Raw genomic sequence first — 142,797 nt, 5'->3', positions numbered from 1 at the left:
GGGGAGGTTAATGAATGAAGGTGTGGAATTGTGAAATGGGAAGGATAGGTGATAAAGTTAGTGGAAAGTGATGTGGACGAATGAGATGAAGAGAGAAAAATTATAGGGATGTTAATGAATGTTGATGCTCTTAAGGGTGTGTTTATCCCTCAGACTCAAACCCAAACTTCAGACTATGCCACATCAGCTTTCCACTACTTTTTATTCTTCAGATTCACTCCAAACTCATTCCATTTTTTACACTTTATCCCTCAGACTCTCTCCAGATTCTTTATCAAAAGTTTAACATATTATTTTATATTTAATCATTTTCATGTTTTCTTTTTCTATAACATTTTCATGTTTTCAGACTTGTGCATTACCCTTACTGGTGGGATTCGGGTTAGAAAATTTTAAATTTTGGGAATTTTGATATTGATTTTGTTGAGCTAAAGATGTGTGAAATTGAGGATTATTTTGAAACAAACTCATAAGGGAGTTTAAATCAAAATTCTGATTTGGATCCATTAAAAATATAATAGATGTATTTTTTTAGAGGATAGAGAGAAAATGGAAATTGAAATGGGAGAAAATAGGAAAATGTAAAAAAATAATTGTACACAAGTAGTTATTTATAGGCATTATCATAAATTATTACATAATAAATTAAACAAATTATACAAATTGTGCCATTTGGACTTTGAAATTGTGCTGTTTTTATACACATTGCTGCACATATTTCTGTTGCATCTCACTAGTGGGGCATGCATCAATGACAAAGTGGAGTCTTTGTCAGAGTTTTGGAAACCAAAACTCCTTCCAAGACTCACTCCCACTTTTTTCTACATTATTGCATGAGACTCTTCAAGACTTTGGCAAGTCTCTATCTCAGACCCAACTTCAAGACTAGCGTTAAACACACCCTAAGGTTATCAACCCTTTTAGACACATCTATACTAATATATTAAAAGGCGTTCCTAAAAACGTATATGTGCCACGTGTCACCCTCCCTCATTCAATAATATTATATCCACGTCTTTCTCATATAGTAAAAAAAAGAAGGATTGTTTAGGTAAAGATTCGAACCCACAACCTCAAGTATAAAAGTAAGAAATCCAACCATTACTCCACCATACCATTATTGATTTTGTAATCAAAATTAATTGTGACATATGAATGGAAAACGTTTGAAATACATATAATGAATAAGATGTTTTAAAATGAAGATGAGAATACTTATTTAACTACTAATAAATTGTAGCAAAGAGAAAATTTGGGCATCGCCCGGGCCTAAATACTAGTTAGAGTATATATAGGGCATCTCCATTTATGAGGCACCCATTTCTCTCTCTCCTCACCTTATTTGTCCACCTCATTTTCCACTACCTCCCCATTTTACTTTACTCAAATTTGAAACACATACCTCCACTCATCTACCTCTCCATTTATTTTCTCTCTCTTATCTCCTATACCCCACCACCTTTTCTCTCTCCTACTTTCCCTTACCCCACCGATATTTTATCTATTGATTATATACTCCATATTTAACATGATTTCTTTGTAACTAAACAAAAAAATCGTAATTATGCTAATTAATTTCATAATTAATCACTAAATAGTGACACTAATTAAATCGTTAATTTACACTCGCCTTTTAATTAAGCTACATAATTTGATAAGTTTTACTAAAACAAATAATACATTTATTATTAAATACACTAATTAATTCGGTAGTTGCTAATTACGCTATGTAAATTGCTAATCACGCTATTAAAATGATAAATCGTTAATTTATGCTCGCCTTTTAATTAAGCTACTTAATTGAGATTTCTTACAACAATAACTAAACTTAATATTACAAACAATAATTCACTCATCATTGGTTGATTGGCGACAATTTTGCTAAATGTGTTGAGCCAAGTCCTTTTGTAAGGAGTTGTGAACATCTCTATCCCACGCATCAGCTCTTCTTTGCAAATATTGTTGCATCCCTATATCATTGTAGCGACCAGGTTGAACAAAATATGTTTCAAGCCTATGGCTAAACGAAGCACTAGCAATCGAGGCATTTTCTTGCTCGTAGTCTGATGCATCTTGATAATTTAGATATGTATCCCGTTCATCCTCGACAATCATATTGTGAAGAATGATACACGCCAGCATTATTTCCCACATTAAGTGTCCATCCCAAATGAGGGATGGCCTTTGTATTATTGCAAAGCGTGCTTGTAAAACCCCAAACGCACGTTCGACATCTTTTCGAACTGATTCTTGACGTTTGGTGAACAACTCATCGACGGGAGACAGTGGGAGTCGAATTGCTGGCATGAACACTGCCCATTTAGGGTAGATCCCATCTGTTAGGTAATATCCCCTATTATAGGTATTACCATTCACATTAAATATGACCTCAGGAGCTCTTCCTTGATAAAGATCATCAAACACCGGAGAGCGTGCCAATACATTGATATCATTGCAAGTTCCCGGTGTTCCGAAAAATGCATGCCATATCCACAAGTCTCTAGAGGCCACGGATTCTAGAATTACCGTTGCAGATTTGGACCTACCTTGATACAACCCTTTCCATGCTCGTGGGCAGTTTTTCCATTGCCAATGCATGCAATCTATGTTGCCCATCATTTCAGGAAAACCCCGCCTTTTCCCGTCACGTAAGAGGCGTTGCAAGTCGGTTATTGTAGGCCTCCTTAAATACTCGATCGTAAAAGCTTTTCGAATTCCTCGCACAAAGTGCACAAGGCACTCCTTTGTTGTTGATTCAGCAATTTTGATGTACTCGTCGACTGCGTCAGATGCTGATCCATATGCTAGACACCTCAATGCTGCTGTGCATTTCTGAAGAGTGGAGGCACCTAGCTTCCCAGTTGCGTCTGGTCGTTGTTGAAAGTATGGCTTTTGCGCAGCGACTGCGTCCACAATTCAAAAGAAAAGAGGACGATGCATACGTAATCTACGTCGGAACATGTCTTCGGTATATAGAGGACGATCAACAAAGTAATCGTTCATTAACCTTTGATTTGCATCAGCACGGTCTCTTGGAATAATTTTTTTTTTGGGAGATCTTCTTTGAGTGGCTTCTATGATTGGAGCAACAATTGTTTGAACAGCTTGTTGAATTACGTAGTCTTCTTGTTATTCAAGATACGCGTTGTATAAAATCATGTTATTGACCATATCATCAAACTGGTCATCACTTGAACTTGAAGAATTGTAATCCAAGTTCATGTTTCCTTTTGTTGCAAGAAGAAAAGAAGAATGAAGTGGTTTGAAGGAAGAAGAATGATATTTTTTGTAGAAAGAAGGATGGTGTTATGGTGTGATGTTATCATTCAACCAATTCATCTTTTATAGACATTTGATGATAAAAGTGCAAGCTCAGAAGATAAGAAAGGACTACACAATCCCAAAATATAAGATTTTCAGAAGATAAGATTCTCAGAAGATAAGATTGTAATCCACTTTTCAGAAGATAAGATTCTCAATAGATAACAAATATTAAACAATACAAACTAGGATAGTAAATACTAGAATTACGAAAGAATTAAGAGCACTAAATAAAACAACCTTATAACTAAACTACTTCATAAACTCTTCTTTTAGCTTCTCATAGTATTCGAACTCACCCGCATCAAGAGATGGTTTGGTCATCAACAATTGATACATCTTGAACCTCATTTTCTTTTCATCTCGCTGCTTTTGGTAATCCATCATTTCTTCTATATTTTTCCTTATTGTAATTCATTCACCTTGCATTTCACTTAAAGTGCTGTTGAAATCATCTAAACTTGTAGCTACTCCTTTCATTTTTCTTTGTGCCTTAGCCTTATTCACACCATCCGGGCGAACTAATACAACTTCATCACTTGACGTTTTTGAACTTGATTGACTCACAACAGTTGAATCGTTACCGGGTTGCCATCTTGAAAGGTGTCTCATTCCCATCTAACAATGGTACAATTTGAAAGCTTTACCTTTTTGTTTTTGTTGGTATAGTTCATGAGCTTTAGCCTCTACATCCGTAATAGCCATTCCACTTGGCTTCACCGAGTTGCGATACCCACAAAGTCACGAGTCGGTTGATGGTTCTCCAATGCGCTTTGATTGACTTCATGGTCCTTGGGTGGATGAGTGATGGTTTTTTTACCACTTCAACATCATAGATGCGCTTGATTTCTTTCCAAAGCTTTGCCTTTGACTGATCCGTTCCCACCGAGCTGCGATACCCACAAAGTCACGAGTCGGTTGATGGTTCTTCAATGCGCTTTAATTGATTTCATGGTCCTTGGGTGGATGAGTGATGGTTTTTTTTACCACTTCAACATCGTAGATGTGCTTGATTTCTTTCTAAAGCTTTGCCTTTGACTGATCTGTTCCCACTAATGGATCACCACCACAATTAAGGTATCCGGAGACCAATACTATTTCCTCATCATGTCCCCACCTTTCTTTAAGTATCTTATCTTTACCTTTTCCACCTTGGTCCGCTTCATCTTCATCATCATCATCATCATCATAAGCATCATCATCGTCTCCGAGTTGTTGAGTTTGGTAATAATCTTCAACCGGTATTCGGTTATTGCTCCCGTCTCCCCCTTGAGTTGTAGGATTTTGATCCATATATTGAGACATTGGAGATGAGAGATTCACCGGAGTATGGGGCGATGTTTCGAAATTAGAACTTTGTTGACTTTGGAGTACAAATGCTTGGAATAAGGCTTGGATCTGAGGGTTATTGAGCATATTTGGATCAAAAGCAATATTAGTATTTTGACGATTTGGGTTTTGTTCGAAATTTTGATTTTGTTGGGAATTTGGATTTTGTGGGGAATTTGAATTTTGTTGGAAATTTGGATTACGTTGGAAATTAGAATTTTGTGGGGAATTAGAATTTTATAGAGAAATTTGAATGTATCTAAAATATGGCATAATTGATCTCTATTTATAGACAATTGAAAAATATGAACGTTGGTATTTTTTTTTAATTAGCAGAATTATTTTAAATGGCCAAAATTATGCAACGGCTATTTAAGAAATTACCGTTGCTTTTAAAGAGGAAAAGGAGAGACTTGGCGGCATTTGGTTGGGTGACTGGGCGCGTCAGTCTATGCATGTCGGCCTGTTGTACAATTTTTTTTGACTCCCAAGTGGTCCCATAGCCACGTGTTTGCTGCTGGTTTCTTCTTCATTTGGGCACCTCCCCTAGAATTAGAGCATGCTCATTAAATGGGGAACCAACCCCACTCATGTGGAGACCCATTTGAGGAGAGAGATTACATATAGGGAGGGTATTTTTACCTATTGGAGGTGCTCTTAGAGCATGGCCAATGGATGATCTTAAATTTGGGATCATCAATTACTTTATTAATTTCTCACTCTTCCACATCATTCATGATCTACAATTGATTTTTATGAGCTCTTCACCCCAAATAGTTGATCTATAATTTTAGATCTTCACATTATCTTTCCTACTTTTTACCATACCCCACCCTATATTCTCTCTCCTCAATCTCCTTCCCATCCCATCTTTTTTATTTATTATGAATTATTTAAGAATTAATTAATGATTATTGAATGTAAATAATGTTTATGTTAATGATTAAAAATAACTAATCTTTATTAGGAGAGAATTTATTTTTGTGGGGTGGATAAATGATGAAAGGAAACAAATATGACTTTCAACAACAAAATGAATTCAAAAATAAGTTGTGTAGAAATAACTCAATATTGGTCTCTATTTGTAGACAAAAAAAATACAGTTCTTGGTGTTTTTTTTTACAAAAAAAATATTTTTTAAACTGCCAATATGTCTAATGTAAAAATTTGCAACCTTAATAATTATGTGCAATCCTAGCCATTAGATTGGAGAAATAAGGAAGTTTGGATATTTGCCATGCAGCAGAGGTGGGGGTCACTTCATTTTCATCTTCCTCTCACCTTGTGCCATGTGGTGATGAACTCACCTTTGCCAAGGGAGCTTCAGATTGTTCTAACGATCTGAGCATCCACCTTCTCTCCTTTTTTTTTCTCTCTCCTATTTCTTTAATGACTTTTATTGCCTCTCTCCTCATGATCCATAAATTGGATCAACCATTGGCCACACTCTTAGGGTTGCATATAAGATGTAAATACACTACTTAAAATGAAAATAAGTTGTGAATTTATGAATTTTTTTTGCATCAACCGATGTAATAAATGATCAACTAGAATTTTTTGCACGCGATGCATGCTTGAATTTTTTGTCGAAACAGAAACTCGATTTTCTTCGGCATAAGAGTCGAAATTCGAACATTAGACATACGAAGTATAATTGTTTTTAGTTGCAAAATTCGATTGATTTAGTTTCTGTCACTTAAGTCTCTCACCATTCTTTTTTTTTTTTTTTTTTACTTTTGAAAGTTAAATTCTATGAACAAAATAGAAATTTTATTGAATTTGTTTATGATTTCTAATATTATAAGTACAGTACTTCATAAATTGTAAAGAAAGTGGACACTTTGATTTCAAGTCAATTTTTTCATAGGTTGTAGTTTGTGAGTGATTGTTATAATTATATTTTTGGTATTTTTGTTTGATGCCCCCTTTGATTTGTAAGTAAATTTGTAATTTAGAATGGGAAGGGGGTAACATAGTCTCTTCATTCGAGGACACCATAACTCCCCCCTTCCCTTATATAATAGAGATATGTTGTACTTTAATTAAATCTTGAATGATATTTTACATAAACATTTTTACCTTGATAATTAATTGCTAGTATAGAAAAGGTAGGTCCAAATAAATGTAAAAGTTATATTATATATAGGAAACACTATAAAAAAAAGTAAATAATTTTTTTCCTTGTCTAACTTCTAACTGATTTTACTACAAATATACCTCTATTTTTTATCATGGCCCATCATTAATTGTGAATGATTCTTGAGAATAGTGATTTATAAGTAAATTTTTGTAAATGTTTTTGTATGTATTGACGTTCTAGGTTAGTAGTTTTAGTTTGTATGTTAATTTTAATTAGTTTTAATAAAGTTTTCTGATTATTTGACTCATTTGCGTGAATTTTATAACGTGATTTTCTCAATTGTATGAGTGATTTGTAAAGTTTCTTCTTTTAAGTGATTTGTGAGTGAGTGTTATTGTAAATTAATTTTCGGTAGTTTTCTTTGAGTGTCGATCTTGATTTTGACATTCCTTTTTTGATTTAGAAAGGGAAGGGGAAAAAATAGGCATTTCAAAAGAGGACACCGTTGCTCCCCCCTTCCCTTATATAATAGAGATTAATACAACTTATTTCCATTTTTAGCTTCTTATATACAGCCCTTAGGGCTGCATATAGCTTTTTCCTAGAATAAAATACATAAGTGCTATATACAACAAAAAAAAAGGCTAAATACAGCATCTAAAATTATGCTTAACTTAATCATGGTTCATTTTAATTTTTTTAATAAAAAAAAAAAAGAAATGTCGTACGTAAGGGTGCAGCAAAACACATTACCATAAGTACTTGTGCACACAAGCCAAAAAAATTAAAATCTTCTGCATTATTTGTTATGGGTTGGGACTTGAAAGTGACGAATCAAGATGAGAAATACTCAATTGTTCAAATTTCAAATTTATTGTCATATTACGGTTATATGTACTACAATGGGGGATGAGTCATTTATCATAGATGACGCCCATATAAGGGGGTCATTTGTCATAGATGACCCCCCCAAAGCAGGATCATTTGTCATAGATGACTTCCCTAAAGCGGGGTCATTTGTCATAGATGACCCCCCAAAGGGTAGGTTAGTCTTTTAATATGCTTTGCTGTATTTAGCCTTTTATTTTGTTGTATATAGCACACCCCATAAAATATTAATACGTATGTAATAAATGAGGAGAGAAAAGATATAAAAATAATGTTTAAATGTATCCTAATCAATGAAAATTCAATAATGAGAGGGTTGGCAACCCTTAGGGTCACTGAATCAATGTCTTTACTTTATTCATTTCTCACTCTTCCACTTCATTCATGATCTACAATTAATTTTTATGCTTCTTGACCCCAATAGATGATCTATAATTTTAGATCTTCACATTCTCTTTCCTACTTTTACCATATCCCACCATATATTCTCTCTTCAATCTCCTTCCCATCCCGTCTTTTTTATTTATTATGAGTTATTTAAGAATTAATTAATGATTATTGAATGTAAATAATTTTTATGTTAGTGATTAAAAACTATTAGTAAAAAATAATTCCATTAATGTTGTACAAAATTGGATACGGTAATTAACTTAATATTATCAATTCAAATATATAATCAGAAAAATGTAATAATAATAAAATATTACATTAAACAATATAAATCACACATGCGTATAGAATTACATTACATATAACAATAAAAACGTAGCAGCTGAATTAACCCCCATGTTGCCCGAATTTAAGCCAAATATTTTCTAGGAAGTCTGCTTTGAGACGTCTATATATGCACAACTTGGTCACGAACTTGACCTCTATTGTTCATATATATTTCTAGAGTTGGTATGCGATTTTCACTAATGTCGTATGCGAAGGGCTCATCAGAGGTCCCTAAAGTCTTTTGCGTTGAAGTAGTAGGGCGTGGAGGTTGGTCATCACATGGTTTCAATGTCTTTATATTGCATTAATAATGTACTAATATATGAAGTGAATTGTCAAATCATCAAATGGTTTCAATGTCTTTATTATTCCAATAATAATGGACTGATATATGAAGTGAAATGTCAAATCATCACATGGTTTTAATGTCTTTATTATTCCAGTAATAATGGACTGATATATGAAGTGAATTGTCAAATCAATGCATTCATTATTGCAATAGGAAATACATTGAAAAATAGGAAACATATTAAATAACATTAAACTTACTAAATGAAAATCAGAAAAATTACATTGAAAATAAAACCTTAACTCGATCTCTCTTAAGTTGTTGTTCTTCCTCATTTAAATCATTCCTTGCTGAAAGCACCTTGAATAACTCCAAGTTAATCTTCCTGTTTTGCTTTCCTTTTCATGATTAATCCTTTGGATCTCGACTTGAAGTTCATTGTTTTTCTCCAAATTTAAGTTTTGGACTTGATCCATCAAATCTTGAAAGGCTTCTGCAGGCATGTTCAAAACCTTTTCCTTGCCTTTATTTTTGGTGAATCTGTCGTTTGAAGTAGTTGGGTCTCCACTGCTTGGCGTATTTGGCTCACTTGAAGTGGAGTAATTGCCAGCTTCATTGATCCTCCACCTCTTTGAGCCACTTTCTTGATTAGCTGTCTTCTTTTTGCAAGCTTTGACAGTATCTCCCATAGGCTTCCAGACATCACTATGCTTCAAAATTTCCCAACAGTGAAGCTTATTAAAGCATGTTTTATTATCCTCTTTGTGGATTGCAAATGCAGTTTTCATTACGTCATCATCAGACTCACCACTTTTCCGATGAGCCTCCGCATGAGCATATGCACTAACAAATTTGGATACTTTTGCATGTATTCTTTTCAATCGCCTTTGTAATTGACTCAACTCTCTATCAAATGGTGATATATCAGACTCCTTGAAACCTTCAATTTTTTCTTCCCAGCATCGATCTCTATAACACTTAACTTCCTTAAACATTTCAGTAATTTTTGTCCAGAAGATAAGTGCCGTTTGTTTAGTATTACTACCTTTATCTTGGCTTACCGTTAGCCAAGCCTTCACGAGAACCTCTTCTTCAGATGGCATCCAGAATTTCCTCGACCCTTTATCTTCTTCGTTGTTGTCATCATCACGCTCAACTAATGCAGCTCGAGAACAATATGAACTACTAAAGTTCTGAAATGACCCTTCACCTTGTGACTGCTGGAAATGTTGAGACATAGGAAATGATGTTTCATCTTAAGAATAACGATAATTCTCATTCAAATTGTACATATTTTCTTGTGAATGTGGAGCAAATTGGGAGTGACAAGGTGTATTTGAGAAACTCATATTCTGTTGTGGAAATTGTTGGTTAAGTTGAGTAAGATAAATCATGTTTTCCGAGTTGTATCCCATATGAAAATTTGGATTAGTTTGAGAATTGAGATCAATTTGGGAACTAGGCGATTGAAAACTTGGATTAATGTGAGGTTGTTGAGGTCTTTTGGATTTTTGAGGGTTTTTTTGTACCGATTTTGGGGTCCATAACTAATTTTTATTAGGAGAGAATTTATTTTTGTGGAGTAGATAAATGAAGAAAGGAAACAAATATGACTTTAATAACAAAATGAGCTCAAAAATAAGATGTGTAAAAATAGCTCAATATTAGTCTCTATTTATAGACAAAAAAAAATATAGCTGTTGGTGTTTCTTTTAAAAAAAAAAACAGACAATATGTCCGTTGCAAAAATTTGCAACGTTAACAATTACAAATAATCCTAGCCGTTAGATTGGAGAAATGAGGGGCGTTGGATGGTTGCCATGCACCAACAGTGGACCCCACTTCATTTTGAGCCTCCTCTCCCCTTGTGACATGTGGCAATGATCTCCCCTTTTCTTTGACATTTTGAGATCGTTGGAATGATTTGAGCAACACTCTCTTTCCTCCTTTCTTTTTCTCTCTCCTATTTGTTTAATGAGTTTTATTGTCTCTTAGCTTTCTTGATGATCCAATTTATGGATCAACCAATGGCAACCAATGGTTATACTCTTAGGATGTGTTCGGCACAAGCATTTTAAGTACCTTTTAGTGCCTTGACTCGGTCAAAACACTAACTAGAAAAAATAATAGTGTTTGACAAGATAGTGGTGTAAGTAGCTTTTAGTAGTACAAGTAGTGTTTGTCAAAAGCTACAATTTATAGCTTTTAGGGTAGCTTTTAGAGCACCTACATTCATGGGTTTTTAGGTTCCCCATTGCAAAAAAATAATAATGTAAAAACGGACATTCCCATGAATGTAGATTGGTGACCCAATAATGTGGAACACCAATAAAGAGTAAAGCATCCCTTAATGGTGGCAAATGGCGTGTCGCCACGTGGACAACAAAAGGGATTATAATCCCGCGTCAATTGGAACTCCCACCAAAATGTGGGATTTTTATTTGCAAAAAAAAAAAAATCAACGTGCCAATTAAAACGTGACATTTGTCACATGCTGGGAACGCCAGCGTAGGAACCAACCACAACACGCCATGTGTTGCTGCTTAAACCTTTACAACGTTAATATTACCGTTTATTAAAAATGTCATAACTTTATATATATAATCATAAATAAAAAATTATACTAACGGTCATATTTTTTTTATCCTATATAAATAGAGACCAATCTTGATATATTTTCAACACTCCAAAAAATCTATAATTATATAATTATAATTACTATATTTTGATTTTATTAATATTAAATTTGTAACACCCTGAAATTTCTCTGAAATTTTCGCGTGTTAATTATTATTATCTGATGTGATAAATTATATTTCTATTAAATTATTTTCGGAAAGTATATATATTTATGTATATATATTTTTACACCTACGTTATTTTAATTAACTTTGTGCAGAGGTTATAATGTACGTCGTATTTATGTGGCATTGTGTTAGTCGTATTATATAGTTGTTTGCATTTTTTTTTATGAAACGGACAATGTAGTACTTTTGCGTGTGCCGAGTGTATAATGTGGTAGTATAATACGTGTATATTTATATTACGTGGTAATAATAATTTTTAGTTTGGAAAACATATACTTATACATATTATTTTTGAACGTTTTACTTGGTGCCTGGGACGTACATTGTACTAGTATTATCTTTCGTACATTATATTATTTGTTTAGGGAGGTCCGAAAATTCTGATATTGTGCCATGTTATACGAAGAGTTTGAACGACTTATTTGACCCTTCGTAACGTTGCGATAACCAAAGGTCAATCTCTTCACTTACCTTGCTTAATGCCCCTTTTAATCACCATCCTTTCATCTTCTTTTTCTGAAAATAAAAATCAGAAAAACTCTTCCTTGTTACTCCATTTCACACGCCATTTTCAAGGAAATAGGGAGAGGAAGAGCTTTTGTTTTTCATCCACATTTCTCACACAAAAATCAGTTATTTGTCACTTGATTTCAAGCCATATTTGCACCGGTTTCAAGCACGTGTTGAGTTCGTTGCGATTGTGTTCATAGGAGGCGGAAGTGGTGATATTTCTCAAGACTTCTAGAGTACTTGGAACCTTTCTACTATGAATCTTCCCAAGAAAAAGGTAACTAGCGTTATTCTAGTTCGGTAGAGTATAGATATTGAACTTAGGTTGTTAGAAATGCGTTAGAGAAAGTAGTATCATGTTAGGTGGAACTTAGAAGATTGTATGGTTAAAGTTTCTTGTAGTTTCATAGTTGATGATGTTGATTCGTGATTGGAAATACTACTACAAACTTGTTGTTAGCACTTGTCAAATTGTTGTTTCTCTTAGAATGTTGTGGTTGTGCTTTTGGGTTGAATTGCTTGCTTGTGTCTTGGACTCTTGGGTGTTATTGTGGTGATTGATGGAGTTTGTTGTGGTTATTGTCGTTGTTGTTGGTGTTGGAGTAGGTTGTTGTTGTTATTATCGTTGTTGGTGGTGTTGGAGTTGTGTGTTGTTGTTATTGTCGTTGTTGTTGGTGTTGGAGTAGGTTGTTGTTGTTTTTGTTATTGTTGTTGTTGTTGGTGAGTCATGGATGATACGAGGGTGTTTGGTGTGAGTGTGGGGGTAAAGGGAGGTTGGAGTAGGCGTGGATGGCTGGAGCAAGCCTCGGAGGAGCTTTCGTGGGCGAGCGAACGAAGCTCGCAAGCCACGGCAGAAGGCTGCTCGCGACTCGCGAGCCTCGTCGCGACTCGCGAGCCTCGTCGCGACTCGCGACAGCTGCCAGTCGCGACCCGCGATGCTCGTCGCACCTCGCGACGGGTGGTCTGTCCCCTGGGTCGTGCTGCTGTGTTTTTATTTCCTTTTTGGCTTACAGCTTGTGTGTCTTTGCTTGGTTGGTCTTAGGTAAGTATGCTAAGGATGTTTGAGTAATCTTTGGGTGGTTTAAGTATTACGTTAAGGGTATGTGTCCTTATGTGATGGGTAACTATTGGTTTTGAGTCTTGAAACGTGCGGGTTGTTAGTGTTGGCTATGCAAACTCATGTTGGAACCTTGATAGGTAAGATTGGTTGAGTTACGCTCATAACTTGTTCATATTGACGGTTGGATTTGATTGATGTGTGCTTGTCTTGTATGATTGCACGTTGTTGGAAATAGTAACTCTAGGAACGGTATGGTTCTAGAGGTCTTCATTAGGAAATCCTTAGAACGGTATGGTTCTAGGAACTTGAGTTGTTATCTTAAGGGCGGCATGGTCCTAGGATTTGGTTACTTAACCTTGGGGGTATGGTCCATTGGTTCCCTACGGGTGGTATGATCCGTAGTAATATAGCTATTCGAAAAGGGCGGTATGGTTCCTCGAATATGCAGGCTATTCGAAAAGGGCGGTATAGTTCCTTGAATATGCAACGTAGGCATTGGGCGGCATGGTCCAATGAGTCTACTCATAGACGGTATGGTCTGTTGTGTTTGAGCTCGTTGACCGCATTTGTTGCATGGTTGACGGGGATTGGTTGCGTTAGTAGAGTGTCTAGGTTGACGTTATGATCGTTGTACCTCTTGGTAAGTATGGTGGTTGATAATGCATTTTCTGATGTTGTTTCTAATTATTTAAGTTATCTGTTTCTATTTGAGTTGGGAGAGCTGCTAGTTACTCCTCACTGATTGTGGAAATTGTTGTATCTTTGTGCAGATGGTTATAAGTAGCTACTTCTAGTTTGACTTATGTTTTGGAACTCCATATTTCAGTTGTTTAGTTATTTTACTCGGTTTTGAGATTTCTTGACGATTTTATGACTCTTTTGAGACTTTTTGAAGAATGAGGGTATGGGACCTCATTTTTCCTTTATATATATATACCTTGGAGTTGACTTTTACTTATGTTGGCTCGTTCTATTTATAGTTCATATTTCTACTCTTCGGAGTAGCATCTCCGTCTCTTTGAATTTCCGCTGCCATCATTATAACTATTTCCTTATCTTAAGGCTAAGTTCTTCTTGGTTTTGGACGGGATGTTACAAACTCAAATTAATATGATGAATCAAAATATTTTATTAATATTAGTAGAGTGTGGAAAGTAGGAGAGAGAAAAGGAGGTGGGGTATGGAAAAGTAGGAGAGATAAGGTAAATGGGGAGGTTAATGAATGTAGGTATGAAATTGTGAAATGGGGAGGGTGGTCCCGGGTGGGTGATAAAGTTAGTGGAAAGTGATGTGGATGAATGAGGTGAGGAGATAGAAATTAAGGGGATGTTGATGAATGTGGATGCTCTTAGTGGTGTATAAATTATATGTTAAAGTTTTGTTTGAGTTTTTAAGTAGTTATTCTTAAACAGCTACTTTGACAGCTTCTTTTACCAAACATCAATATTTTATACCGCTACTTGGACATCTAACAGCTACACACCAACCACTAACAACTACTAGCACAGCTAACAACTACTCTCACAGCTAAAAGCTACCACCACAACTACGATTGCCGAACACGCTCTTAAAATGTTATAATATTATGGCCTTGTGGGGATAATTTATACAACTAGCCTAATAAGCATGCAATGCTGCAAAAATATATGTAAAACTAAATTAGTTGCGTAATTATATATATAACTTGAAATAATTTTCCCCAAAAAAAAAAAAAGAAAATTGCTCACACTAAGAAAATGAATGATGTATTTATCAAATTAAATTATAAAAATAGTGATTGATTATGTAATTACCTTATCATGCTGAGTATTTTTCAATTTTCCAATTTTGGTTTACTTTTATGTAATTTCTCCAATCTAAGTACAACTTAATTTCCACTTCTTAATGAAGATATTAGTTATGAAATTCCTTTTTATATTTTATAAAAAAAATTCTTAAAGAAAAATTACAAGTGTATATAACTAACAAATACCTGATTACAAATTTACTATTGCACATAACCTCATGTAACCTTGGTTTTATTCTCCGACCCATTTCGAAAGTACAAAATCGTAAATAAGATGAGTGTGCAATAAATTATTATAAGACGATAGTCACTTTGTATCTTAAATGGACCACTTCTATTTAAGTGACTATTTTAAGATACAAAGTTATCTGTTAAGATGAGACATTTTGTAACACCCAAACTCTTTCGGAGTCGAGTATCATCACCAATGCGTATCAAGGGCCAACATTTGTCCTCAATAACTAACACAAGTTCTTCTGGCGCATTTTATCGTCACTCATGCGCACCTTGAGAAACTTCCCAAGAGGTCACCCATCTCTGGACTATTCCCAGCCAAGCACGCTTAACTATGCAGTAAGAAAATGAGCTCTCTAAGAGAAAGATGCATCTTGTGGGAATGAGTAGCCTGCTAAATCACTTTAAAGTAATCATGAGGGGTATTACATATACCCCCACTTGAGGACAACAACGCCCTCATTGCGTCTGAGGACTCCACATATTCGGCATACGACCTGTGGGTTGCCCTAGCCTGGAAACTAATCACATATTCAACATGCTATCGGTGATATAGCGCCAAAATCCTCCTCCGCTAGATGACTAACCTTGAATTAATTATCCACACGATCAGTACGCAGTGGTACGGTTGCTCTATACCATTTTTAACACCCCGACTCTTCCGAAGTGAAGTCTATCATCACTAATGCGCATCTAGGGCCAACAACTGTTCTCAATAACCAACACAAGTTATTCTGGCGCATTTTCCCCTTACTCATACGCACCATGAGAAACTTCTCAGGAGGTCACCCATCCTTAGACTACTCCAAGCCAAGCACGCTTAACTATGGAGTAACTAAGGAAATGAGCTCTCTAAAATAAAGATGCATCTTATTGAAATGAGTAGCCTGCTAAATCACTTTAAAGCAATCATGAAAGGTATTACACATTTTTTACCATAAATGAGTCACTTTTATAGAAATGATTCATTTAGGGTAAAAAAATTTCCTTTATTTAACAATGACTCCCTTTGACTTGAAAAATGACCCATTTTAACTTTGAAAGCAAGTCATCTATACAAATATATTAAAAGGCGTACGTAGCAACGTCGATGCGCCACATGGCACCCTCCTCCTGCCACCAGAATTTTGCCATGTGTCTGTTAACCTACAAAGTCAAGTGGTCATTACTTAAAAAATAAATATGTTGAAGCCTAGGCTCGAACCCTTGACCTTATGTAAGAGTTTTCAAAGAATCACCATCTCATCTAACATCTCTTAGTGATCCATGTTTACACAAAATTACAAATATGTGTTGTAATTAGTTAATGTTATTAAACATATCCCTTGCATCCTTAAAAATAAATAAATTTGCATGTTCATTAAATTAATTATGTATGCATGATACCATTTGAAGAACAGTGTTGACCACTATAGTACTACCCCTAGGGAGTTTTAGTTCATGTAAACTATGTACAATAAAAAAAATTTAGAAATTACGTAGTATAGGGTTTGATCTCGAGACCTCAAGTACATATACTAAAATCTTAACCACCAGGCTAAGTTGAATTTATTGTTATTATCATAAAGTATTATATTAATAAATGAAATTTTTTTCTTACCCGGAGCATAGCCCAGGTCTAATAACTAGTTTTATCTAAAAAAGAGCTGCTTTCACAATAAATTTATTGCACACTTGGTCACATAATACTAATTGATTCTAAAATGTTACCAACATGTTTAATCATCCTGATCGGGGTTATTACTTTCCTCCCTACTCCCAACTCCCAACTCCCAACTCCCAAGTGTTTGGTCCATAAAATAGTGGACCAAGCCAAGAATCTATCAGAGTTAAAGTCTAGTTAGGGCTCATCTCTTTACCAATTATAAAAAGTTATACTTTAGAAATTTTTTCTAAGATAACTCTATTTCATAACAAACATCTCTCTAAGGTTGTTATTGGTATTACAAATAATTTTTGGAGGGTTTTCACAATTTAGGGTATTTTAGAGACTGACCAATAAATAAAGGTTATTTTAATTAGACTAAACATGATTAACCTATCTCCTTTATTTATATACAAAATTACACTCATATCATTTTTTCAGAAGAATCAGATCTCACCATAGTTACCAATGGTTCGTTTTTACTTGACTGTCTAACAAAATTTTAGTATTAGTGAATTACATCTTTAGGTCATGTCAAAAAAATTTACATCTTTAGGTACAAGCATTAATGACATATTTACAGGACTACATCATTATTTGTTAAAAAGAATAATACCATTTGTTCCCCTTCAAAAAAAAAGGTACCATATTGCCAGATGTTGGATTTTTTTTTTTCATTTTTTAATTTGATGTGTACAAGGACCACAACCATTATATGGAGTGCTTACTAGGTGAAGAAAATACGTAAATAGAAATCACAATTTCTCCTCTTGTATTCCCAATAAAAGGATGAAAAATTACATTACTTGACCCTGACTTTTATCCCATTTCCCTAAATAACTTTGACTTTTACACCTCTGTAACAACCCGCACGTCCGAGCTGCTAGCTAATTACACTTAACATTCATTAATCTCATTTAACACTTATAGTAACTTCGAATTATATTCACTCGCAGCGGAAACATAACCTATAAAACGATCTTGGACCTGTGGGTAATGGGCTACAATGAAGGTTGATGGAAGCTCGCCAAAGGTTCATTGGTCGTGGCTCGAGGAAAGAAAGAAAATGGTTGTTTTGTGATGCAAGCCAAGTCATCATCTTTAAAACCAAATAACATATTACATAATACCTTATTCGGTTCCCAAAATAATATAATATTTTATTCTCACATAAGGATATATACTCCTAAATACAACCTCTGAATAGCAAATCTAATTATAATTTCATAACCAAACTCTTCATTTTTGATCCATTCCGAGCTTCCCACACACGAACCTGTAATTACAAAAGAGAAATACGAAACAAAAGAAAACTAAAATGAGCGAAAAGCTCCGTAACTTTACTTCAGCCCGTCAAAACGATTTTTGGTTCGCAAACATTTATCTTATAAGAAACAAACTTGGTAATTGTTCGGAAAAGAATTCATCTTTTAAATATATGGCTGGCATAGCTCAATCACGTAACAGAAATCGCTGGCAAGTACAGGCAGAAACTTAACATAATATAACATAACACAATATTCGACCTTATCTAGTCCTAACTCATATCTGAATCATTTCCCTCCACCTGTACCTTGCCCACTATTCATCTTAGTTCATAAACTACGTCAACTAAAACAATTTCGAAATCATTTTCTCATTATCATACTCAAATCATATTCCAAGAACACAAATATTTCCGAACAATTTCAATAACAAAACAGAAAGCATATTCCACAAATCCATTCATGAATATACATCTATAACCATGGCCATGACTATGACATTATATGATATCAAAATTCAATATAAGACACTCACGAACATTTAAATAGATTTTGTAGAACATAAAGGTTACCTCAACCGCTATATAATCCTCTGCTAATAAACCTCCAAGATCACCAACTCTAGCTTGAACTCCATAAATTATCTCGATATCAATTTTCCAAACCACCACCTCAAAATAATAATAACGATTAGTAACAATTCTCACTAAGTCCAGATACAAAAATAATCGACTCCTAAACTTTCTTAACAGTCATTATTATCAAATATAACTAATTCTACATAACAACTCACTCTTCACCACCAATGATCTTATAAACTTAACATAACCTGTAGAATTTATATCTTAATACCCAATCTCACAATTTAATCCAAAATAACCAACACCATCAATCAAATCTATGAGTTGCAAAATGGAACTAATAATATCATTAAGAAAAGTGAAAGTATTGGGTCAGACCGTCTGACCATAAGTTATGGTCAGACGAGCCCAACCCAATACTAAAATAACGCAATTCTGAATTCTCCACAAAATCACACGAAAACTCAGATCAATCCAATGAAACAAAATGAAAATACCTTAAGACTTTCGACGACGCCAGGAACAACCTCATGTTCAAGTCCAAAGTATTCTCCTTCAGTATTCTCTCTAATGACACCAATATCAACATTTTGATGGCATGTAGGCAATCCTTTCAAATTAAAACAATTGACCAAAGAAGCGTACAAATCAAGCTCCTTCCTCAACTGCATATTCAACAAACTCACACCACCACCAACTGGAGTGGCCAATCCACCTTTCAAGCATATTTTATTCTTTCGAATCGATTCCAAATGTTCATTCTGTTTGAATGAATTCAATGAAGATGGGAATTTAAGATTTGAAAGATGACGGTGGAAGCAATTATTAAACGTATGAAATTGGTGTGTTTTTTTGCAATTTTTGGAAGGAGGAGAGAGAATGAGTAATCAGAAGAAGGAGAAAGTGAGAGAAAGCAGATGTTAGTGTTTTGTTTTCTTTTCAGTTGGACTTTGTTTTCTTTCAGTTGGACTTTGTTTTCTTTCAGTTGGACTTTTTTTCTTTCAGTTGGACTTTTTTTTCTTTCAGTTGGACTTTGTTTTCTTTCAGTTGGATTTTGTTTTCTTTCAGTTGAAGTTTGTTTTCTTTCAGTTGGACTTTGTGTTTCTCTCACTTGGACTTTGTTTTGTTTCAGTTGGACTTTGTTTTTTTTCAGTTGGACTACCTGAAAAAAAATGAAGACTACCTGAAAAAGAATGAAGACTACCTGAAAAAAAATGAAGACTACCAGAAAAAGAATAAAGACCAACTGAAACCCAAATTAAGTCTAACTGAAGTACAAAAACCAACCGAAAAAAAAAAGAAGACTAACTGAAAACAAAATGAAGACTACCTGAAAAAAAATGAAGACTACCTAAAAAAAAATTAAGACTACCTGAAAAAAAATGAAGACTAACTGAAATAAAATGAAGACTACCTGAAAAAGAATAAAGACCAACTGAAACCCAAAGTAAGTCTAACTGAAGTACAAAAACCAACTGAAAAAAAAAAAGAAGACTAACTGAAAACAAAATGAATACTACCTGAAAAAAAATGAAGACTACCTAAAAAAAATTAAGACTACCTGAAAAAAAATTAAGACTAACTGAAAAAAAATTGGAACCACCTGAAAGTCGTCCGACCAAAGATTATGGTCGGACGAGTCCGACACAATACGTTCTCTTAAGAAAAACACAAAGTGAACTGCAAGGATAATTTTTGGATTCCAGATATAACAAAACTAGTTAATACATAAGCTGCTAGTATGTCAAATTTCAAGATGAGTTATTAGTGAAGAATCATCAAGCTACTTTATTTATAAATTTCTAAAGTTGAATCCGCGGATTAAAGGAGGATATACCTTTACAAACAAACTTAGTTTGGGTGATCTCTATCAATAAGAGTTGAGAACTGAAGAACAGAGCTAGAACATGCAGCAACAATAGCAAGTAGCAGCTCGCTTAAACAGCAACAACATATGACAGGAACTTGCAAGAGGTAACTTATAGTTTAACATACAATTAAGGTAATAAAATATAATTATATTTTAATAAAACCTGCTTAAAATATGGGCTATTACAACCTCTGTCTTTGACAAGTCTAAACCTGTATTTTCTCATTAAGACTGACTTAAAAATGGGTACCATTATACGTTTGACTTTGACATGTCTAGTTTTTAGTTAAAACATATTTACATATCCCCAACCCCTTTTCTCTTTTTCCGACATTTTGTGTTGGAGGGGAGAAAATGTCGCAGCAAGAGAAAAGAGGTTGGGGAAATGTTTTAACTAATCTCCAAACATGCCAAAGTCAAGTGCACATAACATCATCCGTTCTCCCATCAATATTAATGAGAAAATACAAGATTAGAGTTATCAGAAACAAAAGTGTCAAAGTCAGGGTTATTTGGAGAAACGGCCTAAAGGTAAAAGGTCATATGAGATAATTTTTCAAGATAGGTTTGGGGTGAATGTACTACTAGCTAACTAGTTATTTTATAACTACAATACTATAATTAGCCCATAGATGGTCATTGCTTTGTTTTCCTATAAAAGTGCTTTAGTTGCAACAAATAAACCTCATAAAAAGTTATCCCATAATTATACAACCGAAAGTTAGATTCTACTTAGATGAACAAGATTTTTCAACATTTGAAGAAACTACTAATCGAATTTTGATAGATCAACTAATAAAAAACAAAGGAAATACTAGTAGTACATAACAATCTAACATATGACTTGATTTCACTATTGTACTACATCTTTTTTTTTTTTTTTTTTTTTTTTTTTGATTTGGTAATTAACTAGTCTAAGCAAGGTCGCAAATATTTACAAAAACTCCCTAAATTGGAACTAATGAGAGTCGAACGTCCGACCAAAAAATTGGGAGAGCTCCAACCAATGTTATTAGGATCGGGATCCTACTTTGGATCGTAGGGGTTGGTAGAATCGAATCGGTGGGATTGGATCATAGGATAGTAAGATCCTACAATTAGGTGAAATAGAGATAATTATACTAGAATATGGTGAGAACCTCACATTTAAAGTTTACACATATTAATAATGACTTTTTTTATTAGCAAATAGTGATAGTTTTTCAATACTTTAAGATTGAAGTAACATGCGATCATAATAGGAGAAATATAATATGTGAATTTATTTTATGATTTTTGTACGATAGGATCGAATCGTAGAGTCGTAAGATCGTGTTAAGATCCTACCATGTGATTTTTTGTGATTGGGAATCCTACAAAATTAAAATCCTACGTAAGATCGAGATCGGTGAGATTCTCCAAAATCGTAAAATCGTAAGATCCAAATCGGGATTTTAACAACGATGGCTCCAACCCTTGAGCTGCGTACATGATTCTCACTATTGTACTACATATACTACTTTTTGGATAATCTAAATAAAAAGGTATACAACAGTTCTAAGGCCATGTTTAGTTCACCTGAAATTTTCTGATCTGAACTTATTTTTTATGATCTGATCTGATCTGAACTTATATTTTCTGATTACAAGATCTTATCTTTTAGATTTTTCTCAATATATAAGAAAAAATATAGTCATGTTGGGGTCTTGTTTGATTCGTCTCAATGAGTACTTTATTAATATTCAATTATTATAATTTTTACTAATATGTAATGAAAGATATAATAATTTTTAAATATAAGCATGATCTGAACTGATCTGATCTGAACTTATTTTTTCTGATCTAATCTGATCTGATCTGATTAGATCTGAAATAAGCAAAAATAAGGTGAACTGAACATAGCCTATAACGGAACATAGATAACAAAAGTCAAAGTGAACCACAAGTGCACAATTAAACACATTTTTTAGTCGAGTCACCTTGAAGTTGGCTTAGTCGTGAACTCGTGAAGAAGAGAAAAAAGCAGAGTTTGAGCCACCGCACAAGAGGTTCTGTCATAGGAAGAGACCTGAGAATTGAGATGGTAGCTCGCAAGTTCAGCGTCCGCCATGAAAATTCTACCTTCGACGTTGAGTACGACACCGATGATGGCCTTGAAGTCTCTCACTCTTTTTCTCTCCACCACCTAATTTTTTTTCCATTGATGTTATTGTTTTATTTTTTTAAGATTTCGATTTCGGTTATTCAAATTTGCAGGTCTTTAAATTTCAATTATTTTCTCTCACTTCAATTCCACCTGACGAACAAAAGGTACTTTTTCTGTCTCTCTTCATGCTTAATTCAATTTGAATTGGAAAATTTGTTCTTATTTTGTGAAATTACAATGTTACAGATCGTTTGCGGTGATGATAGCAAGGTCATAAATGACGATTCTGATCTAATTTCTATCTCGGAAAAGCTTCGTTTGATTTCAATCAACGAAGATAGTGTAGCTGAATCATCTACTGGTGAGTCTCAAGTCAATGAAGATTTACTTAAGTCGGATGAAGAATTTGCTCGATTGCTTCAGGTACTTGATGTTTGATCACTATAATTTTGTTTTTGATTAGTGGCTAAGTTCCTAAATCATTCTATGTCTACACACTATCCAATGCACTACTACTTTGTTTCAAGTTATGTGTTAGTAAAAAATATAAAAAGTTGATATCATGAAAGTATTCATTAAGAAAAATCAAATAAGACCACACTTGATTACATAGTCTATATTTTTTCTTATACATTTGTGAGAGAATATGTGATAACTGATTACTATGCAAATGTTATATGTATTTAAAAATGGAGGAAGTATATATATAAAGGTAAGGAGAATAGTAGGAGACCCTCCACACTAGGGAATGTTAATAGAAGTATATGGTTACTGGGTGAGGAGTAACATATTCTTAATTGTTGTAACTTATAATAGGGGTTTTTGGGAAGAAAAACGCGAGGGGTAGTGGTGGAAAGAGGATAATAAATATGAAGTGTCTTAGTGTGTTATACTTCATCCGCTCCCACTTGATTGCAACACTCCAAGTTTTTACACTATTCACGATCACTCAGATAATTAGCTTTTGTGTTTCATATGTATGGGAAAATAGAGTCACGTGGGATTTTGTTTGATTTATCTCAATGTATACTTTATTAATACTGTTTTTAACCAAGTACCTCCGAGTTTTCCGAAAATTCAGGAGTTACCCCCCAACTTTTCAAAAATACATGGGCACCCGTAAGTTTCATAATAATACACCCAAATGTGCTTAATGGCTAACGGAGGTTAACTCTGTTAGTCTTAACCCTAATTAAACCTTAATTAATCTAACTCCTAATTAACCTTATTCTCTAAACCTAATCCCAACCCCCCTCCGCCACCCTCCAACCAACCCTCCTCCCCCCACCCCGCAGCCACTCTTTGGTGATGGGTGGTGGGAGGGTGGGGGAGAGGGGGGTTAGAGTTAGGTTTATTGTTTAGGATTAGGGTTAGGGTTAGTAGTTAATGAGGGTTTAAAAAAGAAAATTAGGGTTAATGACTAACACGCGGTTAACACCATTAGTCCTAAAGGGTATTTGGGTGTATTAGTATGAAACTTAGGTGTACCCTCGTGTATTTTGAAAAGGTGGGGTACCTTGTGAATTTTCTGAAAACTCGGGGTACTTGGTGAAAAAAACCGTTAATATCTAAATTTTATAATTTTTAGCAAAACATAACTAAAGATATTAATCGTATAAATTGTGCATTGGTAAGCGTGAAACTGGAGGTGTTGCAATTTAATGGGAGTGGAGGGAGTAAGTTATATCAGTGAGCAATATTGAGTTTCACATTTCACTTGTTGGGCTAATTATTACTAAGAGCAAAAATTGGAGGAAAATTACCTATGTTACTCAGACACGGATTGAGTGTCTACTCGGATACGGGTGTCCAAGTGTCCGACTCAGCTATTTTGTAGAAAAAAGTCAAGTTTTTAGTTTAAAATGAAGTATCCAAGTAAAATGTCGTGTCGGATACGACACGACACGACACCCCGTTTTTGAGGTAAATGAAGGTGTCGGAGTAACATTGAAAATTACTGTTCTGATTGTATTACAACATTCGAGATTGATACATTTACCCGAAAGGTAGATTGTCCACTAGAGGTAGACAACTAAAAAGTAATTTTTTTGATGAGTTGCATTCCACCTACTTATAATGTTATCTCTAGTGAGTAATTTATCCACTAGGTAGACAAAACTTTTCCATAAAACATCTATTGCTGACTTTGAATATTAAGTGATATAAGTGGGTTATCACTATCTATGTTTCCTTTTAATGTACACAATTTGACCTTTTATGTTTGCCAACGCATAATATTAATAATTAATATCTTCAATAATCATTTTCGTAAATATTGAGAGTTGATATTTTGGACATATATGCTGAGACTAATATACAAAAGATCACACGTGATTATGTTTTTCCTTGAGTATAAATTACAACGATGGTCTAAGTAGAATATTTTGAGTAGTGTGAAAGTACGAAGTTTGGAGGTAGTAAGGATGAATATATGCTGTAGTCTTGAACAAGTATCCTTAGTTGTGTTTCCTTCTCGTTTTGTATATTTTTTTCCCCAATCATTGATATTTTGGGGGTTTCTTGGCAAAGTATTCATCTAGCTGATAAAGTTGCAAACTAATTAGGCTGAGGAGGAAGCATTGCTTCTTCAACAATTTGTTGCTGCTGAGGATAATGGAGAAACGGAGCAACGACTACGTGGTTATGTTGATCAAGTTTTGATGGTAATTAATAGCTATCCTTTTGTTGTTCTACTCCTGTTTTTGTGATTGTTTAATAATGTTGCAAGTTTTCCTTGCTTGTGTTATATTGTAGTACGAGGACCCAACTCGCCAAGAGGCTGCTCGCAAGACAGTACCTATTGATGAGCTAGAGGAGAAAGCATTGGTGGCTATAGCAAAAAAGGTTGGGAGACTTATCACTTTCATAGGATTTGCTGTTGATTGATTTTGGACAACGAGCTTAATGGTTCCATAGCGTGTAGTCGTCACTTCGTATGGGGAAACTTTGGTTGTAAAAATATGGGTTTGATTTCCTATATAGGGCCTGTGTATCGATTAGGATTAATACATTAAGGGGGTAATAGGAGGCAAATTAAGGAAAATAAAGGAGGATGGAGGTGGTATGAGAAGGAGGGTGGGATCAGGGATGGGGAAATTATTGCCCACATGTTGGAGGTAATAGTTACGTAACTACTACTCTAAAAAAGGGATAATAATTTCCCCATGCCTCCCTCCTCCCCAGACCACAACTAACTTATCCCTATAGGCCTTTACCACCACCTCCATTCACCTTCATTTTCCTTGGTTTGTTTCTTTTACCCATGTAGTACATTACCCCCTATTTGAGCATGACCATAGTTGTGATTGTTTCTTGGGCAAGAGGGTGTAGTGCTCTTAAGGTTGGATTGGTTCAAGGAATTTTCCACATTACAGAGGAGAACAAGTTACTAGTACTATTTTCATGAGGAGGTTTTTTGCCTGAAAAATTTCAACTTGTAAGCAAGAGTTAGAATTCATAAGTGTATGCTTTGTGTTTGGCTGCATCATTAATAATACAGCAGCATTTGGGTCATATTTAACACAAGAGTTGTAACTTGTGGTGCATGTCTGGTTTTTGCTTATCATGCTTTTAAGTTGTATCATAGTTTGCAACGTCTCATGGTCATCTGACATTTTGTGAAATTTAACTGTTTACATAGTGTCTATAATTCAATCGAATTTCACGAGCAATTATACTCAAAGTTGCTTCTGGAACCTTTTGGATTTACATGTACATCCACGGTAGGTATAAAAATTGCTATTTTCTTTTTCTTGAGAGGACTGGCTTCAAGATACAAGAAATACAATCATGGCTAGCTTTAATTCTTGAGTGTGCCATTTTTTGTTGTATCTCTATATTTTTTTGGTTCAACCCTTTGGTTCTCCTTGCTTTACATTGCATTTCAGCAAAGATGATTGCTTCATGTGGGATGGAAGTGGTATGGCTTATTATTCATCAGAATCCATAGGAATTTTAGAACAAAACCTTAAATCATTATGCCATTATTGTTTGTGATTTATGCCATGGCTTTTAATATATCACTTAGCTAAGGATGTGGGCTGAAGTAATTTGAATGCTTCAACAGATACATCAGAGTTATATACTTTCTATGAACATATTAAAAGATAATATAGTTAACCATTATGTTTTCTAGGAGGGGAACTTTGAACCAACCAAAGTTGAACAAGATCATGCTTTCTTGCTGGAGTTGCTGATTTGGTTCAAACAATCATTCAGGTTTTGTAGTTAACTTTTTGTTATGTCACCTCACTTCATTAAACCTTTTAACATGAGACAAAACATTAGTCATTTAGCCTTGCCTTGGAGACTCAAGTGTTATATTGATTATGTTGATGCTTATTTAAGATGCCAAATGAGCAAAGTTCTTGCAGGCTTCTCCTTTTGTCAAGTTTCCCCTGCTTGAAAGACAAAGCTAGTATTAAATTCTTAGGGAGGCCAATCCAAACATGGGTAATACATGTTTAGCATTAATATAATTTTTTTTAGTGGTGATTCTTGAGACCTAGACATCTAGAATTTTTCTGAAATTAGCCTTCATGTTTTGAAATACTTCATGGTAATTGAAAGACAAAGCTAGAATTTATTTCTTAGGGAGGCCAATTCAAACATGGGTACTACATGGTAGTATTAATATAATTTTTTTTAATGGTTATCTTTGAGGTCTGGAGTCTAGACATCTAGAAAATTTCTCAAAGTAACCTTTAATCCTTCATGTTTTGAAATAATTCATGATAATGTCCCAGTTGGCCAGTTGTGTATTAAATATGAAATTATTAGATAATCTTGAATGTCACGACATTGGAATCCTGTAAGCTCTCTCCGTAGGGTAAGACTTAAGAGAGATTTAAATTCATGCTTTCTCTCCTTTTTTAATAGTTTCTGTAAAAATAAAATTGCAATCTTAAAATTGATTGATTAATATTCAATAGAAATGTAGTAGGCAATATGAAGTGAGTGTCCCTGTTTCCAGATTCTAATTTAGACCCTTGGTGATTGTGACCTTGTTGTGTATCCTCATTTTTGACATAAATAGTTTTCAGGTTTGACTCTTGGATGCATATCCGAGTCCTGCACCTATAGTGGAGTCCTAGCAACATAGATGTCAAAAGGTATGCATGTGAATATGAATATCTGATGCTAGGGAAGCAAGACTGTTGATAGGAAAAAAGAATAAAATAAATAATGAGACAGCTGGCATGGCAATGCAACAAAATAAGAAAGGGATCCAAAAATGGAACATGAGAGTGGGTGCATGAAAGATTATTAAACACAAAGAATAAGGATGTGAAATTGTCACACTAAAAACTGAACAACGCCTTGAAACTCTGCTTTGTAGAGTCTTAATATGTTGAACCAACATTAGACATCATGTGTATGGCATTGCATTAAAATCATATATAGATGGTTGATTTTGCAACTACATGGTTTGTGGCTACAAATTGGAGCACTTATGCTTCACAAATAACATCTCCCTTTCGTGTTGCTAGGATTTTTTAGGTCTGTTTTTGTTTATTTCAAAACACTTTTTGTACTTAGTTAATCTAATGTAAGACATAGTTGGACATCTATAATCCCCTTGTTTTATATTTTCAAACCTGGTTTTTTTGTTTTCGATAAAATTTCATGCATAGCAAGGGAAATAGAAAAGAATTAATATAAAATTGAACGATAAGGATAATGAAATTGATATTTACAAAATGGAATGGAGGATACACTCTTTGAGAAAGAGAGAATACTTGATTGTAAACTATAGCTTGTGAGTACAAGGGTGTTTGGGCATTACTTTCCTTTTTTGACATGGGCAATGAACCAGTGAGTTAGAAATGTACTAGATGTGTTTCTTGAAAACATGGGTTTTTCTTTTTTCTTCTCCGAAGCATGACAATCAACATGAAAGTACTGAGGCACTTCATGTGGTGTTTCCCATCCAAATATACTGTAGAATTGGAATTTCTCAGCTTTAGACTGTAGTTCATAATGCAATTGTTTGTACACTTCACTGATTTTCTACTTAAATTTATATGTTCAATTTGAGGACTTGATGGGTTGAACATGTGAGGAAGTGGTCGCACTTGATTTCTTAAGAATCTAAGATGCCATAGGAGGGACATATCATTTAAACCTGTACTATCTTATATATGCTCACTCTGTCAAATGGCATATTCAATATGCAATGTCCAATTCGTGTTCTGATTTATGCCCGTCATAACAAGAAAATGGATTATTGCAATCTACAGTTGGGTTCATGCACCTCCCTGTGATAGCTGTGGAAATCAGACTGTAAGTCAGGGCATGGGTGTACCATTGCCGGCAGAACTGCAATATGGTGGTTCACGAGTTGAGCTATATTGGTATGATATGGGACATGCGTATTTGTTTTATCAAATTTTTTGGTTTTGTTTATTTTAGGTGCTTTTACTGATTTTATAGAGTTCTTGTGTTTCACTTCTTTTTTGCTTTACATTCTCTTATATGTGATGCACCGCACCATTACTTGATGGCGTAACGTGCTACTTATCAGAAGAAACAGGTTTACTAATAATGCATATTTGTATGATAGTGTTACTGATAACTATGAAGCACAAAAATCTTAGGGACCTGTGTTTCCTGTCCGTTCCCAATCTATAGTGATGCCTTCCTCTTGCTTGTGCTCTCATGTTGAAGTCTCTGACACTTTCTATATAAAGCCACCTATCGGGTAATTTGATGCATGTGAAGTTGTGAACTCAAGAACATGTTGCTTGGCTTCCCGAACATCTTTTCATGACAAATTGAAACTTTCCTAAGATTCACGTAACCAAAGGGGTAAAAAAGGATTTACTTGTGTTATGTACAAATTTTTGATATGTTACAGCCTTGTAGGTGTAAAGTGGATTTGCCGCTGTTAGTCACTAGATGGAAATTCACATCTAGGTTAAGTTTTAGTTATTAGTACACCCCTTATTTGGTGATTAGTCATCATAAATTTCAAAAGTCAGTATCTTAAATGATTTTGTTGCTAACTCCGTAGTACCTTAAAATGAAATTTACACTTAATCTGCATGGAGATTAGATAGCTGTATATGAAGGATAGTATATTTACAGTGGGCTGAGAGGGAATATAAAGAGCAAGGAAAGAAAGGTTGATGGAATAGAGGGAGAAAAAGGAAAAGAAGTACGAAGTTCTTTCTAGGACACGCAAATGAATATATATATATATATATATATATATATATATATATATATATATATATATATATATATATATATATATATATATATATATATATATATATATATATATATATATATATATATATATATATATATATATATATATAGGGGTGGGATCCGCTGAAAACAGATCTTAATCTGAAAACTGAAAACAAGGGTAACTTTGAACCCCTTTAGGGTAACTTTTAACACTTATAGGGTAACTTTTGCCAGTTTTGGGGTAATTTATTATATTAAGGGTAGTTCTATATATTTCAAGGATAACTTTATTTATTATAAGAGTAACTATTACCAGTTTTAGGGTAACTTTTACCATTTTTAGGGTAACTTTTAGCAATTTAGGGTAATTATATATATTTTAAGTGTAACTTTTAGCACTTTTAGGGTAACTTTATATGCTATAAGAGTAACTTCTTCCACTTCTAAGGTAACTATAAAAAAATATCAAAACAACAATAACTCGATTTATCAACACTTGCAATAACATTCAACAAATTTCGCATCAACAAATGCTTGATAAAGAAAAAGCAAATTAACTATCAATAAAAATACAAGCAACTAATTTGGCATCACCTGAACTGTTCCATAAATTCTTCGGAAGGAAATTAAGCACTGTATATTTCCTGTTCGATATGCAATTGTCATAAAAAAGTTCACGCATGGATTCATCATCATTGATATAAACATATCTCTTCATTTCTGTCCAGTGTAGTGTCCAACGGGGGTTCACTAAATTCAACTGAACCCCAAAATCTGCTACAAATAATTCAAATAAATACATTAATTATAATATTCTTACTCAACCATTGTAGAATCTTAAAAATTATAGTGAAATTAGTACTAAACAAACCTCCAAATTTATGGAAGATCCAAGTTGGTGTCAGTCGAAAAAATCTTCAATTTCTTTTCTATAACTCTGGAATTCGGAAAAAGTAATTTGATGCTGGAGATTAGAAATTGTTTGGTGTGATTTGTCAAAGAGAAGTGAAATGGATGAATTTAGAGAGAGATGTAGAATTGTAGATTGTAATCGAGGAAAATTAGGTGCGAGCAATTGATTGAATGATGGTGAGAAAGGCGTGTTTAACAGGGAGGAGAAAGAGAGAGAGAGAGAGAAAGTTGTGTTTAACAGGGGAAGAATCATCGCGCTTGAGAAAAGAAAGTTCTGGAGTAATCCTCGTGGTTAAATCATACCCCTTCAGTATTTTCTTTAAACGCATGCAAGTTTTTAACGATGTAGATCCTCCGTTTTTCAGTTTTCAGTTTAAAGATGGTTTTCACGAGATCCCATTCCTATATATATATATATATATATATATATATATATATATATAGTTGTCTTACTGCGGCTGTTGGCACAGAGTTAGCTGGGGCTTCTTCCTTAGAGTCCTGTCATGATCGCTTTCAAGACAAGAGGTGGACGCGTCAGACCTCCTTTAGGTGCTTCAACTGCGGTATATGCAGAAGGAGAAAAGCTTTTTTGTTGTCGGAAAATCCCTCCCTGCTTTATTAAACTCTTCTCTTAGGCGAGAGCGGTTAATCTTGACTTTTGTTGTGCGAGCGACGATGAAGGCTGAGAGGGACCAGGGAGACCAGGCTGTTAAACCTGCTATCCCGTGTTGACCCACTCGACTAGGGTGTGGACACGCCGACACGGGGTATATGTTGGACTCGCCATGGGGAAATCGGAATTGGGATGCTCTAGTTGCAGAGAGAAGGAAAGAGTGAGAGGCAGATTCTGATGAAGGGGAATGGTTGAAGAAAGGTCTACGTTTTTTATTACTTATTTTACAGCTGGCAGCATCCTTTTGACAGCTTCTTTTCTCTTTCTTATTAAGTACTATACTCCACTTATCACATCTGAAACCACAAACTTCATAAATTATAATTAAATCGGAAAATACAGAGTATAACAGGCTACCCTTCTTAAAAAAACTTTCGTCCATGAAACTAGGATGAAGTTTTGAAAAAACCCTACTCCTGTAGAACTGTTTGTCTAAGAAGAATACGGAGTGTTACCAAAAAGTTGGGCAGAGGATACTTTGGGGGAAGATTTATCATAGCAGCCAAATCAATAAACCTCTGATTTAGAAGACTACTTTGTTATTCTTCATCTTTTTTTTTTCTTTATTTAAAAAGAGCACCTAATACATGCTCCATTTTCTTCTATTTTACTCAGAACTATTGCTGTCAACTGCAGCTGCAGCTTTTGCTCAAGGATTACACGATTCCCCCGCTACAATGACCCAATCAAGGTACTTCTTTGCCTTTTTTTTTTCCTTTCATTGTGCCAAGAGCTTTTGTTTAATCAAAATGTATCCTTTGTCCATGCAGCTCATCGAAACTAGAAAAGGGCGTTGTGGGGAGTGGGCGAACTGCTTTACTCTGTATTGTAGAGCATTTGGCTACGAATCACGTCTTGTAAGAGCCTTTATCACTTGTCTCTCCTTTGTCATCTAACCTGTTGATTATCAAGTTACTGAGTATGATCATTATTCCAAAGAACTTTTGTTTGCTATGTGTTTAAATATGGCTGCAAGCCTTCAAGGAGATTCCACTGTGATGGACTGCTGCTTAAATGGAAAAGACTGCCCGAGTTTGAAACCACTTAGGAAGACTATGTTCATTACTTTCACATTTTGACCTTGAGGACAAGGTGATAGTTTGGTGGGGGTATCGCAAGGAAATTACCTTAATCACCTGTTCTATTCACTTAACCAGAAGGCAGCCAATGGCAAACAAAGAACTCAGCTCTAGGTTAATCACAGGATGATAGGTAGAAGTGTCCTTCTAAAATAAGTTAGTTAGGAGTAGTAGTAAGCAAGAAAACTGTGAGGATGATGTAATAAAAAGGTGGGGAAGCATGAAAGAGAAGGCATTCAGAAAAAGTAGGAGATTCTCACCTCTCAAAGTGTGAGTATGTTGTACTTTGGTTGAGAGTTGAGACCACCTGGATGTTTCAACACAATCTGATATTCTCATTTATCTCATCTACAATTGTAATACATTCATCGCTTTAATTTTTGGCTGGGTTGCTAGCGTTCTTCACTAGCACTTTTACCACAATATATGATTCACATTTTGACAGTTACCTTACTGTTTTCGTTTAATTCCAGCCACTTGTTTTGCAATATATACCAGCTATGTCTAAGAATTGCAGCTGTATGGAAAATGTTGTCTTGAAGATGACATTCTGTCTTGTAGTTTGATTGTTAGAGAGAGCTTTTAGCTTACATCTGTTGCTCTTCCAGATTTTGGATTTTACGGATCATGTCTGGACAGAGTGCTTTTCACATCATTTAGGGAGGTAAGCTAATTATTCATCCCACTTCCTTCTCATGTATGCTTGGTTTATGCTTTTGGTCTTTTTTCTTGTGGAATACTTGCAATCAGTGTGATGAGATTTGGGAAATATACTTCTGTGTTGCTGCCTTAGGCTTTTATTTATCATGTCTGTTGCCCTCAGCTTTCTATAATTTCAAATAATACCTTCAATGCTAATAATGATGTCCCTTTTAAGTTTACCCTACTGTCATATTTGAAATCAGGTTGTGCTTTTATGCATGTTGTAGAGGAACTAGATTGCTGAAACAACATCACTTGTCACTTCAAAACTGTTTCTTGGTTTGATTACGAGTGCAAATTTTTTTTCCTCACAATAATTAATGTACAAGTCTATCTGCTTACTCCACCTTCAGCAAATACTGATGCCCTAGGGGAATTTTCACAAAGAGAAAGTGAGGAAGGGGTTCTTAGTCTATAATCTTTATCATCCATGCATGACTCATCTAAATTTTGGGAAGATAGTATCGTGCATGATAATCCGTAGCATACTGTTGAAATTAACTTGAATTATTGTCTGATATTCTCTTTTCAAATTTTATTATCTTTCCTTTTACCTGTGGGCTTGTCATGATTTTAAGTTCCTCAAGTGACCTTGTATGTATCAATAATACTTAGGTGGATGCATCTTGATCCCTGTGAAGGAATTTATGACAACCCCTTGTTGTACGAGAAAGGGTACTTCCAGTTTTATCTTCATATACATTTATTCTTTCCAAGTTTTATTTATGTCTGAAATTCTAATGCTTAATGCTTTTTTGTTATGTGAATTCGTTACTTCCCTTTTTGCTTAGGTGGAATAAAAAATTAAATTATGTAATTGCTATTGCAAAAGATGGGGTATATGATGTCACGAAGCGTTACACAAGAAAGTGGCATGAGGTAATTTGAAGTAGAAGCTATATCTATTGGGCTGCCAACTAATTACCATGGTCCTTAAATCTTACATCTTACGTTTTTTCTGCCGTCCCCCTTTTTATTGTCTTGCAGGTTCTAACCCGCCGAAATATTACTACAGAGCACAATTTATGCTCAATTCTGGAAAAGCTAACAAAACAACGCCAAGAAGGTTTTAGATCAGAAGTGATTTCCTCGCTTCAAGAACGTAATAAACTTGAGATAGAAGCACTTGAAAGAGATCTTCACTCCAAGGGTGACACTGATGTTTCACTACCTGGCAGACTAAGTGGGGACGAGCAATGGCGCATCTCAAGATCAGAATATGGTTCTGGCGAGGGTGGATTGAGTTGCTCTTCTTGTCCTGTTCGTTTGTGTGTGGATGAGCATGTGTCTGACATTTATAATAAATTAGGCCTAGTTTTTTCCCGATTCGTAGACAGATCTGTTTCAGTCACCTCTGGGGTTGATGCCCTAAAGATCCTAAGACGGCTCTTGACAGATTTTCAGCAGTGTCCTTTCAGGTCTAGAAGGACAATAAAATCTGATGGTCTTCAACCTTCTTTGCGTCATCTGCTGCCTGTTTTTGGTGAGCTATTGAACACCCTCCATTTGAAATTTGAGGTGGGTGCTGAAAATGAGAATGAGGTGCTTTTGCACTTAGTTGGCCATCCTGTAAAGGCCTCATTGGCTTTATCTGTTGCATTAGACGCTTTGGATGATTTAATCCAGAACCTTGCTAAATGTCCCAGCATTGCAAAAGATTGTCTTTCTTTACCGCTTTTGAGGTTGAATAGGATACATTCAGGTTCAGTTCTAGCAAGTGGAGAAGAGCTTCCTTTTGGCATTGTGAGTTAATTGATAGATTCCTTGGGTTTTCTGGACTAGATCTGTGTGGCATGAGCATGTCTCTCCGAGATTCTTTCCACTGATAGAAATTTAAATTGTTTTTGAAGGCTACCTCAGCTTTTGATGGAATACACTCATCAAAATGGGAAGAGCCAAATGGAGCAAAAGGTATGCTTCTTGTTTATTTCACCGAGATAAACCATAAGCTGTGCTTGATTATTGCGAGTGGAGTTGGAGCATGGATTTTTGGTATTAATGCATGAAAAATGCTTTTGTGCTATTTCCTTATTTTACCTGGTTTAATTTGGCATTGCAGGTTGTTGGATTGCATATAAAGTGAAAGACAAACAGGTGTGCAAGCTCGTGACGTACGAACTGATGTCTGCCAACGATGCACCAGAAAGAGATCCTATGGACTGGTATGATCAGTGAAGAGCAAAATTAGAGCAGTATTTTCTTCCCTGCTACCATCCCCCTGCCTGTGAAGGGCTCAAGCCAAAAGACCTTATGTTGCTATGCACTACAGCAAGAATGTACACAAATTAATAGATTAAACACACCAGCCACCAAACGAGTAGTAACTATGGAATCGAGAACATATTGCTTGATCTTGAGTATAAAGAAGAACAGAACAGAGCTAAGCTAGCTCATTTGAACAAGTGCCTAACCTGTAATTAAAGGTCAACAGTATGGACCATGTAGCATGTGTTGTCCATTATATCCCGATCAGAACAGCTTTTTGAAAGCCCCCCTTTGTTTGCACATCTAGATGGCCAATGTAGGCGACTTCTCTCTCAGAAAGGATGCTGTGTTCTCTATCCTCACCTTTCTGGATATCACTAGCGTGACTTGCGTATTTCTTTTATTATGCTAGGGGGGCAGTCTGTCTAAGAATACTCATCAAATAACCAATACATGCATTCCATGATCTGTATGCTCCACTGACACTATGCCTATTGAGTATTTTTTTTTTTGACGGGCACTATGCCTATTGAGTATTGACTTGAAGTAAATACATTACATTAGTAAAGCGCTATGTGCAGTCTTCTACCTCCATATGCATATTTCTATTCTAGCACCATGACCAAACATCCAATTGTAGGGAGCGACTAATCTTGCAAGTGGATGAGTTTCTTTTACATTCAAGGGCAACTTTATTTTCTGCAGTCCCAGAATTGTCCTTGTTGATTTGCATGGCAATCATTTTTTTTTGGCTTCTGTTTTGTCCATTAATGAATTAAGTAAGTGCAAGGCATCTGACCAATGAAATAGAGGAGCTCTTATTTGCTTTATCACCCTCTCGCAACACCCCCCCCCCCCCCCCCGAAAAAGCTACTTAAAACAATAATATCTAAAGATCATATAATTCAGAGGCACGGATGGTTTTCGTATTACATGTATGAGCAATTGATGGCTATAAGGGTGTGTTTGTGTTGCCCTGCTATGATTAGAAATTACTTGGGCAACTTGTGGCACACTAGTAACACGTGTGTGATATGTTGTGTTACCATGGTAGACAAGCCTCCAATCTCCCAGAGGAGAAAGCTCATATAGTTTGGGCTTCTAGCTTTCATCCATTGGGGCTTGTAATTATGAGTACCTCTGAATTCTATGGTCTAATATTTCACTGATCCTTTTGCAGGATTGTTGAAGGTAGTAGTGATGGAGGGTCCAGCTGGTATGCTTTAGATAGACAGACTTCTCAGAAATTTGATAGTCGTTTCCAACGCAAACTGTACAGGATTGAATCATGCAAAACCCAGTCAAATGCGTTCAGGTATCTGTGAATTCTTTGAATCCTTTGCCTTCCTACCCTTCCACCCACCTGTCAGAAAAGTACCTTCAAACGGCTATTGAATTGCGAGTTTTACAGGTTCACCTTTTTGTCAGTCCGAGATGTTAAATCGACCTCAAGGCTACAAATTGGTAGTATTGACTTGTATGCTGAAAACAGGCAGCTTCCGATGCAGGAAGAAAAGGCATGAGTGAAAGGGGGAGTGGATAAAGGACAGAGAGAGGAAAGACCTCGTGAAATGTTGAACTGTGTCATTACTGATTTGGTCTATGACAATATATACTCTTCGTTGGTTTTGGCAGACGTGTTTGGTCAAATATGACGGTATATATGTTTCGAATTTCAATAGGCTGCAGGAGCACTCTGCTATCAACTCCCAAAAATCTAACTGTACCATGGAAATTTGGCAATAACTTTGTGTTTCGTCATCCTACAAATATTGTGAAATCGTATATTAGAATTGGGATCATTTTTGTTGATTCGACAAAATGGACATTCGAGTTGCATATTTTGTGTTATGTACCTTAATATTGATTATATCTTATGATTTGTTCTCTTCATTTCAACATTGTGATATTATCCAGATTTGATGGAATAGTTGCCAAACTTCTACAACTTTGTTCTTATTTTTATTTTCAAGTAGGTAAGTTGAAGTCTTGCAAGTAGTAGGGAAATTTGAGTATTCTTGTTGCAAGAGGTGAGATTCGGTTCTAAAACCTCTGGGATTAAGCGCTGCCAATTCCATCAAGTGATCCTTTGTTAATTTCAAACTTCTACAATTGCTTCTATAAAACAATAAAGATCCCTACTCGCAAACTCCAATCCAGTTGGTATAATTGTATGGTAATTGGTACATGAATTCTTTATTGTTGATAGATTATAGCGATAATCAAATATAGTAAAATATACTTGTCCTAATCACTTATATGATTGACTAGGAAATTACTCATCAATTTATAACTAAACCATATAACCGACTTGAATTTGAATGAAGTTAAGACAGGCAGTGTATTCATGAATCAATCCAATAAATTCAATACCAGAGTACTCAGAGACTTTTTTAAGTTTGTATACAAATTATATTGCGCTATTACTAACTACTAGTTAGTTAGATATTACCTCCCGTTGAATTCAAGGCCTAGTCATTAACTACGCTAGTAGGAACGGCGAGGTCGCAATAGCCCTTACAAACTCTAACAAATTGGATTATTTTGAAGCAAAAGTTGAATTGCTAGGTCCTTGATCATGTTTTTGCCAATTTGAAATGCTAGGATAGATCACAGACATGTATTTTACCTAATTGGACCAAAAGACCTGATTATAGAAGTTCCATTCCTCCTTAGTGTTTTGCTCAAATCCCTTATGCAGAGAGAGACTTTAAGCACCTAATTTTTAATACGATTATAGGAGATATTTTTGGAATTTCTTAGGTATATGCTTCTCAAGACCTTGATGGTCTAAAAGTTGCGAATATTACCATGAACAAGACTATTATTTAAGTTTATTACTTGCCTTGCAAGTTGCTATTTAATGAATAAGATAGGATTTTTCTCTAATTTAATGGTGTGTTTGGCAACAACTTTTCAAACAACTTTTATAACTTTGATCAAGTTAAAATTCCTGTAAAAGTTTAAAAAAAAAAGGAAGTTGAGATAATGTTTCTGAAAAAGTGAAAGATTTAGCTTCTTGGTAGATGGTAGAGGTACATTACCTCAAATACACAAAATTTAAAAAATTTAATAAAGAGCGTTGTTATGTAATTTGAGGTAACCAAACCAATCATATATAATAACCCAATTATGCGCTCTTTATTTGTTTGATTTACCGACTTATTTCTTTTATTCTAAACAAAAGCCAAGATGTATGATTTAGAAAATGCATCTTTTTTTTTTAGTGTTAACTCAATCATCTAGATGATTTACCATCTAAAATTTATGACAATTTATTTAATAAGCTAATCGTACACCTGACCCAAATCATCGAGTATGTAAATCTTCCTACCTTTCATGGTCAGATACTCAGATAAGATCAATTTAGATCACAGACCAACTTTTTGTTGATCCGGCGACTCGACTAAATTTGTAGAGACGGCCTCCCATTATAAGACCAAGATAACTTATCTACTTGAAGGTATGATTAGTATTTACTTGTATATTTTTGGTAAGCTTTTGACTTCTCGCAACAAGTTGGTGGGAGACTATCTCACCTCAATAATAGTTTGTGAACAAAGGAAGGCAGTCAAATATCTGATTGTGAGTTGCCAAAAGTTCTTGACTTGCCAAAATTCAAGAAAAGCCACAAAAAAGAAAGATTCATTATTGAAGAGTAAAAAACAAGTACAGTTCATTATAAACTGAAAAGGATGGACGAGATTTTGATATCTAAACAATCTTAGGTCAGAAGTCAGAACAATCGATTCACTACTGGCTGTATGCAGTTCTGTCTATCTCAAGTTGGGCGGCCCAAAAATCAAGCTGACTTGACACACATTCTGAGCCTGTTGAACCGTATGAGCAAAACTTCTTCACAGAATTCTCTACACCAAGATAATCATACACATCCTCACTAAAAGAAGGACTAATACCCTTCAGCTCGTCAATGGTTAGATCTTCTAGTCGGCAACCCTTAGAAACACACAATGCAACACATCTTCCCACAATATCATGACCAGTTCTGAAGGGTACTCCCTATTACAATTTCAAAATGAGGATATTAGAAAAAATTCAATTAACATATTGACTGTAAAATGCGAAAGTATTTAGACAATGACCTACTGAAGAGGACTGTAATTTTTTTTGCTCAAGATAGTACATGACTTTCAATGTCTTTCACTCTTAAAAACTATGTTATCTGGTGAAACTAAAAAAAAAAGGGAAATTTCCTCAGGTACCCCTGAGGTTTGACGTAATTCCCAAATTACCCCCCATATTTGGGGAATTCCTCAGATACCCCTGAGGTTTGGGTTTGGGCTCAAGATACCCTTACTATGGACGGAACCCTAACGCCGTTAGGTTTTCTCCCTCTCTCTCCCTAATTTTCTCTCTCCTCCCATTCCCCCAACCACTGCCAACACCCCTCCCCCAACCGGCGACCAACAGCAGGCGACCACCACCCACTCCGGCGCCGGCGACCTTACCCCCTCCCTTCGCCGGCCAGAACAGCAGCACCCCCGGCGACCCTACCCCTTCCCTTCGCCAGCCAGAACAGCAACACCCCTGGCGACCCTTCCCTCCTAAGTAGCACCAACACGGATACGGGGACGGATACGGGGACGGATACGGGGACGGGGACGGAAAACGGCAAAATTAAAATTTCTAAAAACGGGTACGGCTTGGATTCGGCAAAAAATAAATGTAATATATTTTAATGAACATATTACGTTAAATTTTTCCTACATAAATCTCATTTTAATTTTTGTAAAAAAAATATTAAAAGATATACATATTAAAATATAAAAGATAAGTTTTTCTTCCTAGAATATAAACTTATATATATAGGGATATAAAAGATAAGTAAATAATTCCATTTAGTAAAAATAAAAATAAAACTATAAGTTAGAAAAAGACAAACAGTAAAAGAAACAACTTTAAAATAAATTGGACAGCTGTATTATACCTGTACTACATCACTCTTCTGACTTACAATTACTTTTGTTTCTTAATGTAATTGCATGAGCCAAGGAGAATACAACTGTCTCACGTGCTTCTTTAATAGGCTTTTAAGTCTTTAACCCTTCTCCTTCCCCTTCCCCTTCCCCCACAGTAAAAAAAAAAAAAAAAAAAGTAAACGCTGAACCAGAAAAGGTCGAGCAAGGCTGCCGGAGAAGATGAGATGCGTGACTGCCGAGCATTTGTGGTGCTTGCCGGTGAAGAAGATGGAGAGAAAAGGGTTGCGCAGCTTAGAAGAGAATGAAAAAGGCAGATAATCGAATTGGGGGAAATTATAGAAAACCCTAGATCTGAGTTTTACAAGGCTGGGTACGTCTTTCACAAGCCCCAACCGTACCCAAGACGTACCCAACGTTCGCCTCGCCGTACCCAAGAGCATCCAACGTACCCAGATTTTTGAGTTCGTTTTGGGGACGAATCCTAGCCGTACCCGTACCGTACCCGTACTGTCCCCGTACCGGGTACGGGATTCGGCCCTCAAGAGGCGTACCCATGCTTCATAGCTTCCCTCTCCATTTCCCCCACCCTCGACACCTCACCCTAGCCCTCCCTTCGCCGACCAGAACAACAGCACCAGCACCCTGACACGACACCACGCCCTCCCTCCTTTCCCCCTATCGAAAATGTCCCCCTTTCCCTGTCTCCCACCGTGAGTCGACCCCCTTCCCTTCGCCACCCAGATATGCCGCCCACAAACCCTTAAACCCGCCCTTTAAACCACCCTAGGCTATCGTTCTGATGTTCTGGCCGGCGCCAACGCCGAGGGTGAGGGAATCTGGAATGGGGAAAGGAGGGGTAGGTTCGCCGGAGTAGGGGAGGGTGGTTCGGCAGTGGGTGGGAGAATGGGAGGAGAGAGAAAATGGGGGAGAGAGAGGGGGGAAAACCTAACGGTGTTAGGGTTCCATCCATAGTAAGGGTATCTTGAGCCCAAACACAAACATCAGGGGTATTTGAGGAATTCCCCAAATGTGGGGGGTAATTTGGGAATTACATCAAACCTCAGGGGTACCTAAGGAAATTTCCCAAAAAAAAAAAGAAAAAAAAATGTTAGGATTATATAGAATATATTGGAAGTCTCACCTTCTTTACAAGATAATCTGCAACTGTTGTGGCATCAAGATGGCCAGCAGGCAGAGAGTTCTTGATCTTGTCTTTGTTGAAGGTAACATTTTGCGCAAACTCAGAACACACTTCCAGCATGCCTATAATAGTCTTCACACTGTCAAATGCAGGCTCCTTATCCTCCTGTATTGATGACAATTGAGAAACGTCAAGTCAGAAGAAATAAGAAAAGGAGAGGAAGAACGAGAGTCGGAAAAGTAGTCTTCTGAGTCAAGACACAGAAAAATTAAGGATTATAGCTCATACCTGCAGATCACGGTTATAAGCTTGGGGAAGTCCCTTGCATAGTACAAGAAGAGTTATTAGGTCACCTACAACTCGTGCAGATTTTCCACGGACAAGTTCCATGGGATCTGGGTTTTTCTTCTGAGGCATTATACTACTTCCAGTAGAAACTGAATCATTAGGAGTCAAAAATCCAAATTCCTCAGAAGCCCATAACACCCACTCTTCACCAAGCCGAGAGAGATGAATGGCTGTGATGGAATTAGCTGAAAGGAACTCTAACACAAAGTCTCTATCTGAAACTGCATCAATGCTGTTTCACATAAAGAATGATAGCAGTCAATAATACAATAGGCCTAACATAATAAGTAATCATTTTAAAACTATACATAATGAAGTGCTAATTCTTAGTCGTGAAAAGAATCTTCAAAACCACATTAATGCATCTCTTCCTCAATCTGTTCACAGTACACAAGCAGCTAGACAGTTGCTACAAATGTTATACATCCATACCAGCCAGGTCTAGATTTCTATTAAATAATTTAAACCTCGATACTCAAATAACACAGCATACAAGGACAAAGAAGGGAAGCACACAATATACTCCCTCCGTCCTCTATTAGTTTACCCCTTTCTTTTGCATAGAGTTTTAGGAGAAATAATGTTGTGGGTCATAGAAAGAAAGAAAAACTATTATTTCATATTAAAGTTGAATGTATGTGATGAAAAGTTTGTGGTCCCATTCCAAAAATAGCAAAAAGAAGAAAGGGGTAAACTAATAAGGGACACCCTTAAAAGGAATACGGGTAAACTAATAGAAGACGGAGGGAGTAATTGCTTGCAACACAAATCTTGAAAATTTATGCTTTAATCACTGCAAACAAGCACATTATGTTTATAAAAAAATTATTTGACTCTTACAGCATGAGAGCTTATATGGAAAATCTATGAAGTACCTTTGTGCTATCGTGTTTTCTATTTGGCACACACACACAAACTTTTTTTTTCGTTTTTTTTTAACTTTATCTCCTTCCCCTTTATCTCTCTCCTCAAGTCCCTCCCAAGTCCCACCCCACCAAGTTGCCGATCCCTCTTGGACAACCATCTGACCACATAAGCCAGCCACCTTCCTCACCACTCCTCTGACTACCCCGCGAACCTTCATCCTCCACAGCCAGCCACCTTCTTTCCCCTTCTCCACAAATGCCCCACTCTCTCACCCTTTTACCACCAATTTTTTGAACTGTCAGGCTGTCACTTCTCCTGTACGGCCCTCTTTCCCTTTCCCAAAAACCCTCTTCCACCACCTCAACCATCAGTTCCCCTTTCTTAAACCATTCTAATTTCCCAATTTCACGAATTTCTTACCTTTCCCTTCCCCTGATCTCACATGAAGGAGACGACAGGGATCTTATGGCGAGCTAGACAAGGGCTTCTCCAACAGGGATGGGCCATAAACAAGGAGAAGTTTGGAGGGACCGTGGGGTTCTCCAACGAAGAATTCTCCATTGAGATGGTGTCTCATGGCTGGAATAAATGAAGGGAGGCTATTTGTTAGAGGAGAGGTAGAACAGTGCAGAAGTGGGAAGGATGGCAACGGAAGTTAGGTGGAACTTGGAAGGGAGATGGGAAGATGATCGGGTTCACTCTTGAAGACACAAAAAAAGAGACTGGGCATTGGACAAAATTGTTGTGTCTTTACATGAGAGAAAAGTGTAAGGGAAAAAAATGATAGTGAGGCTTTGGTTTTCTGCAAGTAGGCTTTAAAAGTTTATCCCCCCATCGGGCCCATAATAGGAGGTACCATGTGAGCACTATCTTTTACGCATACCAACTAGGAAAGACAGTAGTACAAGGATATTATATAGCAATCTCCGCACTTTTAACAGTCAAAAGTTTTGTGCACATATTAATTAAGATTTAAGATAGCACTAACCTTAGGTCATCAGCTGTTTTACAAAAAAGATTAGTTGCAAGGCTAAGGCCTTGTTCACATCACCTGATTATTACTATACATAAATTATTTTTAATAAATTAACTAATTTTTACTGATGAAACTTATTTTTACTGATTGAAACTGATTTTAGCTTACTAAAACAAAAAAAAACTGATATTGGCTCATTGATATTTATTTTTAGTGATTAAATCTGATTATTGTTGATTCCCTACTAATTTTTCTTATGGAGTAACTGACGGACTAGAATAATATTAATCATATGAAGTTGATTTTTCTAATTGAAACTACAATTTGATTAAAGTTGAATATTGATTTTTAAGTTCAAGTGAGCTAAAGCCTAAGTGGAAGAAAGGAATTACAACTCTGCCGACTCTCAGAATGCAGATTTCATCTGAGAGCGGTAAGAATTAACGGGGTAATAAGAGAAAATAAAGAGCAAGATGATGGATGGAGGTGCTGGTTGTTAGAGGAGGAAAAGAGGGGGCCTTACACCCTTCAAATGAGGGTAATAATTCCCTTCCATCATGCGGTATATAATATCCCAAAGAAGGGTACTAATTCCCTTATTTCTTCTCCTTTAACCACTGAGTAGTGAGAGGCATTAAGAGAAATCGCATAATTATTTCTATTACAGTTATCAAAATTACCTGTTTCTCAAAGGAGCAGAGAATCCCAAGGCATCAGAGGTCATAAACCTATCAATTGGTAAGCCAGTCCCAGCCAATGCACACGCACCCAGTGGACAGTAATTCAACCTAACGCTACAATCTGCTAGTCGACCAGCATCACGGTCAAGCTACAGAAAAAGACCAATGGAGAATTTAATTTTTCAGCAAAAAGTATAGAACTTAGACAAGAGAGGACATGAATAATAACTCTATCTGAGGGTTTAGTCATTATATAAAAGAAGAAAGCATTAAAGGAGCATAGGTATACTAAAGAAATAAACAATGGGAAGGAAATGAATATATGAGCTATTAATTAGTTTCTGGTTGACAGTCTGTCTAGAAATATCTTAGAAAATAACATTAAAAAAATTCTCTATAAATGCATACATATAAAGACGATAGAAACCTGTTCAACATATGCTAAAAGAAGATGTTCCAATAACACTGGCTGAGCCCTTTGCAGATGTGTGTAGCCAGGAACAATCAAGCCTTCATTCTTCAAGGCCAAGGTAACCAATGCAACCTGCAAGTAATTCTATGTAAGGCACTATATCCATCACAATTACAAGAAGACTTTGTACATCCATAAAAGAGCTCACATCAATGACCAGGTAGGTCGTGATGGAGAAAGAAATTACTAAAAATAATGCAAGGGGTAAGAAATAGAAACCCATATTGAGGTCTTAAGGCTTTGCCATGAATATCTCATATTTGATAGGAAATACACCAACAACTAAGTTTGATGCTCAAGTAATGGAAACCCGTTTTGAGGTTCTCAAAATGATTGTTATCCCTTCTTATGGTGGCTGTAGTAGTTTATGAACTTAGACTCCAAAAACTTGTTTTTGTTCATTTATCTTAATAAATATAGCAAGTTTGAAGAATTTGAAAAGTTTGTTTGATAAATGAGTCCGGACGCAAGCATATGGATACTAATAAAGATTTTTCTATGGATAATTCCTTCAATAATGTTCGTAAAATATCTCGTTTACTAACGTGCTTGAACAAAGAAAGCTATATTATTTTCATTTCAAATATCGTTAACAGGTTGTTTACTTATTCATATGATATGTCTTGAGTTTTTATTCTATCATAACAAAAATTTGGAGTTAGTACAATGTACATATATGATTTTCGAGCTTCGCGTAACATAACGGGGAATAAAAGAGTAACAAAGCGCGTTTATGATATGAGTTTATTTAGTCAAAGGAGTCGCTAATAAAGATAGCCCTTTATGAGCTCATTTAGTTAAAGGAATTATTTAAAAAAGAAAGCTTGTTTATGAGTTTAGCTTGTTAACAAAGAAAAGAAGCCAAGCACAAACATGTTAATTTTCAAACAAAATCGGGCTTGAAAAGGTTTTTGAGCTCAAGTAAAAGCTCGAGCTTGAATTCAACCAAGTTAAAAGATGTTGAATATGAATAGGTGTGGCACTCGGCTCATATTATAACACCGCTGGTCATAGGTTGGTCATGTAAAGTGAGCATTGCTAAGGTGGAAGGGAGGAAAAATTGGTGAAGAAAGAACATTATTGAAGAAGATGGAATAGTCAATAGAAAGAACGTGTTCACTAAAAAGCAGGAGTATGTGTGATGTGTCAATGCAAGGAAAATGTAGATGCGATATAACAATGCGAGCTGAACTCTACTAACAGGTGCAACTGTGCAAATAACAGAATCAGTCCAACTGAAATAAACGTACAAGTGCAGCTGGTTCCACGACAAAATGTTTTTCCTTGAGAAATCAGGTAAAGGGCAAGGTCATTACCTGAAGCTTTTTAATCTTTTTGAGGATTTCATCAATAGCATCTCGACACCACAAGCGAAAATCTGTTGAAACTTGATCATTTCGGCTTCGCGCAGTGTGAAGCTTCTTCGCAGGCTCGCCAATAAGATCTGTAAGTGCCGCTTCAATGTTCATGTGAACATCTTCCCTATCACTCCTCCATACAAATTCACCAGCCTCTATACGCCTCTTTATCTCGTCAAGTCCTTGGAGTATACTATCTCTATCTTGGAAACTGATTAGTCCCTATAAAGCATCATTAGCTCCAGCAATCAGTGCCCCATCACTGTAATTTTCATAAAAAGCTAGTCTAACAAAAAAACGTAGTATAATACTTCCTCTGTTTCTTAATATTTGCAATGTTTCCCATTTTATGAAATTCTCTATTACTTGCAATGTTGACATCTTTGACAATATCTCTCTTTCTCTCTCCTAACACATAAGGGTTTTTTTATCTCTCTTGATCTCCCTCCTTTCCTTGGTCCTTGTGCAAATTTCAACATTTACAGTCTTAAAAAAAGAGGAAGTAGCTCTTAACCTAAAATAAAAGCAGATAACCAGCATAGTGATGATCAAATGCTGAATCTGTAAAAATCAGTGTTCACAGATTACTCTAGTAAATCACGAAGATACAGATAACAGGTTGGTTGATTTAGCAGCTCTCACACCCTCTCCAAACATGAAATGAAACTTTCACAACAAAATGGGCTCAATCTTCAATTGATAAGCTACACATGCCAAAATTTGATTTGATTTTTACAAGAACACATGCCAAATTTCATATAAAGAGCTACAATTTAGATAAAACAACCACAATAAAGCCTTGATCCCAAAAACATTTGCAACTCGTTTGGTAGTTGTTAATAAATTGTGGTAATGGGAATGAATTTTAAGTGTAATTTTATAAGCGAAGCACCCTTAAAATCTTCATGGGGAGGCATTTTTTTTTCCATGGGCAAGCAATCTCACCCCTAACCTTGTGTTTTTGTTTCCAAAGGGAAGCAATTTTCATTACCACTCATTACCACCTACAAGGTGGTATTGGATGGGAATGAAAATTCAAGAAGGAAAGTGGACACTTTAAGATAAATTAGCATTACCATGGGAATGGACAATGATATTTTTCAAAAATTAGCACACAAATTCATTCCTATTACCAGCCTTTATGACCAACTACCAAACGGGCCGTTGGGGTCGGCTAACATGAACCGTCATAAGAAATCGTTTCCAAGACAAATACACAGGTACAGCATATCCAAACAAAAAAAAGATCTACCCAGTAGAGAAGCAAAAAAAACCCTAAATGAGAAATGGAAGTATGGACCTGGTGAGCAAGCATGGAAGCATGAGCACGGCTACCCATGATATCATGCTTGTAAAGCGCTTTGTCGAATGAAATTGACTCAGTGAACTTCTCAACAACCTCAGTAACACTCTCTTCAAACCTGCCACCCCACAATTTGGTTTCTTTTTCTGCCTTGGAACTCATTGTAGTCCCAGATGAGGAAGAAGCACACTGAAGAGAAAACAACCTTTTTTGGTAATGGAGTTTTCTGGGTATATGAAATAATAATGAATTTGGAAGGTGGGGTTCATGAGATTTTGTGGGTATTGAAGAAAAGATTGAAGTTTGATGAACAAGTGAAGAAGCAGCCATAATTGAGAAATTTAAAAACAAATGATTGCGGTTATTCACTGGATTATTTGCTCTACATGCAACAAAAAACAACAATGAAGATAAATCATAGTGTTACATAAAACACAAAAATTAAAAATATTGGAAATGACTAATTCGTAAACTAACAAATTCTAATGAACCAGAAATAACCAAGAAAAATGGTACCTTTACAGTGCTACTGTCGTTGATGGGGTCCCACTCGCGCAGAATATAAGAGTTCGGGGAGACAGAGAGTTTGTTGGTAATGAGGGACAGTGGGAGAGGGGAGGCTGGAGAGTAGGATGAGCCAGTGGAGGAAGGGCAAACTCTTTTTTCTTAGCTCAATTTTTTAATTTTCGGTATCTTACCAGAAATTGAAGAAGATGGTTGTTTTGAAATACAAATATTCACCCCAATCATATAAATTACGAATGAATAATCTCAACTTTAAGCTGTCTTCTCAAAATAATTTTAACTTTGAAATATTTCAAAATAATCATAACTTTGAGAGAATCTTCTCAAAATAAACTAAAATATCACTTTTCTTACCTACACTAATCCATTTTAGGTCTATACTCAAAAAAAAAAATAGTTCGGATTATTTTGAGAAGGTACTCTCTAAAGTTGGGATTATTCTAAAATAATACAAATTTGGGATTATTTTTAGAAGACTGGTGAAAATTGAGATTATTCATGTCAAATTTTCCTATAAACTATCGAGTCTTCTAAAATTAATCGCAACTATGAATTATTTTGATAAGAAATAGTTGCACCATTTTATGTTTTCACACTTGTCGATGCATGGTTTCAAATGTTAATATCTTCAATTAATAACGAGTAAAAATTATAAAAAGTTAATATTAAAAAAATGTACATTGAGACGAATCGAACAAGATCACATATGACTATATTTCTCGTAAAATATAAATCATCAAAGCTAATCAAAGGGTAGGATGTGAATAGTAAACACTATACAAGTAGTGCAACTATTTCTAAACGGAGGAAGTATAATCTATATCTTAGAGGGTCTTTCCATTATACTCCCTGTTTACTGATTACCTGCTAATATAATTAGGTTACTTAGGAGGTAGCTGGAAACTAATTTTTATGTCAAATTGTTTTATCATTGTTTAGTTTGTGAGAAATTTTTCATAACTTCTATTTTGATTGCATATTACTATGCAATGTATTAAAAATATCAGGCGATAGGATGAAATGGCATTAAATTGACATAATTGACCTTGTCATTTATTAGTAATGAATAACTAGGGAGATTATATTATTGTACTTTTAAGTTGATACCACATACATCTATTTTGGCTTATATAATACAAATGAGCTAATTTATAATCATTACAAATTTTCCTAAAAGGTAAAATGATAAGATTATCTTAACTGACACAAATTGAACTATAATTCCCAAAAAAAAAAAAAAAAAGGACAAATTATACTAACTGACACACACGACAATTATTGACCGCGAAAATTAAAAAGCTAAGATTATCCTTTTTGTTTTCTCGGTATTTTTATGGCTTGTTAATGGATGTTGGTATTGTTGTTGCATTTAAAAGTTAAGGTAGAATTGAAATTTTATGTATTTGATTTTGTAATTGATGGAAAATTGATTTAGTTCTGTTAATTTATTCTTCAATTATAAACTTTTTCTTTCACTACACAAATTTTTATGACAGTTTTATTTTAGTGACTTTGAACTTCCCATGATTTGCATATTTTAAAGGAAACTTAAATTTTAATAATCTAACCTTTAAGAGGTCTTCTTAGAACAATCCCACTTATCAGTTATTTTTGAATAATCCAACCTTTTGGTGGTATCTTATCAAAATGGTCTCATGTGACTTGTGACCTAAACTTCTGATAACTTTGTTCCCTCTTCCTACTCATTTCTCTCTTCTCCCCCCTTCACCTCTCCATCTCTAGTTTGACCCCCCATTGTTAACAATAGTGGTGCCGAGAAAGCTCGAGGAGAGGAGAAGGGCCGGGGGAGGGGTGATGGTAAGGAAAGAGACGAAGGGATATGAGAAGGGGAAGGGGTTGGGATGGGGTGGGGTTTAGGGTTTCCAACGAGCTGGGGTAGGAGTGGGGCTGGGGCTGGGGCTGGGATAGTGTTGCAGCAAACTGGGGGTGGGGTGGGTGGGGCTGTAGGCTGTAGCAAATGGGGTTGGATGGGGCTGCAGCGGGCTGGGTGGGGACGTGGGGTGGGTGGAGCTGCAGCAAATAGGGTTGGATGGGGCTGTAGCGGGCTGGGTGGGGATGGGGTGGGGCTGCAGGGGGTGGGGATAAGGGGTTGTCATGGGGTGGTGGTAGTGGTGGCTAGGTGGCGGTCATTGTGGAGAAAAGGAGGTAGAGTAAGGAGAAAATGGTTTGACCAATGATAGTGTGACATATGTCACACTTAACCTGTTATGACGGACTGCCGGTCACAACAGGTCAAATACTACTATGAGAGTATACGATCAAAAGGTTTGATTATTCAAGAATAACTTATAAGTGAGACTGTTTTAAGAAGACCGATTATATGTTGGATTATCAAAATTTTAATCACTAGTGGAAAAATGAAGAAGGGCTGCGCTAAAAAAGGCATGTAGGGCTGCGCTTTTTGACAGCAGCCCTTTCAGTAGTAGCCCTTCACTTTTTAAGTAGGGTTGCGCTAGAAAAGCGCAGCCCTTAAGCTAGAAGGGCTGTGCTAGTTAGGAAAAAGCGCAGCCCTTCTGGGCTGCCCTTCTAGCCCAGAAGGGCTGCGCTAGTTAGGAAAAAGCGCAGCCCTTCTGAGCTAGAAGGGCTGCGCTTTTTCCAAACTAGCGCAGCCCTTCCTACCAAAAAAAAAAAAAAAAAAAATTTTTTTTTGACATTTTTTTACTCATAATCTCACATTTTCTGAAATTAAACAGAAGAGAGAGATTCGAAACGAAAATACTAAACCCAAAACAATAAAAAGAATGAAACGAAAATGAAAAAAAGGAACAAAAACTAATATACAAAGAGAAGTATACAAGAAGTATACAAGAAGTATACAAGAACATTAATCAAAACAAAGATGAAAATACAAGAAATTATATACAAAGAGAAGTATACAAGAACATTAATCAAAATAAACAAAGAGAAGTATACAAGAACATTAATCAAGACAAAGAGAAGTATACAAGAACATTAATCAAAACATATAAACAAAGAGAAGTATACAAGAACTTTAATCAAAACATATAAACAAAGAGAAGTATACAAGAACATTATAGATCTGAAAATACAAGAACTACCTCCAAACATTAACCTAATAATGTTTAAATACATAAAACAAAATCCTAATACATAATTTAAGGGAAAAAAAAAATTCGGAAAAACTTAAAATGGCTATTTGGAGGCTTAAACGAACTCGGATGGCTTAAAAAGCCTAAACATCACGGCATAGCAGTGAGTTTGACTCGTTGGCCCGTTCCGCTTCCGAAAAGGTATCACAATAGGCAATCGGACTCCGTCGCCATGTTTAGTACAAATCATTTCAAGGTTTTTGTCGCAAATGTTTATGGGAGTTTTTGAGAGAGAAGAGAGGATGAGAGAGAGAGAGGATGAGAGAGAAGGAGGAAAGGAATAATGAGGGACGTGAGAGAGGAGAGAGAATGAGGGATAATATATTTGACGAATCCCCGCTCAATATTTCAAAGCCCGCGATTCCGAAATTTCAAATTTTTTCAGGAAGGGCTGCGCTTTTTCAAAAAAGCGCATCCCTACTAAGCAGAAGGGCTGCGCTTTTTAAAAATGCGCAGCCCTTCACTTAGTAGGGCTGCGCTTTTTTAAAAAGCGCAGCCCTACTAGTGAAGGGCTGCGCTTTTTTTAAAAAGCGCAGCCCTTCTTCTTAGTAGGGCTGCGCTTTTTTAAAAAAGCGCAGCCCTTCACTAGTAGGGCTGCGCTTTTTAAAAAAGCGCAGCCCTTTCTGTTTTTTCCCCTAGTGAATTTTCCTATTTTAAATTAGAAAGGGTTATGATTGAGGAAAATCTTAATAGGAATTTTTTTTTTGTTGAGTTAAGGGCTAAAAAGTCTTTTTATAAGGAAAACACCATAGTTCCCCTCTTGTCTTATAAATAGAGATGAGCCATGTCATGTGTATGATCGTAAAAGGTAACTCATAGTTGAAGGGGTCCACATTGCACATATTTGATATCAAAATTCCAAAGAAACAAGGCAAAACTTTATTAAATTGTCATAACATGAAGAGTGGAAAACCGAATACACTTTCTTAGAGATATTACATGAAAATCTGGAAAGTCTCTCAAGTTTGAATTCAATTAATCACAGCTATATGTAGGAATCTCTGTTGCTCCACGTTTTGCTCCATTAGTACATTGTGGGTGCTAAAATGTAGCTACCCACCAACCACCTTTGTAGCCGTTATTCCTTTGCTCGCGCGTGCTAAGGGAGGAAGTTTGTTGTGCTCCCTAGCTAGAATCTAGGAACTACTCAGCATCTGCGTTCCTTATTTGTAGCGCTGGGAGTTAGAGAACGCTGCAGTTCAGTTTGCGTACATGTTTTCCTGCACATAAGCCACTAACTCCACTACCATTATGGAATCTAAATTTGTTCAAGTTAAAGTTCCATAATCTTGAAATCATACAATCATGTAATGAGCCGTTAATATAAACAATTAGTCTAAATAACTTAACTTTGATTAAACTCATAATCAATTCTCCATAAGTTATTTGAATAAGCTAATTGTGAGATATGATAACAAACCTAATATAGATTATTTGAATAAAAGCGAATTAAAGACATAAATCAAAACAAATAAAAACAACTAAACTAGATTAACTAAAATAAACCAAAGTAAATATTTGTCATCATCAAAATAGTGAATACAACAAAAACGAAAAAAATAAACCCAGATCTGGAAATTGATGATGTCGAATTTTTGATGAGTTGTTGATGATGAAAACAACGGTGTTGACGAGCGACAGCGGTGATGAATTTTTGACGAGCGAAGTACAGACGAGGGACGAGCGATGGAGACGAGCGACGGAGATTGAATTGACGAATTTTGATGGGATTTGATGATGAAAACGACAGTCGATTTTGATTTTGATATCTAAAAAAGAATTGATTTCATTCAACGTTTGATCCAAAGAAGTTGACGAATTTTTCTGAGGGAGTTGATGAGAGGGGGAAAGGAGAGGGGGGTAGGCGCCGTGATGAGAAAGAGAGAGAGAGGCGTTTTAGGGTGAGAGAGTGGAGAGGCGTTGAGCACGGGAGAGAGAGAAAGGGGTTTAGGGTTAGAGAGTGGTGTTAGGGTTAAAGAGAGGCGCTGAGCATGGGAGAGAGAGAGAGGGGTGTTAGGGTTTGTGAGTGGAGAGGCGTTTTTAGGGTTTGGGGTTATAAGGGAAATGGACTGGGCGTGGGTGGTAAGGAAAATGAGCGCTGGGTCATGTGAATTGGGCTGGAGTTTCATTTTTTATTTTAGAAAAAATAAAACAATCTTCTGTGATCTTAGGAATCGCATCAGATTTTCAAAAACCGCATCAGATTTAAAATCTGATGCGGTTTTTCAAGTACTGTATCGGATTTTGTTTGCCAAATTTCCCTCTTATTTTTTTTGTTGATTTTCGGATGCGGTTTTACAAAAACCGCACCAGATACTAAGTGGCATATAAGGTTTTTTTCCACTAGTGCACACAAGTTATTTAACAACATGTTCGACTTGCAGTTTTGTGTAAAGGCATGCCTACACCATGCCTAGTAGGGATTCCAACAGGGTACTCATATGCATCCTCATTGAGAGACTTGATGGACTCCATAGCAACTTCATAATCAAACTGAGGACACAAACACAAATCAATAAGTAAACACACAAGTGTTGTGAAGTTTAAACACAAAAAAAAGTATTTAATAACTGCATAGGCTAATGTCATTATGTGAGTTATGTCCCTCGTTGCATTCAAAAATAATTATTTAAACACGGTTCCCGTAAATTGAAGCTTGCTGTTAGCCCATATGTACGTTACGCAATATCTTATTTCAGCTTTGGGTACTACAGCATTAAAAGCCTCCAATCCCTACATAAGACTACCACTAATAAAAATTAAATAAGAACAAATACACAACAACAACTTCAACAACAATGAACCAAAATGAAAATGAGAAATACCTTTTGCCTATCGAACATAAAGGTCCTTCATCACCACGTAATTCATTCATTAGCAACTCCAAGAACCAACACTAAGTCTCTGTATTTTCTACTTCAACTGTAGCCTAAGAAAATGAAAATATGAAATGAATCAAATCACTCAATTGCTTTATCAACCACTTCCTTGAACTTGGACTTCGCTTTATTCACACCATCAATTTGTTTTTTCGCTTCACCTCCTTTATCATTGGTTAATATGTTGGGGATTGAGTCACTTATGTCTTTTACCGCTACTCCCGTTTTCATGTGAAATAATATTTTATTATACATTAAATTCTTGGACAATCACATGGATTACTGAAAAATTTTCTAACAATGGATTTCAATTTAGGAACCTTTTCCAGATGCTTCAAAGTTCCAATAATGAATGAGAAAGTATCTTTTTTCACGTGGATTATTTTGTTTTTTTTTTCTTAAAAAAAAGCTACACAATTAACTAACAACTATCTACTAATTGTTAAATAGGGCCAATATATATATATAAAATTGTACAAGTTTATCATATATCCGGGTGTACACTGAGCATGGTACATACACATACAATGTTATTTTTTATGCTCATTACTCATTTTAAATCATCCAAATGAGCAAAATATACTAAAGAGAATTTCAAATGAGTATAAATTAGTCTTAGTTTACCATCCACATGATAAACCCGATTGTATGATGAATGAACGAAATATAAAAAAGTAATATATAAAAACCCAACATATAACCTAACTATATATATATTATTATATTGAAATTTTTAGCTTCCATATAATATTTTATTGGTTAAATGATTTTTTTTTACTAGATATACCACTTTTCTTTATACTCCCTCTAGACTTTATTAGTTTACCCCTCTCTTTGGAGTACACTAGAATTTTTTGCAAGCGATGCGTGCTTGAATTTTTTTTCGAAAGAGAATTCGATTTTCTTCAGCATAAGAGTCAAAATTTGAACATTAGATATTCGAAGTATAATTGTTTTTAGTTGCAAAAATTGATTGGTTTAGTTTTTGTCACTTAAGTCTCTCACCATTTTTTTTTTTTTTACTTTTTAAAGTTAATTCTATGAACAAAATAGAAATTTCATATTATTTTATGATTTCGAAATTATAATTTTTTAGTTGATTTTTGAATTAAGTACAGTACTTAAATTGTAAAGAAAGTGGACACTTTGATTTTCAGTCAATTTTTTCATAAGTTGTAGTTTGTAAGTGAATTTTTAAGTTTTTGTAAAGTTTCCTCATTTTAGTGATTTGCATAACGTAAATTATGCGATTTTATGATTTTAGTTGACTTGTGAGTGATTGTTATAATTATATTTTTGGTATTTTTGTTTGAAACCCCCTTTGATTTGTAAGTGAATTTGTAATTTAGAATGAGAAGGGGGCAAAATAGACATTTCAAAAGAGGACACCATTGCTCCTCCCTTCTCTTATATAATAGAGATTTGTCGAGACACTAATTTAAAACTTAATATCTCTAATTTTCGATAAGCAAAAATTACAAAAAGTTGATATTTGTATAATACACGTTGAGACGAAGTTAACAAGATCTCACATGATCATATTTTTCCTTAAATACAAATCACAAGAGATATTCGAAATCATGTATGTAAATAGTGTCAAAAGTCAAAATAGGTAATCAAATAAATACGAGAGGGAGTATTTGACAGAATAAAAGAATTTCGGAAGGGCCTTCTTAAGAAGAAAAATTGGAACCGGAGGCAAGAAGCTGTAGTGGAACTCTCTCAGAATCTCTTTGATATTCTCCTGCTTGTTTTGTCCGCCATGGCTGCCGAATCTGCTTCTGCAATTCAAAGAAGCCAAGTCTCTCTCTTCTCTTTCAATTCTACTTATTGTTTTAATTCTCTTTCATTATAATTAAATTACTAATCTTTTCTAATTGTAATGAATGTTTAATTAATGTGAAGGTGGATTTACTGGAGCATATAGATTGGAGAGGGGTTGAATGTCTCAATCAAAGCGGCACTCACTCTGTTGCTAACGCCCTCAAGCAGGTTTTGTGTTTTCTCCTTCCATCTTATTTTGAAATATACTTAATTCAGAATTAGGGTAGAGAATAAAGAACATATTATATCAAATATGCTGAAGAATTGTGTTATCCTTTTTGGTTTATTGGAAATTAAGATGCCAGTATAATGGGTATGTCTATGACAAGGGGGGAGAATCGGATTTTGGACTTGTTACCTAATTGCTAGAGAGGTGGATTTTGGTGACACAGGGAACTGGGGAAATTGTTTTTTTTTTTTAATAGGAAAGGTGCAATAAAGAGGGAAATTAGGAGAAAATTAGGAGTGAAACAGTTGTTAAGGCATACAATTGTTTTTGAAGAAAGAGAAATTCTGGTAATTGAAGGTCATACAGCCTCTACACTAGGTGAAAACAAAGTACAATCTAATCAAATCATTGCAAATTCTTCTGCGATGTAATTCTGATGACGATGAACCAAATCTGACAATAGAGCATAGCTCTCTTTTGTGGGCTGAATCAAGCAACCTTCTATGGGAAAGTCTATGATTTTGACATAGTTTTGATATTTGTCAAGTGGTATTGGCTCCTTGAGCGAAATGTGAATAAGGGCAGTTTTCATATTATAAACAAAACTGATATATAAAAGGTGGTTTTTCACAAATTTCCAACTTTAAATAAAGGACAAGTGTTGACACAATGAATTATTAACCATGATACTAAACTATGTTTGAACTATTTAGGAGTTCATAGGCTGCCTATTGCGTTATCAATCTGCTTGATCTTTACTTGGGCTTCAACTGTTATTGTGGTGTGCTTTAATAAATCTTTTCTGTTGATGAACCAGGGTTACCGCGAAGATGATGGCTTGATTCTGGAGAGTGATGCTGATGAGCAACTTTTGATCTACATTCCATTTACCCAAGTCATAAAACTGCATTCTATTGTCGTTAAAGGAACAGAAGAGGAAGGTAACTGTAATTCACTGAAAATTCTTACCTTATGATGAAAAGCAATGAAAAAGAGGAATTGAGAAGAAAAAGTTGCACATCTTGGATTAAATAATTGCGCTGGTTTTGTTTTAGCGTATGCCAGTACTAGTAGTCAATTACTAATGTGATATTTGAACTTTATGTTTGATTACTCTTGTTGAAAATCACAGCGTTAAGTGTATTTTAAGTTCGGGATAGGTCCTCTACTCCTCTCGATCAAGTGATCACACAATTTTGGTCTATATGGTTGGTCATGCTTTTCTTAGTCGTGATGGTACGTTACAGAGGGGCTATTGGGGTTACGGCTTAAAAGGTTATTGGTTTTGAGGTTTTAGAGAAGTTTGATTTAGTTGATGAGAGGATTCTTGATCAAGTAGACTTCGGAAACACTTGGTTGGAACAAATAAAATTTTATGGGGACATTGCTTTAACACATTGGAAGTCGAGTTTGATTTGTAGGTAAAAAATCACTCAGTTTTTTCCTTTGACGAGATTTGGTGAAAGGTGAAATCTGTTGGTAACAAGAGTTGTAGGCAAAGGATGAGGTGAATGCTGATTACAACAAGAGCTTTTGGTAATTTAAGTGATATGTTTGCTAGATCCTCTTTTTATTTTTTGAATTATTATCTAATGTAATGATGTAGCTTACTTGGAGAATGCTGAATAGTGGTTCAAGGCTTTGAGGAGTTGCAGTTGATGATTAATGTTAAATGTTCAGGGGACTTTAACTTGTAGAGAACCGACAACAACTATATGACAATTTCATCCCAAGCTTGTAACCCTAAGGACAACATTGGCAGTAGATCTTTTATGATTGTCAACAAGTATTCTCTTCCTTCATATGCTTCTATCTAATGCTATATGTTCTTGCAATCTCATTTTGTTCATATCATTTTTAACGCCCTCTATTCAAATAATCTTTGGCCTCCTATGATTTGTTCTAAAATCTCTGCGATCCATAATATTCATTTCCTCTACTGGTAGCTGGTACATAATCTAGATGTCGCATATGTTGGATGTAGTGCTTCAAATTAGTAGTCAAATAGATGTTGTTAGTTACAACAGATAATACTTCTTTACATTTAGGTATTGGTTTTGGGAGTTAGTGTGATAGTGGAAGATATCTATCCCACGTTTTTAGTTGTAGTAGTTGCTTATTTGCTGGACTGTTAGTTTCATTCAGTTGACTTGCTTTCTCTATTTAAGGCTAGTTATAATCACTTTATGAATTGGATTGAAATAAACTCATGTTCTACTTCCCCCCTCTCATCTCTATTATAATTACAATAGCATCTGCCCAAAACCAGTGTGGTTGTTTCCCCCTTATCTTAATCTTAATACTCTTAATTTCAACCTTCCTTTGGATTTTTTCCTTTTTCATTTATTTATTAGGGTTTTCCAATACATCCATCTTAGCATTTGCATCTCTGCTACATCCATCTTCCAAATTTGATCCTTCTTTGTTTTCCCAACATTCTAACCCACATAATAGCGTGGTTTAATAACATCATTTCCCTTTAACCTTAGAGGTACGCTAGGGTCGCGTGATAATCTAGTTAAACTTCTCCATTTAAGTCACCCAAAATTCATCATGTGATTAGGTTCATGTCTTGTTTAGCCTTTCCCTCAGGTGTTCGCTTATTTTACTTGTTTTAAGAGAGGATGGCCAATGCGATAAAGCATCACCAGAAGATAGATCGATAAAAACTTCTACAAGACATACTATTGATATTCTACGACCTTTTTACTCTTACCCAAGGAAGAGAGGTAAGACATGGAAGAAATTGTTTCAATGGAAGTTGTTTCTTGTTATACTGAATAAATGAACACATTGGAATCTCGTGCGGAAGTCCTCCTCCCCCCTTATCCATTTATAATTTCGCATGCTAGTCAATCTCTCCATCCATTTGATGGTACTTAAAGCACTGACTTTGAGGTAACACCTTACCATCTGGTGTCATTACTTCCTCGTGTGGTTCCCTCTTAGTTCTAAATTGGCGTTCCGTGTACTCAGTTTTATTGTTACCTAGCTTAATTATTTAAAACATGAGTGCTTTATCCTATTATTTATATAAATAAAAACTAACTCTTATACATTGCCCAATTCGAAAGCTCCGTCACGTTCTTCTCCCTTCTTTGGTATGTGCAGTATCATTTTTCTAGTCGCAATGTATGTTTCCCCATTCATTTTTTTGGCCAATCTGACAAAGAATCGACGTAACGGAAAATTTGCTAACGTGGCGAGTTAGCAATACTTAATGGTTGTCGTGACTGATGTGGATCACAAACCCACTTTGATCCAACTCTAAAACGTGCCAAAATCTTGAGAAAAAGATCGGATCTTAAATGCTTTCTTGGATGTTAGATTTGATAATTAAATGAACAAATTGAATTCTTTTGTTGGTTTTTGTATATGACTCCTAGTATGCTTAAAGTAAGAAAAACCTATTTCAAGTAGATAAGTAAGAACTTACAAGCAAAAGACTGTATAGAATCCCAACAAGACTAGGAAACTATAAAAATCCTAACAGAACTAGGACTTTACTAAAGAGATGGGATCATGGTTGATTTCACATCAGCGACGCTACGAAATGACATTTTGCGTAATGACAAATTCGAAATACGTTATATAACGGGTGTTACTTAACGGAACGGAAGAGTTTTTATTCCACAGGACCAATTGCCATTATTGATTTCATTTTCTAAGCGAATTTCATGGGATATGCAACATTAAAAAAAATCAACCGGATTCTCTTTACATGTCTTCTTGAAAATTACAGGAAGAACTTAGTAATTTTATAAAATCTGTATATTGCTGAAAGTTTGCTTTGTATACAGGTGTAGGTGTATCTTGTAAATTTTCCTTGAATTTTAGAAGTTGGCGAGTTAAATACCAAATGTCTTGAAGTTTTGAGCTAGATGAGTGGATTCATTCTGTGTGTTGTGGTAGATATAATGTGTTGAAAATTTGTGGGAGACATACACATACACTAGTGATCAACGAAAGATGTTGATGTTTTATTGCTAGTTTCTGACAACTAATGGTAATTTTTCTAATGAAGCACATTTGAGGTCATTTGGGACTTGATATAGTGCTAAGTAGAGAGAATAAGCAATTAAGCATAAATAAATTGCTCGACATTTTGTGACAAAGCTAGACCGTATCCTACTTCAAAGTTGCTCGACATTTTGTGAACTCTTTCTCATTTTGATGATGACATGCATGAAGTTATGGCTGTCTGATACTATTGCTTTCACATGTTCTTGGCCTTGTGGGTGCTGCAAACAGCTAATGTCATTGCGCATGTGCACCTTCATTTTCAGGTCCTAAAACTGTCAAACTTTACTCAAACAAAGAGCATATGGGATTTAGGTATTTTCTCATGGTCACATATTTTTTTGGAAAAATTGACATGAATAATCTCAACTTTCACCAGTCTTCTCAAAATAATCCCAACTTTGGATTATTTTAGAATAATCGCAACTTTAGGGGACACCTTCTCAAAATAATTCGAACTATTAATTTTCTATATATCTTAGACCTAAAACAGATTAGTATATGCAAGAAAAGTGATAGTTTGATTTATTTTGAGAAGATCCCCTCAAAAGTTAGGATTATTCTGGAATAATTCAAAGTTGGGATTATTTTGAGAAGACTGGTGAAAGTTGGGATTATTCATGTAAATTTTTCCTATTTTCTCTTGTCTTAGTTTATTAAGAACTTTTTCTTTATCTGAGCTCTGCAAATATCTATTGCAGTAATGTAAACGACTACCCTCCAAGTGATACAGCTGTTCTATCAGCTGAGAATCTCAAGGTGACTGCTTCCTGTATATCTGAAATCTTTTTTGTTGCTGTTGAGATTTAACACTATTTCATTAGTAGTCATTACAATGGTTAATATGTTTTCTATTGCAGGGAAAGCCAGTAGTATTGAAGTATGTTAAATTTCAAAATGTTCGCAGGTATGATCTATTGCTGACATAACTTTTTATAATATATTCTATGCAACCACCTTGTGCTGATTTTCATTTTAATTTGATTGTTGGAATACGTGGATCAGCTTAACAATTTTTATTGAAGATAATCAATCTGATTCGGAGATGACTAAGGTCCAAAAGATAGCCCTGTATGGAACAACGTAAGTTTACCACTATTATCAATAAACTTCTTGACTTTCTTGGTGACTATTACTCTTGATAATCTGTTCTAGACTTGGGTCCGCCTATATTTTGGCTGCTCTGATATGTCCACTGTTTGTATAATATTGTTGTGCAAACCTCTGCTTTTATGCTCTTCTTTTATACATACTTGAGATTTTTGTTTCTTTTTATTATTCTTTCTGATTTTTTTGGTGGGGGTGTAGTATTAATAGAATATTGATGGAAGATGTTTGATCTTCGTTGAAAGCGTTCGTCTGATGACCATAATTTATTGTCAAAAGTTAACCAGAAGCATTCTCCTACGAGATTACGTGAGGTTAGAATCAATGATAAGCTTGTAATAATGAGAAATATAAAGGGTGTTGGTAATATGGTTTTCTTGGATGATTGATTTAAGATGGGGAGCCAAACGCTACTTGAAGCCTGAAACATCATAATGCAAAAAATTTTGATCTTGTGATAAGGATGGAGGTAGATGTATCCTGTCCAGAGTGACGGGATTGCTAAATTCAGGTCATTGCATAACTATTCGTGAGCTTGTTGTGTAGATCACTAGTTCTTGATATTGATCACGAACATCTTGTGCAGACGGTAGAGGCACACAACTTGAAATGATTGTGCTCCAAAGAGGCCTAATATTAGCCGCTATCATTATGGACAATGAGCGTCTACACATGGTATTGACGTATTTTTGCCAATTTCTAGTTTCCTTTGCTAGTACTAGTAGTGACTAGAATACCCTTTGGTCCATGGTGCTCTAAAAGTGAGAGGCCTTAAGATGTATAAATGCTCATTCATAGTAGCTCTCTGTGAAGCATGGATACCCTTCCCAAGTGTTTCATCCCATACCCGGGACGGGTAGGGAAAAAGAATCCCCACAACGTTTCTGGAATGGTGGGTACGACAAGTTTAGTCTGGGACGTTTATGGCAAAGGGTGGGGACATCGAGTGCCGTACTCCGTGCGGGGATGGTTAAGGGGAAAAAAATATCCCCACGAAGTTTCTGAAATGGTGGGTTATGGGTACGACAAGTTCAGTCAGGGATGTCCAGGGAAACGGTGGAAACGTCTGGGGATGGATGCAGATGTTTCACCCTTTGCTTCTCTCTCTTAGCAACCAGCCAATCTGTACACACTGGGCGACAACCATTAGTGATCAGCATGCTGCATCCTCACTCTTCATCCTCTCCGTAGTCGAAGTTTGTGGCTGGTGGTTCCTGCACTGTTCTTTCTTTTTATTTTACCAGGTCTTCTATCTGTCTCTTTCTCTTTGTTTTTTTTTTGTTATTTATGACCTTTTCTCTGACTCGATTCGTGCATTACCACCTTTTATATTTTTCTTTTAATTTTACCACATTAAGTAGCTCGTCCTTAGGTGAATTTTTAGGCCAAGTGGATTCCAATAGCCAGTTCTTTTTTTTTGTTTTCTCTCCCTTTTCCACCTGAATCGAACTCTATCTGAAAATTGATAACGTTGAAGGTGACAAGTATGTAGCTAAGATGAAGAGGGGACGCGAGAGTAAGCATAGCATGTTACCATTACCATCCTCGTGGACTGTCTTATATTGTTACTTGTATCTTCATTAGCTGCCAGTAAGCCACATTCATTATGTATATCATTCGCCTCTGCCCTTAGATTTTACTATCCTTGTTTCTCTGAATGCTGTTGTCTGAGCACAAAGCATTGCCTTCTGCCAGTTGATATGATATTGTTTCATGACATGACATCTTTGTGAATAAGGTAGCTGTAGGTTCTGCAACATGATGTGACATTTCAAGTGCTATGAAGTTGAGGCCAGGGCCTATCAAAGCCATGGGGGTAGAAGTAGCTCTCCACATTAAGTGTGGGTGAGATTTGACAATCTATTGTGCAATTGGACACTTGAGGCCTCTAATTGAGCTCTGGAACTTAAAGAGTATTCGTTTGTCCATTGGCATATTAAGCTTCAAAAAGCAGTGCGGCGTTAATTTAGCTTGAGGAAGTGGTCTTACGATGTTAGATTAATTATATCTTGTTCATTTATTGGTATTGCATATTTCCTTCCAAGCTTCATTTTTTGGCATCTTCAAAGTAGTGTGGATGTGTCAGGGTAGAGGTGTGAATGGCAAGACCTATATAACTATCTATGAGTGCACATGGTACTATTTACTCCTAAGCTGAAATCTTCGACTCTTTAGAACATTGTAGGTGTTGCTTCAGGCAAAACAATAATCTGATCAAGAAAACTTTCTGATCATGGTACATCCCTTGATTAGTTTTATTTCTGATAGGAGGAGTTTTTTAGTTAATATTTAGTAAAATCTTGATGTGTTTCCAGCTAAGCTTAGGTGCAAGAGGTTTGTATTTACAGTCATGATTCTGCAGCTTACAGTTTGTGAAAATTACTAAGAGCATATTAAGACACCGGAGCACATGTGCATTTTGTTTTATTCTCCAAAAAACCATGATTTTCTCGCTTCCCTTCATTTTATTCTTTTGTTTTATGTTAATACATCTGTGATGATAGATAATATAACCTACATCTCCATTCGCTCTCGCATTGCAGCATGCTTATAAGAGTTTGTCTCTTTCAAGGTGCCAAGTATTATTTGGACACCGGAGCACATTTGCATTTTGTTCACGAAGAAACTCCAAATCTGCAAGAATGATGTGCAAAATTTGCAAGAATGATTTGCAAAATTTGCATACCACTTTAACAAATTATCCCAAACTCACCTAAAAATAGCATTCCACCAGAGTTCCCAAATGCCCCCTCTTTTCCAGAATTTTTTGAAAAAACATGCATACAACATTTATACTTCTGGCAGCCTATTTGTTTTATGAATGTAAATGGCATATATAGATTCTTTTATGTAGCATTATTGATGTCAGTGTGTGCCATGCTTGTTGTCGTGTTCTTAAAAGCATTTCCAGCATATTTGCTTCATTTGAGAGGCAAACTTCCCATATGAAAAAAAGAGATGAAAACTGATTGTTGTGTTCAATGTAGGGTTGAGACAACTGATATGAAGAGTTTGAAGAAGATTGAGGACCAGCATTAGAATGCTGTTGAAAGAAAATGATTGAACCTGAAAGTATTTTGACCTTTCAGCCTTAATTATGTTTTTAGATATTGGATTATACTAGCCATGTGGCTGCTCATGAAGACTTGTATCCAAAAGCTGTGACATCTTGTTTGCGAGAGTGGCAAGGATATGTTGAGCTTCATAGTTCTTTGACGTGCCATTTTTGGTCTTACTGTCTGAACTATGAACTGGACAGGCACTGGCTGTTTTGATGCAAACCAACCTTGACCAAATACGTATTGTGTCTGGTCAATGGTAAAATGGAGTATAGGTCCATGATCCGGTCCGAGATTGGTCTAAGTACCATGGGCCGGATCTTTGAATTCAAATTAATGTAGTTCTCATTTCCTTTTTTCCTTATTTCCTTAATTCTTACCCACCAAGGTGTTAACTTTATAATCTATTAGGCATAAGAGCGAGTGGATCGAAATACTAGTCGATACAAAAGGAGGGCATGAAAACAGAAACAATATTTAGTGAGTGAACTAAAATTGATTTTGTTCATCTATGGTAGATTTTTAGTGAGTGATTTATGTAGCACCGTGATTGTGGAAATCATAGTATTGATAGTTAAGTTCTTAGTGGAACTTGTGACTTGTGAGAGTGAGTAAATAATAGGTTGTGGTAAAAGGTTTTCCCCTATTAGAGTGAAGATGTAGGTAGAGGTTTTTCTTCTTATATTGGGATAAGCAATTTCCTCACTAAAATCTCTCGTACCATTCAAGTTCCTATCTTATTAGATTTTCTTTGCGAAGTACTGATAACTTTCAATATAAGCTCAATTCACCTCCGAAGTTAAACAGTTGAAGTAAGATTCTTATAACATGCAAAGTTTTTACCAACTGAATATTGATCGGGTGACAAAGTACAACTTCAAGGTTTCATGCGTAATGGATAAACTAAAGGTGTGTAACTTTTTTAATAGGTAAGAAGAAATTCTATGAGTTACTTTTGCATAGGGTTCTCATCTAAAGACTCATTATAAGCAAGATGTCCCTCAATCCCCCCTTCCCTACGAGTCACAAGCAAATTGATTGAAGGTAGAAATTGAACTATAGATTTTGCTAGAGGAAATGAGAAAGTTTATTGTTTGAGTCAATTCCAATCCTAATAAAGATGTTTAACTTAGAAAACTAGATAATGTACAAGATTGTTGCGACCTTGCGATTCCAATTTACCATCTCCAAACTTTGCCTCTACGTTATTCTTTGGTTTGAGGAAAATTGCTACCAAATAATAGTATAAGTTTCGGAACCGACACCAAACGAATCATGCATGTTGGAAACAAGAAAATAATCTAATATGTTAGGTCTGTATTCTTTTCTCCCAATTCTTTTTATTATTATTTTGATTTTTTAAGAGAGATCTACAAGAATAATGATGTAGACGAGATTTGATTTCACGTCTTGGGTATCAAATTCTAAGAATTTAACCAACTAACCTAGTTGATATCGACACTCGCAATTCTTTTGTGATAATTACGGTAGGTGTATACCAAGCAAGAGTTGATTTAGGGATAAAGGTGTGATCTTATAACTTCAAGGTTATGGAACCAAATCCCACTAAGAGTTCTTTGGAGGTGAGATTTTCTTTTATCAGCCCCTCTAACCCAGTCTCCGACCAACAAACTGGTTATATTCGCAAGAGGTAGCAATTTAATAAAATATTTCATCTTACCTACCCAAAAAATAATAGGAGTAATCGTTTTAATTATCCCTATATATGAAATATAAAACTGTATGAAGTATGAACAACCAAGGGTGGCAAACTTTACCAGAATATAATCAAACTCAGAAGATAATTGCATGTCGTAATCGCACCTAATGAATTAAACAATGTTCTAATAATAATAAAAAAAAAATATTTACGAATAAGAAAAATTGAATATAAAAGGTTGTCTATCAAGAGTCAAGCCCCTACCAAATCGTGCGGAGCAGTATATGATCACCAAACAAATAATGCATACCAACCTCCTCTTAAAATATATATACATGCATTAACAAAATGTGACTTCTTCATTTGTTTTATCAAAATTTTAAGCCATTTGATTTTCCATAATTAAGGAGATTCAATCGCATGCATTACCTTTCTAACACAGAAAAGCTAGACTTTTCACATTGATTTTTTTTTATTTGTTATCAACTTTAATTTGTTGAAACGAATTAGTACTACAACGTAAACTAAAACACACAGAAGAATGTTAGAAAAATTGCTGGCAAGAAGTTTTATTAAGCTTGAGTGGAAGAAGTTTGGATTATGGGTACTTTTTAGCTTTTTGGTCGTCACAGTAAGCCTCTGTACAGTTCTCAAGCCTTACATGGATCCTTTGCCTCTCTGTAAGTTTTCCTTGTTCTTTGCCTTCTTTTTATATGATAAAATGTTTATGGTATATGTTACTATATTTTTATTCTATTATTTTATATAATATGACTTTTACCTTTGTTGATGCATAACTTTTTTCATTGATAATACATAGAATTATATAAAGTTGATAACTTATAATTAAAACACTAAGACCATATAACATGTAAATGTATCTTATAACAAGATTTCCGTAACAAGGTTATACTTTACGGGTAAATAGTACAAAAGTACAAAAGAGCATAGATCGATACGAAATTAATGGAGTACCATGGTGGTAATTTGAACATACAAATACTAATATGATCAAGGAATTTTCTTTTTGCGAGTCTTTGATGAGTGCGACTGTGCGAGATTGATGGATTGCGAGAAGGGAGCAGGTGGTAGGTTGACGCCACTGAAACGGGAAATGAGCAAGCCAACTATTAGCTCCTTTATTTTGTTTACTCTCTAAATTAATGCGTCTACGGTCTACGTCTAACCGACCTTGCTTGGTCTTAGCATTCACGAGCTTTGCTTACTTCAGAGCCTTGAGACTTGTTAAATTTGGTTTAATTTCAATCACCTTTCTCATTCGTCATTAGAATATATTTATACAACTTAAGTAGAGAGTCCTACTTCAACTCAGATGAGGAACAACAATCCTATTCATAATACATATCATATAATAGAGTCCTAACACCCTTCCTCAAGTTGGAGAGTGCAAATTTCGAACGTCCAACTTAGATAACGAAATTCAAATTGCAAATATATTCTTATTGAAGAAAATATTTCAAAAAAAAAAAGAAAAATAATGCACCTTCATCTCTAAATATTAAAAGTGCTAAATTTTTTTATTACTTTAGAGCTATTTTTTCTATCAATTATGTATTTCGTACATCAATACACGCATCAGGTATATGTAAAACTAGTGGAATTAGATAAAGGGGATTGGGGGAGTGATGATATATATACACCTATTGTAATATTTATTGGATGTTTAATTTGGTTTCTCTATGGAAAAGAAACATGTGGGAGCAAAGTTGGGATGTGAGAACGATAATACTCCATCCGTTTCATTTTAATGGTTACATTTTCATATTTTACACTATTCACAAATTTCACTTTGACCATCATTTGTGATTTATACACGGATGAAAATATAGTCATGTGAGATCTTTTCAGATTTATCATAACATGTATTTTATTAATATGTACTTTTTATAATTTCTACGAATACAAAACTAAAGATATATGTCCTCAAAATTTTGCATTGACATGCGTGAAAAGTGTAAGTGTGTAGATTAAAATGAAACGGAGGGAGTAATTAGGTAGAAATGGTTACCATCAAGAAGTGGAAATCATTATCCCACGAGTCATATAAACATGTAATCATGAAAATAGTATTTGGGCTCGGGCATTACCCCGGGTTAGTATTGTGTTTTCGAACTTGATATGCATTTTTTTCCATTCCCACTAAAACATATTAAGGAAAATTTAACATTTAAAAGGTATAAATATAATAATGTGGATACTTAAAGCATGATTAAAAGTTGGTTGAGATGGTAATTGTTTTATGTATAATAGCAAGAGGTCATGGGTTCAAATCACATTAGATAATTCTAGTGAATTAACAGGAGGTGTCACATATCATATATACATTGTCACGCACACCTTTTGATATACTTGAAATTGTTTTAAATAAGTCAACCTTTTCGTGGTCTTCCAATTTCAAGTCTAACTTTTGATTATTCCTAGTCAAGTCAACTTTGTAACACCATTAACTTTAATTAAGATAAATGATCGGTAACCTGATAATATAAATTGATAAATAAAAAAGTTTACCAATTAACCCACCCATTAACCCACCCAAAAACTGAAAACCCACCCATTAACCCATCCAAAACTGAAAATCCACCCATTAACCCATCCAAACCCACCCATTAACCCACAACAACACCATCCCCACCCCACCCACAACAACAACAACAACCCAACCACGCACCCCCTCCCCTTCCCCCTTCGAATCCCGCGCCACCCCCTCCCTTGCCGGAAATTCGCTCCCCTCCCCTTCCCCCTTCGAATCCCGCGCCTCCCCCTCCCCTGCCGGAAAATCGCTCCCCCTCCCCTGCCGGAAAATCGCTCCCCCTCCCCTCCCTTCTAATCCCGCGCCTCCCCCTCCTCGCTGGAAAATCGCTTCACACTCCCCCACCCTGCGACCGCGCCTTCCCCTCCTCACCCTTCGAATCGAATCCCGCGCCTCCCTCTCTCCCACCCTCGTTTCTGCCCAGAAAGAAACGGAGGAGGAGGTTGATCTGAAGGACTACGGTTGTGGGCTTCTGGCGAGAGTGAGGGAGGAGGACGGAGACGAGTGCGCCGGCGAGAGTGAGGGAGCGGGAGGCAAGGGGGCTGCGTGGGGAGTTGGAAGGGTGCTGGTGGGTGAGGTGGAGGAGGGGTGGAGGTGGGGGTGTGTGGGAGGAGGAAGGGTGCTGGTGGGCAAGGTGGGGAGGGTGGGGGTGCTGCTGGTGGAAAGGCAGCAGGGGGAGGGGAGGAGTTGGGGGGGATGCTGCTGGTGGGGGTGCAGGGGCAGGGGAGGGGTGGGGGGTGCAGGGGCAGGGGAGGGGTGGTCTAAGGAAGAGGGAAGAGAAAGATGACTAGAGAAGGGGATTATTAAGAAAAAAAAATAGCAAACCAATCATTTGGTGACACGTGGCATATGTAACCTGCTAAATAGGTCACAAACAGGTTAAAACTCAATAGAAGAAAATAGCCCTACAAGCCTACCTTGACTAGGAATAATCAAAAGTTAGACTTGAAATTGGAAGACCACGCAAAGGTTGACGTATTTAAAACAATTTTTCCTTTAATATATTTATATAGAGAGATGGAGTAACAAATCTCAATGTGGAGGATCCTCCTACTAATTATAAGTACGATGGAGCATACGGTGATAGCCAAGTGGTTGGCGTGATTATTATCCCTTAGTTGCGGAATGAGGAGTTGAAGCTCATCAGCAGAGGTTTGGGGAGGATAATGGGTGTTAGGGTAGTCGACTTTACCGTAGCTTCTTGAGCCACAGATAGACAAGAGCTAAGGATATACTTGTTCCCAGATTGTGGCAGATCTTGACCAACAATTTAACAGAGGTCGAGTTGATAAATTAAAAGTTTTAGTGTAAACTTTTAAATGATGAATAAAAACACTAATACACACAAAATATAAATATATTATTATTAATGGCTACAAAGAGCTTGTAGCTAATGTAATAAATCAAGATCTCAAAGGTGTAATTTTTAAGAAATTGTTTCCATTTATTTATTGATTTGACCATTATGAAATCTTCAAGAAATTGAAGGTATAGTTCATTAGCAACTAAAGAAACTACTCCAATAAAAAAAACTAAAGAAATTACCAAATTACTTTCTTAAGTAAAACAAAAGAGAAAAATTTATATTTTATGATTGTTAGGAAGGAGTTTGAGGAAATAAAAAGTACTATTATAGTTAAATAGAAAGGGAAGTTTTTTTTTTTTTTTGAGAAGAAGAATAGAAGATAGTACAATCAATGGAAAAGATTTTTCTAAATTAAGCAAATTGATAAAGCCAAAGATAAAGGGGAAGAAGAAAGAAGTAAAAAATAAAGAAGGAAAAGAAAAAAAGAAAAAAGAGAAGCACTTGAAGAAAAACAAAAAAGTCCAAATGTGTTGATGCAAGGTTCAAACTTGCAACCTTAAGCACTCAAACTTTCTTTTACACCTTATTTCACTGCCACTGTGCCACAATTTGTTTTGTGATATGGATTGCAGTTTGCTTAATTTATCAGTTATGGGGGCCAAGCCCCCACCCGCCCCTTCTATCATCGGCCACTGTGCCCAGAGAAAAGGTACAATGGTACATATATATGGCATAATTTGTCTACCTCCATTTCTTGATAATCTAAGCAATATAAAACGAGGGATGATAAATGTCTAATTGTTAGACACATGCTAATGTCTAACAGCCATGTGGCAGCACACAAATGACACGCATGTCATGATATTGTTTGTCTACAAAAATATTACTTTTGTAATTTTGCAATTTATATATTTCAAAAAATAAAAAATATACCAATATTCATATATTTTTATTCTCTACTGATAGACACCCATTTTGATATAATTTCATCATATTTTTATTTTACGCTTCACTAACTATTATTTAGATTTGTGAAAAAATCAACACAAACACTATTTGTTTAAAACAACATATGTTGTGTACACAAACAACATACGTTGTGTACACAAATACTATTTGTTATACGCACAAAAACTATATGTTTATCATGAAATTCACATATTTTTATTCTTTACAATAAACATTCATTTTGATATAATTTTATCATATTTTTATTATATATTTCTCTAACTATTATTTAGATATGTAGGAAAAAAAAAATACAAACACTATCTGATTATACACAAACACTATATGTTGTTTGTGACTTTATGTATAAACCAATAGTGTTTGTGTATATACAAATAGTGGTCATATTATTTTTTTTACATATCTAAATAATAGTTAGAGAAGGGTAAAATAAAAATATGATGAAATTATATTAAAGATGAGCGTCTATTTTATAGAGAATAAAAATATATGAATATTAATATATATTTTATTTTTTTTAAAACATATTTTTTGAGATATAGAAGTTTCAAAATTACATAAATAATATTTTTTAGCCAAATAATATCATAACACGTATGCCATTTGTGTGCTGCAACATAACTGTTAGACATTAGTATATGTCTAACAGTAAATATTTATCATCCCTCATATAAAACTCATAAAATTTAATTTATGCTGCTGGACTATGGACAAAATATGAAGGACAACGTAAGTGAATGGGAGACCAGCCAAAAAAATGTAATAAAACTCTTTTAGGCAAGTTACCAAATTTCCTGTATCTCATAATTAGGCTTTTATGGGCATGTACGAATGTTACTAGCTGGATTAACTTTCTATTCTTTGATTTTTCCAACAGGGGCAACCAATTTCACAAGGCTAACAAAGGAAACAGGTTGGTAATTACTTTATGGTAATGTTTACTTTGTAGAGTTTTCATAAAACTCTAGAGGATCCGGACCCGTAGTAATTAATGGTGGTAATGATAATGAAAGTAAACTTATGAAGAAAATTTGATGCTAATATTCATGGTGATGTTTGTCCATCCTCAAGTTCTTCTTCTTCTTCATAAATTTCCATCATTACTTAGAGGTTGTATTAAGAAACTTGACAAAAACACATATTTGTCGACAAAGTTTCATCATCGTGACTTGTGAGCATTGACATGCATGAGACGACCTTAACTAAGTTATATAATAATTTATTACGCTGACCACCATTTATTACCATCTATCAATTAAACGAGTCAATAGTGTATGTGGACGAGGACATTGTTGAAATTAAGAACTTACATAGAAATATAGAATAACAATGCAATATATTAAACTTGATTCATAAAACTGAAGTACATCTAACCTTTAAATAGGTGGATAACAACAACATACTAAGCACAATGAAAGCTAACTAACTCCTAACTTTAAGCATTATAAATCCCATAATAGTAAGTGACTCACTAACTATTAACTAAGTATACTTGACTAATTCAAACTCAATAACTTTTTTTTTTGACAGGAAATAGTAGCCATATTTATTAAGTTTGAACCATATCAGAAATTACAAGAGTGTTAAGTTCGTAAGGAACTTCTTCCATCAACACCCGCATTTCTCTATATTCACGGCTTAAGTGAGCCATTTTATGAGCTACCATATTCCCTAGCCTACTAACGTGATTGGAACCAATACAATAGCAATCAAACTCAATAACTTTTTGAAACTAAATAACAACAACTTCTTTAGATATTTTCGGACACAATATCCCAACACACCCCCTTGCTTCAATGTCATTAATTTAATTAGCTTGACCTTCTTGCTAGACACTCGACTCCCATATGGCGATGGATTTCGACTTGAACTCGACATACTTTGATCTCAACATGAACACTTAATCGCACACTCAACTTTAGAAGAGCTTGTTCTCTTCCTCTTCGACCTTTTAAGCATAGTTGTTTTGTTCACCACCTTGCTCGTCTCTTTGCTTATCCCAACACAGGTCTTCTTTGTGACCATACCTCTTGTTCTCTTCCTCTTCGACCTTTTAAGCATAGTTGTTTTGTTCACCACCTTGCTCGTCTCTTTGCTTATCCCAACACTGGTCTTCTTTGTGACCATACCTCTTGCAATAGTAGCATTAGATGCTAGTCATACTTCTTGCGGATTGACACGCCCACCACCTTCTTCAGAACCACGACTGCGACCACATTGACCATAACCACAACCACCTCCACGACCCCCAAAGCTACCTCTACCGTGACTACAACCTTCTTCATGTGCACCCCAATCTTGAAAAGGATGCCCCTTCACTTGTAACACTTTTTGTTCAACTTCCTCATTTTCATTGGACTTTGAAATTTTATCCTCGATTATAGGCGAAAAGAGAACCCATTAACTCATCAAAACTATAAGTGGACATGTCTTTAAACTCCTCAATAGCAGCAACAACATGGTTAAAACTTTTATTAAGGCTCCTCAAAACTTTACGCACAACAGTTGAGTCACTAATATTTTTGCACCAAACGATCTCATTCGATTAACAATACTAGATACCCTAGACAAATACTCTTGTACAAACTCTTTTTCTTTCATTTTAAGTGATTCAAAATTACCCCGAATATTTTGTAACTTAACAGAAATTACCTTGATATCACCCCTATATTCTGTTTTTAAGATTTCCCAAGCTTGTTTCGATGTCTTCGCGGAGGAAATTCGAGGAAAGATATCGTCAGCAACTGGCGATTGGATGAAAACAATGCTTTTGCATCCTTCTTATGATTTTCACGCAACTTTTGGTTAGATTCCACCGATGGCTCGGTCAATTCGACATACCCACCTTCGACTATATCTATTTGACCATCATTTGCATTTTGGTGCTCCAAAGGTGATATTTTTCACCCTTAAAAACTGGAATTTATGGTTGGAAATTTTGGTTAACGCCATTGACTGTCATACTTATGGTCACTGTGTTTCACGCTAAAAAACTCACAACTTTTTAAAAAAAATTTATGGCGTAGGATCGAACCTGAATTAGCTCAGATATATACGATGTTGAAATTAAGAACTTACATGGAAACATAGAATAAGAATGCAATATATTAAACTTGATTCATAGAACTGAAATACATCTAACATTTGAATAGACCGATAACAACAACATACGAAGCACAATGGAAGCTAACTAACTCCTAACTTTAAGCCTTGTAGACCCACTAACAATAATTGACTCACTAACTAATAACTAAGTATACTTTGACTAATTCAAACTCAATAACAAACTGAAACTAAATAACAGCAAATGTATTAGATATTTTCGGAAACAGACATTTGCAAGGGTAATCAGGAAATTATATTTCCTTTTCTGGTATATGAATTTGGGAACTAACGTCGATCAAATTGATATTACTCTAGCTAAGTAGCTAGCTAGCTAACATCGAACTTTCATACTTACTAGTAGAACTAATTAATCACATTCAATAACATTTTGTAGATGATGTCTTCCCACAAGAGAGATTCGAGCCATTCTTAGCACCAATGTGTAATTTTTCAGGCGAAAAATCAGACTTTTGCGAGTTAGAAGGAGATATAAGAATCCAAGGGAACTCTTCAAGCATCTACTTTAGTTCCTTATTCCAAGTAGCAACCACAGAAGAGTTACAAAATAATACATGGGGTATCAAACTTTATGCTCGAAAGACAGATAGATACGTGATGGGAAAGGTTAAAGAGTTATGGCTTAAACCAATATCATCATCATCATCCGCTCAAGAGATGCCTCAATGCACCGTAAATCATACACTTCCAACCATTGTTTTTTCCACTGGTGGGTATGCCGGAAACATTTTTCACGACACAAGTGATGTCTTAATCCCCCTTTATCTTACTTCATTGCATTTTCATGGAGAAGTTCAATTTGTCTTACAAGAGAAACATTCATGGTGGATAAAACGACATGAGGTCTTACTAAAGGCATTGTCTAAGTACGACATCATAGACCTTAATCGCGACAAAGAAACTCGATGCTTCAAGTATGCAATGGTAGGTGTCAAGTCTCACAAAGATTTTGGGATTGACCCTCAAAAGTTTCCATATGGATTGACATTAAGGAACTTCACACAATTTATCAGAAAAAGCTATTCTTTACAAAGAGAAAATGCAATCAAGATAACTAAGAAGGATAGGAAGCCAAGACTTCTTATCATTTCGAGGAAGAAGACTCGAAGTATTTTGAATGAGAATGAAGTTGTCACAGAAGCTCGAAACTTAGGGTACGACGTGGAGATTATTGATGCAAGAATAGACTTAAAGTACTTCTCCAAACTTGTGAATTCTATTGATGTCATGGTTGGTGTTCATGGAGCTGGTTTAACAAACATGGTTTATCTACCTGAAAATGCTGTATTAGTTCAAGTGGTTCCTTTAGGGTTAGAAGCGATATCCAAGATGTTTTATGAACGCCCTGCTAGAAATATGAATCTCAACTACTTAGAATATAAGATTAGTGTAAATGAAAGCAGCCTCATTCAACAATACCCTATTAATCATCAAGTGATTACCAACCCTAATATAGCTAAAAAGGAAGGATGGTTGAATTTTAAGAAAATTTACATGGACAACCAAGATGTAAGGTTGGATATAAGCAAGTTTAAATTAGTCTTGTCAAAATCACTAGAACTTTTGCATTAGTTGATAAGTTAAGATTTGTATACTTCTGTATTCTTTTGTAAATCAAATTTCACTTATATTATACATTTATCGCATATGAAACTATAGTATATTGCTTGTAAATGCTTAAAGTAGTGATATGTGATAAAATATTCTCAAATATTCTATTACTTTCAAATGAAAATCTTCCATTTAGGCTGAATGTTGAAATGTCATAACTTCTTATGAAAGGCATAATCTTTGTCATTACCCAAGTCCAAGTTTTGAGTAATAGAAGAGAGGAAAGCATAACCACTTTTAGTATATCAAGGGTGATTTAGGATTAATTTTTTTTTATGCCAGAAGCTGAATACTCTAAATTTCGTTTGAAATGAAAACATTACACTTCATGACCATGGAAATATCAACATTAGAAATTCTAGATTTTGTTTGTAATATTCCAATTCCAACATTAGTACAATAATTAGAAAGGAAAAAAGAAGAAGAGAATTATCAACAACTAAGCACGAAAACACTAAAAATTCGTCGGAAAACTCTTGAATTTTGCGTCGGATTTAATCACTGGTGTTAAGCTAGATATATGTGCAATTCTGGAAATCAAAATATTCTAGAAATAATGGACTTAATACTAGTGAGAATATAAGAACAAAGAATCGTATTGATTATAAAGAGTTTGGCCACTAGACCATATATAGTCTTGTTTATGTGTTTTTGGCACAAATCGTTTCTTTAATTTAGCTTTCAATTCGGTCCAAGTTTCAAGTGGTCGTTTACCTTTTGTTTCACGCCTAGATTGAAGTGATTCAAACCAAAGAGAAGCATACCTTGTAAGCTTAAGCGTGGCATAGGAAAAACGTGTGTGATCCTCAAGTTGTTTGTGTTTAAACAAACGTTCCATTCTCCTTTCCCAACCCAAGTATGTTTCCGCATCCTCATCACCATTAAAGAATGGTTGGTCTGAAAGTTCCAATTCCTCTTCTGTCCTTCGGTTATTCACACTAGAATTAGAAGTAGTAGGTCGAGTGCTTCTCAATTCATGCATGTCACGCTTCAATCTAAGCATGTTTGCATTTGTAACAGTTTGCATCTCCATGAGATCCGCGAGTTGTTTTGTTAGGGCTTTATTCACATCCATGTCTTCCGGCATGTTTAAGGATGTATAACCTTCCTTTTGTTTTATCCCAGCAGCCACACCAATTTGATATGATTTTGGAAGGCTATTCTAGACTCTTGATTGAAAGTTGGATTCTTTTAGTGTTTATGATGGTGTAGTTTGAATATGACAAGTTCAAATTACTCTAAACTTGATTAGTAACAATGAATATGGAGTTATTAATTCCTAAACAAGGATTAACAATAACTAGGGTTTGCATTCGCTGCTTAGACTTTGGATTCACTCCGAAAACTTTAATTCACAAGGAATAGGTTAAACTTAATCATCATCCAACCTTTACAAGGTAAGGTGCCTTTATTTATAGGAGAATAAGCAAGAAAACCTTGCTCCCCAAGTACATCAAAACCCACGACCCTCTAGTAATAAATAAGGAAAGTTTTCTCCCTTAAATTTAGCTTATAATAATCTAGCTAGAACTTAAGGAAACAAAAGTTTAAGGAAAGATAGCAAATTTCCTTAAATACAACCGAATCACACGGCTACAAGAGTTCCTCTTGCACACCACTTTACATTTCATACTTAAGGAAACTTTCCTAAATTACAACTTATGACAGCTAGGACTTTAATGAACCGAAACAATCTAACATTTTCGGACCTTATTACAACTGAACTTTAAATAAAAACATATTTTTAGTTACATGTAAAACCTCTACTTTAGGAGTAAAATAAAACCATGTAACGACCTAAGAAAGAATTTAAAGATAGCTTGGTGGGGTCATCCATGCACGCATCAGTAGATAGGGTATAATCCGGCAAGGCTATGAGGAAGAAGAGATGCACATTTAGTGAAGAAACTGTTTATTTTTTTATGTATGTTTGTACTTAATATGTATAATTTATGTATATAAGATATTTTATATCATTATAAATAATTTTCGAATTTCTCCTAAAAAAATGCTTTTGCTATACTAGGGATTAAAAATAACGAAAGTTTGTTACGTAAAAACGATTTTAAAACACGTTTAAGGGGGTTTTGATCGTTTTAAAGTTGCTGTAATTTTTAGTTCGAGATATTCATTTTCATTACTTTATTTTCTAGGCGGAGATTTCGTTGTAGGAGACTTTTAGCGAGTAAAAGTGGCCTACCGATTGGTATTACAAGGTACGTACATCGTCTACGTGCTATGTGATTTAGAAGCATGCTCTAAGAGTATTTTATTTATTAGTATCATGTATAGGACTCTATTTGTTCATATATATGATTACTGGAATTATTTTACATGTTATATGCCTGTGTGCTACATGTGACTAGAAGTGATTATGATATAAATGTTTGTATGGAAGTTGATGCAAGCAGGATAAGTCAAGTTTATTTATTAATTCGTGAGTGATTAATATAAATTAAAGTGAATCATGTCTTACATGTATTCTTTGAGTATTATTTATTATCTTATAAGGACCGTGGACCTTATTTGGTAAGTTACAAGTTCTACCTATATAAAGGTAAAGTTTATTGTTGGCTAGGTTCAACAAGTAAGTTGGTAAAGGTTAAAAAGGAGTTAAAGAGTCTTGGTTGATGAGTTGTGATCACTTGTTAATCCAAAGATAAAAAAGATTCTGTTATGATTGTTTGAGTATTAGTTATGTGTTGCTTTTTGTTGTGTCAACAAAGTAATAAAATATATTTAACGTAAAGTGAAACGAGAATAAGTTATAGACTTTAGACTGGTCACGTCTAGAGTTGGACACTAAGGGTTGGAGTACATGGTGGTAGCCCATGGCTTTTCTAGGAATGGATTGATCACCATCCCTCTTTCAGTTCAAAGGTTCCTCGATATCGCAGGTCATTTTTGGAATATGTGGTAGCTCCCGTATTTCATATTTTTAGATAAGTCAACTCGTCCAATAACTATTCCATTTAAAGAAAGAAATAATATTTAGAGTCTAGTTCAGTAAAGTTGTCTGCAGATTATTTTATGTTATATTATTTATCCTGCATGTTATTTTGTAGTATCATGTTTAGGATTATTTATGTCTGATATGTAGTACTCAGCTTTGCTGATTACGTGCTTGTCTGTGTGTGTGATCATGGCTTTGCCTATTGATCCTGTGATAATGATCCTTCGGGTGAGCAGAGTCGAGAAAGCATTGACATTACAGGTTCGCAGATGCATCTCATTGGGAATCTGGAATGGAGAGACTCATTGTATTACTAGGACAATTTAAGTTGCTTTCGTAGGAACATGTATTTTCAGACATTAGTTTTAAGTTGGTGTGTTTTAGTTTCAAATATTGTTATTGATTTCATAAGTTTTAATAAAGTTGTTTTTAGTAAGTTGTTTTCCGCTGCAAAATTCTGAGTAAACCGAAACGTTATCACACGGGCGATAATGCCTGGGTAATTCTCTAAGGTTTATTATAAAAGTATTTTTTCCAAGAAAGAGAGAATTATCGGGGTGTTACAAAGTGGTATCTGGGAGCTTTAGGTTAGTTTAAGACTTATAGGCGCCTAACTAACTAGCTTACTAAGTGATTTTAGCTTACTAAGTTACCTAGCTTATTAGTTATTTGAAGGAAACCTTAGTATTGCTCCTACGTTTTCATTTCAAAAGTTGGACATAAAATATTTTTTTTAGAACCAGAATTTTTTTTTCAGTAACCGAAAATTTTTTTTTTCTGGAAATTTGAGGGTTCGAAAATTTTTTTTTTCGGGAAATGCAAGTGTTCAAATTTTTTTTTTCGAATATATTAAGTCCGAAATTTTTCCTTTTCGAGTGGAATTTTTTTTTTCGAGTGTCCTTGGGTCAGAAAATTTTCTTTTACTCGATTTTTTTTTTCAGGCACTTAAGTAATAGTACCTATAAAAGTGTCTGCATTATATTTCATGCCTTTAAGGTTTATATTACTGCATTGTGAGAGTGGGTAGTATAAGAAGGGCATATAGGATAGAAATATTATATGCCTGCATTAAAAAGTTAGTTCAGCATCATTATTATTTTCTTCCCTGCAAATAAGTGCATTATTATTCCCTGCAATTAAGTGCATTATTATTATACTTCCCTGCTAATGATGCATGAATATTTTTTTTCTTCCCTGCTAACTGTTTATAATTCTTGCCTGCAAAGTGTATATTTACATGCCTTTGTTTTGTTTAACCCCTTTTATTGTGGGAACGCGTTAGAGAGAATGCTAAACCTTCTGGTTTATTGTGTTGTAACTCTACGAATATGGCTGCTAATCTAGGAAATTATTTTAACCCCATCGTTCTGACCGACGATGAAGCCGACGACTTTCATGCACCTATTGACCATAGAGAGTATGAAGACCTGCATTGGACGATGCGTCGTATTTTGAGGAAAGAATTTGCTAGGGATGATGAAGTCATCATAGAAATGGACCATGCTAGAGGTACCACTAGGGAGGATATCTATCATGCCTGTTCAGGTATGAATCTAACCTGAAGAGGACGAAGACACCAACCTATTAGAAGATCTAAGATCCAGGAAGAATTCATTGATTATATGAGGATCGAAGAAGAGATGAAGCTAGTGATGAAACTTCATACCTGAAGAAAATATAAGAGACTAAGGATAAAGATGGCAATGTAGTGCCATAGTTATATATATACTATATATATATTTTTTATTATATACAATAACATAAGATAAAGTTATAAGAATAATGTTGGATGTGTCCAACAAGAAAAGGTGTTTTATAGAGTTATCATTTTAGGAAAAATATAGATACATATGTGTTTTTTTTATTTCACATTTTTTTCCCTTCTATGGAAGAATAAAGATATTATTTATTTTATTGGAGGGAGTAAGAATTTATTTTGGGCACGTGATGGGAACATTTGTTTTTATTTTATTTTCATTATGTATCATATTTTTCTTGCTCAATTCATTTCAGTTGATATGAATATATTTACGTGAACACATTAGAGAACACTTCATGTTGAAACTTAGTGGAATTGTTTGTTGATGCGATCTTTAATGATCAAATTAAATGTTGCCTTATTAGATGACTATGTAAGTTTTCTGGAACCTGAGTAGAGTTATATTACTTTCAGGTCCCGAGTAGAATGCTAACAATACCAACTAGCTGATGCTATTCGCCTCTTGCGGAAAAACTGAATCAGGACAAGGCGAACGTCCAGAGACTGCTGGAGAGATGTTCGAAAGACTGGCCAAAGTAAACCACCTTACTTTAAGGGACAATCTGACCCTACCTTCTAGAGAACTGGATTAGGGAATTTGAAATTATTGAGTAGTAAATTGCCCTTGCTAATATGAGAGTAGGTCAGTTTTATATTGAAGGATGAGGCTGACCTTGTGGTGAGAGAAAATGGGCTAGATTGAGTGCTGCTGAGGGATTCAATTGGGAAGCCTTTGTGTTTTCTGAGGGAAAATTTTACCCTGCTTCATGAGGAAACAGAAAGCTCAAGAGTTCATCAACCTTAGAATGGGTAGTATGATTAATTCTGAATATTATAGTAAATTCATAACCCTGTCTAGGTTTGCACCTGAGGTGGTAGCTACTGAGGAGCTTAAGGCTCAGAGGTTCGAACAAGGGTTGACTGATGAAATCCAGTTGGGATTAGGGGGTGAAACCTTTACATCTTTAGATGTGGTGTATGGGAGAGCTTCACATATATATGGGTTGCAAACAAGGAGAGATAAGAGGAATGTGGTAATAGGCAAAAAGAGAAAAGAGGTTAGTACTGAAGGAAACCAAGGGAATTTTAAGAAAAATCGGAATGGTAATGGGAATTTCCAAGGGAGGAATAACCAGGATAGTCGCAAAGGGAAGCCTGAGAGAGTGCATCATTGCAAGTTTTGTGACAAAAATCATCCTGGGAAAGACTGCAAGGGAGAGTTAGTGACATGTAATTATTGCCAGAAGAAGGGTCATAGGGAGTATGAGTGCTTATCCAAGCACGGTAAGGATCTGAAGAATCAAGAAAATAATAACCAGGTTAGATCAGGATCCAACCAATCAGGGAACCAAGGTCCTAAGCCTGGAGGTCAGCAGAGTAATCAGGGAAACTATAAGCCTGCGAGTGAGAATCCTAACCAGAATAAACCTGTAGGAAAGATGTTCGTGATGAGTCGTAACGAAGCTGAGAGGTCTGCTGATGTGGTTACTGGTAATTTCTCTATTAATTCAGTCATTGTTAAAACGTTATTTGATTCGGGGGCGACTTATTCTTTTATTTCGTCTTCTGTCCTAAAGAGTCTGGGGTTAGTAGTATATGAATCAATTGACTTGTCTATTAGTATTCCTACTGGAGAAGTCATAAAGTGTACTAAGTTGTTCAAAAACCTGCCTTTGAAGATAGGAGGGAGTGTCTTTCCATCCGACTTAATTGAGTTTAACTTAGGAGACCTAGATGTGATTCTTGGGATGAACTGGTTGAGTCTTTACAAGGCCAGCATTGATTGCGAAGTTCAAAAGGTAGTGTTGAGAAACCCTTCGGGAAAATTGACCGCATATAGATGATTTGGGGAACCCAAGAAGTTTGGAGTTATCTCAGCTATGCAAGTGCAGAAGTTGATGAGGAAGGGGTGTGAGCTATTCTTCCATAGCGTGCAGGATGTTAGTAAGGAAGCTGAACTAAAACTTGAGGATGTCCCAATAGTGAACAAGTTTATGGATGTATTTCCGAGTGAGATTTCGGGTATGCCGCCTGCAAGAGCTGTTGAGTTTACAAGGGGTGTTCGCGGTTTGGGTTGGTGCTGTTTGGGACGTAACCTAACCCAAACCGCAAATATACGGTTTGGGATTTTTCCAACCCAAACCGCACCGCACTTTTGCCCAAACCAACCCAATCCAAACCGCGCAAAACGGTTTGGTGCGGTTTGGTTTGCGGTTTAACCATTTTTTTTCTGCGACATTAATTTTGTAATATAATATTAAAAAAAAATTTGAAGTTGACTTATTTTATATTTCTAAGATGATTGCAAAAAGAAAAATAAAAAAAGGAGAAAGAAGCCATGGAAACTGCGATTGATTAAATTTAGAGGAGCAGTAGTGAGTTGATGAGAATGAGCAGCAGAATGCTGATGAGTGAAGAATGATGAGTTGATGACTGGGAAGTGCGAACTGCGATTTGTGAAGAGCCAAAGAAACCATTAACCTAACCTAAAAGCGTATAGTATTGTCAAAGTACTCAAGTGTCAACAAGTGTATTTTTTTAAAAAAATCAAAATAGATAAAAAAAAATTATATAATATAAAAATGCGGTTTGCGGTGCGGTTGCGGTTTACAAAAATTTAAACCCAACCCAAACCGCAAACCGCGGTTTGCTTGAAATCGTAGCCCAAACCGCAATTTTGAAACCGCAACCCAACCCAACCCGCAAAAAAGCGGTTTGGGTTGCGGTTTGGTGCGGTCCAGACCGCACTCTGAACAGCCCAAGAGTTTACCATAGACTTAGTTCCTAGAACTGCACCTATATCTAAGGCACCTTATAGAATGGCACCTCCTGAGATGAGTGAGTTAAAGACGCAATTGCAAGAACTTTTGGATAAGGGTTATATCAGGCCTAGTGCATCGCCTTGGGGAGCTCCTGTATTGTTCGTGAAGAAAAAGGATGGGAGTATGAGGTTATGTATCGACTATAGGGAGTTGAACAATGTTACCATCAAGAACAAGTACCCTTTGCCTAGAATAGATGACCTATTCGATCAACTGAATGGAGCGAGTGTGTTCTCAAAGATTGACTTACGTTCTGGGTATCATCAATTGAGGGTAGCCGATAAGGATGTGCCTAAGACCGCCTTTAGAACGCGTTATGGTCACTACGAGTTCACTGTAATGCCATTTGGGTTAACCAATGCTCCTGCTATATTTATGGACTTGATGAATAGGATCTTTCATGAGTTTTTGGATAAGTTCGTAGTGGTTTTCATTGATAACATTTTGATATATTCGTGGAATGAAACTGAGCATGATGAACATTTAATGGTTATTTTGGAGACTTTGAGAAAGAACCAGCTATATGCCAAATTCTCTAAGTGTGAGTTTCGTTTGGAGAAAGTAGCATTTTTGGGTCATTTTTTGTCTAAGGAAGGAGTCTCAGTAGATCCTGCTAAGATTCAAGTTGTGAGTGAGTGGCCAACTCCAAAGAGTGTGTCAGACATTAGGAGTTTCTTGGGTTTAGCTGGCTATTATAGGAGATTCGTGCGAGATTTATCAAAAATAGCAAGACCCATGAGCAATTTAATGAAAAAGGAGTCCAAGTTTGAGTATCTTGAAGGATCGGTTAACCACTGCACCTGTCTTAACCCTACCTGATGGGAATGAAGGATTTGAGGTATATAGTGATGCTTCAAAAAATGGTTTGGGTTGTGTGTTGCAACAGAATGGTAAGGTAATTGCGTATGCATCGCGTCAATTGAAACCTTATGAGGCTAATTACCCTACCCATGATCTAGAGTTAGCTGCCATAGTGTTTGCATTGAAAATTTGGAGACATTATCTTTATGGAGCAACTTGTAAGATATTTACAGATCATAAGGTTTGAAGTACATATTTACTCAAAAAGACTTGAATATGAGGCAGAGAAGATGGTTGGAGTTGATTAAGGATTACGATTTAGACATCCAGTATCATGAGGGGAAAGCCAATGTGGTGGCTGACGCCTTGAGTAGGAAATCGAGTCATAGTTTGAGTACTTTGATAGTCCCTGAGGAGTTGTGTAGAGATATGCAAAGGTTGAATCTGAAATTTTAAATCCTGGGGAAAGTGAGGCTAGACTTAGTAATCTTTCTTTGGGAGTGTCAGTTTTCGACGAGATTATTGAGGGTCAAGTGGGGATGAGCACCTAGACAAGATCAAGGAGAAAATGAAGCAAGGAAAGGAAGTAGACTTCAAGATTCATGATGATGGGAGTCTAAGGTTTAAAGGAGGTGGTTGTACCACAGAAGTGCAATGACCTTAAGAGACGTCTTATGGACGAGGGGCATAATACTCCATATTCTGTGCACCCTGGGGTGACAAGTTGTATAAAGACCTTAAGGTATATATTGGTGGCCGAACATGAAGCGAGAGGTAGCTGAATAGTGTCTAAGTGCTAACCTGTCATAAGGTGAAAATAGACCATAAGAGACCCATGGGGAAGGTTCAATCGTTAGAGGTCCCTGGATGGAAGTGGGATTCATTTCTATGGACTTTGTGACTGCCTTACCCAAGACGAGGAGTGGAAATGATACCATTTGGGTTATTGTGGATAGACTGACCAAGTCCGCCGTATTCATACCTATTAAGGAGACATGGAAAAAGAAGCAACTCGCTAAGACCTATATAAGCATGTAGTGAGATTGCATGGAGTTCCAAAGGACTTATTATCTGGACGTGACTCTAGATTTCTATCAATTCTGGAAAAAGGTCCAATTAAACCTTGGGACAACATTGAAAATGAGTACGCCTTTCACCCTGCGACCGATGGTCAGACTGAGAGGACTAATCAGACTATGGAGGATATGTTGAGAGCTTGTGCATGATTTTCAAGGAAGTTGGGAGGACCAATTAGATTTGATTGAGTTTTCTTACAACAATAGTTACCATGCGAGTATAAAGATGGCACCATTTGAGGCATTATATGGACGGAAATGTAGAAGTCCCATTTGCTGGAATGACTTTAGTGAAAATATAGTTTGGGGACTGAATTTATTGAGGAGACCGTCAAGAATGTCAGATTATTCAGGCTCGAATTCAAGCTGCGCAAGATAGGCAGAAGTTATGCAGATTAAAACGCGCGAAGATGAGTTTGCTGTAGGTGATAAAGTATTCTTGAAAGTATCACCCACTAAAGGCGTTATGAGATTTGGGAAAAAGGGCAAGCTAAGTGCTAAATATGTAGGCCCATATGAGATTTTGGAGCATTGGGAAAGTAGCTTATAGATTGGCATTGCCAATGGAGTTTGAAAAGATGCATGATGTATTCCACATCTCCCAACTTAAGCGCTATATCCCTGATGAGCGTCATGTGTTAGAGCCTGAAAGAGTTCAGATAGATAGTAGCCTCACATATGAGGAAAGACCTGTCAAGATTCTCGACAGGAAAGTGCGTAGTACGCGCAACAAGGATGTTCATATTGTCAAAGTTCTTTGGTCTAACCACGAGTCAGAAGAGGCAACGTGGGAAGCCGAAGAGATATGAAGAAAAAGTATCCAGACCTATTCCTTGAGGTGAGTTACGAGGGCGTAACTCGTTTTCTTTAAGGGGGTAGAATGCGATAAATTTCGCGCTTTTGTCTATTTTTATGAGATTTTCATGCATATGTATGCCTATGTCGGGCAATTTGCACATGTTAGTGCAAAAGAAGTAGAGTCTCCGCATAAGAAAAAGTGTTCATAAGTAACACAAGTGTTTTAAAAATGGGAAAGTGCACAAGAGGCACTACCTTGTTTCAAAATTTTCGAAATGTGAGTTCAAACTTTTGAAAGTACGAGGTTTTGTGTTAAGTTTCGGGACGAAACTTCTTTTAAGGGGGACTGTAATCCCCCACAATTTTAAAGAATTTTCATAAATATATTAAAGTATTTATGTAGTTATATTTAAATCCAAATGAGTTTGGAAAATGATTTGATTTTTTAAAAAGGGTGACTATTTTAAAAGTCAACTGAAAATTATTTTTCATAGCTTAATAAAATTTGAAATATTTTAATTAAGCATGTTTAATAAGAGTTTTAATATTAAAAGTATATTGAAAAGGAGTTAATGGAATCGAAAGCCCAAAAGTGATAAAAAGGGAAAGATATTTGATGACTAAAGTTTAATAGCCCATCTTATTAGTCATCAAGTTTCATTAATTAAAATCTCTTTTCCTAAGCCCAAAGTAAAAGCCTTATATAAATATCCTAAAAACCCAAATATTTTACCCTACACTTTATTTTCCTTCTCTTCTCACGTGTTTCTCTCTCTCTACTCGGCATTCTCTCTCCCTCCTTGGGCGTCGTTTCTTCGTTTCTCTCTCAAAAGTTCGTTTCTTCTTCTTCAAGTAACGTTTCTTGTTCAACAAGAAACGTCACAAATCTTTTCAAGAGCCAAAATATTGCTGCCGCCGGTCCTCTGCTGCCCTCTGTCCGGCGCCCCTTTTCCCCCATTGTTGTGGTTGTTTTCTTTCTTCCTCTCTAAGATTCCATTAAAGTACTAGTTTTTATGTTATTTTATTATTATTACATGTTTTGAATTAAATTTCTGTTTTATTGCAATATATTTCGGTATCATGATATTATATAATAAATTTCAGATTTATTATGTTAAGTTTATTTTAGTTTTTATCATGAAATTTATAGTTTTTAGGGTTTTTAATTACTAGAAACTATATATATAAGTATAAATCATGAGATTATTGTTGTAATATATATATATATATATATTATATTATGAATTATTTTCAGAAGATTTATTAAATATTATAAGTGTGTAATTTCAGAAAATAAGTATTTTAGAGAGTTTTAAAGATTTTAATCACTAGAATAGTTGTACTATACTAGGGATTAAAAATAACGAAAGTTTGTTACGTAAAAACGATTTTAAAACATGTTAAAGGGGATTTTGATCATTTTAAAGTTGCTGTAATTTTTAGTTCGAGATATTATTTTCATTACTTTATTTTCTAGGCGGAGATTTCGTTGTAGGAGACTTTTAGCGAGTAAAAGTGGCCTACCGATTGTATAAAAGGTACGTACATCGTCTACGTGCTATGTGATTTAGAAGCATGCTCTAAGAGTATTTTATTTATTAGTATCATGTATAGGACTCTATTTGTTCATATATATGATTACAGGAATTATTTTTACATGTTATATGCATGTGTGCTACATGTGAGCTAGAAGTGATCATGATTATAAATGTTTGTATGGAAGGTTGATGCAAGCAGGATAAGTCAAGTTTATTTATTAATTCGTGAGTGGATTAATATAAATTAAAGTGAATCATGTCTTACATGTTTTTTTTTTTTTTTAAAAGGAAAGAAAAAACTAGGGAGGATCCCAGGATTTGGGCCACCCTAAAGCATCCTTTCGGATGATTACAGTAAAAGGTAAAACAGGAACATCAAACCAGTAAGTAGTGGTAGGGGAAGAATGACCCCTATGCGCCATCCAGTCTGCAGCCGCATTAGCTTCTCTAAAGACATGATAAATCTGCACTTCCGCAAAGTGACCCAGCTCTTGGATTGTGTCCAAAATAGATGAATGAATCTTCCAAGGAATCTTCCATACTAGATTAACAGCATTAATAACTGCCAAATTATCACCCTCAATAATCAACTTGCCAATACCCATAGACTTAGCCCCTCTAACACCTTCCCGAAGACCCCTAGCCTCAGCTTCTAAGATGGAGACCGAACTGTCCATAGCCCCAGCCCCACACAGCTTAACAACACCTTCAGCATCTCGAATAACGAAACCAAAAGCCGCTTGCCCATTAGCCAACTTAGAACCATCAAAATTGACTTTAAAAAATTCCACCGGAGGAGGGGACCAGAAGACATTATTCCGAGCCACCACCTTAATATTCTGAGCAACAGCAGGAGAAATCACAGAGTCCACTCCCGCAACAACCGCCCCCACAATCTTAAGATTACTCACAAAAGCTTTAACCATCGAACTAACCTTAATAGGAGAAGTCGAATCCTGCCTGAAAATGACCCCATTACGCGCAAACCAAACAAACCACCACCCTATAACCATACATTCCACTTGAAACCTTGAAAACAAGGATTTAAGATTTAATAAGAAATTGTTAAAAGAAACACCATCCTCAATTTCCGGCGGGATAGGCCAATTTAACTGCTGATGGAGGTCCAAAAAAACATCCTGGGTAAAAGGGCACTTAGAAAAAGGATGATCAATGTCTTCCGAGTGAAAATTACAAAACACACATTCCAGAGGAAGAAAAACATGACTTAACTCTAACCTTTTCTTAGTAGGAATCCCATTATGACATAATTTCCATAAAAAGAACTTAATTTTTGGTGGGATAGACAGCTTCCAAATCCACCCAAAAGGTGATGGGGCAACTAACTGCTGATTAAACCCTTGAAGAAGCTCCACCCCTGACTTTACTGAATAGATACCATCCGGAGTAAGCCCCCAAATCCTTTTATCCTGACACGAATTACTTGGTAAAAAATAGTTCGCAATCAAAGTGGAAATTTCAACCGGAACATACTGCCTAAGTAAAGACACATTCCAATGACCATCCTGATTAATAAAAAAACTAACTTTTAGGGCCTCCGACCCCCTGGGAACTGGGCAGTTTTCTTCCAGAGCAGTACTAAAGATCCAATTATCAAACCAAAAGGAAATCTGCTCGCCATTACCCACAATCCACCGGAGACCCTTCTTAAAAGTGTTACGAAGACTCACTAACCTTCTCCATTGCCAAGAAACATTAGCCTTAACTTTATAATTAAAAAGGTCAACATTCTTAAGATATTTACGAGTAACTAATTGGACCCACAAATTATCCGGAGACTCCAAAATCTTCCATAACAATTTAAATTGAAGCGCATTATTGTTGACCTTAGCTTTTCGAAGCCCTAAACCACCAAATTTTTTTGGGCTACAGATCTTATCCCAACCAATCAGGTTAGGGGATTTAGCATCACTATCTTTATTCCAAAAGAAATTCCGATAGCACTTATCAAGGGAGGAAAGAATAGCTGGGGGGAGAGAGAAACTTTGCATTTGATAATTAGCTTTTGTAGCAAGATTGGACTGAACTAGAATAGTCCGCCCTGCTTGAGACAGAGAATTAGCTTTCCATTTAGTTAATTGAGAACTAACTTTCTCTTGCAAATCAGCAAAGGTAGCATTTGTGACTTTAGAGTCAATAATGGGGCACCCCAGATACTTACCCAGCGAGAAGGATTTTTCCATTTGAAGAATCTCGGCAAAATTAGCAGAAACGTTATCAGACACATTTTGCGTACATTGAAAATGTAACACCCCCAAATTACTCACTTTTAAATAAATAATTTAATAAATAATATTTGAGTAATTTAGGAGTATTACCTCCACGTGACTAACACGCTTTCGGCAACCAACTACTAACTAACCAAAATAACTTGCAGCGGAAGACTTTAACCAAAAATAATAATACTTCTTTATTAATAAAAGTAAATATTGTCTCAATACTCAAAATAAATGAAACACTCTAATCTAGGTGAAGATCCCCTTCCTAGTATGCTCCCATGCACATCCAAAATTCACCTGCAAATCTGCTTACCAAAAAGGTAAACAGGGCAAAGCCAAATAGGAAAAAGAAAATACGCGTCAGTATAAAACTGAGTACGAAATGTACTAGATAAGTAACACATTTGTTAGTTCGTAACAATTTTTCATTTCGAAAACTCCATCACCAATAATTCAAGAATAACTCTTTAAGAATAAACTTTTTCAAACACTTAATAATAATTCAAGAATAACATTTTAAGAACAAACTCTTCCAAACACTTGAATAATAATTCAAGAACAACCTTTTAAGAACAAACTCTTTCCAAACACTTGAATATTAATTCAAGAATAACCTTTTTAAGAATAAACTCTTTCCAAACAACTTGGATTAAAAATAATCCTGAAAACAATTCCTCTTCTTATCTCCCCTTCTATTTTGCTAAGTGTGCACACCCCCCAAGCTAGTCATCCCATCACGGAGCTATATCAAGGGGTAACTATAATTGCCAACAAGTGGACTTTGAATCTCTTGATATTAATCAAGCGGAAATAATAATAATATGACTTGTAAGTCATGAATAAACCTCCTTTCCTCATAAACAACTTTTTGAACATTCAAAGTTCATAAAAACCAATCAACCTTTCCTTGTAAAAATAATTTAATTTTTCCAAAAAGGATAACAAAACTTCTATATAAAATGATTGATAATATCATTCCTTCTTTTCACTTTCAAGAGTGAATAATAAAACATTGTAACCATTTTAAACCAAATTTCTAAACCAATCCAACCAATAAAATCAATAAACAACTTTATCATATAAACCACATTTTAAAAGATCTAGCTACATAACGTACCTTGATCTTGCACAAACTAATACTAGTATCTTCACTTATTCTTATACTTGACTTTCTCATAGTCAACCAACAAGCAATCTACCACATGAACTTAATCATGAATTTAAACATGAATGATCTATCATGAGCATAATATTTTTGAGTAAGAAATATGAAAATTTTTTCTTAAACAAAAGAAAATTGAAACTTGAATAAGAAATATAAAACTAGAATACATGGAGAAGAAAGAAGAACTTTGAAGTAAGAGATTATAGATTCTTCAAAGTTTTTGTGTGGAAAAGATGGCTAAAGTAAGGTGTGGGGTATTTATAGGAGTAGAATAGATAGTACTTAATTTTCAAAATTAAAGAGTTTGTAACCTTCACCATAAATTAGGAGATTAAACCAAGATTTGTAACCTTCATCATAAATTTGGAAAACAAAACTCCCCCATTTACTTCACAATCCCGTCAAAAATAATGGCCTAAAAAAAAAATTTTTTTTTTTTTTTTTGGTTTTTTGAATAATTTTGACTAGGATTTAAACCAAAAGTTTAACAAATCCAATTTTGGCGCCATATTCCCGCCAAAATAATTTAAACCAATAAATATACTCAAATATCCTTTGCTTAAAATATTTATTTTAGAAAATAAATATAAAATACATATTTATTTATTTAAATAAATACTAAAAATACGGGGTATTACAGAAAAGCAGATTTATGAAAATTAATTAATTGTCCTGACATAGTACAATACTTGTCAAGAATAGCTTTTATAGTAATACAACTTTCCTCCGAAGCTTTAGCAAAATCATTGTATCATCAGCAAAAGTCAGAAAAGGAATTCTAACACCTAATGTCCTAAAGTAACCCCTAGGGATCTAGAGCCCATCAAGCTGGCCTGTTGCAGCTGCCTAGCCAAAATTTCCGCACATAAAATAAAAATATAGGGTGATAACGGATCTCCTTGACGAATTCCTCTCTGGGGAACAAAAGTTTCACCTGGGATCCCATTGACAAGAACCGAGAAAGAGACCGTAGTAATACACTGACGTAACCATTCTACCCATCGGGCACAGAACCCTAATTTTTCTAAAGTGATAAAAAGTATTTCCACTCTAACCTATCATAAGCCTTCTCCATATCCAGCTTAATAGCCAACCATCCTGAAGCTCCTTTCTTATTTTTGAAGGAGTGAAAAACTTCATGAGCTAAAAGGACATTGTCTTGAATCAGGCGTTCAGGCACAAAAGCTCCTTGCAGTGGGTGAATAATTTTCCCCAACACTACTTTTAATCTATTAGCTAAAATTTTTGCAATAATCTTATAGATGGTCGAACACAAGCTAATAGGTCTAAAATGATTAGGATTAGAAGGGTTATCAATCTTGGGAATTAACGTAATGAAAGTGTGATTGATTTCTCTAAGAATTTTTCCTGAATGAAAAAAGGCCTTTATCGCTCGGAAAACTGACTTTCCAACTAGGGACCAATATTTTTGAAAAAAGAAAGGGGGATAGCCATCAGGACCCGGAGCCTTATCAGGGGCTAAATCAAAGGTAGCTTCTTTAACTTCCTCATATGTAACTTCTCGACATAGGTATACATTATCATCATCAGAAATTATTTCTGTTAGAAGATCAAAATCTACATTTGCATCAAAGCCACACTTCATTTGACGTAAACCGATGTTTAAACGCTTCAGTAAAACATTCTTCAATTTTCAATGGGTGAGAAAATCTACCCCCTGTGGATCACTAATGGACTTAAGAATGTTCCTATTTCTTCTGATCGTGGCACATGAGTGATAATACTTGGTATTCGCGTCACTTAATTTAATATGATTTGATTTGGCAATAACCTTCCAGTGAATATCTTGAAAGTGAAGTAATTTCGCTTGTTTCATTAAAAATTTATCTTGAAGAGAAATAAGATGAGGGCAGGATTCATTAAACAGTAAGTCATTCTGGATAATTTTTAATCTAGCTTCCACAATCTTTAATTGTCTAGAAATGTTACCAAATCTCGTAGAAGACCAATTTTTCGCGCTTTCCTTCAGAAGCCGACATTTCTTGGTAAGGCAATACATAAAAGAGCCCTGAAACTGCGTACACCATGTTTTCTTTACAAGACAATCAAAATCCTTACGAGTGGTCCACAACTTATTAAACTTAAAAGGGGGAGCTTTTCTACATTCGCTAACTTTGAACTTTAGGGACACTTGACAATGGTCCGACGATGAGAAAATATGATTAAAAAGTTTTGCATCAGGAAAGGCAGAAAGCCAATCAATACTAACGACACCTTTATCTAATCTCTCCAAAATATTATTGGGACCATTAATTTTTTTTCTCCACGTAAAACTACTACCTTCGAAAGGTAATTCAGTACATTCTAGGGAATTAAACAACATATTCATGAAAGATAAGCGCGAGAATTGGAATACAGCTCCCCCTTTTTTGTCATTCTGAGAACTAAGTTCATTAAAATCACCCAAAATAATATAGGGGTCAGTTAGTGTCTTAACATACTCAATTAACTCAGACCAAAAATCTTGTTTAAGCGCATAATTAGGAGGGGCAAAAATAAAAACAGCCACAAATGAGCATTCCATGGCTAAGAGACTAATATTACAGGCTATAAATCTATCATTTTTAGCAATTACAGAGAGAGTAAACGGATTACTAGCATTATCTTTCCAAAAAAGCCATATGCCACCCGCCAAACCCATCGAAGGAATATAATCGGAGTGTTGGAACCCACATCTTCTAACACATCCCTCCCCCGGGGGAAGTTGGGCCTTAGTTTCGCACAACATCATAACTTGTACTTTATTATTAAAACAAAATTCCTTAACTTCTTCCATTGCAAGATGCCTTCTACAACCCCTTATGTTCCAAAAGCTTATATTCATAAATAATTTAACTCCCGTCCCAAAACATTACCTAAAATAACTTGCTGGATACCAAAACTAAACAATCTACTACACACCAATGTCTTCTTCCTCCATAAGAAACGAAACTTACGACAAATAATTCTAGGAATATTACCACTACTTGAAAAATAAACAGTATTTAAATCACCAGAATTACTACTACACTCCAAATAATTACAAAAGACAAAGTTAACTAACTTGAAAATGAGCAAAAATACATAGCTGGACCACCCGCAAGACAAAAAACCAAAAGCAATTTTTAAGATCAAAGTACTGTACGAGTTATAGTAGAATAAAAAACTAAAACAAAATGCATCAAATCCATTACTGAGCCTTTGATCTTTACGCAAACCAGTAGCCATTAAGCTAGCTACTTGGGTTATACATAAGTTGCTTAAATCAGAGAAGACAAATTGCCCAAACTTAACAAAAGAAATCTTGATAACTAGAAAAGTCCAGCACCAAATACATAAAAAACAAAAGTAATTACAATGGATGTCAGCAAACACAAGCCTGGGGAGGGATACAAAATATGAGAAACTAGATCTCCTTAACCACATACTTCTAGCAAGATGTCGAGAAAAAGTTTCCCATAGCATTATAAAAGCTACAATATTAACAACCCACAAAAAACTGAGCAACACTAATGCTCTTTGATCCAACCAGCCCCTACTAAAGCACCCAGAACTACTAAGAAACAATTCTGAAACCTGACATCCCAAAACCAAATAGCCAGCTATCATGAAACATTCAAGATTTGGCCCTCTTCAGACCTGATGAGGCAGAATCATCCTCACTGTTACCTTTCTTCCTCTTAGCAGCGCTAGAGAGAGAGGTGGGTTCCATAGGAGGATCCTGCTCAACACCTAAAGCACTGATATGCCTTACAATTGAGCTAGCTGAGTCAATAGAATGAAAAGAGGACTCATGTTGCACAGGAAAAGCCTCACAGATCTTATCATCATCATGTAATATCATGGTATCAATTTTACATCAGACTCAAAGATAGAGTAACCACCAAATTGCTGCTCAGCCAACTGAACCAAAGGACCAAATTGATTACCTTGATAAAACTCACCTGGATAGACCACTTGCAGTGGGATAGGAGACAGCTCAATATCAGTGCCATTAGATGGAGCAAAATCACAGCCTACACCCTCACCAACATCCTGAGGGGATACATCCAATAGGGCTGCTTGAAAAGCACCAGAGGAAGGTAACATAGGAGGGACAACCATACTTTCAGTGTCATCATCAGAGTCACTAACAGCACCATAATGAGGGGCTGAAGCATAAACAAGAGCCTTACCTTTCCCTTTACCATGAGCAGTGGGAATAACAGATGACCTTTTCATAGAGACAGATTCTTTAATACCAATTCCAACCTCTTTTTTCTTAACAAAATTGTTAACAGAAGAATGAAAACCACCAGCTTTTGAATGAGCAGAAGCTCTAGCATGCCTATACACTGACTTAGGCTTCGCTTGCACCACATTGGCTTCCACAGCCCTGGTAGCAAGGTTAGCTTGTCTATTAGCCAGAGAAAGGACCTCAACAAGATGCTTTTGTTTAGGGCTTTTCAAAAGTGATACTGTTATTTCTTTCTTGGGAGCATGCAGAAGTGAACAAACATCAATAGAATGATCTTCCAGACCACAAAATGAACAACCAGCACTGAAATCCTCATACCAAATCACATATTCTTTGAGTATTATTTATTATCTTATAAGGACCGTGGACCTTATTTGGCAAGTTACAAGTTCTACCTATATAAAGGTAAAGTTTATTGTTGGCTAGGTTCAACAAGTAAGTTGGTAAAGGTTAAAAAGGAGGTCAAAGAGTCTTGGTTGATGAGTTGTGATCACTTGTTAATCCAAATATAAAAAGAGATTCTGTTATGATTGTTTGAGTATTAGTTATATGTTGCTTGTTTGTTGTGTCAACATAAGTAATAAAATATATTTAACGTAAAGTGAAGCGAGAATAAGTTATAGACTTTAGACTGGTGCACGTCTAGAGTTGGACACTAAGGGTTGGAGTACATGGTGGTAGCCCATGGCTTTTCTAGGAATGGATTGATCACCATCCCTCTTTCAGTTCAAAGGTTCATCGATATCGCAGGTCATTATTGGAATATGTGGTAGCTCCCGTATTTCATATTTTTAGATAAGTCAACTCGTCCAATAACTATTCCATTTAAAGAAAGAAATAATATTTAGAGTCTAGTTCAGTAAAGTTGTGTGCAGATTATTTTATGTTACACTATTATTTATCCCTGCATGTTATTGTTGTAGTATCATGTTAGGATTATTTATGTCTGATATGTAGTACTCAGCTTTGCTGATTACGTGCTTGTCTGTGTGTGTGATCATGGCTTTGCCTATTGAGCAGAGTCGAGAAAGCATTGACATTACAGGTTCGCAGATGCATCTCATTAGGAATCTGGAATGGAGAGACTCATTGTATTACTAGGACAATTTAAGTTGCTTTCGTAGGAACATGTGTTTTCAGACATTAGTTATTAAGTTGGTGTGTTTTAGTTTCAAATATTGTTATTGATTTCTTAAGTTTTAATAAAGTTGTTTTTAGTAAGTTGTTTTCCGCTGCAAAATTCTGAGTAAGCCGAAACGTTATCACACGGGCGATAATGCCTGGGTAATTCTCTAAGGTTTATTATAAAAGTATTTTCTAGAAAGAGAGAATCATCGGGGTGTTACATTTACTGTTGAAGTGGAACATTACAAAATTCATTTTACGAAAACAAACATTTTATTGTTGAAATGGAACATTACAAAAATTCATTTATGAAAAAGAACATTTTATTGTTGAAATGGAACATTACAAAAATTCATTTATAAAAAAGAACATTTTACTGTTGAAGTGGAACATTACCAAAATCCAAATATGAAAATGAACATTTTTGGTTGAAGTGGAACATTACTAGAATTCAATTACTTAAATAGAATATATGTTTATCAAATATAGAGCATATTTTTAGTGAAAATAGAACATATTTTTTGGTGAAAAATAAGTTTTAAAAGAACATTTTTTAAAATTGAACATTTTCTTATCGAAAATAAAACAGATTCACAAAATATAGAACATAATTTTTTACTGAAAAGTAAGCTTAAAACGAACCTTTGTTGAAATAGAACATTTGTTCATTGAAATTAGAACATTTTTTACGAAAACTAGAACATATTTTTTTCTGAAAAATATACTTAAAATGAACATTAGTTGAAATAGAACATTTACTTATCGGCAATAGAACAAATTTACCGGATGCACGGGAGCACTGCACTATAGAATTGCAAATAATTTCCCCACCAAGAACGAGATTTGAAGAAAAAGACACAAATCTTTCCCTTTCTCATCATCATTCATCAGTCATCACCCACCCCATAATCTCTCGTAAAATTCAGAAATCAAAATCAGAGTCCAATCCTCAAATCATCTCAGATAGACAATAAGAGAAACACAACTAACCTCAACAACCCACCTCTCATTTCTCTTCAATGGCTTCCGCCACTTTCTCTGTCCTCCCTTCCACTCCTTCTTCCACCTTCAACCGTCACACCACCACCAAACTCTTCAATCTCAACTTCCGCCATTACACCAACCTCCGCAACAAACCCTTTTTCTCCACCACCATCAAATCTCTCTCTTCCCCAACTCCAACCCCAACCCTAACTCAAGACGACCTCAAAAAACTCGCCGCTGAAAAAGCTGTCGACTCCGTCAAATCCGGCATGGTTCTCGGCCTTGGAACAGGAAGCACCGCCGCATTCGCCGTCGCAAGAATCGGTGAGCTTCTATCATCCGGTAAACTCTCGAACATCGTCGGAATTCCGACTTCTAAGCGCACTCAAGAGCAGGCTGCTTCGCTTGGTATTCCTCTCTCTGTTCTCGATGATCACCCTCGTATTGACCTCGCCATTGATGGAGCTGATGAAGTTGATCCTGATCTTAATCTTGTTAAGGGACGTGGTGGTGCTTTATTGAGAGAGAAGATGGTTGAAGCTGCTAGTGATAAGTTTATTGTTGTTGTTGATGATACTAAACTTGTTGATGGTTTGGGTGGTAGTCGTCTTGCTATGCCTGTTGAAGTTGTTCAGTTTTGCTGGAAGTACAATCTTAAGAGATTGCAGGTTTCTTTCTTTCTTCTTCTTTTTTTCTTTAATGCAATGTTGTATGTGAGTGATCTTAGTTGATGAATTTTTTCTATGGTTTCATTTTCAAATTAGCAATAAGTGATATCACACTTTAAACCAAATGTAGGTTGAGGATTGTTTTGAAATTGTATTACTCGAAGTTGAGAAAGTTTTGAGTTGATTGGAAGTTGGAAACATTCTAAGTTAATTGAAAGTTTGAACAAATTGGGTCGATTTTTACTATGTAAAAGTGGTGCCTTTTTTCTGTTTGGGGCTGGGTGAGTGAGGGCGTATCTGTTTGACATACTCGTTGTGTTATAACTACCTTCATTGCAAAATATAGTAGTGTTTTTTGAGGTTGTACACATGTTAGTTACTACAATGGCATCAAAACTGATATTGTACTGGTTTTTTCAAACTAACAATTGCATTTCTGGTATATTAATTGAGGAAGTAATATTCGTAGTATCGAAAGTTTAGAAACAAACATTAGAAATTTGTAGTTATGCAGGCTTATTGATATTTATGCCTTTTTCTTCTTGGTTGCAGGAGATCTTTAAGGAGCTTGATATTGATGCAAAGTTGAGAATGGAAGGGGACAAGCCATATGTGACTGACAACTCAAATTACATTGTGGACTTATATTTCTCTACACCAATTAAGGATGCTGAAGCTGCAGGAAGGGAAATTTCAGCCTTGGAAGGCGTAGTGGAACATGGTTTGTTCCTGGGTATGGCTACTGAGGTCATTATTGCCGGGAAAACCGGAGTGAGTGTGAAGACCAAGTGATTTTTGTTGGTTGATGGATTCTGGGTATGGAATAGCTCTTTCTCCCACAGTATGTGCTTGTTCTTCATTTGCATATGCTCTCTCTCACTTCCTGTTAATGTTTAGATGGGTATCTGGCTCTGGTTTGAAATTTTTGTGCCCTTTGTTGTATTCTGATTATTGTTGTGATTTTGGCTAACTGTGTTGTGAAGTGTAGATGTGAACCCATGGCGAGATACGAAGATAGCTTATTGAATTGTGTACATTATGCTTTGGTGCAATAAATTCATCAACTTTGCATAGCGTGCATTATCTGATTCATTCATGTACCTCATTTTGTTCATACTGACCTTAAACATGCTTTTCGCTTGATCGTTGTCAACTTCCTTTGAATATATTACGTGAGGGAAATTACTTTTATTTGCATTTCTTTTGTCTTCAAACAATAATGGCATGTGTGATCCAATTTAGAGGTACAGAACTTCTATAAGTCAGTTTATTGGTGATATGCAGAGGTCCTGTCTTGTCAGACAGTAGGTATGTTCTAGGAATGAGAGATGACTAGCATAGAGGTGACCCATGTCCCAACATCGAAAAATTTCAGATATCAGAAGCATATGAGTCAACAACTACCATGTATCTCGTGTTTGGTTGGGTTTGGAGAGGTCCAAATCTACTAAAAAAACTCAGAAGGGGCCTTTTGAAATGAAAATATCACAAGGAAATTATCTATAACGAAAGTGACATACAAAAGGTGGTAATAGCACTAACAATAATAATACGATTATTAGATAGGCCATAGAACTAGTACTAATAGTACTAGGCTAGTAGCCAATAAGTATGTTGTAATAAATCTATGAACAATATAAACTAGAAGCATAATCGGAAATCAGTCTGAACTGTGGTGGTCGTTGAGAAACATCACTACCACAAAGTTGCAGCCAGAGACATCATTGTGATAAATATCCAGGTGAGCTTCCATGATCGCATCCCTGCATGGACGAAACAGGAGCGTAAGGCAGACAATATACTCATGCTTCGAGGAGTAAAACAAGGCGGTGACCCTTTATTTGATGGCCTACCATAGAAGAGCCTTTTTTTTCTAATTTGAATTTATTGATGTCCTCTCTAAATCATTTATGTTACTTTGAATTTATTAGGATTTCATTCTATCATTCGATGCGACTGAGTTTCTTTTTCTTTCAGTTTTCTACTCGATTGAATGTCGTTAAATTTCCTACATAGGAATGTAATTTTGACTAGTAATACTGACTTACAAGTATATTACACTGATATCTTGAAGACAAGTTTTATGACAACAAAAGTTGATTAAGTGGATAGATTGTAAAGGATGCAGAGATTATTTAGCTTGTTTTTGCCAAATTTGGTGGTAATTTTTGGCTAGAAACACCACTTGAGATAACTTGGAGATGCAAGAGTGATGGAGAGATATCGTAACGGTTGGTTGATTATTTCATATTCAACTCACCATGGTTTTCGCCTCTTGAAGTCTGACTGGAACTTGGACTTGGACTTGAACCAGGACCCAGTGTAACTGATCCCTTTGAAACATTAATTCCTAGCTTGGAGCAGTCAGATCCAAAGGCACCTACAAAACCAATTACCGGAACATCTAAGTTGAGGACGTTGCAATATACTGCATACAGCAAGTAGTTGCATCTTGTCCCATAGAGCTAAGAGGTTAGTTTTGTCACTTACAGTCACTGTAACATGGGAAGTGTGATGCGTTGAAGAGATTATAGGCCCCTGGTTGACATTGACACATATGCATGTAGTCTGACGAGTTTCTGCATGTTCCTTCGCCACAGTAGACCCAATTGCAAGCTGGAATACCAAAATTTCAGTTGAGAAACTTTCAATCAATTAGAATGTTGATGTTAACTTCGTAAAAATGCTGTACTTACGATTAAAGATAGAATTGTCATGTGGGTTCGTTGGGATGGGTGGCAGGGGAGGAGCAGCTGGCATACAGGAGTAGTTTATAGAACCTGTTTAGGATTTTCATCATCAGCAAATTGTACTCCAAGCAGTTATATCATAATCATAACAAACACCAAACCAACAAAGGACAACATGAAAAAGGTTTAAGAAGAAAGCCGCCGACTGCAGAATATTATGTTACTCTTTACATCTTTTTGAGTACTGATTAGTCATTACAGGTCCTTGATCGAGACTATGACATAAGTATGGAGTTTGAACACTTGATACTTCATGTGAAAGATTTTGAAATAGAAGCGGAGGTTGGCACTTGGATACATACCCATGTTAAGCATAGGTATTAGGTACCCGGAGTAGATATAGCCACATAGGTAAAAGATGAACTGAACCCTCTTAAGAAGTGGAACTTACAATTTGGGATAATGCATGGAAGAAATTGCAGATGTTGTTCCTCGCTGTCTGATAGACGGGTACGTCTCCAACCAGAGTCACATTCACATACAAAACCATGTGGCATGTTATCTGGATTTGATTTGCATGTTCCTTTCCCACAAGTTACCTGACTGCAATTTTCTGTTACCATAAAAAAATATCACAGAACATGACAGCAAAATTAAGTTCTTGATTTGCTGAGTTTGTAAATGATATAAAGCTCGGCCTACTGTCCACTGTAAGGAGAGGCGATCGTTTTACCTGAATTTCCGAAAGCAGTGATTGGAAGTAAGACTAAAAGTAGAGCTGCGGATGCTACGAGACTATAGTTAGCCATTGATTACTGTGTAAGAGAGAGAATACCAGTTAGAATTAATTGATGTGTTGGTAAATTACGAGTTATATTTATAGGACAATGGAAGGGAGTTGGATAGTGTTTGAAGGGCTGCTTTTACTAACACCATAAATCGTTTTCGTTATGGTAGGTTATGTAAAAAGCTTACTAGAAGCATAATAGTAAGAATTTTCCTCCTTCCTCATTTCCTGACCTTGCTTTCTGCGTCTGTGTTCACTTTGAATAATTTGTCAATGGTGATGCAGGTGCTTCTAGTAGTTTGAAATTTATCACAAACACATCCAACTTTTTTAGTCTGTTATTAATAATATGACTTGCATGCTACTTAGTTAATGAAATTTCCTTGGTATTCTGAAGAAAGTAACGTCTTTTTTGTTGACAAAATTATGTAAACAAGTTTTGTTATTTGCAACTACTGCATATTGAAAAAAAAAACTACTGCACATTGAAAAATGGTTCTTTGAAGAGTTGCTGTTAAACCTGAGCAACATGTTCTGATTAATTAATTGACCTGATCATAGAGAAGTCAGCAAAATGGGGACTGGACAAATGTAGGTAATATTAACCAATAAAAAAAAACTGTAGGTGATACCTACCTCTTGAGAGAAGTCATGAAACGCAGACGTTGTTGCGTTTCTGGTTTTTCTTGTTCTACCGTCTTTTTTAAGTTAACTAGTATTTTGGCCCGGGCGATACCCCGGATTCGTTACAATTATTATATATATTATTATTTATAAATTTTATAATTAAGTGTATTAGCTTTTCATAATACGCAAAGTCTTATAAAATACTGTCTCACGTTAATACTAACGGAGTTTGTTTTTCCTCCAATTCTGGGCCTCGGCCTTTAATTATGGTTTTATGGTTGATAGTTGTGATTCTGGCTATTAGTTATTGTTCTCTGATAAATAGTTATGATATTTGGGTATTTAGTTATTATATTTTTTTTAACATTAGTTATGACTTTTTGTTTTTCAGTTTCGGTTTTATGGCTAATAGTTTTAGTCTAGAAAATAACTAAAAGATTATAATTATAGCATATGAATAATTTTTATTAATTTCATGAGTAACAACTTTTTTTTTTTTTTTTTTTTTGATTGGGAAATTAAGTCAGCCCAAGGGCTAACCCCTACCAAGGTTACTAGCCTTGTAGAAACTACCAGCACATTGACTGGTAAAGCATGCAAAGCATGCTAAGAAAATACCCCAACATAATGCTGGGGGTAAGGATCGAACCCCTGACCTCAAGGATCAGAGGGGAGTGCTCTACCACATGAGCTAGCTCCTCATCCTTATTTCATGAGTAACAATGATGTATGGTTTTATAGTTATAGTTTTGATATTTGGTTAGGTATTATACTTTGAGGGTTGATATATTATGCGGTCAATAGTTGTGATTTTAAGGTCATTACTTTTATTTATTGCATGCATTAGTAAACATTGTTTTTGCATTGGTTATTTGAGGTTGACATAACTAATGCAAAAATGAGATAGTTATTCAAGAAAGAGAGAATTAGTGCGAAGTTATTTAAGAAAGAGATAATTTTTTATGCGCGATACTAAAATTATGTTCAATAAAATGCATTTTAATCTGATTTCATGATATAATAATATCTACTTCAGCGCTGCACTAATGTACTTCGACGCTTAACTAATGTACCTCATCGCTTAGTTAATTCACCCAGAAGCAATTTAAGGCTAGCATAACTACTAATGGGTGTAAGCACTTAACTAATTCTACTGCTGGGTTGATCATGCGCATGATATCAACATGACATCATCGGTCTCACGTTAACACTAACGTGAGACCGTCTCTCCAAAATGGACTTTGTATAATATTATGTCTAGTGCAAAATTGGAAAATGAAAGTTATGGCATGATAAATCGTTTTAAAAAACTTTAAAGGATTTGGGAGATAAAAATAATAATTTCAATGCAATTGGGGTAAGAGAATGTTGTTACTTAATAAGAGTGTTAGAGATCAAAAGGTTTGTCTATGTCTTTATAATTACATATAATTATAAGACTTTATTATGTTTTATAATGAAACATTAAGCATTCAAATTATAGTGGACTAAACCAAGGATATCTTGGCCTAGTGGTTAAGATTGAGGTGCTGTGAACGATAGGTCACAGGTTCAATCCCCCCTCCCCTACTTTGTACCGCCTTCGTGGCTCATATGGATCAAAAAAAATTATAGTGGACTAGTGGTTAAACTCTCACATTTCATTTTAAAGGTCATGTGTTTGAATCCTACTAAATACACATCGTTAATGTTTTTAAATGATAAATATGTATATTAGAAGCTTGAGAAGAGTGTCATGTGGCACCGTTTCTTTGATTGGAATGCTTTTTAATATATTTGTATAGATTTTTATCTTGAGGCGGGAGGAATTTTTCTTTTATAGAATTAGTGATTTTCCAATATTTGGTGTCGAAGAAAATAATTTATTTCCTCTTAAAAGGTAAATAAATAAAATTATATATGTGGAAAGGTTATTATAAATTTTTGGCGCTTAATTTTTACGCAAGATATATAATGCGTTTTATGATATGATACAAGCAATAATAGACTAAAAAACCTAAAACCACTTTTTAAAGCTACTTCTGCATTTTTTTTTCTCTTTTTCATTTTAGTTGAAATATTCCAACTAATTAGCATTTAGCAAACATGTTTTGTTGAACTGGATACAATGTTACTGGAGTTCTTTTAGAATTGTGATTTTACGACTCGAAAACCAACCTGAAAAGTTTGGAGGGTAAATGTAAGATTGCAATATGAATCCAAAACATATCTAACTCCCGAAAAAACCTTGTAAGCAATACGTAAAACTTGATCTGCTTTGGATAGACATCTAGTTAAAAACGTCGTTATTAATTTTGCAGGGTGTCTAGATTCAGGGGCGGACCTACATGGGGTCCTGGGTGGCACGTGCTCCACCATTATTTTTTAAAAAAATCTGCCTTAAAAATAATTTTTTTTTAAAAATAAAAAAAACAGTGTAAACGCGTTTCCTGTTGGGTCATCGCGTCAGACTCTCAATTCAGTTTGACAGTTACAAAGTCGCAAATACTCTTACTTGGATTTTGATTCCCAAATCCCAATACAATAAAAATGTAAAAAATTAAAAGAACCTTTTCAACCTACAACCTAGAAACAGAAAAAAAATTCTAGAGAGAGAGAAGAGATTGGTTGCCGCAGAGGCGCAGAGCCACACTCTGATTTGTGACAGCGACAATTCAAGCCTAAGTAATATAGTCTCTGTAGACAAGTATGTACAACACTCTTTATTTCTCTTTTGCCTTTTTTGCACAAGCATCAATACCATCAACTGAGTTTGTTTCTTTTTTCAAATCAATTCATGGCGAAGAGTACTTGCTTTTTGTTATTGAACTTGGAATGACATTGTTTAATTTTTTATTTCAATATTAATTTGTCTAATTGTGATTTGCATAATATATATCAAATATTCAATGTTACAAAAAATTGGTAGGAACTTCAATAAATTCATATAAACTATATTGATTTAATTTTTGCATCATATTAAGTTGATTATTTTGGTGCCCCACCATTAATAAAATCCTAGATCCGCCCCTGTCTAGATTTGCTTTGGACTATTGATTTTTGCCAAAAAAAAATCCCATAACTGTGAAAAATAAGGTAGATTGAGTAAAAAGAATAAAAAAATTCAATGCAAACAAGCAAAACATAGGAAGAACAAAGTAGCTAACCTAGCCACGTCTAGATGCAATAGCTAGAATGGCTTACCTGAATAAGACCTCTATCTACTTAAACAATTTCACAAAAGCTATACTTACCATACATTGCAAGAATATCATATACACGGTACTACCTTCGTTTCTCAATAGATGCACCATTTTTATATGGCACACAATTCATGGTGAGGAGAGAGAGGGTTGTGGTTGCATTTCAAACTCATGTGATTATGTTATAGAGAAGGGGGTGTATTGTGATCTGTGAAACATCAGGAAATTGTGTATCAATTTTGAAACATCCAACAAAAGGAACGGGTGCATGTATTGCGAAACGGGGATAGTAGAATACTAGCTAATTGACATGGGAATTGATTCTTCATCAGAGCTTGCGCAAGCACCACCGAATCAGGGATAATTCAAGACGATCCTCATGCCCCTTTTAAAATCCTTTCTCATTCCACGCAACATTGCATGACCTTCGCTCTGTAAGGCCAACAATAACCTTGTCATTCCCACAAAACTTAAGCCTCTCCATTAAGCCCATCCATCCAATCCTTGTCGAGGGACAATACTTCCTAACATTTTTCTTCCAGGCACCACCATCAATTAGAACCATACAAACTTCACATTTTTGAATTCAAAAACTTAATCTCACCTCCAAACCCAAACCCAATCTTTTGATCCACCAGTTTGGCTAAACTTCCTGACTCTTACCCTTTCCTTTTCCCCACTTAGTAACCTCCCTGTCGTACGCATGACCTTAGTAGGATTAGGGTCACTATTTCAAAGATGATATTATTCATATGAAGCCACAAAGCCCATAATATAGCACAAAACCACCTTCTATGATCACTATTAGGGATATCCTACTTCTAGAACATACGCCACAAATAGAAACCCAGAGACCAATTGGAATAATCTTCGAAGAATGCACCTGAATTACAAGCACGAGCCACACCACACCCTTGAGGAGACCTCACAATCCCTGAATAGATGGGCCTCATTCTCTACCTCGTTCTTACATAAATAATTGAAAGAAGGGATTGGAATATTTCTCTTCCTGAAAATCACATTCAAAGCTTTACCCCAAAACTCTCCACTTCTAGCAAACATCCAGATCCTGTAATTTACCCCAAAACTTCCTATCTGACGATCTAGACGTGAAATTATGTCGCTGCTCACCCATAAGGGAATAGATGTCCTTTGTACTTACCCTGCTTGTACTAGACCTATGCCAAATATAACATCTTTTCTCATTCCTCAGGATATGAGCCAAAATTCTGATTGTCGAGTCCTTTGAAAATGTTTTCCAGATGAAGGGAACATTCGATTTCAAACAATTTTGAATCATTAAATCATTGACTTTCTCCAGCCTCATTTTCTCCAAAGAAGCTCCACTCCTCAATGAAAACGGCCGGCCATTAACCCACATGTCATGTGAAATATGTGTTCCCATACCACTACCTGTCATTTTGAGGAACCCCCTCTTGCACTCCCTAACAGCATAACATACCCCCCCCCCCCCAACAAAAAAAACCCATGAAGGTGAAGCCAACCTTTTACCTTGCAATCCAATTGTGATTGTGGAAGCCTTATATTTCGAGGAAAAGACCTTAGAATTAAACAAATTTCTGTGCTCATGAATCCTGACCGCTTGTTTAGCTAATAAAGATATATTATATGAGCACACATTCCTAATCCTAAGACCACCCTTACCTTTAGGAAACTCAAACAATTTCACTTCTTTTTCAATAAATAGTTTTGGTATCTCTTCCATTTCTCCAAAGAAAACCTAAGAAAATTGCATTAGTTCTATCTGCAATCCTCCTCGCTCGAAAGCAAGAACACCTACAAGACATGCTGGCATAGAGGAGCAATCATCCCATATATCAATAGAACTTTACCTCCATGAAGCATAGCTAAGGGCTTCTAACCACCTACCTCTTTTTGAATCTTCTTGACAAGAGGGATAAACTTGTTAGAACTCCGCCCACCCACCTCAATATTATTCCCAATATACTTCCCTAGCTCCTCTACTCAGGGCGTTCCAATAAAGCTCCTCATATATCTTTTAAATATTTGAGGATGGAGTATTAGGGCTAAGCATAATAACAGACTTAGAAAAATTTATGACTTCACTTGAGAAACATCTAAATTTATGAATAATACTCTTGATAGTAGAGCAAGTCTGTGGGGTGGCCTTAAAGAACAAAATTGAGTCGTCTGCAAGAAGTAAATGCGAGACTAAAGGCCCTCCTCTCGAGATTCTGAGACCCCTAATTAGTGCATTCTCTTCAACTTAACAGTCATTCTAGAATTAACATCCATGACAAGAATGACCAGGTACGGAAAAAGAGGATCTCCTTGAAGCCCGCACGATGGCTTGAACCAACTAGAAGGCTCATCATTAATAAGAATTGCATACAAAGCTGTTGAAATACACTGCATAATCCAATGCTTACAAACTGCAGAAACATCATCCTATCCAGAAGCCAGCTTAAGAATTCCCAATTCACCTTATCATACATTTTGAACATATTAATTTTATAGCCAAGTACTCGCTACCTCCTCCTTTTTTAAGCATTGAGACCACTGATGGGATGATAAATAGTTATGTGATAGCAACCTACCTATTTTGGAATGGAGAGACCAAACTTTGAAGAATAGGATCAGCCTATTTACAGTGACCTTTGAGATAATTTTGTAAATCACAATGTATAGACTTATAGACCTAAATTGACCCGCTTCTTCTGCCCTCTCCATAATCAAATAAATCAGAGTGAAATTCCATTCTTTCAACAAATGACCCTTATCAAAGAAATGCTGGACAACTAATATGACATCTTTACCAACAATGTCTCAAAATCTTTAGTAAAAAAATCGTTGGGATTCCATTAGAACCAGGAGCCTTCAGCGCACCCCAACTGGAAAATAGCATTCGTAATTTCCTCTAGAGTAACCTTATACTATAATCTTTCAGCTTGATCATTAGATAACCGGAAAATAATATTTATCAAATCCATCTGAAGGCTCCCAGCTCCACTCAACATTATTCAGCTAATAATGTTGGAAAATATCACCAATGTGATCCAAAATAACCCGATGTACGTATCTCCTTTCTATATGATCGATCTACAAACTCTGTTTTTCAACATCAAAATTTCATTCCTCCTCTTTCTAGACTTAGATTTTCTGAAAAAACCATTTACAATTTAGATCATCCAACGCCACCCACTTAACTTTTGCTCTCTACCTTCAGTATTCCAATTGAACCTCAATATGCTTCAAGCTTTTTGATCGAACCTTGCTCTCCTCATATTCACTTTCATCCTCATGCAATCCCAATTGGGCCTTTTCACACTGCTTTGCCATATCATCCCATACAATACTTAGCCCTAAAATTTCTCTATACCACTTGAATGCCTTAAATCTTACCGTCACAATTTGCCTTGTAATTTTAAACATACGAGAACCTTCATAACTCTTGCACCAATTATCCAGGACCATTTTCCTCACATCATCAAAATCCATAAATTAGGACTCCATACGGATCAAACTCTTCTTTTAGGAGCCGATGGATCAAAGAAAAGAATAATAAAGTTGTGATCATGTACCATTATGAGTAAGTTCAATAATACAACTTTCGGATGAAGCTGCAATCATTCCTCCTAACCATAAGCTCTATAATCCAACCTTTCATAGGTACGATCTCCATCCTCCCTATTATTACACCAAGTAAATTTGGGCCGATAAATGTAATATTTGATAGCCCTAACCCAAACCTCCATAGAGATAAAACCTCTCTTCCTTAAATATACCTTGGTCCCCCTAGTTTCTATTGAATTGAAGCTTTTGGTTCTCTAGATCCCCTTGGATTACACATTGATGTAAATTATAAGTTATAATTAACATCTTTGTTAACATTAGTAAAAGTTGGATATAATATTTGTATGTATCATTAGTTGAACCTATTATTGCATGATTGTCGTAATCTTAAGCCTTTGCATATCTAAAGCCCAACTTTTGATTCGAAGAATATTTATGATAATTTAGATATCAGAAATAAATTTGACCCATATCTGATCCGTCCCGAACAATGTGGAGGACCTGTGATGATGTTAAAAAATAGGCCCCTTTTGTGATTTTGAACTAAAGACTTGTGTTTTTTCCACAATATTCTCGAATATTTCGGTATCTACGAAATCTAACATTAAAATAAAAGGCAAAAATAATCTTGTAAAACTGATTCAAATTATGAAGAATAAAAGGATAATTAGTTAGTTTCTGTTATTTCTGTTATTGTAATAACAAGAAGTTTGTTACTTCTTCTAACTGATTCTCCTCTTCTCTATTGTACCTAGAGTATAAAAGGATGTAAGCTCAGTTTATTCTGTAATAAGAATTACATCTCATACTTTTCTCTCTCTATGAATTCTCTCTTTCTACCATTTATTTCTCTAAAACTCTTGTAAGAGTTCTCTGACTTTCATGGTATCAGAGCAGCGATCATCCTTAGATCAATTGCTTAATAATTTTTTCGCGTAAAATCAATTGATTTCATTAAATCAATTGAGTTGATAATATTTGAATCCTTCAAATTCTTGCAAAAATGGTGGAAATTTTACACAAATCTGGTGAGCAATCTGAAGAACAACAGAATTCTTTGAATTCTTCAAATAATCACAATGTAAGTGTTGCTTACAATGATCCTTATTTCATAACTAGTTCAGATCAAACTGTGAACAAGCTTGTTGCTGTAAATCTCACTGGAAACAATTTGATTAGTTGGAAACGAAACGTTAAGAGAGCTTTGATTGCTAAAAACAAGCTAGGATTTCTTGATGGAAGTCTCCCTAAACCTGATGAATCTGATAAAGATTACAATCGTTGGATGAGATGTGATTATTTACTAACATGTTGGTTAGTGAATTCTATGAGTGAAGAAATTGGTGAGAATTTTACTTTTGTTGAAAGTTCTGCTCAATTGTGGCGTGAGATTTGTGAATGTTATGGTCAATGTAATGGACCACAGATTTATCAATTGAAACGTGAAATAGATAATCTCAGACAAGAAAATCAATCTATTATGAACTATTATGGAAAATTGAAGAGGTGTTGGGATGAACTACAGAATTTGCGAAGTTTTCCTTCTTGCACATGTGGAATTTTATCCAAATGCAGCTGCAATTCTTTGAAACGAGTGTCTGATTTTGAATCAGAAGAAAAATTGATTCAATTCTTGTTAGGCTTGAATAGTGGATTTGATAATGCCATTAGTAGTATTCTAGCTATGGATCCCCTACCTTCTCTCAGTAGGGCCTTCTATCTAGCTCAGCAAATGGAGAAACAGAAGGAGGTTAGTGGATTGAATGCTGGACCAGGGAGTCATTAGATGAATGCATTAGCAGTTCAAAAACAGTCTCATTATGCTAGGGATAAATATAAGAAAGATTGGAAGAAAGACAAGCAAGAGAAATTTTATGACTATTGCAAGAAAAATGGTCACACTAAGGATGTCTGTTTCAAGCTTAAAGGATATCCAGATTGGTTTACTAAAAAGCCTGGCAATGACAAGCTTGCTGCACATGTATCTGTTGATACATCAGATTACATTGCTGATAATCCTCTTGAACATAATATAGCTGGTCCTTCTCAGTCACATGAAGGTGTTGGTAAGGTTGTTGGAGAATCTTCCAACAGTCCTGGATGTTCATATGCCAACTATGCAGGTATTAATTCTAATTCTGCTTTATGTTGTAGCATGTGGATTGTGGACTCAGGTGCAACTGACGACATAGTCTTTGATGATAATCTTCTTGTGCATAAAAAGAAGTTACATAGTATGGTGGAAATCGGACTTCCTGATGGAATGAAGATTAATGATAATTTGCTTCTTGAAGATGTGTTGTATGTGCCTACTTTTAAGCATAATCTGCTTTCCATAGGAAAATTGACAGCTCATTCTAATATTGAAGTAAAGTTCTGTGCAAACAAGTGTGTTTTCTATGATAATAAACATTCTTCCAAAATTCTAGCCATAGGTTCTAAACACAAAGGTCTATACATTCTTAATTCATCATCTATCAATCGTCCTACTCATAACTATTCTCTGCCTATTAAAGCTACTAATACAGCAGCAGTAAACTCTATTTCTGTGAACTCTACTTCTTCAAAGAATAAACATCCCACAAAGGCAGAAATTGATTTACTACATGTAAGATTTGGTCACATTTCTCTATCCAAAATGAAACATGTCTATTCTTGTGATCATCTAAGTGAATATTTTTGTGAAGTCTGTGTTTTTGCCAAACATCACAAGAAGCTTAAGTAGAGCCTCTCATTGCTTTGCTTTAATCCACATAGACCTACGGGGTCCTTATAAGGCTAAAACCATGTCAGGAGCCTCCTATTTTCTAACCATTCTTGATGACCATAGTAGGTGTACATGGACCTATCTTTTACACAATAAAATGCAAGTTTACAGAGCTATATCTTCTTTCATCTTGCAAGTTGAAACTCAGTTCAATACCAAAGTCAAAATTGTAAGATCTGACAATGGTACAGAAATCATCCAAGATCAATGTCTTAATCTCTTTCAAAACAAGGGTATCATTAACCAAACTAGCATTGTAGGAAGACCACAGCAAAATGGTCGTGTAGAAAGAAAACACAGACACTTGTTAGAGGTAGCTAGATCTCTGAAAATCCAATCCAACTTACCTACTAAGTTTTTGGGGTGATTGTTTACTCACAACAACTTTTCTTATAAACTTAATGCCTTCACCTGTCATAGATTGTAAGACACCTTCTGAGATATTGTTTCAAAAACCTCCAGATTATTCCTTCTTAAAAGTTTTTGGCTGTCAATGTTTTGCTTACAACATAGACAGAAATAAGGATAAATTTAGTCCAAGAGCTACAAGGTGCATATTCATTGGCTATCCTTTTGGTAAAAAAGGATACAAAGTTTATGATATGGGTTCTCATAAATCTTTTGTCACTCGAGATGTTGTTTTTCAGGAACACATCTTTCCTTTTCTTTCAAAAAATGATAATTCTCATGCTCTTCCTTCTCATCATACACCTATTGTTTCCTTTAATGATTCATATTCTTCATTCATCGAAACACATGTGGATCATAGTCATCTTTTTCAATCTAGTCCTTCTCCTTCTATTCAGGATTCCTCTTCAAACTCTCCTATCATTCATCACAATTCTTCTGATAATTTTAATCAGCCTTCTCCTGCTAATACTTCCTTTTCTCCTGACAACCTTAATCAATCTTCTCCTGCCTCTACTTCATTGTCTCCTGTAAACTTCTCTAATGATAACATAGTAATTCCTGTTATTAGACAATCTTCTAGAATTAGTAAACCTCCTACTAAATATAAGGACTTTGTATGTCCTACTCTTCCTGTTTCTTCTCCTTCTGCTTCCTTCAATGTCCAGTCTCACACTACTTGTTTGCATGAACCTAATTCATATAAGGAGGCTAACCAATTTCCTGAGTGGAGAGAGGCTATGCAAAAAGACTTAACTGCTCTTGAAATGAACCAAACTTGGGTGTTAACTGCTCTACCTGCTGGTAAAAGGGCAATTGGTTCAATGTGGGTGTTCAAAATCAAACATAAAGCTGATGGCAGCATTGAAAGGTACAAAGCCAGGTTGGTAGCAACTGGTTATCAGCAGATTGAAGGGGAAGATTTCACTCACACATTTTCTCCTGTTGCTAAAAGTGCCACTGTTAGAGTAGTCATTTATCTTGCTGCTTCTAAACATTGGCCTCTATGCCAATTAGACATCAATAATGCTTTCCTTCATGGCTATTTAGAAGAAGAAGTGTATATGAAGCCACCTTTAGGCTATGATAAAGCCAAATCTGATGAAGTATGTCATCTTAAGAGGTCTCTTTATGGCCTTAAACAGGCTTCCAGGCAGTGGAATAAGGAGTTAAATAAATTTCTGCTTTCCATTGGTTTCATTCAATCAAAGCAAGATTACTCATTGTTTACTAGAGATCTTCAAGGTGAATTCATTGTTCTGCTGGTTTATGTTGATGATATGCTCTTGACTGGTACTTCACAAACACAAATGGATGAGATAAAGGTTGCTTTGGATCAAGCTTTTACTATCAAGGACTTGGGTGAACTAAAGTATTTTCTGGGTATTGAAATAATTAGAAATGTATCAGGTATTGTGCTTAGCCAGAAGAAGTATATATTGGACATGATTCAAGATTTACACCTTGATCATTCCAAACCTGTTAGTACTCCTTTACCTAAAGGTCTGGGTTTATCTACTGAATTGGGTGATATATTAGATGAACCAGAACAGTACAGAAAGTTGGTTGGTAGGTTGTTATACCTAAACATTACAAGGCCTGATCTCTCTTATGATACTCAACACTTAAGTCAATTCTTAAGTTGTCCCAGGAAACCACATTTACAAGCAGCAATGTATGTTATTAGATACTTAAAGAGCACTCTTCATCTTGGCTTATTTTATTCTGCCATCAGTGATACTATTATGAAAGCTTATAGTGATGCAGATTGGAGTACTTGTTTATTCACTAGCAGATCCTTAAGTGCATACTGTATCTTTATTGGAAATCATTTGGTGTCATGGAAAACGAAAAAGCAGAAAACAGTAAGTAAATCTTTTGTTGAGGCAAAATATAGGAGTATGTCTACAAATGCTTCTGAAGTTGTATGGCTTGAAGGGTTATTGCAAGATTTAAAAGTTCATGTTTCTCTCCCTATTGCTCTATATTGTGATAATACTGCAGCTGAACACATTGCTCAGAACCCAGTTTTTCATGAAAGAACTAAACATCTAAAAAGGAATTGTCACTATGTTAGGGAGCAAGTAGAAGCTGGCTAGCTTCTTACAAACTTCTCATGTTTCAAGTCAAGAACAACTTGCAGACTTGTTGACAAAAGCATTACCAGGGCCACAACATCAGTATCTTACTGCCAAGCTTGGACTTGTTGATTCCAACCATGTCCAGCTTGAAGTGGGAATATGAAGAATAAAAGGATAATTAGTTAGTTTCTGTTATTTCTGTTATTGTAATAACAAGAAGTTTGTTACTTCTTCTAACTGATTCTCCTCTTCTCTATTGTACCTAGAGTATAAAAGGATGTAAGCTCAATTTATTCTGTAATAAGAATTACATCTCATACTTTTCTCTCTCTATGAATTCTCTCTTTCTACCATTTATTTCTCTAAAACTCTTGTAAGAGTTCTCCGACTTTCACAAATTGTTCGATTATATAAAAATAATTAGTTGGAATTTATCTTCTTGGAGTTATATTTGAATCATCAACATTTCACAAATTTCTAATAATGACTTCTTTTGAGCTTGAATTCCTACTGCATTTTTTGTTTCAAATATTTGACAAATTGAAATCCTTAAGAAACTAAAATAGAACATAAGAATGGAGAGAGAAAGTCGAGAGAGTCGGAGAAAGAAGGTAAGGAAGGAGAGAGAAAGAAGTAAGAAGAAAAATCTCAAACTCAACAAAATTAAGAAGAACCCACATTTTCAGATAGAAATCACTAAGAATCTTAAAGAGATTATCCAAATTTTAAGAAAAGAAAACCCAAATTCAAATAGAGAAAACCCACGTAAGAATTTACTAAAAATTTCAGATCCAACTTCATTCCTTTTATAATAATAAAAAAACATCTTACAGTGAAATTTAACAGTGAGATTCCACATAATATTTCTATTTTACCGAACTTGGTGATATGATCTTCAGTAGCTTCAAAAAAGTAGTTCATAATGTAGCTTGTATGGAGAGAGAGAAAGAGGCAAGGAGAGAGTTAGAAAGTTCAGAGGTTTAGGGGGAAAAAAGTAAAGAGAGAGAGAGAAGTACAATACTTGATTTCAGTTTGGAAAGAGAAAAGTACAATAAGGAGAGAGAGAAGTAATTTTTTTTTTCAAGATTTGGGACTCATTTAAATGTGAGGCCTTGTGCTCATTTTGGACCGGCACAAGGCCGAGCCTGCTCTCTCTTATGCCCCTCTCCTCTACCAACTCTCATTTCTCTCCCCTCTACTCCCTTCGATTTTCTCTCCTCTATATTGCCATTTCCCTCTCCTCCATCCAATGTCCATTTCTTTTGAAAGCCTACGTCTCTATTTTTTTTCGAACATTTGAAACTTTTAATTAAAGTCCTTTTTCGCGTCTTCTTCAATCTTGATGATGAGAATCTAATGATGCTTAATTTAGTTCTCCCGCTTAAACAAGGATATTGTTGTATCAAAGTCAAGTAAGTATATTCTTAATTCCCCTAAAAAGTATTTCTTAATTCTCAAAGTTCGATGTTTCCCTCTATCAATGGGTCTAAACTCTAATGTAACTCTTATTATGAGTTATGATTTTTAGGTAGATACTTAAAATTTTTGTCGTAATTATGTTTCGGGTATGCAGTTATGGTTTTCTAGTAATTAGTTATTGTAAATAATAATATTTGTAAGGTTAGTAATTATTGTTTTTAGTTATTAGTAATTTTTTACATGTTATTAGTCATGATTTTCATGTTATTAGTTATAATTATGGTTCTGGGTAAATGGTTATGTTTTTAAGGTTAATAGTTATGATTTTTTGGATATTATTAATTGTTTCCACGTTATTAGTTACTGTTTTCATATTTCTAGTTATATTTTTCGAGATAAAATATGGTCGTGGTAGATAGTAAATAGTGATGGTTTGCTTATTGTTATTGTTTTCGGGTTAGTAGTTAGTATTTTGGATTGTTAGTTATAAGTTTAGATAAAAGTTATTGTTTTAGGCCACGATTATGGTGGTTTGGTTGATGTTATGGTTTTAGGTTGATAGTTATGGTTTATTGGTTAATAGTTATGAGTTTTAAATTATTAGTTAGCCTATTTCTATTGAAAGTTATGAGGTTGCACATTATTTGCAATTAGTTAACATTTTTTATAATTTAGTTAAATTACACTGCTATACCATAATCAAACGCATGTGAATCATCACATCTCACATTAGTCTGATCTTAATGCGAGACGGTCTCTTCAGAGACTTACTGTAAATATTTACCCCAAAAACTTAACTTTTACCCACCAAAAAATAACTATTACAAAATCTTAACTATTAAATGCGTGTGAATCTTAACTTTTACCCCCCAAACAATAACTATCAGAAAGTCTTAACTATTGACCCAAAAATCGTAACTTATAAACCCATAATCATAACTATAGAAGAAGCAGAGCACATGTATGTATTGGACTATTGGACTCCGTCTGATATTTCATTAAATGAGGCCATCTTATACAACAAATTTTTTAATCTCTTTTGTTTTTTAGTTTCAATTTGAATTTTGTTTTGTCTATTTTTCTAATAGTTTTTCATTTCTAAAAATTGTTTCTAAAATGAAATATTTCATATTAACATGTTTTAGTGGAGTTTTAGGTAGTAATATTCATTTTTAGCTTTGATTTGTTCAATTACTTATTGCTAACTTTTTATTCTTGAGAGTTGTTTCTAAAAACGACCTATAAGGTCATTAACATGTTTCTAGTTCACTTTAAAAGTTCTACAATAGTATTATCTCATTTTTTAATTACGAAACTAGTTATTAGGTCTGGGCTATGCCCCGGGTAAGAAAAAATTTCATTTATTAATATTGTACTTTAAAATGATAACACTAAATACAATTTAATGGTTAAAACTTTAGTATATAAACTTGAGGTCACGGGATCAAAACCTATACTATGCAATTTCTAATTTTTTTTAAATGTACATGGATTACATGAACTAAAACTCCCTAGGGAGAGCGCCACGTGGCACCCTTGTTTAGAAACATCTTTTAATATATTTATACTAGTAATTTATGCATGCGATGCGTGCTTTAATTATATTCTTTGTTGGTTATTCTTTCGTAGTAAACCCTTTGAATTTTTTCTTTCCAAGTCAATTTTTTATAGCATTTGAATAACTTTAGTTCTTTTTGATTGTGTTAGTTTATGAGTAAATAATTTAAAATCAATCAATGAAGCACGTATAATGCACAAAGCAATTAGATATTACAAATGACTAACCTTTTGTTGTTTTTAACATAAAGTTGGAGTTGAAACTATGTGATGGTTATATAATGTTACTTTAGATAAAGAGTCTTATTTTATTGATAAAAGATATAAGTTCCTAATTACATTATAAATCATCATCAAGTTTTTACATACTACATTATTGCCGATAAAGTATTTCAATAACACACTTCTAATATTGTTTATGGACTTTTCTAATCAATGTATAATCATATGTGTGTGTCATTTTGAATTTATGGTAAATTTCCTTATGTAAAATTATTTTGTCAATTTTATGTTGATTGTGATGACTTTAAATTGTTTGGGAATTTCCTTTTATAAAATAATTTTGTCAATTTTTTTTTTTTTGATATGCATTGATTGTGCTTATTTATTTTGAGTTGTTTAGGAGTGTTGTTTAATTTTTTAAAATATAATTTCTTTAATTAATAGGGGTAAAAACGTGATTTCAGTTGGGGACACCGTTGCTCCCCTCTTCCCTTATAGTATAGAGATAGATTTTATTCTAGAGAATGTATAACTCAGTCTAATATACACAACTTTTGCATCATTAACATTACATTCCTCACATTTAATTCTGCATATTTTACTTTAAAAAAAATACCCCCTCCATCCCACAATAGAAGTCTTGTTTCCTTATAAGGTGTCCCAAAATATAACTCCTCTTTCTATTTTCAATCAAATTATGCCCACAATACCCTCATGAATATAATTTAATTCCCAAAATGTCCTGATGATTTCATCTCCCAATACACCATTATTAATGACAAAAATGTGCGTTTTCTGTAACACAGACCACACGAAAAGCAAACCGTGTGATTGTGCGCGTCACAAGCAAGCAAACGGAGCGCACGTTACTGTAGCTCCTCCATCTTCCTTCCTCAATACTCTTCGCTTCTTTCCATCACCACCACCTTCTCATCATCATCATCATCTTCTTCTCAAACCCTTCAAATTATGTGCGAACGATTTTCTTTCTCCTCTTTTTTTCCCATTCTCTCTCCTCATCTTTTCGTTCTTCCAAAACCCTATACTTTTTCTCTCCGCCGTAATTTCTCAGCTCGAGCTGATTCTTCTTCGTCCGACAATGGCGCGCACTTTGATTTCGAGCTCTTCACCATTGGTGCTGGAAGTGGTGGTGTTAGAGCGTCGCGTTTTGCTTCGAATTTCGACACTTATGTTGCTGTTTATTAACTTCCTTTTAGTACTATCTCGTATGAAACTGCTGGAGGTGTTGGTGGAATGTAATTTCTAAACCTAATCTTAGTTGATTGAGATTTAATCTGTTTTCATTGAGAAATTTGAGTTGATTATTGATAGGGACGGATCCAACGTGAGTTCAGTGGGTTCAACTGAACCCACCAAGATCTGCGAAAGAACTGATTTTTACAGGATAACAGAGAAAAGGTATATATATAAAGTCCTCCAAATATACTCTGTACTATGCTGCATAGCCTAGTTGTTCTTTGCGTGTCAAACTTAAAGTTTGGGATTGCTTTTTAAGTGATGGGATCGAATCCCTGCATGAGCAATTGTCCTTTTTGTTAGTCTTTCTTTTCCTCCCTTTGATTTTCACATTATTACCATAACTTATGTTCTCTTTCTTGGTTTTATTTTTGATAGCATTAGTAATTTGTTATTGATAACATTAGCAATTTATTAGCCAACTATATTACAAAGACCTTATTATTACAGAGTCGTGAATTATTTATTTTAGATTTCATTTTTTGTTGATTGTTAACACTATTTCATTTTTTTCTTCTTCTTTTTACGTGTGAGAGCTTTTAGATTTTCCAAAACTTATTTTTCCTAAAACAGCCTAATTTCATAGCATTAGTAATTTATTATTGATAGCATTAGCAATTTATTAGTTAACTATATTACAAAGACCTTATTATTACAGAGTTGTGAATTATTTATTTTAGATTTCATTTTTTGTTGATTGTTAACACTATTTCATTTTTTTCTTCTTCTTTTTACGTGTGAGAGCTTTTAGATTTTCCAAAACTTATTTTTCCTAAAACAAACTAATCAAAATTTATTGATGTAAGTTTAAAGGAATTAGACTTTTAATTCAATGATTGATTGAACGAAAATTAATATATGCAGTGAGATTAAAAACATATTTGTATCTTATTAATAAATTAAAATTGAAATAAATTGTCAACTCAAAACATAATCAATCAATATAAGTGTTTTAAACGCCTTTGAATTATATAAGTATTTACATTAAAATTTTAATTTGCCGCATGTTTCAGGTGCATATAAAACTAGTATTTGGCTTAATGTTTGAATCCACGTGGTTCAATTCCTGGATCTGCCAATGATTATTGATGTTTGTTGTAGTTGTTTTCAACATTATAAAAAAGTAACCCTTAGAAATGTAAAAAGTAACCCCTAGTTTTAATAAAAGTAACCCCTGCATAAGTGTAAAGTAACTCTATAATAAATGTAAAAAGTAACACCTTATAATTACTTAATTACAAAAAAAAAATAACCCATATTTACCGTAGAAGTAACCCCTTATATTTACAAAACGTAACCCATACTTTCAGTAAACCCCTCTGTGTTACCCTTTCACAAAACTGAAGTTACCCTTGCATACATGTAAAGTAACCCTGCAATACTAGCTAAAAAGCTCGTTCAAGAAATCAGCTCATTTGTTTGATCCGATAAAGGTGTGCAGGAATATAGGGTAGACCTCCTTAGATCAGAAACGTCCACTGAGGCAATCATTAGCTCCGACAACGACGTCGCCAAAAATTCTGGAGGAAATGAGAGGAGAGAGAAAATAGGAAAAAATGGGGGAAATAAGAGGAGAGAGAAGATGAAAAAAAGAGAGGAAAGAGAAAATGAGGCAAAAAATGGGGAAAATGAGAGGAGAGAGAAGATGGGGAAAAATGAAGGAAAGAAAAGAGCTGGAAAATCAGGCGCGTGTTGGATTCGGCTTGGCCACACCTTCCCTGCCTTTTTTTAAAGTTTGCAATGATGAAATGGGATTTTTTTAACCTTATTTAACGCTACATTAAACCATGCAACACTAAATGTTCAGTTTTTATGTTTTGGTAAAAAGAAAAAAATAATGCAAGTTTTTCTTAATAATAATAAATCTATTTATCCAAATAAAATCATATTCTACTTATCTTAATCCCCGTGGAAAAACAGAATCAGCATTTATCTAAGGGATGGAGGGAGTAAGATCTCAATTTTTTGTTTAAAAAAAAAAATTCAAAATGTCAGTAACTCAGTACGTACTCACGAAGTCACTACTCACATAGTTACATCACATGATGAAAGTCACCAACGGCTTCCTTAGAAAAAGAAAACAAAAAAAAAAGTGTAGCCAACGGCTAGTCCAAACTGCACTATTTTTTTAACCCACATTCAAAACTCTCTGTCAAATTTAAATTCTCCGAAGGACTTACTAACTAGCCGTTACTTTCCTTACATTCACTCTCATTCATTCTTTCTCTCTCTTTCCCCATATATCTCATTTCCTCTCTCTAAACAGCAAGAAATTATAGCAAATTCAAAAGATCTCACATTTCCATTCAAAGAATAAATTTGGAGGTAACTGAAATCAATCTATCAATGGTAACTAATTCCTCAAACAGATCTCCTTCGACGAACACGAACACGAACACGAACCCAATCCACAACTCAAGAAACAATCAAGAACGAGAAGGAGCTGGTGTCAGAAAGAGTTTTAGTGGATACCCATCTGCTAAATCTTCCCCAATTTCTACTAACAGTCGTGCTGGTAATTCTCTTATAATTTGCTGCTAATCATGGAATTAATTTCCTAATTCTTATGTTATTTTGGTTTACTTGTGGGTATTCATTTCCTAATTATTATGTTATTTTGGTTTATTGTTGTGTACTAATTTTTCTTTTGTTTCTCTGATTGTTAAATAATTTGTTGGGCGTTTAACCCATGATTATTTTATACTTAAGTTAACTGTTTAGTGCTGGTAATTCTCTTGTAATCTGATGCTAATAATGGAGTTAATTTTCTAATTATTATGCTATTTTGGTTTTTATTTGATTGTTAGTTGTTCTTTTTTCTTATCTGATTGTTGAATAATTTGTTGGGTATGTAACCTATGATTATTTATCTACTTAAATTGACTGCTTAGTGCTTCATTTTTATCTTTGGAACTAAACTTAATGCTTTACTTTCGAGTTTTGCTGTGAAATTACGGATCTTGAAATTTTGTAGCTCAATTTTTTAAATATGTGTTCCGTTTATCCTCCTGCTTATTGTTGTTGATTCTTGGTTTAGTATTCTCAAAGTTGATTACTTTGTGAATTGTGATGTGAAAATTTCAGTAACTGTTATTGTCATGACCATGTTTAAAAAAATTAGTCTGTAATTATTGTCTTTCTGGGTACTGTTTTATAGAGAATGCAAGAAGAAGTTCATTTGGTAGAGAAAATGGGGATGAGCAGAAGGAAAATGAAAGAGATCTGAATTTGAAGCCGGTTTCGAAAATCCGATCCCCTTTGATATCAAAGGGGGGAAGTGGAACTAAGAACTTTATGTCACCAACAATTTCAGCAGCTTCCAAAATCAACCCATCACCTAGGAAGAAAGTGTTGGGAGAGCGAAACGAAGCCATTCGGACTTCTGCTTCACTCTCCCACGGAAAGTTCCATTTCTTCTCCATGAATTCATTGGAATTTGGTGATGAAGCTGAACAGAAATCAGTGATGGAAATGGAAAGTCTTCCTATCTCGACGACGACCACAGTAACAAATTTCAATAACAAGGGTACTGATCAGGTCTCTATCACAGAGTCTGAGGTCAATATGGATGGTTTTAGTCATGGCAATGGAAAAATTGAAACTGGGCCTGATTTCGATTCTGATTTAGTAGTACTTGATTCTGAGGTGGTACCAATGAATGCTGCAAACTCTTCTGAACCTTTGCCTTTGAGTGATAAAATTGCTGATGATAATGTGAGTGTAGAAGATATGAACAACAGTTGTAAGATAGCTCCTCTTGGTTCTCTTCCACCGTATGATCCACAAACCAATTATCTTTCCCCAAGGCCTCAATTTCTTCGCTACAAACCCAATTCGAGAATAGAAAGCTATATAAACCATGGCACAAGGCTAGAAGATGATTTTTCTTCTGAGTCTGTCGACAGTGAAGAAGTTCAATCTGACGATGTTGAGTCCGAAAATGCTACTGTTTCTTCTTCAGTTGAACTGACATCTCCCATAGGAGTAGAAGAAGATTCTTCATCTTCTGAAATTAACTCCACTGAAATCCAGCCAGAAACAGTTGAACTGAATATTGAGCCTAAACCTTGGTTTTCTAGGAAATGGAGAACCGCTGCCTTGCTTTTGCTCATCTTGTTTGGCTCCATATCCATGTTTGTAATCTTTTCTCCAAGCTTTGAAAATGCTATGTACTGCGATAAGGTAATTTCTAGGATTTACCATGATCCTCATGCAGTTGTTGATCTCGCCAAAACTAATCTTAATGGTCTGTTCCAATATGCTATGTTGTGGTCGGTTCATTCAGTTGGTTATTTGTCCAATATGATCCACAATGCAAGGGATGTTAATCAGTTCAGTCCTCTGCCTTTTAGTAACATGACTGCTGGTTTGCAAGAAATGGAGTTCGGAGATTTTGAGGTTAAGGATTTTGCGTTCTGGACTAGTTTAGAGAGAAAAGAAGATGGAGGATCTAGTCTTCCTCCATTCACTGACCTAAAGATGGAGAATCTAGTGCTCAGCATTGAACCAGAAGAACTAAATGAGACTTCCGAGCTTGAGGATTCTGTGCTCGACACTGAACCAGTTGAGGAGTCTGCAATCGACACTGAACCAGTTGAGGAGTCTGCAATCGACACTGAACCAGTTGAGGAGTCTGCAATCGACACTGAACCAGTTGAGGAGTCTGCAATCGACACTGAACCAGTTGAGGATTTTGCACTCGACAGTAAACCAGAAAACCTGGAAGAGATTTCTGTGCTTGACACTGAACCAGTTGAGGATTCTGAATTTGACGATAAATCAGAAAATCTGGAAGATATTTCTGTAGTCGTCAATGATGATTCTACTGCTCATGTTAGTGAAGAAGCTACATCAATCGATGAGGCTGTCAATCAGGAGCTCAAAGCAGGAAAGGATTTGACGGTTTATATTGAAGATGAGCCCCCAAGTGCTGTGAAGGTTGAGGATCAACTACTGTCCTCACCCTTTGAGGTTTATTCTCAAGTTGTAAAAGCATTGGGTGAAGAAACTGATCTGAGTTCTGGTGATGGTATCATTGAGTTGGAGGAGCTACATGAATTAAATGACAGGAAGTCCCAAGTTTTTGAATCAAATGATGGAAATTCCCAAGTTCGTGAATCAACTGATGGAAGCTTGTCCTGGATTATATCAGTTGTCAGTTTGGTCGCTGTGTCACTATTAGCAGCTACAACATTTATGTACGCGAAGACAAAGAAAGAAACTCCCGAGCTTGCAGATCCATTGGTAGATAAGGAAAAGTCGACAACATACAAGGCAGCTGCAAGCATGATGAAGGCCTCACTCAATGAGAAGCCATCTTCTTTTAGCGATGCAGTTGAGGTGGATATGGTTGGTGAGTCATGCCCCTCAGAGATGAGCAGCTGCCAGAAGAATACGCCATCTCATAACAAGCACGCGGGCAGGGAAAATGATGAAGCTCAGTCTCAGAGTGTGGACAGAAGTCTCAGAGTGAAGGGAGGTAACGAAGTTCAGTCTCAGAGTGTGGATAGAAGTAAAAAGAATTATAAGAGGGAGTCCCTTGCTGCTTCGTCAGATTACACTATGACTTCGTCTTATGGAAGTTTCACCTCTTACAGTATACTACACTTGAAGCATGTAAGTTAACAAAAGATATTTATCATCTAGCTTATATTTGAATTTGCAATGACTGATGACTAAATTTAAAGGTGCACTTTCTATTTTTCAGGGAGATGAGGAGGTGGTAACCCCAGTGAGACGCTCAAGCAGAATCAGGACCAAGATCACTTCTCCGTGACAAGTTGAAGAGCCTTTATGACTCTTACTCTGGTTTCTGACTTGGTTGTTAACTACTAATTAGCTAGCTGATGACAGTGAGCGGCTCATAGTATGTAGGATTCCGGTCACACTAACTTGGCCCACGTCTTGTTGTGGCTTATTTAGTTTGTTGTTTGCCTTCAAGTGTGATTGTTGAAGCTCCTTTGTTTTTTTTGTTATCAACTGTTCCCATTGTTTCATTTGATGTCATTTTCCTTTAAAAGCATTCTCTTATTTCATATTGCACAAGTTTGGCAATGTAATGTCGTTCCTCAGATTTATTGGTGATCTCAGTACTATAGCTACTTGCAGCATAACGGAGGGAATGATTATGATATTTTCATTCGGCAGCAAACAAGTGTCTGATACTGATTCAGTGTCTGTCGTCTTGTTTGACAGATAATTAATGGATCACAAAATTACCGAGAGATCACTAAGTACAGGGTGAAACAACATGAATCTGATAAAATATATTCTACATTTAAAAATTATTTCACGTGTTGCTTCTATATCTAAATTGGCTTTTGAAACTGTTCTGTATGTAGTAGTTACTTATTATTTTATTCTCGCTTCAATTATCTGATCTATAGTCTCCCTTACCAAAGATTATTATTGATATTTAAGAAAAAAGACTTGTGTACGAGATCAAAACTAATAGTGATTTTAAAAAAAGCAATCACGATTGATAATTTTGTTTGTGAAGGCAAAGTAGGCCATTAAAGATTTAATAGGATAGTGATCCCCGTCGGTGCTCATCTTCATCCTTTCATAAGGGGGGGAACTTGGTATCACAATTATAGACAAGTAAGCAAGGAACTTGGAACAAATCTTACCTAATTGGCCGCACAAGATAAATGTGCAAGTACTCAGAAGGTTCAAGGTTAAACGTCGATGCTGCTATAGTAACATTTAGATGAGATGCTCTCTTTTTCTGTAACACAGACTTATAAAGCCAGAACCAAACTACATCTACAACATACTATTTGATAAAGTTGGTAAATTTCTTCACACGAAGTGGCAACATCATGCGTCTTTTGGATTTGAGGTCCAATCCTTTAAACAAAATTAAGAATGGACTGAGAGTCTGAGATGCAATAGTTTCAGAATTGATACCTTACAAGCCAAATCGCTAAGCTCGCTTCGTGCTCTGTTCTTTATACAAAGTAAAAGTACAAAATTAAAAGAAGTTAACCTTAATTATTTTATGCCATTACACAAGGGAAATGTATATGTACTTCAGAAGTTCCAAGGGGAAAGTTAGATTGCTGCAGTTTACAACATTGAGGTAAATTAAAACCTTACTCTAACAAATGATTAAACCAAAAGAATACGTATATCTGAAAGAATTATCATGTTTGTCAAGATGATGGTTACAAAGGTAAATCCAGGATTCAGCTGGATAAAGAACGAGTTAAATGTGAATCTCTTGCACAGGATAATTTGGATCAAAGACCCCACTATCCTCAGCAAAGGTTAATTCTAAAGGTGGAAAGGTCAAAATTATTAACAGATGCATATGCTTGAAAACCTGTCAACGACTAATATCAGTATCAGCAGCCGCAGACGCTCAACTTGAGTGTGCTTCCACATGCCGAGAACAGGTGAAACCAATATTGACAAACTAAACAAAACATAGCTGAACTAACTTTCCTGCTTTGGTGTGGTCTCCTTAAAGCTTTTGGACAGCCAGATAGCAGTTTCTCTAGGAGAAACCTTCTCTAGTCCAAATGGTTTTAACAAAACGTTAAGTTCATCAAACCTCTCCTGTTGCAACAACTTTGCACTGAATTCCAGCAACCCTTCTAAAGCTTCGGCCCTTTGTTGATAAGAGGATGTGTCAAACCGACAACGCCGCATATCTGACGATGCATTATGGCTTGAAGCGCCAGCAGTAGCATTTTGATCTGAGGAATTTCCGACAGTATCATTCCCTTCTCCTTGTCCCTTATTGTCTCGTATACTCTGCCACATTCCATCAAGGTTCTTCTTGGAAAATCCTGTATCACAAAATTGAACTGAGAATTTGTCTTTGGTGATAGAACATCTACCATGCACTGGGGATGATGAACCCTGTCTAGAGACCATTGAACTCCTTTGGTATAGGAAGAATGGCTCCTCATATGATGCTAGTGGAAATTCTGCTATCTTATCAATTCGAGGTGAGTTTACAGAAATATCTGGAGATTCGATTCGCTTTAGGATATCCACAGTTGGTCTCGAAGGTGATTCATACATTGCAGGTCTAGTTGCCATCGGCATAGATGCTCTGCGAGTGCGGTTTGCAGAGACAGATCGTTTCACAGGAGTTCTTGATGGAGGCTACAGTTGTTAAAAACAAAAAAAGAAAAAGAAAATAAGCAATCTTCAGGCAGCAAATTTGAGCTGATCACGACGTTTCAAGCTGAATAAGCAGAATATTGATTCCCCAAAAACTCAGCATAGAGCAAATAGTAGTACACTTGACTATGATATGTCCAGGGAAAATGTCAGAAGTAAATGCATGATTGATGGTAACTGCATAATTTATCTAGTGAAAGCTCTGGTAATATGGTATGATAACCCATCAATCAGAAACAGCATAATATTCTACTCACTACCAAATTTACAGAAATTGATGAGGTACACACATCAAAACTTACCGCTTCTTGATTTCTTGACGGCTCTGATCGCCTTTTAGAAGTGCCAAATGTTTTAGCTCGGGTCAATCTGGAATTCCTTGTTACATCTGAAGCTTTTGAAGGTACAGGCTTGCTAGCAATAGTCCTCTTAAAGGGATCTTGAGCCTTTAATTTAGCCAACCTCCTTTCAAGATCAGACAAGGTAGGTTTTATTCTATCATCAGGGTAAAAGGAGCCAAGCTCAGCATCTGATATACTGGGATCGATTTCATCTTCTTCTGCTTCTGGTATAGTTGCTTTATCAATGCAGGTTGAATCAGCATCGTCCCAGATATCAGATATGCCATTACATCTAGGGTTCCTGGTTTGGAGATGAATCTTTTCAACATAGGGTTGAAGGTGGGGGTGCCTGAGCAACTCAGCAGCCTGTCAGAAGGAACAATTATCTACAGAGAATTGACAATAAGAAGACAAGTAATAACATGGACAAACACAAATTTCTACCATAAAGCTAGCAATTGCTGCAAACAGTATTTGGCAGTTTTCGCCTCTTGAATATTTACTTTAGAATAGCCTGGAGTACAAAAATCCACAAAGAATCCTGAACACTTTTACTTCTAAGCTAGTATAAGGACGTAAGACTGATTCAGGGGTCTACTAGACTACTACAAGTGCACACACCACACCAAACTGCACCATCAAATTAGTGCACTAAAAAGTGAGTTTAGTTAAATTAGTTTCAAGCAGATTCAACCAGATAAACTGCAGTACTTGAGTTTTACAAAGTATGTGAGCAACTGAAGAAAATCAACTTGAGAATTACGTAGCCAAACATCATACAGAAAACAATCATCTAGATGTAATTAGTCACTGCCTATTGTACCACACGAAACCGTAAGATTAGGATGCACTGTGTTTTGAGTTACGGAGCTAATGTAAAATTTCTTTCATTTTCTATGAATTAATGGCAGCATGCATTATCATCCTTGCAGCCATATAAAATCTATAGCCACCATCACTAAAGAATATACTTACACTGGGCCTAAATTCCGGGTTCTTCCGCAATAAGCTTTTAATGAGACCTCGACTGCAGACAGAAAGTAGCAAGATGATAGGTCAGTTCTGTGATCTGTTTATATATATGCATGCAGAAGGGAAAACAAAAACTTTGCACGTAATAAAGGAAAGAATTTTTTTCAAAATGTACCACTTGTTTGCACGTAATCACTAGATTTCAATATATATTATAATTTAGATTTTAGGACATAGTGGAGCCCTGATAGTAGTATAAAGCAATAATAATTGGCACAAATGTAGAATACAGAAACCGGGTCAAGATATTTGGATTTGCAATAAAGAGGCCAGAAGAAACAAACACTACAGATTTACACTGTAGGACATCTATGCGAGCAATTTGAGCTCACACAAGACTGGATCCCCAAAAAGCCGAACATGCTTTACAGTAAAGCTCAAGCTCATAGCTGGGGCATAAGACAGCATACCAGGAAACGTTTATTTTTAGTGATTGCATTCACTGATTCTATCCCAATTCAATCCCTTGAAGTAGAATGAAGTCATTTTTATTGGTTGTGAGAGTAAAATTCGAGGGGAGGGGGGATTAAAAACTAGCTTGCATATTGAAATCTATAAAGCACAAAGCAGCAGCAAACTGTATATGCAAGTAAACGACTTACAATGCTCCAGAATATTTGGCTGGAAGAGGTGCTACAGTTGACTTGTTAATTTTACTGATCAGTGCTTGCATATCCTGTTCCAGTAGAAGTGTCCAATGTAATAGTAAGAAGGAAAGTTACTACAAGTAGCTTAACAGTAGAGAGATAATTATTTCCAAAATTACAATCAGTGAGTCTCTGGTTGGTTTTCCTAATAGTTAATATATTAACTTCTTTTTTCTGGGAAAATAATTCCTCCTCCAATATTATGTCTCAAAGCAAATTAATGTGTGACATGGTGGATTTTTGGACCCTAATCAAGCAGATTAATTGGAATGCAATTAAGCGCCAAGATGCAATACTTTGACAAATGCTTCCTTTTGTCTTTTTCCTATTGCAACACTGAGTATGGGCGCACAAATTAAGGAAATAGGTAAAGAGGGACACATGTGATAGAAGAGAGATAGAGGGAACTTGTAGCAAAATTTAATAATGTTGCAATTAATATTGAACTTCTATAATAATGGGAAACGTTGTAACGGGAAATACAGACGAAGCAAGTACAAAAAGAGAGCAGCTACTGACTCAAAGATTACCCAATGTTTTCATCCTTACCAACCCTTCCTTCATTCAGATAATGTACAGGGAAGTTTCATGATCGGATGAGAAGTAACAAAAAATATACAATGAGCTAACCTTCTGAAGGAAGAAAAACACAAATACAGCCATCACTAATTTAGGAGTGTGTTTGGTTGGGTGTAAAACCTTTTTCTGAGAGGCGGTTTTCCCATTATCCTTTGTTTGGTTTGTAAAGGATGTAAAACAGTTTTCCAATTGTGAAAAATAGATTTGAGGACGGTAGATAAAAATATCCATCTCAAAGGAAGAGAAAACACATTTTTCTCCATATTTTTCACTTTCCTCCCATCCATTCTCCCCCATTTCATTACATTCTTCCTCTTCTCCCTAAATTTTCATGCAAAAAACCAAACAACGGAAAACTAAGCTACAATTGTCAATTGTGTTTTCGATAGCAAAATATCTTTTGAAGGAAAATCATTTTCAACTGAAAATGTTCTCCGTCCAATCAAACGGAGCCTAGATGTTCCACAAGTAAGGTAATTTGAGGAAACAATGCATCAAATAACACATAGCAACAAAGTTAGATACCACCTCCAGGATGTCCATAAGAAACTCAGATGGAACTTCAAGTATTTAACAGGGTTATTATTTACGGAAAAGGGGAGCCTTTAAGGTCCTATATCTTAAGCATAGCTGATTACCAGATAATAACACAAGAACTTATGAAGTATAATCTGATAGAGCTAGGAAGACTTACAAATGCTCTAAACGCAGGCTTGAGAGAAGCCATTTCATATATACAGCAACCTGAATGTTCAGACAGAACAAAAATTAAGTATATATATTATATATATAGATAATAAGCTTAATTACTGATGAAAACTGTCATTATCATAAATGACTAACCCAATGACCAAATGTCTGATTTGGAACCATAAGGTATGTCCGCAAGAAGCTCAGGACACATATAGCTGGGAGTGCCAACAACCTGGAAAATAAATGTTTTCCAACATTAAGACTTCATACGACACCTGAGACCAGACATATAGCATGTGAGCTTAGCAAGCCAGAACTTACAGAGGATGCAAGATCATCCGACGTCAACATTTTAGCAAGTCCAAAATCACCTGTACTAAAAACTTGTCACTATTTAAGTAAAAGAAACTTGAGTTTTGACCAGCTTCAGAAAATGAAGCAGGGAGGGGGAAGACCAAAAAGACCATCTTACCAAGACGTAGGTCTTTCTCCTTTGTCAAGAATATATTTGAGCACTACATAAATAAAAGAAAGAGAGTTCAGCAATAAATAAATAAATAAAATAGAAATCAAAGGGGGAGAGATGTTATCATTTCTGAAACAATGAAATAAGTAATGACCTTCACATCACGATGAAGAATATGGTTCCTATGCAAGTAGTCAAGAGCCATGAGCAGTTGAACAAGCCATTTACAGAGATTCTACAGGAGGTTAAATCAATGAACTTCAGTGCCAAGACAACACAATACAGTTTGCTGCCGAATGAAATGACAATGGTTTTAAGTAAGATTCTAGGAAAACTGAAACCTCTTCTGTAAAATGAACACCATTTGCACGCTTTACAGCTCCTGCCCTGTAAAAAAAGAAAGATAGCAGCAGAGGTCAAGGCAAGAACAACCCACTGTTGAGATAAATAAACTTTCATCATTCAAGAAACTTACATGTCACCTGCTTCACAGTATCCGATGATTATGCATACATAGCAACCCTGGTAATAAAAAACAGCATTATCATATTGTAGGCAATCAGGAGCAGCTTTTAAATCAGTTCATATATGTGTCTACATATAGCATATGAACAACTTGCTAAAAGAATGAACAAAAACAAATATAACAATATATATGAACAGAACAAATAAAAGGAACAAATAAAATGAAATGTAAAGACATTTTTGACATTCATCAAAACATATTATAACATCAGAAGGAACTTATCACACAGATCAAAGAGGAAACGACAGCCAAGCATCCAACTGTCCATTTTTGTGTCAGCTACAGAAAGCCTTTACATTTCACCCAACATGAAAGGAAATATAAAATGAAATTTTTATTCCGTCATGAAGTCAGTGATGATCACCAAAAACAAACCTAAAATATTATGGAATACAAAATCAACCACCTAGCTCCACGATTACAGAGCTGACACACTATTGTCTAACCATGGGAGAGAATGAGAGTAAGAACATTTTGATCACTGATGGCTGATCTTATCCCAACACATTCGTTCTCTTATAACCTACCTCCCCTTAGTCCGCAGCTTCTTCCTTTCTCTACGAGGAGTGTCGGACTCTAAGATGAAAAAGGACAATGTATTCTATAGTGTGGGTAGATTTTCAAGCACGTTCACATAAATCATGGAAACTGCAAAGCTAAAATGACAAAGGCCCTATTAGTTCAGCTCAAAATAATGATATTCAGTATAAAAATAGGTTCAGTTCTGAAAAAATAAGCTTTAATAGTTAAAATCAGTGAACAACATAAGAAAAAAAAAAAAAAAAAAAAAAACAGCAAACATCACTTTTAACCAGTAAAAATAGGTTTCAATCAATAAAAATAATTTCAGTTCAGTAAATTTAAGGTGAACTGAACAGGGCCATAGAAGTTTGAAGCTTCAATAGCAAGAGCGAGTGTATTATTAGTGATAAAATAAAATACAACAGCTTCGACTCTTCTAATTGAAGATCATTTTCATTTCTCAATCAATAAAAACATAAATAAAAATGGATGTCGTATGCTAACCAGACAAACATAAATAAAAACAAATATATTGTTTCTGCTCACCTTCTCAACCCAAGAATCTTTGTACTCCACAATAAATGGATGCCGTATCTTACGAATGAGCTCCATCTAAAAGAGTCACAACTGATAGTTAGGGGTATTAATAACTGTGTAATTGAATTGCTACTAAATCAGAAATCCTGCAACTGAAGACTAACAGCCAATCATCCACCACTCAAGAAATGGTCAAAGATGGAACAAGATTTTCTAGCATGAGTCAGATAAAGATGCAGAATTAATGTCCTGCATTGTGCTTTTATGAAACTAGAACTGTAAATAAGCAGTTCATTATCGAAACTGTTGCCTCCTACTACATACCACAACCATATCATTCTTGTTCGATCTTCTATTGACCTTTTTTTTTCCTAAGACATATATAGGTGCAACTGCAAGTGATCTCATGCAATAATTTGAAACTCAGATCTAAGAGCACAAAAGAGAGAATTGTTCATCTGACTCAGATTTTTTCTCGGAAAGCATTGCACATTAATGCTTCATAAATGGGCATGAGCCTTCTGACTTGAGTTGAGTTGAGTTGACTTTAATCCTTCATTTGTTGTAAAAAAAAAGGTAATACATGCAAGAAATGTGTAAGCTTCTGACAGAAAGAGTCTCTCAAGAACTAAAGGTGTAAGGCTGCAAGAATTTGACAGTCAATCCCTGCCACAACGTATAAGGGTGCATCATGCATTGATTCATTGACGATTTTAGTATTAAGCAGATTAGGAGAGAACATATAATTGTACGATTTGGACACATCATAAAGCATGACCACTTACAGGATCTCAAAACCACTTTCACAAATTTTTACAATATCAATAAGAATATAAGGACCATCATAAAAGAAGAAAAGTTTTAAAATCATGCTGAAAATTGAAAATTAGCTAGTAAATCAAAATTATATATGCCACTTGTTTGAAGACCAACATCTAGAACTAAACTCTAAGCAAAAAAACCAAGACATCATCATGGGATACAAAGATAAATACCTCTTGATGAGCCGATCTTTTAGTCCTTTCTGTTTGGCGAGCTAGACGAATCTTTTTCAGCACATACCTACAATCATGATCAAAGCAAAACAATTAAAGGCAGCAACAGCAGAAGTTCATGCCGCGTATCTATTATAAGACAGGACACGAACAACCAAAAGGCAGGAAACATAGTAGGTCAGTCGTACTTCTTCCTTTCATGCTTATGCCGCACAAGAAGAGCAGAACCGAAAGAACCCTTTCCAATCTGCTCTAGTACATCATATTGCTCCATCTTCTATTTCAAGTTCCAACTTTTCCACAATTATGGGTGAAAGATTATGTTCAATACATTCAAAATTCTGCAAATCACATTCGAAACTCGATATCAGAAAAAACCTCCTAAGGGTCATCATCAAAAAGGAGCACTAATAAATTGACATGCTGAACAATATGGATAATGACTTTGAATAAATGAATCAAAATAATAAAAAAATTAAGTAGCCCACATTATTCAAAATTTAATTACACAAGTAATTTAATTTGACCTAGTCAACAAAGAAACAGCAATAGTTAACCTCATTTCTTTTTTTCTTTTGTCAAGAATGAACCAATTCAATATCATGAGAAAATTACAGAATGAACTTAATGAAGTATATCACAAAAAAGACTCAGCAATCACATTAAATCAAAAGTCATACATTGTAAAACTAATGCTAGAAATTGTACTCAGCCACAAAAAAATGAGACATCTTACATAAGACAAAAAAGATCGAAAAAAAGAAATTAAACAGTAGAATTGACAATCTACAGTCTACACAAATTAGGTAAATCATTAAAGTTGAAGCACTGAAATGATTGAATGAACAGAAAAAGGGGGAAAATTTTCGAACTACCAAAATTTTCACTAAAATAGAACTAAGTGAAAAAACAGTAAGAAATTAAACAATTGAATGAAGTACAACACCAAACAAGTAAGATAGTGGAAATTAGATTCCAAAATCACATTATATGATAACTACATTTTCCCCCAAATTGGAGTATACAATTGATGAGCAAGTTGAAAGAGAGTGAGTGAGTGAAAGTGAGCAACCAATTGAGAATACCTGAGAAAAAACAACAGTCGATCGAGGAGAGAGAGAGAAACAATGGTGGATTTTAGGAAGTAGAGAGAGGGAAGAAGAGTAGTAAGTGGTCCGCCATTAATGGTGAGAGGAGAGAGAAAATTGGGAGCATAAAAATGCAAATCCAAAGAAAGGGGGGTTTATTTCAATGGAATGGAGGAGGCAACACACTAGGAGACAGACAAAGCCAAGACAATAATAGCAGCGACGAAAATATATTATTATACTTGATCTTTAAGGGGTAACTGGTGAGCAAGATCCGGGTCCGAAATTTTATGGTTGGTCTTGCAAGAGACCGTCTAATCTTAAGTTAAAATTATGTACATTTTAAATCTATATATATAAATATATTAAAAGGTGTACATGGCAATGTATACACGCCACGTGGGACCTTTGTTACTCCACTAGAATTGTTTAATGTGTATCAAGATTTGAACCAATGACCTCTTGCTATTATACACGACATAATTACCATCTCAACCAACTTTTAATCATGCTTTAAGTGTCTACATTATTATATTTGTACCTTTTAAATGTTGAGTTTTCCTTAATATATTTTAATGAAATGACCATATCAAGTTCGGAAAATAGTACCAACTCGAAGCAACGCCTGGACCCAAATACTAGTTCAATATTAAAAGGAGAATATGTCACTTGTTTTTAATGTAGTGACTAGTTTATTCTATTTAGGGATCAGGTTAATCTATTTCGTGACCAGTTTAATCTATTCAGTAATGACATTCTTTAATCCATTTAGTGACTAGTTTAATCCATTTAGTGACTAGCTTAACACGTTCGGTAAAACTACCGAGTTATTTTTTTGAAATCAAGAAAAAAAAAAGGAAAAGAGAATGAATGGCTAGTATAGTGTTAGATTAGAGTGAAATGGAATTGACTTGTTAGAAAAATTCAGTCTTGCGTTCGTCTAATTTTTTGTTAAAATTAGATCGCCTATTCTAATAATTTGTGAACATTTTAATTGTGCAATCGCTGCATTACGTGACATTATATTTACGTCATAAACTCATAATATCGAAAAAATAAGAGGTTAGATTGAAATAGCTTTTGAAATATATTTATGACAGATTGAAAATAATTTGATTGTACCATATAAAATTTTAGAGGGTTGTAGGAGATAATTTTTCTAGATTTGGTACCTGCACAAACTCTTGACAATCTGTATAATTATAAAATTCTTTATTTTTTATTACACTTAAAAGAGTGATATATTTTCTTTTAGATAATAGTACAATATATATAATCTCGATTTACTTACTCTTACGTCATGTGTAAAAAAATAAAATTATTCGATCAATTTATTTTACATTGACGTAAAATATGAAAGGAGAAATGGAATAAACTATGTGACAGAGGAGGGATTTATTATAGTTGCAATAATCTGATTTTTACAATTTTTTTGTTTTATATATAAGATAAACGTTATATGAAATAAAATATAGTTTGGTTTATCTCTATATATTGTGTTTGCTAACGGAATAGGATTAGAGTATATTATAATTGGGGAATATTCAACTGTTATATATGTAGGTGATGATGACTTAAAAAGATGGCCACTAAATACACGAAATGGATATGGACAAAACCCACTTAACAAGATACTCATTGGCCATTGCCCTTCTAACCTCCAAAATATTTATATTAATTTTTTACACTTACAACAACTTTGACTTTATACAGGATCACTTGACTATACATTGAAATAAAGGTATCAATGAATTTTTTGTTTTTGGGAGCCATGTATAAGGATTTTCAAATGAAAAAAGGAAGGTGCATTGTATTAAATATATCGTTCTTTTGTAGTGATGGCCACTTGTGCAGGCTGGGTGGGTCGGGCCATGGGTCGTAACCGGTTGGGTTGAGATTTTACAGCATATGATCGGACCGTGAAATTCATGAGTTGGACGGGCTGGTCTGTGGGGTGAAAAATCTTAGTCCACATTGATCTGTTACCGATTTTCACGGTTCGGGAAGCGGTTCATGAGTCTAGTGGGCTGGATCGGGCTGGCGAGCCGACATGATAATTTTTTTTTTTTAAAAAAAATTAACCGTTGAAATTGTTCATTATTGTTATATAAAATCTTTAAAATGAATTAAAATTATACAATTATTAATATTAATGAATAATTTCATTATTTTTAAATTAGATTGAATTATAATATATGTAATTTGATTAAAATATATACAATTTGACTAAAATATACACAATTTGATTAAAATATACACAATTTGGTTCAATATTTACTTGGACTTGGCAGGTCCGGTTCATGGGGCGGCTTGGACCGATTTTGTTGTCCGGGCTGGGCGGTTTTAGTAGCGAACTTTAGTGGGCTAGGCTCAAGAAATCTAGCCCACGACCTACACATCAATTTCACGGTTCGAGCTGGGCAATCCCATGCTTTTTGCAGTCCCGGCCCACACAGCCCACGAGGTAGGCTGGGTTGGATGGGTTGGACTAGCCCGTACTGTTGGCCATCTCTAATCTTTTGTATCGAGAGTCTTTGGATTGAATTGAAAATAATTTTTAAAAAAAACAGGATTATAGTGTTTATATAGTGTTTTGGGTCTCCTGAAAAGTTGTGCATATTTCATTTTTTAGAAATTTGTTTAGACTAAATTATCCTCAATTTTTACACAAATTTTTCTAAATACCCCTATCTTTCTTTCAAGATGTGCGCTCTATTTATTGCTTTACACAAATTCCAAAGAACATAATTGCTTTTTAAAATTTTTTTGAAGGAAAAAGAATATAAAGAAGCAGTTCTACGACAAAAGTACTTCATTAATTTTTTTTTCTTCATAATTCTACTACTCCCTTCATTCTCCTTAATTCTCGTAAAAAAATAAAGCAGTAAGCAATATATTATCGACGGAGGGAGTATAAGATAGAGGTTTTGACTCATTTTAGAGGCAAATCCATTCAAAATTTCTAGTATGGGTATTTGGTAGATAAATGCTTAAAAGAATGTAAACTCAAACCATTAGAAAGCCAGCGTAATGAGCTTTTTTTATGATTAATTATTTGAATATAGAGGCAAATTAATCTGACAAATATGTATAAAAATGTCAAAAATCGCTACCGTTATCAAAAAAATAATACACAACCATATACTAGCTCATTTGGTGGTAATTCCATCTGTTCAAGGTCAGGGATTGAGTCCTTTAAGTATGGGGTACTTGGAGGTGGATTCCCTTTACCATTCCCCGTTCTTCCAAATGTTTGAGCCTTTAGTCGGGCGTTGTGCTAGGGCAGCCCAAAGTTCATCTATCTTACCCAAATTAAAAAGTTACACAGAAAGTACTAATAAGCTATAAGATATTCACTAAACACTTTTACTAAAACAGTAAGCTAACAATTATCAACTAAACACTACCTCCATCAATTTTTTAATGACACTTGTGCCATTTAGGTGTTGTAATTCACAATTGGGGTATGTGACCATATTTTTTTATATTATTGTAGGTAGGTGCACCATCTCTCATTTACTCTTACTCTCTCGTCTTCCTACCTTTTTTACTTTCTCCTTAAATTTATTCTCTTCTCTACCTTTTGTTTATTTCTTGGTCCATTTACAAAAAGAGAAATCTTGATTTAAAAAAACAGAGGCAGTAATTTTGAAAAATTTGCAATCATTCCTTTTTAACTCGCAAATTTTCAGTTAACGGTAGTACATGTTCAATCACCAATAAGTAGATATGAACTAATGTTTAAATTTTGAATTCTAGAGATAAATCTATACTAATATATTAAAAGGCGTGTGTAAATGAGGAACGGTGCCACGTGGCGCTCTCCCTAGAGAGTTTTAGTCCATGTAATCCATGTACAATAAAAAAATAGAAATTGCATAGTATAGGTTTTGATCCCATGACCTCAAGTTCATGTACTAAAGTTTTAACCACTAGACCAAGTTGTATTTAGTGTTATCATATCAAAGTACAATATTAATAAATAAAAATTTTTCTTACCCGGAGCATAGTCCGGGCCCAATAACTAGTATTTATTTGACAACTTGCATATGTTCAATTAATAGCATCACAAATTCATCCAACAAGAAGTAGATGTATAGTAATGTTTGACTTTGAAATTTTAAATTTTAAATTTTAAATTTTAAAAATGAACAATTTTACTTTTGAAAACTCGCGAATTTTCATTTGTAACTCGTAAAGTTCAATCAACAAATTATATGTCCACTATATACCATGGCCATACTCCATATGAATGAACTTGATGTTCTTTTGTTTTGCCTCTGCTCTCTTCATTGACACGCATATTTTTATTTTATTTGCTATTTAATTTGTGCGCATATATGATGCTCATCATACTACTTTATATAGGATCTAGTTTGCGATTGCATTGTCTTTACTAAATGTGGCACTTATCCATCTCTAAGGAAATAGTAAAAAAGGATTTTCGTCTTGTTTCGATTCCTTTTAATCCGCCTTTTTTGGCGATTGACGCTGCGATATTTATCAGAAAGTCTTTTACGATCTAGGTGCTCCCCTACAATTAGGACTTCGATATGGTTTTTCCCTCTTTCTCTGCCTTTTTGAGTACGAGAAAGGGGCGGGGGGGAAAACAAAGCAACCGAAATCGTTCAATACAATGAGATCATAAGACTTCCTCTCCTTATTGATCAAGTACGAACTACTCGTTTTTAACCTTGTAAAGGAAATTTATCCACTGTCTAGATATGTAAGATAATTAGAATGTGCATCCCTACTCTTACAATCCGCTAAACAAATAAAATAGCATCCACTAGTAAAGTTTGTTGTTAATTATATTCTTTGGGGATTTTGATCTATATAATCATGTGTTTTAGGTGTTTTTCCTAAATAACTTTCATGTATGTACTACTTTATGACGTAACAATAACTTATTTAATGTCACTAAATTTATGATTCTGGAGGATAATGTTTCAAATGAGAAGAGTCTTAATCAAATACCTCAGTACCTTATATACCTTTTCAGAATTTTATTTTATATAACCCAATAATGTATGGTATAAAATTTTCAAATTATTGTAAAAAAAAATCCAGATTGAGTTTTGAAAAACTCTAATATGTAGATGAAAATTTCGATTTATAATGGGAGACATAAGCAAGATGTTTTTTTTATTAACCATAATGACATCTATACAAATATATTAAAAGGCGTGCGAAGGAAAGTTTATGTGCCACGTGACACTCTCCTCAAATTTCTAATGCAAATGCTTTATTTTCATGTGTACTCCTCACTTTTGAAAAAAAATGTGTAAATGCAAGGTATCTAACACGTGACATTTGAAATGAAAAGTAAGAGCTTAACCATCAATACACTATGACTTTGTTGTTTAATGTTTCAAATAAAATATGATAAAGTCTTGTAATAATTGTAGTTAACTAAAAATACTCAACAAGTATATAATCCCTTTGTTTTGTTTGTTGCTACATTGTTGTATGCACAATAACTTATGCAATGTCACTTTTAAGCTTTTTGGAGTGTACATTTTGATTCCATTTAATGTAAAATAATGAGAAAAAGTGAAAAGGTAGTATTGTTGGGTGGAAAAAGATAAGAACAAATATAAAAGTATTACTTTATGTTGGGCTAAAGAAAAATATAGTAATTAAAAAGAAACAACCATTTAAGGAAAATGTAGCAATTAAAAAAACGGAGGGAGTACATTTTTAACACTCTTATTGCGTAACTTACCAGAGAATATTAATGTCATATTCTCTTACCACAATTCTTTTACGGTATTGTTTTCAAACTCAAAGCTTTTAATTTTTTTTTACTTATCACGTCGTGACGTGAATTTTTCGATTTCGTAGTAGACAAAAAATACGAAAAACAGCAAAATAAATTATGAAATAAAAAATAATAACATATTTATTTATTATAACTGACTCGAAGCATCTCTCGGATAAAAAAAAAAAATTAACAAGTTATTACTTAGAAAAAGATGGTGCAAAACCGCACATGTAGGAGTTTTATGAAAAAAATAGTTCAAAAAAATGTTTGAATTCAACTTGAGCTCACTTAATTTGTGGGTCAAAAGGGTTTAGAAAGCAAAAAAAAATGTGTTTTAACTTTTGTCTTTTAAGTATTACTAGTAGGAAACTAGACGTAAACTTGAGACCATTGGGAGGGAAATAGATTTTGGGAGACTTTATGTAAATTATGTTACACTTATTTAGATGTCATACAAAATAAGGACCACTAAGATCTTGCGGGGTCAAAGCCTTTTACTTGATTAGGTCTTTGAATGGAGTGACCAAAACAACCTTGCCACTCCTTGTGAAGTCATGATATCGGATATACCACATAAGCGTGTTGACAAAATCTGCTACTTCTTTGTGGAGGTCCTTGAACTTTGAGGATGTCATTGTAAATTATAATTATAAGATATTATGTTGGCTTTTCAATGTGACTTGAATAATTATTTTTTTGTGTTTTGTGATGTTAAGTAACGAAAAGGATAGAAAGAACTTGTGGGCACGTTATTATTACAAGTGCGGCACTTTTATCTGGATAACTTGCCATCCATCATGTAATAGATTTAAGATTTCATAGAAGTATAAGTAAAATTGATGGAAAAGGAGTACAAAAAAAAAAAGGAAAAAGTTAAAGGGATCATTCAACATCTTTTAATTGGGTGTTATGTAATTTATGATTTTCAAATATAATACTTCATCCTATTAAGGATTCCTTCCCATCATCACTATCAGGATTGCACTTTGAGAAACTGGTGGCATTCTTGATTCTTGACATTTCGCACATTTCATGGAAATAGTACATCATTTCGACTCACAATGGACACTAGACCTAGGCATGGGCCAGGTCGGACCTGTTTACGAGCTCGGCCTACAGGCTTGGGAAAATGACAAGCTGGACCAGGCCCGAACCCGTGAGTGGGAGCTGTGACGGGTCGGACTCGTGCCCCCTGCGGGCTTCACCTGTGTTTTATATTGTTTTTTTAAAAAAATTTTGACAGTTTTAGGCTAAAAAACAAAGAAAGGGGAGTTCGGCCTACAGGCTCGTGCCAGTGTGGGCTTGATATAAAATTTCTTGACCGTGACAGGCCAACGACCCACGTAGCAGACAACGGGTCGGGCCTCGAGAGGGCTCGGGCCGACCAACTCTAATTGACACCAATGCTGCTCCAGTAATTTTTAAACACCTATTTCCTCTGTTTCATGTTAGATGCTACACTTGCACTTTACATGCATGTCAATGTAAAACTTTAGGGACATCCATCTCTAATTTTGTATTTGTAAATATTATAAAAGTACATCTTAAAAAATACATCCTAAGACGAATTCAATAAGATCCCAAATGACTATATTTTTATTCACGTATAAATCACAAACGATGGTCAAAGTGAAATTTGTGAATAATATAAAATGTCAAAGTGTAACATTTAATATGAAACGGAGGAAGTATATATTTTGTCAGCTAGATTGACTTTAGCTGCTAATTCTAATATCACAATCCCTTTTCACTAGTGGCATTATGCCACAAATTTCGGCCCAGTCTGGTTAGGTTTTGGACATGTTGGACCGCAATCTGCATTTTTTTTGAAAAAAAATTTTGATTTTAATTTATACATATTTATAAAATATATTACATTAAAATTTATTAATTCTAACAACAATAATCTTAAAGTTAATAAAGAGTAGGTTTTTAGCTTTCAAACTTGATTTTTTTAACCTTTAAACTATTTTGTTTAAAAAAAACAGAAATTCCGGTCCAACCGATCCGGGCCGAACCGAAAACACGCAATCCTGATTTTTGGCGGACCGAGAACCGGACGAGGTCCGATCCGATCTAAATTCCGGTCCAATTTGGTCCAAATTCCGATTTGACCCTACCCTTTGCACACCCTTAGTCACAGATATTCTTTCAGTTTCAGTCGACACGCGTACCGCATACTAGAGTTCACAAAGATGTGAGCTTCTAATTTCCATGTGAGAGGCGCATATAATAATAGTAATATTTTTTTTTTTGCATTAGGTTGCTTATAATGTAGTGAATACATGAAGTTTTATTCCTCGCGACAATGCCTAGCTAAATGTTGGATGGAAAATTCAGATCTTGTTCAACTTGTGGAAAGGAGATAGCTTAATGTTAGTCTTTTACATGTTTATTTTTGTAGCTTCTGAACAATATTGTAGACTAAGGTTATGTTTAGTTCACCTGAAATTTTATGATCGGAACTTATCTGATTTGAACTTATTTTTTCTGATCTGATCTGACAGTTTGCAATGGCAGAAGAGAAAGATTTCAAGGCTGTGCCGTGGTAGGAGACCACTGACTTGAAAGCAATTACGGCCCGACAATGGTGGTAATCGATCTGGCCGGAAAGCTCCCCAAGGTCCACACAACAGCCTAGATTGCCACCACTAGCAGAATAGACTTTGGAGAAAAGCACGAAACCTAGGAAAAGAGAGAGAAGAGAAGGAAGACAAAAGAGTGTTTTTGTGTATATCATAAACTGAGCAGAGGCACTGATTTATAGGAGAGAATTAGGTCAAAAAACAGAAGGCAGTAAATGGGCGGATAATAAGGGATTGCCATCAATCTTGTAACGGTCAAAACGTTACAGAACTCCAACAGTCACACACGCGCTCAGCCCGGGTCCAAAAAGTTAGTTAAGTTAAGTTTATTCCCCAAAGCCCAAAGCCATGGCCCGGTCCGGGCGCGCGACGCGCACTCGTGTGTGATAGCAAGCCCAAACCAAACATGACATCCAACCACAAAAGCATCTCAGGTACCAACTCAATAATAAGACGGAGGGAAGGAATATAAAAACAAGGAGACATTCCCTCCCACAAGCAATGTGGGACAATAGAAGCTAAGGCTTTTCAAGCCTTAACTTCAACAGATCTGATCTGATCTGTCCTTATCTGATCTTTTATAAAATATACTGGTACTATTATATTATTACTTTGTAATTCATCATTATGCAATACATTATAAGATCTTATTTATAGTATTACTATTATTATCATTTTATTTCTATCACAACTTTTACACAACTTTTATTAAAAATAATAATAATTATTATTATTATCATTATTATAATAACAACAACAATAATTATAATCATAATAATAATAACTATTACTAAAAATAATTATATAACCCAAGTCATTAATTTATAAGAGCACTTATAAAATAATTCACACTTTCTCTTAATAAAAAATGTTTTACACT

General features: G+C 35.2%; 11 protein-coding genes and 1 long non-coding RNA gene across 21 annotated transcripts; 6 read left to right on the top strand and 6 right to left on the bottom strand.

Annotated features, from left to right (window-relative positions):
• Positions 1–1,881: 1,881 nt before the first annotated feature.
• On the bottom strand, positions 1,882–3,708 carry LOC104886314 (uncharacterized). The gene is made up of 2 exons (XM_048642255.1): positions 3,621–3,708; positions 1,882–2,903 (listed from the first exon to the last, which is right to left on the bottom strand). Exons 1-2 carry the CDS (start codon positions 3,706–3,708, stop codon positions 1,882–1,884), a joined length of 1,110 nt encoding a protein of 369 aa, XP_048498212.1.
• A 5,251-nt stretch (positions 3,709–8,959) lies between these two features.
• Positions 8,960–9,862, bottom strand: LOC109134692 (glutathione S-transferase T3-like). Its single transcript, XM_048642254.1, has one exon. The coding sequence runs from the start codon at positions 9,860–9,862 to the stop codon at positions 8,960–8,962; it is 903 nt and encodes a 300-aa protein (XP_048498211.1).
• Positions 9,863–15,874: 6,012 nt separating this feature from the next.
• Positions 15,875–20,013, bottom strand: LOC109134739 (isocitrate dehydrogenase [NAD] regulatory subunit 1, mitochondrial-like). Of its 2 annotated transcripts, none has more exons than XM_057394325.1 (3): positions 19,010–20,013; positions 18,504–18,602; positions 15,875–16,167 (listed from the first exon to the last, which is right to left on the bottom strand). In XM_057394325.1, exons 1-3 carry the CDS (start codon positions 19,181–19,183, stop codon positions 16,087–16,089), a joined length of 354 nt encoding a protein of 117 aa, XP_057250308.1. In that variant the 5' UTR covers positions 19,184–20,013; the 3' UTR covers positions 15,875–16,086. The 2 variants fall into 2 exon arrangements, with proteins under 2 accessions (XP_057250308.1, XP_019104355.1); XM_019248810.3 differs by lacking the exon at positions 15,875–16,167 and adding an exon at positions 17,418–17,942 and having other exon boundaries at positions 19,010–20,007.
• Positions 20,014–22,320: 2,307 nt separating this feature from the next.
• LOC104891118 (peptide-N(4)-(N-acetyl-beta-glucosaminyl)asparagine amidase) lies at positions 22,321–37,165 on the top strand. 2 transcript variants are annotated; one of them, XM_010676767.4, is made up of 17 exons: positions 22,321–22,519; positions 22,618–22,671; positions 22,754–22,930; positions 25,072–25,170; positions 25,262–25,351; positions 26,643–26,725; positions 28,747–28,860; positions 31,923–31,977; positions 32,057–32,143; positions 32,974–33,029; positions 33,683–33,742; positions 33,859–33,946; positions 34,055–34,810; positions 34,918–34,978; positions 35,127–35,229; positions 36,453–36,587; positions 36,684–37,165. In XM_010676767.4, exons 1-17 carry the CDS (start codon positions 22,442–22,444, stop codon positions 36,793–36,795), a joined length of 2,208 nt encoding a protein of 735 aa, XP_010675069.1. In that variant the 5' UTR covers positions 22,321–22,441; the 3' UTR covers positions 36,796–37,165. The 2 variants fall into 2 exon arrangements, with proteins under 2 accessions (XP_010675069.1, XP_048499166.1); XM_048643209.2 differs by having other exon boundaries at positions 22,359–22,671; positions 25,037–25,170.
• A 1,724-nt stretch (positions 37,166–38,889) lies between these two features.
• On the bottom strand, positions 38,890–48,073 carry LOC104891119 (argininosuccinate lyase, chloroplastic). The gene is made up of 8 exons (XM_010676768.4): positions 47,874–48,073; positions 47,355–47,739; positions 46,013–46,276; positions 44,652–44,768; positions 44,225–44,373; positions 41,642–41,933; positions 41,354–41,518; positions 38,890–39,292 (listed from the first exon to the last, which is right to left on the bottom strand). Exons 2-8 carry the CDS (start codon positions 47,685–47,687, stop codon positions 39,026–39,028), a joined length of 1,587 nt encoding a protein of 528 aa, XP_010675070.1. The 5' UTR covers positions 47,688–47,739; positions 47,874–48,073; the 3' UTR covers positions 38,890–39,025.
• A 7,460-nt stretch (positions 48,074–55,533) lies between these two features.
• On the top strand, positions 55,534–64,435 carry LOC104891120 (PITH domain-containing protein At3g04780). 3 transcript variants are annotated; one of them, XR_007273502.2, is made up of 9 exons: positions 55,534–55,693; positions 55,798–55,884; positions 56,703–56,826; positions 60,172–60,220; positions 60,607–60,664; positions 60,766–60,812; positions 60,911–60,988; positions 62,755–62,857; positions 64,000–64,435. XR_007273502.2 is itself a non-coding variant. In XM_048643208.2 (8 exons), the coding sequence occupies exons 1-8, from the start codon at positions 55,655–55,657 to the stop codon at positions 61,603–61,605; spliced, it is 489 nt and encodes a 162-aa protein (XP_048499165.1). In that variant the 5' UTR covers positions 55,534–55,654; the 3' UTR covers positions 61,606–61,620. The 3 variants fall into 3 exon arrangements, 2 of the variants coding, with proteins under 2 accessions (XP_048499165.1, XP_010675071.1); XM_048643208.2 differs by lacking the exons at positions 62,755–62,857; positions 64,000–64,435 and adding an exon at positions 61,599–61,620; XM_010676769.4 differs by lacking the exon at positions 62,755–62,857 and having other exon boundaries at positions 55,535–55,693.
• Positions 56,836–59,626, top strand: LOC130591276 (uncharacterized). Its single transcript, XR_008969080.1, has 2 exons — positions 56,836–57,421; positions 57,566–59,626. It is a non-coding gene; the product is annotated as an uncharacterized LOC130591276 (long non-coding RNA).
• A 1,599-nt stretch (positions 64,436–66,034) lies between the features above and the next one.
• LOC104891154 (alpha-1,3-arabinosyltransferase XAT2) lies at positions 66,035–75,252 on the top strand. Its single transcript, XM_010676813.3, has 3 exons — positions 66,035–66,411; positions 71,435–71,470; positions 74,057–75,252. The coding sequence occupies exons 1-3, from the start codon at positions 66,273–66,275 to the stop codon at positions 75,250–75,252; spliced, it is 1,371 nt and encodes a 456-aa protein (XP_010675115.1). The 5' UTR covers positions 66,035–66,272.
• A 21,410-nt stretch (positions 75,253–96,662) lies between these two features.
• LOC104891122 (probable ribose-5-phosphate isomerase 3, chloroplastic) lies at positions 96,663–98,537 on the top strand. The gene is made up of 2 exons (XM_048643205.2): positions 96,663–97,457; positions 98,010–98,537. The coding sequence occupies exons 1-2, from the start codon at positions 96,825–96,827 to the stop codon at positions 98,247–98,249; spliced, it is 873 nt and encodes a 290-aa protein (XP_048499162.1). The 5' UTR covers positions 96,663–96,824; the 3' UTR covers positions 98,250–98,537.
• Positions 98,538–98,926: 389 nt separating this feature from the next.
• Positions 98,927–101,336, bottom strand: LOC104891121 (uncharacterized). Of its 3 annotated transcripts, none has more exons than XM_048643206.2 (7): positions 101,168–101,336; positions 100,881–100,962; positions 100,599–100,760; positions 100,154–100,237; positions 99,948–100,073; positions 99,718–99,837; positions 98,927–99,220 (listed from the first exon to the last, which is right to left on the bottom strand). In XM_048643206.2, the coding sequence occupies exons 2-7, from the start codon at positions 100,954–100,956 to the stop codon at positions 99,153–99,155; spliced, it is 636 nt and encodes a 211-aa protein (XP_048499163.1). In that variant the 5' UTR covers positions 100,957–100,962; positions 101,168–101,336; the 3' UTR covers positions 98,927–99,152. The 3 variants fall into 3 exon arrangements, with proteins under 3 accessions (XP_048499163.1, XP_048499164.1, XP_010675072.1); XM_048643207.1 differs by lacking the exon at positions 101,168–101,336 and adding an exon at positions 101,123–101,141; XM_010676770.4 differs by lacking the exon at positions 101,168–101,336 and having other exon boundaries at positions 100,881–101,091.
• Positions 101,337–104,084: 2,748 nt separating this feature from the next.
• LOC104891155 (uncharacterized) lies at positions 104,085–124,086 on the top strand. Of its 3 annotated transcripts, XM_057394323.1 has the most exons (4): positions 104,085–104,247; positions 118,085–118,171; positions 121,167–123,625; positions 123,717–124,086. In XM_057394323.1, exons 3-4 carry the CDS (start codon positions 121,304–121,306, stop codon positions 123,783–123,785), a joined length of 2,391 nt encoding a protein of 796 aa, XP_057250306.1. In that variant the 5' UTR covers positions 104,085–104,247; positions 118,085–118,171; positions 121,167–121,303; the 3' UTR covers positions 123,786–124,086. The 3 variants fall into 3 exon arrangements, with proteins under 3 accessions (XP_057250306.1, XP_057250307.1, XP_057250305.1); XM_057394324.1 differs by lacking the exon at positions 118,085–118,171; XM_057394322.1 differs by lacking the exons at positions 104,085–104,247; positions 118,085–118,171 and adding an exon at positions 119,208–120,524.
• An 889-nt stretch (positions 124,087–124,975) lies between these two features.
• LOC104891123 (serine/threonine-protein kinase Nek3) lies at positions 124,976–133,776 on the bottom strand. 2 transcript variants are annotated; one of them, XM_010676773.4, is made up of 15 exons: positions 133,566–133,776; positions 132,669–132,821; positions 132,481–132,547; positions 131,495–131,560; positions 130,376–130,422; positions 130,242–130,287; positions 130,055–130,135; positions 129,907–129,949; positions 129,756–129,805; positions 129,585–129,666; positions 129,436–129,485; positions 128,118–128,191; positions 127,459–127,510; positions 126,445–126,849; positions 124,976–126,124 (listed from the first exon to the last, which is right to left on the bottom strand). In XM_010676773.4, the coding sequence occupies exons 2-15, from the start codon at positions 132,752–132,754 to the stop codon at positions 125,447–125,449; spliced, it is 1,827 nt and encodes a 608-aa protein (XP_010675075.1). In that variant the 5' UTR covers positions 132,755–132,821; positions 133,566–133,776; the 3' UTR covers positions 124,976–125,446. The 2 variants fall into 2 exon arrangements, with proteins under 2 accessions (XP_010675075.1, XP_010675076.1); XM_010676774.4 differs by lacking the exon at positions 133,566–133,776 and adding an exon at positions 133,038–133,150.
• Positions 133,777–142,797: the final 9,021 nt, after the last annotated feature.

This window comes from Beta vulgaris, chromosome 4 (assembly GCF_026745355.1).
Source record: "Beta vulgaris subsp. vulgaris cultivar EL10 chromosome 4, EL10.2, whole genome shotgun sequence".
Lineage (NCBI taxonomy): Eukaryota > Viridiplantae > Streptophyta > Magnoliopsida > Caryophyllales > Amaranthaceae > Beta > Beta vulgaris.
The sequence above is the reverse complement of the archived record's forward strand: the minus strand, read 5'-3'. Positions and strand labels throughout refer to the sequence as shown.

What these genes read in the sequence shown, in the direction of transcription:
- LOC104891121 (XM_048643206.2), bottom strand. Translation starts at nt 100,956, where the DNA reads ATGGCTAACTATAGTCTCGTAGCATCCGCAGCTCTACTTTTAGTCTTA. An exon ending in CTTCCCATGTTACAGTGACT is followed by an intron (nt 99,838 to 99,947) that starts GTAAGTGACAAA and finishes TTGGTTTTGTAG; the next exon opens with GTGCCTTTGGATCTGACTGC. An exon ending in TTCAAGAGGCGAAAACCATG is followed by an intron (nt 99,221 to 99,717) that starts GTGAGTTGAATA and finishes TCGTCCATGCAG; the next exon opens with GGATGCGATCATGGAAGCTC.
- LOC104886314 (XM_048642255.1), bottom strand. Translation starts at nt 3,708, where the DNA reads ATGATGGATTACCAAAAGCAGCGAGATGAAAAGAAAATGAGGTTCAAG. An exon ending in CAAACCATCTCTTGATGCGG is followed by an intron (nt 2,904 to 3,620) that starts GTGAGTTCGAAT and finishes TTGTGGACGCAG; the next exon opens with TCGCTGCGCAAAAGCCATAC.
- LOC104891119 (XM_010676768.4), bottom strand. Translation starts at nt 47,687, where the DNA reads ATGGCTGCTTCTTCACTTGTTCATCAAACTTCAATCTTTTCTTCAATA. An exon ending in AAAAGATTAAAAAGCTTCAG is followed by an intron (nt 44,769 to 46,012) that starts GTAATGACCTTG and finishes AATTACTTGCAG; the next exon opens with GTTGCATTGGTTACCTTGGC. An exon ending in TCTGCTCCTTTGAGAAACAG is followed by an intron (nt 41,934 to 44,224) that starts GTAATTTTGATA and finishes TATGTGAAACAG; the next exon opens with CATTGATGCAGTTTCAGATA.
- LOC109134692 (XM_048642254.1), bottom strand. Translation starts at nt 9,862, where the DNA reads ATGTCTCAACATTTCCAGCAGTCACAAGGTGAAGGGTCATTTCAGAAC.
- LOC104891118 (XM_010676767.4), top strand. Translation starts at nt 22,442, where the DNA reads ATGGTAGCTCGCAAGTTCAGCGTCCGCCATGAAAATTCTACCTTCGAC. An exon ending in AAGAGCTTCCTTTTGGCATT is followed by an intron (nt 34,811 to 34,917) that starts GTGAGTTAATTG and finishes TTGTTTTTGAAG; the next exon opens with GCTACCTCAGCTTTTGATGG. An exon ending in AGAGCCAAATGGAGCAAAAG is followed by an intron (nt 34,979 to 35,126) that starts GTATGCTTCTTG and finishes TTGGCATTGCAG; the next exon opens with GTTGTTGGATTGCATATAAA.
- LOC104891122 (XM_048643205.2), top strand. Translation starts at nt 96,825, where the DNA reads ATGGCTTCCGCCACTTTCTCTGTCCTCCCTTCCACTCCTTCTTCCACC. An exon ending in ACAATCTTAAGAGATTGCAG is followed by an intron (nt 97,458 to 98,009) that starts GTTTCTTTCTTT and finishes TCTTGGTTGCAG; the next exon opens with GAGATCTTTAAGGAGCTTGA.
- LOC104891155 (XM_057394322.1), top strand. Translation starts at nt 120,356, where the DNA reads ATGGTAACTAATTCCTCAAACAGATCTCCTTCGACGAACACGAACACG. An exon ending in TTCTACTAACAGTCGTGCTG is followed by an intron (nt 120,525 to 121,166) that starts GTAATTCTCTTA and finishes ACTGTTTTATAG; the next exon opens with AGAATGCAAGAAGAAGTTCA. An exon ending in GTATACTACACTTGAAGCAT is followed by an intron (nt 123,626 to 123,716) that starts GTAAGTTAACAA and finishes TCTATTTTTCAG; the next exon opens with GGAGATGAGGAGGTGGTAAC.
- LOC104891120 (XM_010676769.4), top strand. Translation starts at nt 55,655, where the DNA reads ATGGCTGCCGAATCTGCTTCTGCAATTCAAAGAAGCCAA. An exon ending in CTGCAATTCAAAGAAGCCAA is followed by an intron (nt 55,694 to 55,797) that starts GTCTCTCTCTTC and finishes ATTAATGTGAAG; the next exon opens with GTGGATTTACTGGAGCATAT. An exon ending in ATAGCCCTGTATGGAACAAC is followed by an intron (nt 60,989 to 63,999) that starts GTAAGTTTACCA and finishes TGTTCAATGTAG; the next exon opens with GGTTGAGACAACTGATATGA.
- LOC104891154 (XM_010676813.3), top strand. Translation starts at nt 66,273, where the DNA reads ATGTTAGAAAAATTGCTGGCAAGAAGTTTTATTAAGCTTGAGTGGAAG. An exon ending in CATGGATCCTTTGCCTCTCT is followed by an intron (nt 66,412 to 71,434) that starts GTAAGTTTTCCT and finishes TTTTTCCAACAG; the next exon opens with GGGCAACCAATTTCACAAGG. An exon ending in AAGGCTAACAAAGGAAACAG is followed by an intron (nt 71,471 to 74,056) that starts GTTGGTAATTAC and finishes AACATTTTGTAG; the next exon opens with ATGATGTCTTCCCACAAGAG.
- LOC109134739 (XM_057394325.1), bottom strand. Translation starts at nt 19,183, where the DNA reads ATGCAGTTGAGGAAGGAGCTTGATTTGTACGCTTCTTTGGTCAATTGT. An exon ending in GCGTCGTCGAAAGTCTTAAG is followed by an intron (nt 18,603 to 19,009) that starts GTATTTTCATTT and finishes TATTATTTTGAG; the next exon opens with GTGGTGGTTTGGAAAATTGA. An exon ending in AGGATTATATAGCGGTTGAG is followed by an intron (nt 16,168 to 18,503) that starts GTAACCTTTATG and finishes TTGACTTTGTAG; the next exon opens with GTTAACAGACACATGGCAAA.
- LOC104891123 (XM_010676773.4), bottom strand. Translation starts at nt 132,754, where the DNA reads ATGGAGCAATATGATGTACTAGAGCAGATTGGAAAGGGTTCTTTCGGT. An exon ending in TTCTTCATCGTGATGTGAAG is followed by an intron (nt 129,950 to 130,054) that starts GTCATTACTTAT and finishes TTATTTATGTAG; the next exon opens with TGCTCAAATATATTCTTGAC. An exon ending in CGTCAAGAAATCAAGAAGCG is followed by an intron (nt 126,125 to 126,444) that starts GTAAGTTTTGAT and finishes TAACAACTGTAG; the next exon opens with CCTCCATCAAGAACTCCTGT.